We start from the raw sequence: 144,179 nt of genomic DNA, 5'->3' as shown, positions 1-144,179 counted from the left end.
ATGCAGATGTACAAGGTAATGCCTTATGAAACATATTGTTTTGTTGGGATGACATCATGGACAAAATCATGTCCCTGCTTCAGTTAAAGTAACATTTCACATTAAAAAGGACAAGGTTTTTTGACATTTTTGATGGGTTTTAGTGCTTTTGGGTAATCCTAGTATTTTAATTAAAAAGAATGATGTATTGTACTGGCAGAAGTCCCAGTAAGACTTAAATGACTTATAGACCATTTAGTAGTATAAAAAAGTGAAAATCTCCCCAATATCTCATTTATTTTCAGCAAAAAGCTTACAATGGATTCTCAATATTTGACTTATCCCCAAAGTCCATCCTTAATTTTTCATGGAGAAACAACAAGGTACAGCAATTTGGTATAAATCTGTATTTGCCACTACATTCACAACCTGCCATGCAGGCATTCAGCCTTAGTGCATCATCAAGACTGTGTGTTCAGTTTTAAACTTCTTTCATCTCATGGATCTCACAGGTTTTCCAAAAGCAGTATGAATCCTCCTATCAGTAATTTTGCTAGTACAAGTCTTGAGGCTTTTATTTGCCTTTCTGAGATCGAGAGCTGAGAACCACCTATCTCTTCATTAGTCTGCAAAGAGGTATCTATAACCAGAGGATAATTCATCCAACTTGTTTTAGACACCTGTCTTAGGATAGAACAAGTCACTCTCCAGAGGCACCTATCCTTTTCCTTTCACTCTAGGTGAGGCCACTAACCAATATAAGTGGAGAAGAATCTCATCAGAGGCATCAAAATCATAAAAACCCTGGATAATTTTTAAGTACATGGTGTTCAAATTGTTAAACTTGGATTTCCTTTACACATGAAGTAATCTCCTCTGACATTGTTAATTGTTTATCCTAGTTTAAATTACTGTAAAATTTGATCAAAACCATAGAAGCAGGCCTGTTTATAGTAAGAGACTTGGGGCAAAAAAGACCTCTTTTAGATATAAGTACTTGAGTACTGTGTCCAGTTCTGGGCTCCTCAATTCAAGAGAGATGTTGAGATACTGGAATGTGTCCAGAGGAGGGCGACAAAGCTGGTGAGGGGCATGGAACACAGCCCTGTGAGGAGAGGCTGAGGGAGCTGGGGGTGTGCAGCCTGCAGAAGAGGAGGCTCAGGGCAGATCTCATTGCTGTCTACAACTACCTGAAGGGAAGTTGTAGCCAGGTGGGGTTGGTCTCTTCTGCCAGGCAAGCAGCAACAGAAGAAGGGGACACAGTCTCAAGTTGTGGCAGGGGAGGTCTAGGCTGGATGTTAGGAGGAAGTCCTTCACAGAGAGAGTGATTGGCACTGGAATGGGCTGCCCGGGGAGGTGGTGGAATCACCATCCCTGGAGGCGTTCAAGCAAAGCCTGGCTGAGGCACTTAGTGCCATGGTCTAGTTGACTGGATAGGGCTGGGTGCTAGGCTGGGCTGGATGATCTTGGAGATCTCTTCCAACCTGGTTGATTCTATGATTCTATGATGCAACATAACCTTCCTATTCAGTCTTACTGAAATCTACCACCAACTTAACTAGTAAATTTCTTATGTAGGTGTTGCCTTTAAAATTGTGATGGATATGATATAAACCTCAAGCCTACATACAAAAAGCTCTTTTCAGAGCACTTTTATTAGTCTCTTCCTTCACATAATTAACTTTTAAATGGTCCATCTGATTTTAAAACAATAAAATCCCATTTTTCTACTGAACTATGCAACACTATCTCTTACCACAGGAAGTCTAGATTCACAGATTATCCGGCTGGAAGGGACCTCAACCTGTCAGGGTAAGAATACAGTTTAAATGAGATGGCCCAGCACCCTGTTAAGGTGGGCCTTGAAACTGTCTAATGTAAGGGAATCCACTACCTCCTTTGGGAGTTTATTCCAATATCTAACAATTTGGTGGTTTTTTTTTTTCTTTCTGGCATCCAGTCTAAGTCTCCCCAGTAGCCACTTGTCCTCATTGACCCTTGACTTTACCATGTGACTCTTTCTAAAAAGGAGTAGAGTGATTGGCATTGGAATGGGCTGCCCAGGGAGGTGGTGGAGTCGCCATCCCTGGAGGTGTTCAAGAAAAGCCTGGCTGAGGCATTTAGTGCCATGGTCTGGTTGATTGGACATGGCTGGGTGCTAGGTTGGACTGGATGAGCTTGGAGGTCTCTTCCAACCTGCTTGATTCTATAATTCTATGACTTTCTCTCCTCATGATAGCTACCCTTTATGTGCTTGTACATGGCTATGGGGTCACCCCTAAGCCTTCTCTTCTCAGGGCTGCACAAACCCAGTTCTTTCAGCTTTCCTTCATATGACAAGACATCTGGAGCTCATACAATGCAAGAGAAATAAGTTGAATCTTAGTAGTGGAGAAGTGAGGTATGTAATGTTAGTATAGTATATAACTTCTAGCCACACCAAAAATTATTTTTAACCTTTAAATATTTAAGACTAAGTCCTATCCCCCACAAAAAACAAACAAACAAACCAACCAACAACCAAACAGCAATAAACAACCAACCAAAAAACCTAACCAAACAAAACCTCCCAAAACTCCAACAACCCCTGCAGGAAGAAATCAGTCTGAACAATTCTTGTTTCAATGAAACAAAATAGAATCCAGATCTCTGTGTTATTCTAAAGTGGCACTTAAGATTGTCTGGGGGAAAAAAAAGAAAGAAGTCTGATTTTTTTAATGTCAGAAAAAAAGCTATTTTGATTGCTTTTCTCTGTGAAAATGCTGCCACTCAGTAACCAGTTAGGTTGATTGCAGCTGGTTATTTCCTATGGCTATATCAGGAGATACTGTATCGATCCACTGACAACTTTTCTAATTTGAAGAAAATTGTTTGACTTCAGAGGAGCACTACACATTTCTTGAACTCCACACTTTTTGCTGTGTGTGGGTTCTTATTTATTTATGTTTAACACCAGCAACCTCCATTAATCAGCTGCAGAACACAAGCAGAATTCCAGCTGGCCTTGGCAAGAAACTCTGCTGGGAAGTAACCCCAGCCAGCTTCACTCTGGCAATTAAGCACTCATTCATTAGTACTGTGAAAATATAGGGGCTGTTGAAGGAAAACAGATATATATCACATCCAAACTTTTGAAGGAAACAATTTTGTGTTCATTTCACAGGTTCCCTTGCCTGAATTCAATTTATTCCAACTCTGCAAGAAGGTGATTTGAACTGCAAATTGTGGTTTCAGTTTCCCTAATGAAGAATTCTACTGAGTAACTCTCAGGACCATATTGGGCTCACAGTTCTGATATATATATACTCTTCCACTTCACAATTTACATGTACATTTTATGAAGGGAATTAGTCAAATACCATAGACATGCTGGACCAGCTGCTATTGCAAATTGTTCATGCTATGATTCAGGAGTAAGCTACAACGTAGAGAAATTTGCAATGTTTGGTGGCATTTGTGTCTATGGCTCAAATACTTAGGGTTGGCTCTTTAAGCCTAAGTAGGAAAGCACCATTTACATAGAGAGAAATCAAGGATATGGTATGACCAAGGTCTGGAGCAAATCAGTGTTGCTGAGAGCAATTTTGTTGTAAACCATCCTTCAAAAGGGAAGTGTCTGACCTTACTCTTTTGAGAAGTCCATCGATAACCAAATGAACTGCATATTTACTCACTTTTATGCTTTGACTCAGGAGACAATTACTCTTGTAGCCTTAATGAGAAGTTAAATGCAACCTCTGAAAGATGTTTAACTGCTGTTCATGAATTCAGGTATTTTCTGAGAGGGATCTTTTATCTTTTGGAAGGGAAGGAGAGGGGAGGGAAGAGAATCCTACCAAGACTGTAGTATTTTCTGTCAGATCCATTACAGACAGAGAATAGAGAAAGAGCAACAACTAAGACCTGGTTAAGAACCTTTTATTCTGAAAATCATCTTACAGTGATCTGGAATACTTTAAAGTAAGCTGAGGTTACACTAGTTGGCATATAGAGCCAAAAGCCCATTAGCCAGATGAAAATTGCTGCAATGTGACAGATGTTTGACTCCATTTCTGCCTAGAGGCTGGTACAAACCAGTAACATTAGTTCTTTGCCAGCTGGATAATATTCCTACACTAGATATTATCTCCTGTTCAGGTAATTCAGTGACTGCCCATTCTTTGTTAGCCACTGGAATGTAGGAAAGAGTCAGTCTAGGCTAAGGATAATTAATCTTATTAAAACATACCAAAACACAACAACTGGAACTCATTACACTAAAACAAGATTGAGTTTCTGGTCTCAGTTTAATTCCATGAAGATAAGTGTCCAGAAGTAATCACTTTTATCCCTGTGGCACATTTATTTAGAGTCTTAAAAGAGAATCAACAATTGAAAATCAGCAAGAATGTCCAAACTCATTTGAACCACACAGAATTATCCTAGGTCAACACTAATGAATGTGACAAGGTAGAGAAGAGAAAATTGTGCTAAAGTGTATTTGTTCTGTAGTAAATAGACAAACCATTCAGTAACAAGTATTTGGGAACATTTCCTAAATCAAGTACACTTTACTTCAGATAGTGAAATAAAACTACTAGCCTATAAGACCTTTGGTTTATACATGTGAATCTCCTGAGCAAACCTCTATATTTGTGTCTTGCACCTCGGTGTTTTGGTGATCAATTACATTTGGCAGTCACAACACAAGAGAGAATTCCTATTATTCACTGTATCCACCTGCTTTATTTTGTAAAATCAGTAATTATTATTTGCAATAGTTTTCAAACTCTTCTTCTAGCTAGTAAAGAAAACCTTATGTGTATACTAACATATTAGAGCAATTCAAATACAACGATAAAAACTTCTGGGTTTTTACTTAATCCCACCATAACCAATCAATGGAAAAACCTCTTCTCCCTTCCCCAGCAGCCATACAGACTAAATACTTTATTCTAGATAATATTGTTCTCAAGTTACCAAAATAATTAACTACCCATTTGCAGGCAAAAGTAGCTTGTGATCACTGGTACAGAACGACAGTCATTTTCAGACTGCCAGGCACATGTGCAACTACAAAAGCTATACAATTATAAAACCAGTCTTTGGAAAGTAGTATTTGAAGAGTAACAAAACTCATAGTTTATTTGACCTGCATATAAAATCATCGAAGTATAATACATTTATAATGCATCATTAAAATTTAAAAGCAGGTGCATTTACTCAATAAGCTAATGGTATAGTCTGAAGACTCCATTCAAGGCTGTATTGTTGAATTCCCATTGGGATAAAGCAGAAAGGGAAAAACAGGGAGGGAATTGGACTGACCTTGCACCAAGGTGCTGGTGCCTGATCCTACGTTTCTGTTAGGCTGTGGTTGAGCTCCACTCTGAGGATCTTTAAAGCACTACATATTCAGTGCTGTGACTGGATGCATTCTACAAGTGAGCAGGAAAAAAAGCAACAGCCACTAGAGAAAGATACATATGGGTGACTCAGCATATGTGTTAGGGCACAGCTCTTCATGACAGTAAGATTAAGGCACTCTGATAAAGGAAATAAATTAATACATATTAACAGGAAAATGTTAAGGAATGGAGAAAGTGAAAGTTTCCTCTACAATTTAGAAAGACCCGTGTGTACACATGAAATGAACTTGCATGACTCCTAAAGAAGGCAAGTGAAGGGGTTTCCAATTCACATAATGTAGAAATCAGGGGGGTTCTCAAAGCAGCATTTGTGCTTTTGAGAAGTTCTGCCATTTGAAAGAGCTTCGAACAAAATTTATTTCATAGAGCTAATTAGTTAACTTTAAAATTTACTCTAATTTCTTAAATTGCTTGTTTGGTTTCACAGATATAAGATCGTCATGAGATTAAACATGTCAAAACCCTCTTTGCCTGTGTCTGTGTTAGCCAGGAGTTTGGTAATGTGGGAATGAATAAGCAGATCAGAGCTGGATTTGCTGAGAACTTAACACCTCTGTCTGAAGTTCAGAATTTTCTCCTTTGGACTGGGCTCAATCTGGAAAGGAATCTGTCTTCATATCACACCATCATGCAAATGGATCCAACCACAGCAAGCATGGAAATTTGGAAGATCCATCTCCAAAGAGCAGCAGAAGAAAAATGCTAATGTAACCAAGGCTCTTGACCTCAGTGGGAAACAAAGTTGGGTGAGCTTCCATTGCAGAAAAACATATTGATTGATTTAGATAATTATATTTTGTGCCTGGAATCACAGGAATCATGGAATCATAGAATCAAGCACCTTGGAAGAGGCCTCCAAGATCATCCAGTCCAATCTAGCACCCAGCCCCGGCCAATCAACTAGATCATGGCACTAAGCACCTCAGCCAGGCTTTTCTTGCACACCTCCAGGGATGGCAACTCCACCACCTGCCTGGGCAGCCCACTCTAATGCCAGTCACTCTCTCTGCCAACAACTTCCTCCAAACATCCAGCCTAGACTTCCCCTGATTGCACAGTCTCAAGACTGTGTCCCCTTCTTCTGTTGCTGCTTCCTGGCTGAAGAGACCAACCACCACCTGGCTACAGCTCCCTTCTGGTAGTTGTAGACAACAAAGAGGTCTGCCCTGAGTCTCCTCTTCTCCAGGCTGCATACCCTCAGATCCCTCAGCCTCTCCTCACAGGGCTGTGCTCCAGGCCTCTCACCAGCTTTGTTGTCCTTCTCTGGACACGTTCCAATTTCTCAACATCTCTCTTGAATTGAGGAGCTCAGAAGTGGACACAGTACTCAAGGTGTGAGTCTTTCTGTTCATATATATTTGAAGTTAAGAAATATAAATCTGGGCTGAAGGGAGTGAAATGGCCTGAGACTGATAGTGGGAGGATGGCTACTAGGCAGCTGGATTCTTTTTAAGAGGAAAAAAACAAACAAACAAACAAACAAAAGGAGCTGAAAAACTGCATGGAATTGAAAGCTGAATTTAGGTTCAGCCTGCACTCAAAGTATGGATATTTAAATGCTCATGGGTCTTCAAGATCTACTTTATTTAAGAGAGAACTGCAAGGATGTAGGTCACTTTGTACCAGGTAGCATTAATGGTTTTATTCACAGATAAAGTTTATAAATAATGAAAGGGTCAGCTCTAAAAAGAAAGAAAGAAAAAAAAGTCTTTATCTTTGTTCAAAAATTTTAGCTGACATCTCATAAATTTTGTGAAAACTAAGTGCCGTTTTTTGACAAAAGAGGAAAATGTAAAGACTTGTAAAATATTGCTTTAATCCTTCTGCTAAAGATTATTGGACATTTTGTCAGTGATCAATATGGTTTTAGCTGACCACCTAATAATCATTCCAAATGCTTTGTAGTGTCTCTCAGGCATCATCAAATGTGAGAGGCTTATGAGAGAACAATCTCCCACAGCTTCCAGACATATTCAGATACTGGGTCATTGTAGTGAAAGAATACCGAGTGGGAAGTACAAAAGGAGTTTTGGACCAAAAAATGGCACTGATTGTCCACCAGGTGATGGAACAATTTGCATCCCTCTCTGTGGGAATGCAATGTGAGAAGGCATAATAACAAGCAGACTGAGCATTCTGACCTTGGTTCCCACAGCTGCAGTATACCTTATTTGGGGAAGGAGAGATAGTGGGCATCTGGTTAATGAGAAAAATAAGGTGTGATGCATATAAAAGACTGGGTTGTTCTCACCAAGATTATGCTAATGTGTAGGTGTGTGCTCTATGCTGAAGACCATATAAATGGAGTCAGAACAAACAATAAGGGTCTTCAGTGAGATTCACGCTGATCATATTGGTCTGTGTCGCATTGCCTGTTGACCTCCCACAACAGTAACACCTCTCCTTCCTTTTCTGTCTTCTGTGAGAGTTGAAAGGATTTTCGGGTCTGTTTTATTCAAACATGACTATATTGGAATGCCCAGAAGCACTAAATTAAGTTCAGAAATACATTATTCATGTATATGTATGTATGTATTAGAGAAATAGTCTCCTTCCTGAGCAAAGCTTTGTCTTGGAATGGATATGGACACACACTTTCTGAATGTAGGCTGCATGTCATCAGGTTCAAAAGCTTACAGCACCATCACGCTATGTAGAGCCACAACTGAGGTGGGCTTCAGCCATTAAAGTAATGTTGCTGAAAAGCAGTGTGTTGCCTGTTGTTTAGCTGAAACAATACCTGCAGGTCTACGAAGAAAAAAAATATTTCTGAGGTGCAAATTCCTTAAACATATTGGCACGTATTCACATATTCAACACTGGTCAGGATGCACCTTGAGTGCTGTGTCCAGTTCTGGGCTCCTCAATTCAAGAGAGATGTCAAGATATTGGAACATGTCCAGAGAAGGGCAACGAAGCTGGTGATGGGCCTGGAGCACAGCCCTGTGAGGAGAGGCTGAGGGAGCTAGGGGCATGCGGCCTGGAGAAGAGTAGGCTCAGGGCAGACCTCATTGCTGTCTACAACTACCTGAAGGGAGGCTGTAGCCAGGTGGGGATAGGTCTCTTCTCCCAGGCAACCAGTAGTAGAACAAAGGGACACAGTCTCAAGTTGTGCAACCAGGGGAGGTCTAGGCTGGATGTTAGGAGGAAGTTGTTGGCAGAGAGAGTGATTGGCATTGGAATGGGGTGCCCAAGGGGGTCACAGAGTCAGCGTGCTTGGAGGTGTTCAAGAAAAGACTGTCTGAGGCACTCAGTGCCATGGTTTGATTGATTGGCCAGGGTTGGGTACTAGGTTGGACTGGATGATCTTGGAGATCTCTTCCGACCAGGGTAATTCTATGATCCTGTGATGAAATCTACCACCAACTTAATTAGTAGATTTCTTATGCAGATATTGGCTTTAAAATTGTGATGGATATGATGATGGGGCTGGGTCATAGTTTGGACTGGATGATCTTGGAGGTCTCTTCCAACCTGGTTGATTCTATGATTCTATGAAGCATAGAAGCATAGGAAGAAGCATAGAAGAACTTGTGTCCTAAACATGAAAACATATGATGTGTAAACATCCCAAAGCACATACAGCATATAGACACATAGTGTATTTGCAGTGATAAAGTCTCTTAGTTTCCTTAACTCTTTCTTCATATAAAAGTATTATCCAAGAAAATAAACCATGTCATACATGCCTGAATTTGTCAATAGATTTACACTTTGAAAAATAGTAAGGTTAACATTTCCAGAAGTAGATAGACTCCCAGTCCAATTAGAAGTTCAGGAAAAATAAATCACTAGAATATTCAATAAAGTATAAGTTTCTTGAATTTTTCTGCAAGTACACTAAAAATTAACCCAGAACTCAAATTATTATAATTTTGGAGGCTGCAACTCTCATTCTTTCTCTGCTGTTCAAACAAGGAAACTTAGTTTGGTATGCTCTTAAGTTTTCTATCAATATAAAATGAAATGGTTAATTTTTCAACATTTGTTGTTCATTATTCACTAAAGAAAATGATCTGTTTTATAATTTATCATTGATGTTCTATTTATGTACTGTGAGTGGTTGTCATGGTTTGTTTTTCATCCTTCAAAAATTAAAGATGAACTATTTTTTTTTGTTGTTGTTATTCACAAATGAAAGAAATGAGAACTTGCTCTTCAGATTTTAAGTCCACATGCTTACAGTGACAATATATGTAACTTTCAAGAGAAGTCACCCTTATGGTGAACTTTGCCTGGTTCCTGGTTTATTTGGTAACACATCAGATTGCACATTTTGGGGGAACATTCCCTAACTTATTGCTTGATGCAGAAAATTTGCACTGCACACGATCACAGGTTCACAGGATGTTAGGGGTTGGAAGGCACCCAAGGAGATCATCGAGTCCAACCCCCCTGCCAGAGCAGGACAATACTATCTAACACAGATCACAGAGGAACACATCCAGACAGACCTTGAAAGGCTCCAGAGAAGGAGACCCTGCAATCTCTCTGGGAAGCCTATTCCAGTGCTCTGGGACCCTTACAGGAAAGAAGTTCCTCCGTGTGTTGAGGCAGAACCTCTTGTGCTGCAACTTGCACCCATTGCTCCTTGTCCTATGCCAGGGAGCAAGTGAGCAGAGCCTGTCCCCCCACTCCTAGCCAGCCCTCAGATACTTATAAACATTTATCAAATCCCCTCTCAGTCTTCTCTTATCCAGACTGAAAAGTCCCAAGTCTCTCAGCCTCTCCTCATAAGCCATGCCCTTCAGTCCCCTAATCATCCTTGTAGCCCTCCGCTGGACTTTCTCCAGCAGATCCCTGTCCCTCTTAAACTGAGGATTCCAAAATTGAACACAGTATTTAAGATGAGGTCTCAGCAGGGCAGAGTAGAAGGGGAGGAGAACCTGATTTGATCTGCTGGACACACTCTTCCTAATACACCCCAGGATCTCATTGGCCTTCCACCAAGACACTCTCAGGTTAGTTAAGCACAACTTCCCCTTGGTAAATCCACTCTGACTACTCCTGATAACCAACCTTCCTTCCTTCCTTCCTTCCTTCCTTCCTTCCTTCCTTCCTTCCTTCCTTCCTTCCTTCCTTCCTTCCTTCCTTCCTTCCTTCCTTCCTTCCTTCCTTCCTTCCTTCCTTCCTTCCTTCCTTCCTTCCTTCCTTCCTTCCTTCCTTCCTTCCTTCCTTTCCTTCTTTCTTTCTTTCTTTCTTTCTTTCTTTCTTTCTTTCTTTCTTTCTTTCTTTCTTTCTTTCTTTCTTTCTTTCTTTCTTTCTTTCTTTCTTTCTTTCTTTCTTTCTTTCTCCCTTTCTCCCTTTCTCCCTTTCTCCCTTTCTCCCTTTCTCCCTTTCTCCCTTTCTCCCTTTCTCCCTTTCTCCCTTTCTCCCTTTCTCCCTTTCTCCCTTTCTTTCTCCCTTTCTCCCTTTCTTTCTCCCTTTCTCCCTTTCTTTCTCTCTTTCTTTCTTTCTTTCTTTCTTTCTTTCTTTCTTTCTTTCTTTCTTTCTTTCTTTCTTTCTTTCTTTCTTTCTTTCTTTCTTTCTTTCTCTCTCTCTTTCTCTCTCTCTTTCTCTCTCTCTTTCTCTTTCTCTCTCTCTTTCTCTTTCTTTCTTTCTTTCTTTCTTTCTTTCTTTCTTTCTTTCTTTCTTTCTTTCTCTCTTTCTTTCTCTCTTTCTCTCTTTCTTTCTCTCTTTCTCTCTCTCTTTCTCTCTCCCTTTCTCTCTCCCTTTCTCTCTCCCTTTCGCCCTCCCTTTCTCCTTTTCTCCCTTTCTCCCTTTCTCCCTTTCTCCCTTTCTCCCTTTCTCCCTTTCTCCCTTTCTCCCTTTCTCCCTTTCTCACTTTCTCCCTTTCTCGCTTTCTGACTTTCTGTCTTTCTATCTATCTTTCTCTCTTTCTTTCTTTCTTTCTTTCTTTCTTTCTTTCTTTCTTTCTTTCTTTCTTTCTTTCTTTCTTTCTTTCTTTCTTTCTTTCTTTCTTTCTTTCCTTCCTTCCTTCCTTCCTTCCTTCCTTCCTTCCTTCCTTCCTTCCTTCCTTCCTTCCTTCCTTCCTTCCTTCCTTCCTTCCTTCCTTCCTTCCTTCCTTCCTTCCTTCCTCTTGTCCTTACAACAGTTTACTGGGGAAAGAAAAAAAAAATCCACCAGGTGTTCAAAATTGTAAACACAGATAAATTTTGCAGTGCATACACAAAAAATTGATGAGTGTTCTTATCACAAGTTGATGTCCATATGTTTAGACACTCTATCACTACACAGTACTTCAGGTATAGTGATCAACTCTGAATATGTCTTCCAGTGACCTTCTTTAAATGGGTGCAAGTTCTAAGCTACATCATGTTTGTCTTTGTCCTGGAAGTCCTGTGTACCCCTAAATTCCTATCTCTCCCTGGCTTGAATGGGAGGGGGAAAGCCGCCTGGTTCCCTCCCCCTCGCCTGCCCCGCAGGCATGAAAAGGGTGAGCAAAGGGGACCTGCCAGCACGAGGAGTGCCCTGTGCAGTGCCCGCGCTGGGATCGAGCCGGGATTGGCTGTGCGCTTTCGCACCTAAGGTGTGGTAACTCTGCCCTTTGTCTAGTGAGGGTATAAATATTGGGGGGCTTCCCACCTTTGGGGGTTCCCGCCTTGGATTTTGTCCATGCCTGGACGTTGGTGTCTGCCTGAGACTCCCCCCCCAAGGGGAATACAGAAAGCTTCAAAGGATTGCTTCCCCATTGACACCTTTGTAAGAGCTGAATACCTCTTAACGACTCTCAGACAGCTTCTGCAGGAGAACGAGACAAACCTCACCAGGAAGTCAGCCTGATCGTGAGTTATTTTGGCTCAACTTTATTAGTAAGAAAACCGCTATTAATTAATAGCTAAAGCCTTTTCCAGCTTCTGACTTCCAAAATAGTCAGATTATTAATGGTATCCCTATAGATGATTCTCACGCAACTCAATCTGCTAATTAAACTAAATTAATATTTGTATATATAGCAGGCTTTTGGGAAAATAAAATAACTATTTTTGTATAAAATTCCCGACTCGGCCACACATTAATTCCTGCCTCCACAGCAGTCTTATGTGGATGTTGCAAGGACTGAATTGCAAGGGTGATACCTACTACAATCATAGAATCATAGAATCATAGAATGGTGTAGGTTGGAAGAATGGTGTAGGATCCTCAAGGACCATCCAGCTCCATCCCCCTGTCATAGGCAGGGACACTCCCACTAGAGCAGGTTGCTCAAGGCCTCATCCAACCTGGCCTTAAATACCTCCAGGGATGAAGCACCCACAACCTTCCTGGGCAGCCCATTCCAGTGTCTCACCACCCTCACCGGAAAGAACTTCCTCCTAATACCAGTTTTAACACTGCCCATCTGTCTGATCAACAGGGATCCCTGGTGTAAGAGGAGGGCCTGCGCTGATCCATGTCTGAATTCCTGTCTGAAAAGTTACTGGGAGCTTTACCAAAATGAGCAGCCAAGTCATTAGATCATATGGCTCACCGGTGTCTGAAATCATGTCATTCATTGATGAAGTGTAGGACTGGGCAGTGACTGACAAGAAATTAAAGCAACAAATTGGTATTTTGAGAACAGCTTTTAGAGAATGGTTTAAAAGTGTTTGACTTTGTATTTGAGTGTGGTTGATAACAGGTGATAACAATTGGTGCTAACACTACCAACCTGCCTCTTATTTAAGCACTCAAGATGTACAGGAGTTAGGCTTCTATGTGACTTGTTTCAGGAAATACAAAGAAAAGTGGACGTCTCAAGCAGCAAGTGAGGCAACACTCTATGCTGGGTTAGGAACTGGCTGGAGGGCCGGACCCAGAGAGTGGTGGTGAATGGAGCCACATCCAGCTGGCGGCTGTCACTAGTGGTGTCCCTCAGGGATCAGTGCTGGGCCCCATCCTCTTTAACATCTTCATAGATGATCTGGATGAGGGCATGGAGTCAGTCATCAGCAAGTTTGCAGATGACACCAAGCTGGGAGCAGATGTGACTGAGTTGGAAGGCAGAAGGGCTCTGCAGCAGGACCTTGACCACCTGGACAGATGGGCAGAGTCCAATGGGATGGCATTCAATAGCTCGAAGTGCAGGGTGCTGCACTTTGGCCACAACAACCCCATGCAGAGATACAGGCTGGGGTCGGAGTGGCTGGAGAGCAGCCAGACAGAGAGGGATCTGGGGGTGCTGATTGATATCTGCCTGAACATGAGCCAGCAGTGTGCCCAGGTGGCCAAGAGAGCCAGTGGCATCCTGGCCTGCATCAGGAATGGTGTGGCCAGTAGGAGCAGGGAGGTCATGCTGCCCCTGTACTCTGCACTGGTTAGACCACACCTTGAGTACTGTGTTCAGTTCTGGGCCCCCCAGTTTAGGAGGGACATTGAGATGCTTGAGCGTGTCCAGAGAAGGGCGACGAGGCTGGGGAGAGGCCTTGAGCACAGCCCTATGAGGAGAGGCTGAGGGAGCTGGGATTGTTTAGCCTGGAGAAGAGGAGGCTCAGGGGAGACCTTATTGCTGTCTACAACTACCTGAGGGGTGGTTGTGGCCAGGAGGAGATTGCTCTCTTCTCTCAGGTGGCCAGCGCCAGAACAAGAGGACACAGCCTCAAGCTATGCCAGGGGAAATCTAGGCTTGAGGTGAGGAGAAAGTTCTTCACTGAGAGAGTCATTGGACACTGGAATGGGCTGCCTGGGGAGGTGGTGGAGTTGCCGTCCCTGGAGCTGTTCAAGGCAAGGTTGGACGTGGCACTTGGTGCCATGGTCTAGCCTTGAGCTCTGTGGTAAAGGGTTGGACTTGATGATCTGTGAGGTCTCTTCCAACCCTGATGATACTGTGATACTGTGAACACCACTGGGGACACCAATCTGTTAGGAACCCCAAACTCTTGGCAGGCAGCCCAGACCCCTATCTTTTCTTAGATGTAATTCTTCACAATGAGCAGTTGAAGGGAATGTTAATGGAAATGAAAAAATCTGGATTGCAATACTTAAGTTTTTTACTTGAGACTCGGGCTAATTGTTTACAGATATCTTAGTAACAAGCCAGAGCCTTTACCTGTGCCTCAGTAAACATAAACCAACTACAGAAATGGCATGTTCATTAGTCTTGGGGGTAGGAAAATGTTATTATCTTTAATTTCAGTGTGTATTTATAATGGTATCTGCCAAACAGTTGCGTAGCACATGCACAACACTCATTCTGGAATAGAGATCATAGATCATAGAATCAATCAGGTTGGAAGAGATCTCCAAGCGCATACAGTCCAACTTATCAACCAGCTCTGTCCAATCAACTGTATCATGATGCTAAGTGCCTCATCCACTCTCTTATCATAGAATCAAGCAGGTCGGAAGAGCCCTCCAAGATATCCAGTCCAACCTATCACCCAGTCCTAATCTAATCAACTGGACCATGGCACTAGGTGGCACAGGTTGGAAGAGACCTCCAAGATCATCCAGTCCAATCAGTCACCCAGCCCTGTCCAGTCAACTGGACCATGGCACTAAATGCCTCAGCCAGGCTTTTCTTGAACACCTCCAGGGATGGCAACTCCACCATCTCCCTGAGCAGCCCATTACAATGGCAAATCACTCCCTGTGAAGAACATAGAATTCCTTCTTGAAGATCATGATATTAACTACCCCATGATCAAGGAACTCATTTAACTGGCGGTGTAGCAAAGATTTCACAAGATGAGTGTTAGAAAAACTAAATTTAAAAACACAAGAACATAAAATTCCATACCATGTGTCAAATAAGCTTGAGAATGTCACAACACAAATTCCACAACGAGATCAGCAAAAAAATTGTGCAATACACCAATATCATGAAGATCTTTCCCATAAAAATAACTGGCAACAAATGCATCCTAGGAGGTTTCACAATCTCCACTCAACATAAGACATCATTTAGACTAGCAGCATTGTGTAGTAACTATGACATATCCTGTGTGCTTATCTGAGATTTCTACATCTAATCACACAATAGATTTTTCTTTTCACATTTATTCACAGAATCACAGAATCAGTCAGGGTTAGAAGGGACCACAAGGATCATCTAGTTCCAACTCCCCTGCCTTGGGCAGGGACACCCTACCCTAGAGCAGCCTGGCCAGAGCCTCATCCAGTCTGGCCTTAAACACCTCCAGGGATGGGGCCTCAACCACCTCCCTGGGCAACCCATTCCAGCCTTTCACCACTCTCATGCTCAACAACTTCCTCCTCATGCCCAGGCTGAGCCTATCCATGTCCAGCTTTGCTCCATTCCCCCTTGTCCTGTCACTCCCTGGCAGCCTAAAAAGTCCCTCCCACCTTTTGTAGGCCCCCCTCAGATCCTGGTAGGCCACAATGATGTTATTTACTTCAATGTTATTTACTTTACTTTTATTTTATTTTATTTATTTATTTCAATGTCATTTGCTTCATGAGTGGCATTTCCCTGCAATTCAGATAGTTTTGGTGGACACATATTAGTAGTATGTTTTTGAAGTGATGCAGTTACAGATTGTAGTCAACCCACAGTGGGCTGAATATGGATTCTCCTGTCCTGTTTTACAGTTAAATAATGACTCCTTGCTAGTCAGGTTTTGGAACTCCTATTTTGTTTTCAGTATAGTTTGCATTCGTTCTATAGGTTTGCAGTTTCTGTGATGTTTTAGGCTGTTTGTATTGAAAATTAAATTTCCACTGTTTAGTGGTTTGTTTGTTTTTGGCTTTTAAAAGTATCACAGTATCACAGTATCAACAAGGTTGGAAGAGACCTCATAGGTCATCAAGTCCAACCCTTTACCACAGAGCTCAAGGCTAGACCATGGCACCAAGTGCCACGTCCAATCCTGCCTTGAACAGCCCCAGGGACGGCGACTCCACCACCTCCCCGGGCAGCCCATTCCAGTGTCCAATGACTCTCTCAGGGAAGAACTTTCTCCTCACCTCAAGCCTAGATTTCCCCTGGCATAGCCTGAGGCTGTGTCCTCTCGTTCTGGTGCTGGCCACCTGAGAGAAGAGAGCAATCTCCTCCTGGCCACAACCACTCTTCAGGTAGTTGTAGACAGCAATAAGGTCACCCCTGAGCCTCCTCTTCTCCAGGCTAAACAATCCCAGCTCCCTCAGCCTCTCCTCATAGGGCTGTGCTCAAGGCCTCTCCCCAGCCTCGTTGCCCTTCTCTGGACACGCTCAAGCATCTCAATGTCCCTCCTAAACTGGGGGGCCCAGAACTGAACACAGTACTCAAGGTGTGGTCTAACCAGTGCAGAGTACAGGGGCAGAATGACCTCCCTGCTCCTGCTGGGAGTAATTTTGGTAAATTTATTTATCAATGGTAGCAAATTCTTCTGTGGCTCAATTTTTGTAAGTGCTGTTGTCCCAGTCTGGAGGAGTCCCGAGCATAGGAGGTTCAGAGTCTCAGGCACAGAAGGTACAAATGGTGTCAAACATATAGGCTAGCTTTATTGCACATACATGAGGATAGGGAGGAATGAAGAGAAGGAAAGAGAAAGAGACATGGGGGAAGAAAGAGAAAGAAAAGAAGTAAATACCCCTGTGCACAGAGAAGAAAGGTCACCCCACAGTCATTGGCATCCTGGAAGTCCATTTGAAGGGAGTGGGTGGGGAGTGCTCCGTTTGCAGGTTTCAGCTTCTCTCCTTTCCCCTGGCTGTCTCATTGAATATGTATGATTTTCTGAGAATCACTTAGCATTTTCCAGGAGTGATTTGCTTCGCCAGGCATCAGTCCAGTTGTATTGGGCATGCTGGGTGTGGTAGGGAGTTTCCAGAGTTGAGCCCCCTCTTGTCCAGCTGGTTTCTCTGGCTGCTGTTGATAAATCAGGAGCTGCCAGAGTGTGGTTGGGTCAAAATCATCACCTGTCACAACAGGAAGCCTTCACCTCCTATGTGTGTTAAGTGACAGGAGCTCTGTTCCAGGATGGTGGTCCAGAGTGGTTGTCTTTCAGTCCATGCCAGCTCAGCAGACAGGCAGGTGGTCCCATGGTAGCATGCACAGGCTCACTCTGCATTCCTTGGCTGGTTTCTTGTCTAGCTGTTGCATATTGGGGAGCTCCTGGGGGTCTGAGCTCATGCAAGAGGGGATCTTTGGGACAGTGAGTACAAACAGGATGCTCACTTAGCACTTCTCAGAAACTTAGCTCAAAGCACATGTTGGTTTTTTTTTTTTCTGAGATGTTGGGACATAGTGTTTATCTCAGACTCTGACAGATGTCAACAATGGTTGATAAACAACAAAAAAGGAGTACCTCCATTCATTTTTATGTTGAGTTAAACCATCCTCAAACATGGCCATTTCAAATAAAACCATTGATAAAATCCAATTCTACAACTAAGAGTAACTGCTGTACTTATCAATCCTTCTGTTTCTAGAACTTTGGAGACAAAAAGGGAGGGAGGAAGGACTGTGCTTGAAATCTAAGCTGCTATTTTGCAGATATTTTTTACTCAGATGCCCTATTTTGTTTCATTTTGAGCTTTCTAAGGGTTTTTTTTTCACTTATCCTTACAGCGACAAGTAAAGACAAATCATTGCCTGTGTTAGATAAATGAGGAATTTAGGCAAAGAGAGGGATAGAGGGATTTGTTCAAGGTCACCTGAGCACTCTAAAATAATGCTGGAAAATGATTTTTTCTAGTCCCAAGTTAACAAGTTATTAACTCACATTTCCTGTCATTGTGGTATTATGCTCCAAATTGAATTTGGGGGGCCGGTTGACTATTTTTGCTATTTGTATTAATAAGGCAGGCAGAAGGACAGAAAAGGATGAAAGACAAATGTTAACAATGAAAAAATAGTCTTCTTTTATTGATAAAGTGACAAACAGTGTCATTTAATGTCACAGAAAAGCAGGTGTTACTACTGGTGGCACAAAGTACCTCGTAGAATCATAGAATCAACCAGGTTGGAAGAGACCTCCAAGCTCATCCAGTCCAACATAGCACCCAGGTAGTTGTAGACAGCAATGAGGTCTGCCTTGAGCCTCCTCTTCTCCAGACTGCACACCCCCAGCTCCCTCAGCCTCTCCTCAAAGGGCTGTGCTCCAGGCCTCTCACCAGCTTCATTGCCCTTCTCTGGGCACATTCCAGTATCTCAACATCTCTCTTGAATTAACATCCAGCCTAGATGGCACAACTTCAGACTGTGTCCCCTTGTTCTGTTGCTGGTTGCCTGGCAGAAGAGACCAACCCCACCTGGCTATAACCTCCCTTCAGGTAGTTGTAGACTCTGTACAACAGGAAGAAGTTAATGGCAGTTGCTGCAAGAACGCTACCAATGTTTCTTTACTACCATGTACAAGGCACAACTGTCCTTTCAGTTTGACAATTGGTTTTCAGTGTTACTTTAAGCTTGTCAATGATTCATGTTCAAATCAAAGCTGTAAATTACAGCAAATCAGTAGTATTATTGCTATCTAATAATGAGGCCTTATGTAAACATAAGATGTTGAAAGTATATGGGTGTGAATTCCCTCGTGGAAGACAGGCTAGGATGAGTTCGCATGCCCCACCTCTTCCTTCCCATCACAGTAATAAGGTGTCACCAACAGGCTAACAGTGTATGGGTGCAGTGATCCTAAGACCTAAATCCTTTTCCTCTTCAGAGCATTGAAAGGCTAATCAAAGCATGCATGACCTTTTCCTGTGATACTTAATGGTGTATTCATAGCAAATGTCCAGAAAACTTTGGGTATGGGAAGAGAAGAAAAGATGTGCAGCCTTGTACATTAAAAACTAAATATTTGAATGGGTTTGCCTTTCCCTTGTCCTCTTGCCTTTCATATGTCATTTATTTTCTGACAATGAGAATTGTATCTGAGGTCTCATCAAGCCCTGCCTGTATTTTTATGGAACCACGTGGACACAATGGTGTATCAAAAATTAATAATCGTTATGAATGATGACTATTAATTCCTGTGTGAATATTATTTTTCATTATTAACATTAAAAAATGGGGAATATTCCCTGAGGTTCTTTGGACTTTTGGTTGACAGGAAGCAATTGCACAGAATTAAACAGTTTAAACCATCAGAACTTGGAAAATAGGAATGCGAAAACAGAAAGAATTCTAACTATGCCTATGGAGTCTCAGCATTCACTCCAGCAGAGGTACTCACGACTCTTTTGGTCCCTGAGTAAGTCTCCTGCATCAAAGATGCTTTCAAACTTGTGATAATGATCCCAGGGTAAAATACAAAATATTTCAGGCAGAGGGAAGAAGATGCTGCTAAGCCACTGGTGTGAGCTGCAATATGTGGCTGCCTTTAATGAACCCGAAATGTGGAGAGGCAGGAAGGCTCCATGCAGATAAAAGCTGAACACAGAAAGGCAAGGTGCAGAAAGGTGCAGTTCTCTAAATCATCCCCTCTTAAATACTTCAGTTTGAAAATCAAACTGGCCAATAGGCACTAGTACCATTGTTCTGGCCAATGGATTCAAAGCTTAATGCCTCGTATGACCATGCAGGTAGGGGGAGGGCAGCACCCCCTAGCCCTCAAGGCTTTGCTGGGGTCAAACCCTTATTGTTTGTTCATCTGACTCACTCCCAGACCCACAACAGGAGGAGGAGAGCACGAGTTAAACCATCCTGGCAGGATTTATGCCCTACCAGCACAAATGGGACTGATGGATGCTTTTCAAGGAGATGGAGGGAGTTTATTTCTCTTTTTTTTTTCTTAGAAGGAGAGCTATACCCATACTGCCTTACATACTTCAGGTTTGGTTTTGTGATTTAGAGCTAACTTCTATATTTTGGGGGGGGGGGGGAATAAAAGAAAGAAAGGAGGAAAAAAAAGGAAGAAAAGAAAAATAATTTAGTTCAGTTCTATGAATAACTGGGCACTTATAATTTAACAGCCCAGTTCTGTTCCCAGTAAAAGTATAATTCCCTTGAAGTCAGTGAAATGGTACTGGATTTACCTCAGGGCAGAATTTGGCCCCCCACTAGTGATCCAGCTATTAATAGATTTGCATTGAGAAAAACCATTGAATAAAATAATTACCTGGCTTGTCAGTGGAATCATTCCTCTTCTTTTTTTTAAATGTCCTACATAATATTCTTAGACAAAAATTCAAAGCTATGTAGAATAAATTAATTAATTGGGGAATTAATTGGGCCATGTTGCCTTTTTTAAAACTAAGCTGTGTTTTAGTTATATTTTGTTATGTGCCCAGAGGCTCCTGGGCATGGATGGCCTATAAATACAAATGGATAGCATATTATTATTATTAATAATAAAGGCACCATAAAATAGTTTTGCTGCTTTTGCCATAGAGTGAGGTCACTCTTAGAGCAATCACAGCGGAGCTGCAGTGAACAAACAGATGGGCTATGAGAAAATGCTATGGTGATTATTTTGCCAACAAAGAAGACTGCTTCAACTCATTGTTTTCACTTCCTATTTCTTATTTAGCCTCCTACCCAGTACTTGAGACTTTTCATCTTCGTTTGCTTTCAGCAGCATATGGTAGCTCCCATTTCCATCCCACCTGCATTCTTTCTAATGTGATTCCTGCAGGAGTTTGATCTCATGTAGCACCTCCTTCAAGGTTCTTCTCATCTCTCAGGCCTGAAAATTATCCTGGCTACTTTGATTCACCCCAGTGCCAGCGCACACACACATGCTCTGTGGAGCAACATCCATGGATCTGCAAGTCTCATCTTTACATAGAACCATAGAATAACAGGATCAACCAGGTTGGAAGAGACCTCCAAGATCATCCAGTCCAACCTAGCATCCAGCCCTGGCCAATCAACCAGACCATGGCACTAAGTGCCTCAGAGAGGCTTCACCTCTGAGGGGAACACCGCCGGGGAGGACAACTCCACCACCTCCCTGAGCAGCCCATTCCAATGCCAATCACTCTCTCTGGAAACAACTTCCTCCTAACATCCAGTCTAGACCTCTCTGGCACAACCTGAGGCTGTGTCCCCTTGTTCTGTTGCTGCTTGCCTGGCAGAAGAGAACAATCCCCAGCTGGCTACAGCCTACCTTCAGGTAGTTGTAGACAGCAATGAGGTCTGCACTGAGCCTCCTCTTCCCCAGAATGAACACCCCCAGCTCCCTCAGTCTCTCTTCACAGGGCTGTGCTTCAGGCCCCTCACCAGCTTTGTTGCCTTTCTCTGGACATGTTCCAGTATCTCAACATCTCTCTTGAATCGAGGAGCCCAGAACTGGACACAGCACTCAAGGTGTGGCCTGACCAGTGCTGAGTACAGGCAAAGAATAACCTCCCTTGTCCTACTGGCCACACTGTTCCTGATCCAGACCAGGATGCCATTGGTTCTCTTGGCCAACTGAGCACACTGCTGGCTCACATTCAGCTACCATCTACCAGCACTCCAGGTCCCTTTCTTCCTGGCTGCTCTCCATCCAGTCTGTCCCCAACCTGTAGTGCTGCTTGGGATTGGTGTGGCCAAAGTGTAGAACCCTGCACTTGGCATTGTTGAATCCCATCCCGTTGGCCTCTGCCCACCCATCCAGCCTGTCCAGGTCCCTCTGCAGGACTCTCCTACCCTCCAACAGCTCCACACCTGCTCCTAACTTGGTGTCATCTGCAAACTTCCTGATGCTGGACCCAATCCCTCATCCAGGTCATCAATAAAGATATTGAACAGGGCTGGGCCCAGCGCCGATCCTTGGGGCACACCACTAGTGACAGTTGCCAACTGGATTTGGTACCATTCACCATTTACCTTTCATTCTTTTGTCTTTTTTAAAAACCTATATGTTATATTGGGGTTTTTTTTCAGTCTGAAAAAAACATATCTTACAATAAAAAAAAAATACTTAAAAAGAATTATTTGCCTTTACCAATTCTTGATGTAAAAAACCTGCTTGGCATTTTGACAGCAAATGATTAAAAGGCTTTCACAGTTTTTTAAAAGGAAATATGAATTTTAACAAGATAAAATAAACTTACAGAAATGAAATATTCTATTGTTGTCTGGTGCTAAACTGGCTGTCAAGTTGGAGACACTTGCAGTTAGTGCAAAGAATTATTAGAATGAAGGTATGTTAAAAGAAATACAGGTTAGGTTTTACTTACGTGTTTCAGATATGAAATTCAGCTGTATAGATTCTTTGGATGACACCAGCAATAAAGCAGTGATTTTTTTTCAGGATTTTAGCCTCTGCTCCACAGATGAGTATGTATCAGGTACCTAGATTTATGTCTCAAACATACCAGGTCTCAAGGTACTTCGAAGTGAAGGTATAGGAAGAGCTTTGCTAAAAGCTGTGGCATCTTTCAGGGGTTTGTACCTGGACCAGTTGTTTAACAGTTTGTCAGTGATATGGACAGTGAAGCTGAGTGCACCCTCAGCAAATCTGCAGCTGACAACAAGCTGTGCAGTCTGTCTGATGCTGGAGGGAAGGAACTTGGACAGGCTTGAGAGGTAGGCCCTGACCAAGTTCAACAGGGCCACATGCAAGGTCCTACACCTGGCTGGGGAAGTTCCAAGCAAGAATAAGGACAGGGAGTTGCTTGACAGAGTCTCCTTGGGAGTGTGTGAAGTGGCTCAAGAGCACTCTCAAGGAGAAGGACTTGAGGGTGTCAGCTGATGATAAACTCAGCATGAGCTGGCAATGTGCACTTGCAGCACAGAAGGCCAACAGTATTCTGGGATGCATCAAAAGAAGTGTGAGAGTAATTTGGGGTACCCAGGACTCCAGGACGGTCCCATATGTGGAAGTGTTCAAGGTCAGGTTGGATGAGGCCTTGAGTGATGTGGTCTAGTGGAAGGTGGAAAGATGTCCCTGCTCACAGTGGAAAGCTGGAACTACATGATCTTCAAGATCCCTTCCAACTTAAACCATTCTACAAATCTATTAATCTCTACTAGGCTAAATAACTGAGAAAAAAATATATAATGCTTTTGAGAGAAAACACTGAGACAATCACAGTCACAGAATGTTAGGGCTGGAAGGGACCTTGAAAGATCATCCAGTCCAACCTCCCTGCCAGAACATGATCACCTATACCAGATCACACAGGAACACATTCAGAAGGGTTTTTAATATCTCCAGAGAGGGAGACTCCACAATCCCCCTGGGAAGCCTGTTCCAGTGTTTTGTCATCCCCACAAGGAACAAATTTTCCTTGTATTTACATGAAACTTCCTATGCCCCAGCTTCCACCCATTGCCTCTTGCCTTGACATCAGGCATCACTGAGAAGAGTCTGGCTCCATGCTCTTGGCACTCACTCTTTATATATTTATAAACATTAATGAGGTCACCTCTCAGTCTCCTCCTCTCCAAACTAAAGAGCCCCATCTCTCTCAGTCTCAGCTTGTAAGGAAGATGTTCCACTCCATTAATCATCCTTGTGGCTCTACTCTGGACTCTCTCAAGCAGCTCCCTGTCCTACTTGAACTAAGGGGTCAAGAACTGGATACAATATTCCAGGTATGGCCTCACCAGGGCACAGTAGAGTGGGAGGGGAACCTCTCTCAACCTACTAAACACAGCCCTTCTAATACAACCTGGAATGGCATTGGATTTCTTGGCCACAAGAGCACATGTGCAAATGGACTTGAAATACCAATAAAGAGAGAAGCAGAGAGGTCAGAAACCTAAACAACTTTCTGAAAGGCATGTGGGAAAGGAGTGAGATGGATGAGCTACTGCTTAAAAATGCAGATCATAGAATCATAGAATTATCTGGGCTGGAAGAGACTTCCAAAGGTAATTTAGTCGAATCCCCTGCCCCTGGCCCCCCAATGAGAGAATAAAACCAGTGATTAAATGGAAAGATCGGGATAAGCTGTCAGAAGTACACTGAAGGAGTAAGAGACAGTGAGACCTCTTCACCTAAGCATAAGGAACAATGACAGAACATGGTTGAAATAGCATTGATATTCTTCCCTCGCAATTCCTCCCTTTTTATCTGCTTCCTAATCACTGTGAAGAATACTAGCATCCTACCTGTCATTGAGGCCCATAATCCCAATGTCACTGATGACTAAGGTATCATTAACCTTCTAGCAATGTCTTCAACAACTCCAGCAGTTTCTTGTTGCATAATATCTCTAGCATTTTCCATTCAGTCACACAGCCAGGTATTTTTTTGTTGGTGGTCATTGTTTTAACATTCACAAAGTCAAAAACTCTTTAGTTTGATCCTGACAGATGCTTCCTTGGCCTCCAAAGTGCTGTGTTTACCCAGATCATCATTTTGTCCTACTCTTGGAATTCTCTTTCAATGAAAGTTTAAGTAGTTCTTTAAATCTCCAAAGCCCTGCACAGTATTGTCTATCATTTAACTCTCAGAGCTGACCAAAGTTGCCATTCTGCATTGCTGTGCTTTCAAGAAAATAGCTGATCATATTTACAAATATCACTTTACTGTTTCTTTGTATTTCCCCCTCTCCCTCTGTCTGTGATGCATCTATATCTTGTAAGCACTATTTATTATGTCGGGGAATTTTGTGCCATTTTTATATATAAGTGCTTAGTACATTGAATCATAGAATCACAGAATCAACCAGGTTGGAAGAGACCTCCAAGATCATCCAGTCCAACCTAGCACCCAGTCCATGCCAATCAACCAGACCATGGCACTAAGTGCCTTAGGCTTTTCTTGAACACCTCCAGGGACCGTGACCCCACCACCTCCCTGGGCAACCCATTCCAATGCCAATCACTCTCTCTGCCAACAACTTCCTCCTAACATCCAGCCTAGACCTCCCCTGACTGCACAACTTGAGACTGGGTCCCCTTGTTCTGTTGCTGGTTGCCTGGCAGAAGAGATCAACCCCCACCAGGCTACAGCCTCCCTTCAGGTAGTTGTAGACAGCAAAGAGGTCTGCCTTAAGCATCCTCTTCTCCAGGCTGCATATCCCCAGCTCCCTCAGCCTCTCCTCACAGGGCTGTGCTCCAGGCCTCTCACCAGCTTCATCATTAATATATATTCCATTCCCTGACCTTGTTCTTATCACAACTCTCCACACCTTTTTGAAAGCTGTTTGGGAAACAGAAAAAAACATATATTAAGAGGAAAGCATGGCATTGTCTTCAGACTAGGTTTAAGTTCATAGCTGGCCTCATTTTAGTTTATAAAATTCCTTGGAGGAACTAGAAATTAATACAGGAAGATGTGTACAATGTAAGTATTACAAAGAAATTCAACATTGCTTCAATATCCTGGAAGACAGGTTTTGAATTAAGCAGAATGCATGCAATAAAAATGTTACCAAAATGATTAGCATAAGTAACTGAAAAAAAATCTGATTATAATAAGGCAAAGTAGTTTAACACATGACCACATTCATAAGTATGAAATATTGTAATTCTATTGTCTATTCGTTCTGTGAAAAGTTAGCTCCTTCAGGAATGTCTTAATGAATAATAAAACTGACTTGATTTTCCCACTGCAGTCAACTTTGCTGTCAGGCTATTAATGATTCATAATGACTGTATGCTTAATAGTTTTACGCCAGATAAAAGCCATCCAACAGAAGCAAGTAGCCGGTGTCACTTCTACAACTGCTCTCCTGATATTTTCAGTACTACTGGTAAAAAACAATCTCTAAAAATGCAGGACAGCTGAGTTACAATGGGAAAATGGTTTTAAATCACTCAATAACACCCGTGCTCAGGTCATATAAAATTCTTTATGACGTTACTGCTGCTCTAGAAGAAAGCACAGAGGACTAGGCGGCATGCTGCTTGTAAAAAAAATAATGGTGTCTTTTCCTATTCACATCGTTTCATATTCCTGGGTATTTTGTTTTCATAATGGAGTGATTTGGATAACATAACTAGCCAATGCTTAAATGGGAATACAACGTGTAGTCAGAGAATAGATGAGCAGAATAACACTCAAATCAGTTCTGCACAAGATGATAAACACCCAGACTGCTCTGAAGCTGTAGGAGTTTATCTACTGCATATGTAAATGTTTTTCTTTGCTTTGAGGAAAGTCCTTGCAAGAACAATGTCCTTTAACAAAGGTCTAAAAATGCGTGTGAAAGCCAAACATAATAACATTGTTATTCTGCCACTTATTAAGAGAACAACGGGTCTTACAACAATTAGATATGAATATTGCAAACTGAATTTAATATTAAGCTGTCTTTGAAATGCCACTTTGCAGCAGGTTTTCAAATGCTTAAAGCACAGCGGGAGGCTAACTCCATCTTCAAATATTAAATCAAAACCTTTTTTTAACCTGATAAATCTTTCTGAAACCAAGTTCTCCTATTCAAGAGAGAAATATTAATCTGTCAGGCAAGAAAACTAAACCTCACAGTCTATTCCTGGCACATGGTATGTGCCCACAATGCTGAAAAACAATAATGAAAGGGATTAATAACATTTTAGAGTATTGTCTCAGAACATTCTTAACTAAACACAGGGTATAAACTGGAAACAGCACATATTCAGACATGGTCAGCTAGAAACCTCATATTAGAATCACAGAATCATAGAATCAGTCAGGGTTGGAGGGGACCACAAGGATCATTTAGTTCCAACCCCCCTGCCATACCCAGGGACACCTTACCCTAGATCAGGCTGGCCAGAGCCCCACTCAGCCTGGCCTTAAACACCAGAAATGTTGCATTCTGTGATCCGTACAGCCAGTTAGGGATTGAAAAAAATCAAAGATCCCTAGGAAAAGGAAAATGCAAGGGCACCTCACTGAAGAACATCACAGAAGAATCAGAGACACATTCTGTACTTGAATACCTGCTCCTAGCAGCAGCCGGAACTGTAAGCCGTCTTGATATATTTGGCCCATATTACTGACAGAAACCACTTACTAACCTGTATAAAACACTACATCTGACACAACTCTGTCCAATCCACTTTTTAATGTCTCAAGCTTCCCTTGGAAGATAGCCTAATAGGGACAATTGGCAGGAAATATACTTTGTTATTTTAACTGCATTTATCTATTATTTTGCAGCCTTAGCTCAGTTACAGCCAGATTAATACCAGCCAATTCTTTTCCATCCTTGGAAGTGCCAAGACATTTTTGATGTGTTATGTTCTTCCTTTAAATATTGCTACCTATGTCTCCACACTTAGTTCCCTCATTTCTACCCTCACCACCCAGGGTCAACAATTTCTTGGTTCCTAATCACTTTGTCTCTTTATGAACTGTAATTCTAACAATGAGATACCCTGAAAGGAATAGAGTAGGGGATGGGATCACACCAGCATTCAGTGAAAAGGAGTACTATCTTCATACTCTACAGTGAGATGCTTCATTCCAAAACCAATGGCATTTTTTTTGGCTATCACAGCACATCACAGTTCAATTTCACATTTAATGTGCTTCTTCACCCCACATAAAGTCCTTTCAGTTTCTGCCTTTCACACAGTATTGGCATTTCGGATTATTTTGCTTGTGTTAATTCACATCAGCTCAGCATGTAACTGACTTTGCTGTTTTCTATCCTAATCTCTCTGGGATGTCTTTTGTTCCTCTTCTGTCCTTGTCATTAATCCTCCCAGTAAATTTACTGTGTCTTTCAAATTATTAATGTAAAGGTTAGATAGAAGACTGAACCTAAACCCCACCGATATTCCATATTTCCCCACGTCAGAAATAAATGACATCAATTAATTGCCACATACATAATTTTCATGCAGCTCATAATTCACGTGATAATGATTCTGACTGAAAATATTTTCTGTGCTATTTTTTGCATTTGACCCCCAAATTTGCATGCATTTCATCTAGTCATCTCTTTTCTTTCCTTGAGACTATTACCATAGGACCACAATGTATCTCTGTGATTACAGTGCATGTGTTACCTCAAATAGTCAAGTGGGCAGAGGCCAAGTGGATGAGATTGAACAAGGCCAAGTGCAGAATTCTTCACTTTGGCCACAACAATTCCAAGCAGAACTACAGGCTGCTGGAGAGCAGCCAGGAAGGAAGGAAGGGACCTGGAGGTAACGGTAGATAGTAGCTGAAGATGAGCCAGCAGTGTGCCCAGGTGGCCAAGAGAGCCAATGGCATCCTGGCCTGCATCAGGAAGAGTGTGGCCAGTAGGAAAAGGCAGGTTATTCTTCCTTTGTACTCAACACTGGTCAGGCCACACCTTGAGTGCTGTGTCCAGTTCTGGGCTCCTCAATTCAAGAGAGATGTTGAGATACTGGAACATGTCCAGAGAAGGGCAGCAAAGCTGATGAGGGGCATGGAACACAGCTCTGTGGGGAGAGGCTGAGGGAGTTGGGGATGTGCAGCCTGGAGAAGAGGAGGCTCAGGGTAGATCTCATTGGTGTCTACAACTACCTGAAGGGAGGCTGTAGCCAGCTGGGGATTGTTCTCTTCTCCCAGGCAACCAGTAGTAGAACAAAGGGACACAGTCTCAAGTTGTGCAATCAGGAGAGGTCTAGGCTGGATGTTAGGAGGAAGTTGTTGGCAGAGAGAGTGATTGGCATTGGAATGGGCTGCCTAGGGAGCTGGTGAAGTTGGTGTGCCTGGAGGTGTTCAAGAAAAGCCTGGCTGAGGCACTTAGTGCCATGGTCTGGTTGATTGGCCAGGGCTGGGTGCTAGGTTGTCCTGGATGATTCTGGAGGTGTCTTCCAACCTTGTTGATTCTATGATTCTATGATGCCAGCTGAAAAGCTTTTGTTTTGTTCCAGATACCTTTTTTTTTTTGCAGGGAACACAGTCTTAATTGCACAACTGTGCTTTTGGTGGCCACATACTAGCCAAGCCTGCTGTGCAGTTGGGTGAGGGCTTCTCCAGGTTATCTCTTTCAGGATTTGTGTTTCAAATGTTATGGGGGCTTCTACTGTCTTACAAGATTGTCTTACAATCATAGAATAATTTTGGTTCAAGAAGACCTCTAAGGTTGTCTCCATGTGATTATATTTTCAGTTATAAAAAACCTATTGGAATTACCAAGTTCAAAATGTTCCATATATCTCTTCATTTCCCTTTTTTGTATGTATGCTGTCATAGTTCTTTTTCGTCATCCTTGTGCCAATTCAGTCTTGTAAGTCTCTGAGCCATTCTCTGTCAAAGGAAACCAATCAGGTACAAGTGCTGTTGTCATTCCTGTCAATTAACCTTTTCTCATCAAAAAGTTTGTTGTTTAGTCTTTACTTACTCTGTTGTTAATCCAGGGAGGATGACTCTTCCAGACTGCGATACAGAATCTTAAAATCATAAAATGTTTTGGGTTGGAAGGGACCTTTAAAGGTCATCTATTCCAACTCCCCTGCAGAAAGAACGCCCGTCTTTAACTAGATCAGGTAGGTCAGAGCCCCATCCAATCTGACCTTGAATGTTTCCAGGAGCAAGACATTCACTACCTCTTTGGGTAACCTGTTCCAGTGTTTCACAACCCTTATTGTAAATTCTCTTCCTTATACCTACTCTAAATCTGCTTTCCTTTATTGTAAAACCCTTATCATTTGTTTTGTCATAGCAGGTCCTGCTAAAAAGATTGTCCTCATCTTTCTTATATGATTCATTTTAGTACTGAAAGGCTGCAACAATACAATCTATACAAGTTTCTAAACCAGGTAGAATAAAGCAGCTTCTAAAGAGATTTGTTCTGGACATTTCCAGCTCTTTCTATTACTCCCGAGGGTGAATGCTGACTTTAAGTAGATGCCTATCATACAGATAGCTGAATTTAGAAGAGGCAACTTTGAAGCTTCCCTTTACTCTAAACTGACATTCAGCAAGACTTACACTATATAGCAAGGCACAAATACACTCCCTTATGTTTGAAATGTGCTGTTAGTAATTTGACAGGGGTTTTTAACACAGTAAGACAGTTGTGGTGGTGTCTGCCAGATGAACACCAGTATTCATTAGCTCACCTTTGGACTTTTATTCTTTGCCTCACTTTCAACCTCCTTTGCTTGTCTCATGGAAACAGGGCAACTGGCAACAAAATGGAAATATTAACTCCTGAAGAAGTCACAAAGCAACACACAGAGTGAACCAAAGTGTGAAATGGAAACACAGATAATAAACATTTTGCTTCCCTTCCTTAGGATTAAAGCACAATTAATGTGTCACTTCTGGTTATGGAATTATGTAGACTTGAGTAAGTCAATATCTTTATTGATGACCTTGACGAGGGGATTGAGTCCAGCATCAGTAAGTTTGCAGATGACACCAAGCTGGGAGCAGGTGTTGATCTATTGGAAGGTAGGAGAGCCCTGCAGAGGGACCTGGACAGGCTGGATGGGTGGGCAGAGGCCAATGGGATGACATTGAACAAGGCCAAGTGAAGGGTTCTGCACTTTGGCCACAACAACCCCAAGCAGTGCTATAGGCTGGGGACTGAGTGGCCGGAGAGCAGCCAGGAGGAAAGGGACCTGGAGGTACTGATAGATAGTAAGCTGAAGATGAGCCAGCAGTGTGCCCAGGTGGCCAAGAGAGCCAATGGCATCCTGGCCTGCATTAGGAAGAGTGTGGCCAGCAGGACAAGGGAGGTTATTCTTCCCCTGTACTCAACACTGGTCAGGCCACACCTTGAGTGCTGTGTCCAGTTCTGGGCTCTTCAATTCAAGAAAGATGTTGAGGTGCTGGAACGTGTCCAGAGAAGGGCAACAAAGCTGGTGAAGGGCCTGGAACACAAACCCTATGAGGAGAGGCTGAGGGAGCAGGGGGTGTTTAGCCTGGAGAAGAGGAGGCTCAGGGGTGATCTCATTGCTGTCTACAACTACCTGAAAGGACATTGTAGCCAGGTGGGGGGTGGCCTCTTCTCCCAGGCAACCATCAATAGAACAAGAGGACACAGCCTCAAGTTGTGCCAGGGTAGGTATAGGCTGGACGTTAGGAGGAAGTTCTTCACAGAGAGAGTGATTGGCACTGGAGGTGGTGGAGGCACCATCCCTGGAAGTGTTCAAGAAAAGACTGGATGGGGCACTTGGTGCCATGGTCTAGTTGACTGGATGGGGCTGGGTGGTGGGTTGGACTTGGTGATCTTGGAGGTCTCTTCCAACCTGGTTGATTCTATGATTCTATGATTCTTATACATCTCAGCAAGCCTATGAGTGCAACAGACATCACCATTGCTTCCTTTTCACAGTCTATCATCTAATTCCTCTTACCAAAATATTCTGTTGAGCTTCAAAATAGCACACAAACAAAACCCACAACAACAACAACAACAACTACAACAACAACAGAAACACTTAAATGCCTGAACAGGGAAGGTATTTTTCTTCCTAATACTTGTTTCTCACACATGCGTTTTTCAAGGCTGCAGAGAGACCCCTTAAAAAGAAGAAAGTTGAGAAAGTTAAGACTTCCCGTATGTTTCCCATGTTGCCTGTTGGATACCTGCTAATCTTCCTCCTCCACAAAGGTTTAATTACATGACTGTTCTAGTGTCATCTCCCTCAAGCCTCTGTTGCCTTCTAGGAGCAGACATCGAAGGTTTGGGCTTTGCAGAAATCAAGAGAAGAGACACATAGAATCATAGAATCAACCAGGATGGAAGAGACCTCCAAGATCATCCAATCCAACCTGTCACCCAGCCCTATCCAGTCAACTAGACCATGGTACTAATGTAGTTGCTACTCCAAGTGAGAAAATGAATAGGTTAAAATGTCATTAGATAGAGAGATAAGACTGATGGTCTCAAAGCTTGCAAATATTTCAACTACACTACCATACCTAAGTGGATCCTCAATGTCAGTCTGGGTCCAGTTGCCAGCAACCACTAATTACATGAAGGGAGAATGAGTGATTTGGTGTCACAGCCATTAGGAAAGGGCCCTCACTTGCCCTGATCACAGGTCTTACTGAGGACAGAAATGAATAGCAGCAGTGATCAGCACAAATTCTTCTCTCCTTCTTATATGTCTATTCTGGATTGACAGCTGCTCCAAACACTATGTTCCTGGTAGAGAAGTGCAGATGCTTGAGCAAAGAATGAGCAGTAGTACAGACATCTGTTTGATTTGGTCTCATGGAAGATCTGTGTAAGCTGCTTGGAATGCACATCCAAGCCTTGAGCAAACATTTCACTGATGCAGCCAAGTGACATGTAGAGATTCAGTACAGCGGACTGAGAAATATCCTTACCTCAGCAGCATTTGTTTATAACTTAAGCAGAATGTATGATGCAGCTTCTGAGCTGTGTGATTTATCCAAACATCTAAAAGAAAGACATAACATTGCCAGAAGCTTATTCTGGGGTGTCAAAGCAGATTCAGGTTTTTGCATCAATGGCTGACAATCCTGGCTCTTTTGCTGAAGAGGCTGTCAGTGCTTTTCAGAGCATGTTCTTTAAGAAAAAAAAAATCTCTGCACTGGGGGAAATGCCTTGAAAGCAGTTACAGAGAAATTTCAGGAAGCCTTGAAAATAACATATACTGCAAACCGCTGTTCACAAGAGCATTGAAAAGGAGCACTGCTCTGTATAGTGCTCCTTGCAGAAGAATCACACGATGTGATTACACACCTCTTGATAGGAGGTGTCAGCTCCTGTGTTATGGCCAAATTCTAACCTGGATAATTACCTTCTGCTTATCTAATTTCCCCTCACATTTTCAGCTGAATAAGATCTATTGTTTTGCTTCACACCTTAAAATGCTGAGAAGCACAGTGCTAATGTACTTCAGAACAGAAGTGGTTGCACTTACTTCTGTGAGAATTTTCACTTTCAGAGTATATTGCACAAGTTATTTCTGTATGTAAGCTTGGTGTAGAATATTTTTAACACCAGAAATGGGAGAATTTGTAGCTAAAGGAGATCACTATTAAGTAGAAAGCTCAAAAGGCATTATGTTACTTAAGGAAATTAGAATTAGATAGATGCACACACACACATAATTCATAATTTATACCTAATATATGATATAAAAACATATACTTGTGCTAGTTTGAGCCTACCTGGGATATTTTGGTGACAATAATTAGCTGATAGGCTGTGAAAAGGAAACAATGGTGATGTCTGCTGCACTCATAGGCTTGCTGAGATGTATAAGAACAAGAACATAAATATAGATAAGGAAGTCTCTTCTGGGCTTTTTGGGCTACACTTCTCTTTCTAACCTGCCTAACTAATCCATCTGCATCCTCACCCCCACAGGGCCAACACTCCAACCAGGTTGGAAGACACTTCCAACACCATCCAGGACAACCTAGCACCCAGTCCATGCCAATCAACTAGACTTTAGTACTAAGTGCCTCATCCAGGCTTTGCTTGAAGACCTCCAGGCACAGCAACTCCGCCACCTCCCTGGGCAGCCCATTCCAATGCCAATCATTCTCTCTGCCAACAACTTTCTCCATCCAGCCTAGACGTACCTCAGCACAACTTGAGACTGTGTCCCCTTGCTCTTTTGCTGGTTGCCTGGGAGAAGAGACCAACCCCACCTGGCTACAGCCACCCTTCAGGTAGTTGTAGGCAGCAATGAGGTCTGCCCTGAGCCTCCTCTTCTCCAGACTGCACAGCCCCAGCTCCCTCATCATCTCCTCACAGGGCTGTGCTCCAGGCCTCTCACCAGCTTTGTCACCCTTCTCTGGACGCCTTCCAGTATCTCAACATCTCTCTTGAATTGCGGAGCCCAGAACTGGACAGAGCACTGAATGTGTGGCCTGACCAATGTTGAGTACAGGGGAAGAACAACCTCCCTTGTCCTACTGGCCACACTGCTGCTGATGCGGGCCAGGATGCCATTGGCTCTCTTGGCCACCTGGGCACACTGCTGGCTCATCTTCAGCTACTATCTACCAGGACCCCCAGGTCCCTTCCTTCCTGGATGCTCTCCAGCCACGACGTCCCCAGCCCGTAGTGCTGCCTGGGTTTATTGCACCACTTCAGGACATGGTTTAGTGGTCATCCTAGTGCTGGGTTAATTGTTGAACTTGAAGGTCTTAGAGGTCTTTTCCCACCTTAACGATTCTACAATTCTATGAGTTATGAGGTTGTCCTGTAAATGGACTGCTTCAAAGTTGAAGATACACGAATTTTCTTTCTCAAGTAAGCCATGGATACCACTGTTCTGAGACAAAATTTGTGTTATGTGAACTCCATTTAGCCTAACTACATTACCCAAATCAAATTAAGTCAACTCTCCAAAGACAAACTTCAAACTTTACACATATTCTTCACTCGACTTTATTGCACAGTTGAGTTTGTCGGTAATTAAATGCTGATGGGAACACCAGTTTAAATGTAAGGGACCACAGCATAAGTAGATGCTGAATATACAAAAAGAGGCAAACAAAGGGGAAAAAAATAGGTGCATTTAAAGACATAAAATTAGTAACAAATGAGGTAATTTATCAAGGTCAGTGCTCTTTGACTCTTGAATGAATTAATAATAATCTTCTGTCACAGCATAATCCCAACAATTTCTTCCCAAAAATGTCAACTGTGACTGGTGGGTTTGGTTTCCTGGATGCACCTTCTCCTTAGCATGGGCATTAATGAGCACTGCAGCTGTGGCTTGACTACTGGGACTTACTTGATTTTTTTTTTGGAATTGCTACAGATATTTTCTGCTACAGACAGGGAATAGTTATCTCAAAGACAAAAAAGCAGTTCTCAGGTTATCCAGAAAACAATGCTTTTGGATTACAGGTGCTTTGATGTGCAAGGGAATGTCATGGCATCAGAATGCAGTCTTCCCAACTCACCTCATTTCCTCAGAGTTATAATGAACATGATCAGGCCAGGCTGGATGAGGCTGTGGCCAGGCTGGTATAGGGTAGGGTGTCCCTGCTCATGGCAGGGGAGTTGGAACTAGATGATCCTTGTGGTCCTTTCCAAGCCTGACTGATTCTCTGATTTTATGATGATTCAAACATGGTAGTGTAGCCACGGAAGGGAAGGAAGTTCTTATCCATTTGTAAGTTATTCTTAAAAGCTACATAGAAGATTAAAATTCAACAACTTTCTAAAATGTACAGTTGCTGATATTGTTTACAATCTGAATCTGGACCCATTCATACTTTTTAGTATAGAAGCTCTTCCGGGCATTCCCTGTCCAGCATTCTAAACTTTGACAATGGAGTAGATTCAATCAAATCTCCTAAAAAAGCAAAAGTGGATTAGATGTTGGGCTGAGGGATTTGGTTTAGTCAAGGACTTGTCAGTGTGAAACTAATGATTGGATTCTATGATCTTGAAGGTCTTTTCCAATCTAAGAAATTCTCTGTGTGTAACTCTGCCTACTAGTTCCCAATGTTCCTAACTCATCGTGTAGGCTCCAGACCCTTATTTTTCCTTCACACACCTGACTATATGTAAAGAGACAGAGTTAATGACATTGCTACTAGGCTAAGTCAGGCAAATAATTCTATCTACATTCAGTTCCCCAGCTGTAACATATTTCTTTACCTTACTGGGAATATTATAGAGATAAATTAATTTAGAATCTGTGAGATGCTGAGGATACAAGGCAATGAGTTTAAAAGAAAAAGCTAATTAAAGAAGCCGAGTGTAAGAACCACTGCTGATCCATGTTTCTTACAGCATATAGCTACCACTTTGGATTGAAAAGTAAAGCTGGACAACAGTCCATCTCGAGGGAGGTGATTCTCCCCCTCAACTCTGCTCTGATCAGACCCCACCTGCAGTACTGCATCCAGTTCTGGAGCCCCCCATTACAAGAGGGATGTGGATGTGCTGGAGCGTGTCCAGAGAAGGGTTATGAGGATGCTCAGAGGACTGCAGCAGCTCTGCTATGAAGACAGACTGAAAGCATTGGGGCTGTTCAGTCTGGAGAAGAGGAGGCTCCCAGGTAACCTTCTTGTGGCCTTCCAGGATCTGAAGAGGGACTAAAAAAAAGCTGGGTAAGGACTTCTTAGGCTCTCAGGGAGTGAGAGGACTAGGGGGAATGGAGCAAAGCCGGAGGTGGGGAGATTCAGAGTGGATGTGAGGAGGAAGTTGTTCAGCATGAGAGTGGTGAGAGGCTGGACTGGTTGAGGCCCCATGCCTGGAGGTGTTTAAGGCCAGGCTGGATGAGGCTGTGTGCAGGCTGCTCTAGGGTAGGGTGTCCCTGGCCATGGCAGGGGATTTGGAACTAGATGATCCTTGTGGTCCCTTCCAACCCTGACTGTTTCTATGACTCTATGACTCTATGATTCTGGGTAAAGCATTATATGTGCTATACACCTTTTCCTGAGACTTATAGCGAAGTTCTTAAGCTTCATTGAGTGTCCTCATTCCCATAGTCACCATAAAGTCTAAATGGGTTTGCACAATTCTTAATGAGAGTTTCCTAAGCAAAGCAACCTACTTACATATTTCAGAATGATGAGAAGGTTGTGATTTCGTAGTTATGGGTTTCAGCAGCACCTAAGTGAAACACTGTTTGTTGTTTATAGTTATTTTTAAAGAAAATTATACTCTCCCCAAAAGACTAAGTTATTGGCATTATTCCAACACAGTGCTGACTGACATATGCCAATTTACTTGTCATCATATTCAACACGCCAGTATTAACATTTTCCTCACCGAGTGTAACTATTTCTCACAAAGCAAGTTTTAATACCACCTCCTTAGGGTTATGAACATGTATTTACTACATGATAACATGAAAAAATAAAGGGAAATCTGCATTTATTCATCATCATCATATATATAATTTACACTGGGTAAACTGGAAAATGCTTTCAAGAATCAACTAACATGAAAAGCATATTTGATAAACACAAATCCTTTTTATAATTTATAGTCTGTTTTCTCCAGGTTTCTGAAATATGCTCTGATTTATATCAGGCTGCATTATGATTCAATGAAAAGATTTTTTTAAAAGCTAATCACAGGCTCACAGGATGTTAGGGGTTGGAGGGGACCCAAGGAGATCATCAAGTCCAACCCCCCCCTGCCAGAGCAGGACAATACTATCTAACACAGATCACAGAGGAACACATCCAGACAGGCCTTGACTGGCTAGGGCTGGGTGATAGGTTGGACTCGATGATCTTGGAGGTCTCTTCCAACCTGGTTGATTCTATAGAGAAGGAGACCCCACAACCTCTCTGGGGAGCCTGTTCCAGTGCTCTATGACCCTTACAGTAAAGAAGTTCCCCCGTGTTGAGGTGAAACTTCTTTTACTGCAGCTTACACCTTTTGCTCCTAGTCCTATTCCAGAGAGTAAGTGAGCAGAGCCTGTCTGGCCTCCACCTCCTTGCCAGCCTTCAGATATTTATAAACATTTATCAAATCCCCTCTAAGTCTTCTCCTCTCCAGACTAAAATGTCCCAAGTCTCTCAGCCTCTCCTCATAAGCCATGTCCTCCAGTCCCCTCATCATCCTTGTAGCCATCCGCTGGACTCTCTCCACCAGATCTCTGTCCCCCTTAAACAGGGGATGATTAGGGGACTGGAGGGCATGGCTTATGAGGAGAGGCTGAGAGACTTGGGAGTTTTTAGTCTAGAAAAAAGAAGACTTAGTGGGGATTTGATAATAAATGTTTATAAATATCTGAGGGCTGGCCAGGATAGGGAGGACAGTCTCTGCTCACTTGCTCCCTGGGATAAGACAAGGAGCAATGGGTGTAAGTTGCAGCACAAGAGGTTCCACCTCAACACAAGGGGGAACCTCTTTCCAGTAAGGGTCCCAGAGCACTGCAACAGGCTCCCCAGAGAGGTTGTGGAGTCTCCTTCTCTGGAGACTTTCAAGGCCTGTTTGGATGTGTTCCTCTGTGATCTGTGTTAGATAGTATTGTCCTGCTCTGGCAGAGGGGTTGGACTCAATGATCTCCTTGGGTGCCTTCCAACCTCTAACATCCTGTGAGCCTGTTATATTGTCATTCTTCTAAGTGCTTCATAATTTGTGGAAACTAAAATACTGATATTTGATTCATACCTGGGATAGGAATGAACACTTCCTTGTGTCTCTGAGAGCAGCAGTAACACATTTGGGTCCCTGGACATTCCTCCAGGTTTTTGTAACTCAGAATCAGCCACTCTCAGAACCACTTGATTGGCTGCTCATTGTAACTTCACATATAGAAGTGTGCAGCCAGCCAATCACCATGCAAAATATTAGCAAGGTCATAGTGGTGTAAGACACTTCTATAACTCAGAGATTACAAAAGACATTAAAATTCTGATGTCCCATTCATAAGGAAAAGATTGTAATGAGAACAGAGAATGGCACAACATTAATTCATTGTGTGACAAAGAATATAATGAGAATGGGAAATAGTACAAACATAACTCATTCTTGTTACAGCTTTAAGATTGTAATGTCATGGTTCATATCACATACTTAGGAAGAAAGGTATAGTAGACAGAGTTGCAATATTAAACATAGTTAAGCTGAATGCAGTACACGTTATTATACAAGCAATGCGATAAAAAACTGCAGCGCTACTTAGAAATGGTTGGTTAAAAGTGTTATAATTTCTCCATACATTTTGGTTAGCATTTTATTAATACTGTTGATAAGAAGAATTGCCATATGGGTTTATAGTTATTAATAGAGATGTCCTCCAAATTTTTCTCCTCGTGTGTATCTGTAGAAATCATAGAATCATAGATTCAACCAGGTTGGAAGAGACCTCCAAGATCATCCAGGCCAATCTAGCACCCAGCCCTATCCAGTCAAATAGACCATGGCACTGAGTGCCTTAACCAGGCTTTGCTTGAACACCTTCAGGGATGGCAACTCCACCAACTCCCTGGGCAGCCCATTCCAATGCCAATCACTCTCTGCCAACAACTTCCTCCTAACATTCAGCCTAGACCTCCCTTGGCACAACTTGACACTGTGTCCCCTTCTTCTGTTGCTAGTTGCCTGGCAGAAGAGACCAACCCCACCTGGCTACAACCTCCTTTCAGGTAGCTATAGCCAGCAATGAGGTCTGCCCTGAGCCTCCTCATCTCCAGGCTGCACACCCCCAGCTCCCTCAGCCTTTCCTTATCAGGTTTGTGTTCCAGGCCCTTCACCAGCTTTGTTGCCCTTCTCTGGACACCTTCCAGTATCTCTACATCTTTCATGAATTGAGGGGCCCAGAACTGGACACAGCACTCAGTTGCAATTAAGAATGAAAACACTGAGGACAGGGTCCGAGTGTTTCATAGCACACATTATGAATCTGCTAAGACAGAAGCAGTCATGTTTAGTCATTTTGTCTGATATGGTGAAATGAAATAAAGATGTAAAGCAAATGATGTATTTACCTCCTGAAACCATTGAATAATTTCAGTTACTGCTCATCTACCACTTGCTCATTGATGTTCAATATATCTTACCTAATGTAGTAGACTTTATTGAAGCATTCAACTGATAGAACACTAGAAATCTTTGGCCATCCGCCTGAAAGTTTGCCAAAGACCAAAGCAGCTTGTTTCATTCATTGGGCTCTATGCAAGATCATCACATCAATACATTTTATTTTAGTTTTAAAAGTAAATCATTAACTTGGTGGTAATTCCTGTGAAATAAAAAGAGAAATGTCCTGAAAGATGCTCCCAATATATTAAAGTTCAGTGTCAAGAGGCAATTTAAATACAAGCAGTGATAGTACCAGATGTTAGCTGATTACTTGCTTTGAGACTTCTAGGTACTTTGAATAGGCATATCCAACACCAGCAGGTAGGACTTCAGCACTACTTTTGTTAAGTTTGTTTGTTCCAAGTTCAGCTCCAAATATTTCTACAGTGAACACTTATTATACTTTCCCCAATCAGCGCAAAGAATGAACAGCATTGTATCAGCACTGTAGCCATTGCAATGCTCTGCTCATACTGAACACATTCAGAAGTAGAAAAATAAATATCTTAGCCTTATATAAAAGTTTCTCAGACAAGAATCAGTCTATGGATTGTGGAGTAGATACTTGAAGCATATACTCTACAAGTATGACCAAATTATCACCACCCTCTGAAAGGGGTTGTGGAGTCTCCTTTTCTGGTGATACTCTAAACCCGCCTAGATGTGGTTCTGTGTGATGTGGTTTAGGTGATCCGCCTCTGCCAGGTGGGTGAGACTAGATGATCTTTCAAGATCCCTTCCAGCCCCTGACATTCTGTGATTCTGTGATCCTGTGATCCTGGGACCAGATCCTAAGAGATAGCCTTAAAATCAGAACCTTTATCTCAAAGCATGTTTCACTGTGACGAATCTTTAATAATCTAAGATCTCTTAAGCTTTCCATCTCTAAGCCTGCCACAGGTTGAGTTCTATCTGCTACTGATATTCAACACCATTCTGCTGTCATGCTAGCTCCAAAATGAAAGAACAGGCTGGAGGGCTGGGCCTAGGGTGGTGGTGAATGGTGCCACATCCAGTTGGCAGCTGTCACCAGTGGTGGTCCCCAAGGATTAGTGCTGGGCCCAGTCCTGTTCAATATCTTTATTGATGGTCTGGACTAGGGGATTGAGTCCAGCATCAGGAAGTTTGCAGATGACACCAAGTTAGGAGCAGGTGTGGAGCTGTTGGAGGGTAGGAGAGCCCTGCAGAGGGACCTGGACAGAGTGGACAGGTGGGCAGAGGCCAAGTGGATGAGATTAAACAAGGCCAAGTGAAGGGTTCTATGCTTTGGCCACAACAACCCCAAGCAGCACTACAGGCTGGGGACTGAGTGGCTGAGAGCAGCCAGGCAGAAAGGGACCTGGGGGTACTGGTAGAAAGTAGTAGTAGCCAGCAGTGTGCCCAGGTGGCCAAGAGAGCAAATGGCATCCTGACCTGGATCAGAAACAGTGTGGCCAGTAGGACAAGGGAGGTTATTGCTCCCCTCTACTCAGCACTGGTCAGGCCACACCTTCTGTGTTGAGTTCTGTGTCCATTCCTGGGCTCCTCAATTCAAAAGAGATGTTGAGATGCTGGAAGGTGTAGTTCCCAGGAACCCCAGACCTGTCAGCCTGACATCAGTGCCAGGGAAACTGATGGAGCAGGTTATTTTGGGGGCAATAACTGCGCACCTGAGAGATGGCCAAGGGCTCAGGTCCAGCCAGCATGGGTTTAGGAAGGGCAGATCCTGCCTCTCCAATCTGATCTCCTTCTATGATCAGGTGACCTGCTTGGTGGATGTGGGGAGGTCTGTGGATGTGGTCTATCTGGACTTCAGCAAGGCCTTTGACACTGTCCCCCACAGCAAACTGCTGGCTAAGCTGTCAGCCCGCGGCTTGGATGGCAACACTCTGTGCTGGGTTAGTAACTGGCTGGAGGGCCAGACCCAGAGAGTGGTGGTGAATGGTGCCACATCCAGCTGGCGGCTGTCACTAGTGGTGTCCCTCAGGGATCTGTGCTGGGCCCCATCCTCTTTAACATCTTCATAGATGATCTGGATGAGGGCATCGAGTCAGTCATCAGCAAGTTTGCAGATGACACCAAGCTGGGGGCAGATGTGGCTGGGTTGGAAGGCAGAAGGGCTCTGCAGTGGGACCTTGACCGCCTGGACAGATGGGCAGAGTCCAATGGGATGGGGTTCAATAGCTCCAAGTGCAGGGTGCTGCACTTTGGCCACAACAACCCCATGCAGAGATACAGGCAGGGGTCGGAGTGGCTGGAGAGCAGCCAGACAGAGAGGGATCTGGGGGTGCTGATTGATACCCGCCTGAACATGAGCCAGCAGTGTGCCCAGGTGGCCAAGAGAGCCAGTGGCATCCTGGCCTGCATCAGGAATGGTGTGGTCAGCAGGAGCAGGGAGGTCATTCTGCCCCTGTACTCTGCACTGGTTAGACCTCACCTTGAGAACTGTGTTCAGTTCTGGGCCCCCCAGTTTAGGAGGGACATTGAGATGCTTGAGCGTGTCCAGAGAAGGGCGACGAGGCTGGTGAGAGGCCTTGAGCACAGCCCTACGAGGAGAGGCTGAGGGAGCTGGGATTGTTTAGCCTGGAGAAGAGGAGGCTCAGGGGTGACCTTATTACTGTCTACAACTACCTGAGGGGTGGTTGTGGCCAGGAGGAGGTTGCTCTCTTCTCTCAGGTGGCCAGCACCAGAACAAGAGGACACAGCCTCAGGCTGCGCCAGGGGAAATTTAGGCTGGAGGTGAGGAGAAAGTTCTTCACTGAGAGAGTCATTGGACACTGGAATGGGCTGCCCGGGGAGGTGGTGGAGTCGCTGTCCCTGGGGCTGTTCAAGGCAGGATTGGACGTGGCACTTGGTGCCATGGTCTAGCCTTGAGCTCTGTGGTAAAGGGTTGGACCTATGAGGTCTCTTCCAACCCTGATGATACTGTGATACTGTGTCCAGAGAAAAGTAACGAAGCTGGTGAGGGGCCTGGAGCACAGCCACATGAGGAGAGGCTGAGGGAGCTGGGGCTGTGCAGCCTGGAGAAGAGGAGGCTCAGGGTTGACCTCATTGCTGTCTACAATACCTGAAGGGAGACTTTAGCTAGGTGGGAGTTGGTCTCTTCTGCCAGGCAACCAGCAAGAGAACAAGGGGACACAGTCTCAAGTTGTGGCAGGGGAGGTCTAGGCTGGATGTTAGGAGGAAGTTGTTTCCAGAGGGAGTGATTGGCATTGGAATGGGCTGCCCAGGGAGGTGGTGAAGTTGCTGTGCCTGGAGGTGTTCAAGCAAAGCCTGGCTGGGGCACTTAGTGCCTTGGTCTAGTTGATTGGGCAGGGCTGGGTAAATCAACCAGGTTGGAAGAGACCTCCAAGATCAACCAGTTCAATCTGTTATCTAGATCTGTCAAGAGCTTCCTCCTAACATCCAGCCTAGACCCCCTGGCACAGCTTGAGATTGTGTCCCCTTGTTCTCTTGCTGCTTGCCTGGCATAAGAGACCAATCCTCACCTGATTACAACCTCCTTTCAGATAGCTGTAGACAGTAATCAGGTCATTCCTGAGCCTCCTCTTCTACAGTCTGCACACCCTCAGCTCCCTCAGCCTCTCCTCGTAGGGTTTGTGTTCCAGACCTCTCACTAGCTCCGTCACCCTTCTCTGGACATTGCTTTAGTATCTCAACATCTCTCTTGAATTGAGTAGCCCAGAAATGGACACAGGACTCAAGGTGTGGCCTGACCCATGCTGAGTAGAGGGGAAGAATAACCTCTCTTGTCCTACTGGCCTCACTGTTCCTGATCCAGGCCAGGATGCCATTGCCTCTCTTGGCCACCTGTGCACACTGCTGCCTCTTGTTCAGCTACTATCTACCAGTACCCCAAGTAGCTCCGTTTTCAATAAGTAGGTTAAAAAGTAAAGGAAATACTTTCATATGGTAACTGTTTTTTCTACTGTAGGTGGATTTATTTGATTCTAAATTTGTATAAATAAGTATGTTCCAAATATGTTTTTACACTGTTACATTTTAGTATCCATATTACATCCAGGTGCATTGTCAAACTGCGATAGGTGTAAAGATCATGAGCAGTGGAAAGAAATGTGATTGTGTGAGGGATGTTATGACAGTTCTGTATGCATAATACATGCACCTCAGGAGGCAATTCTGCATCTGTTACATATATTTATGTATTTTCACTTGTACTTTTGGAGGCATTTGAGATTTATGGTGATAGATTCCTTCCCCTTAAAGACAATAAAAGGAAAACACATAACAAGGGTATGATTTTGTTAGTGAGTGAAGTGTGAAAGCTGTGCACATGGTAGGTTCTGTGAAGGTTAAGAATTTTCTGTTCTCAGTGCTTAGTAGCCTTTCTGCAGTGGCTTTCAAAATACTATCAAAACAAACCTCTAATAGATTTGAAATATGTGCAGCTAAAGTATTTTTGTGTTCATTATAATGACTGAAAGAGGGTAAGAAAACAATTGCTAGGTGTTAAACACTAACACAGAAATGATGAAGACATTTTCTGAGTGAAAAGAAAAATCCTGAAGTCTCAGAGAATGAAGAAAGTGATGATAAATGAAGACAACAACACAAGGGTGAAGAGACAGAAAAGATAGAATGGCTAAAGAGGCAGGCAGTTTTATACAACTAACTGAAGAAACAACACACTGTGTTGTACTCTAATGACATCTCCTGACCATTGAATTTTCTATGAAGAGACAGATGAGCCTCCTACTAGCTGCCATTACACAGCAGGTATTTTTTAGGCTCTGTTATACAGGAGATTTGGAAAACAGCACTTTCTTCAGAAAATTCTTAGATACACTTGGAGGGTAAAGGGTATTTTTGCTGCTTAATTCTGAGTCTTTGAAATAGTGACTGTGGTAAAAACTTCCTAGAGCATTAGAAGACCAGCTACAGAAAGAAACAAGCAGAAAGGTGTGCCTCAAGGTACAAAGCAGGAAGAATGGACCTGGGGGTGTTGGTGGACAGTCAGCTGAATGTGAGCCAGCAGTGTACCCAGGAGGCCAGGAAGGCCAACAGCATCCTGGCCCGGGTCAGAAATGCTGTGACCAGCAGGAGCAGGGAGGTGCTCATGCCCCTGTACTCAGCACTCGTGAGACCACACCTCAAGTACTGTGTCCAGTTTTGGTCACCACATACAGGAGGGACGTTGAGGAACTGGAGTGGGTGCAGAGAAGTGTGATGAGGCTGGGGAGAGGTCTGGCAAACATGACCTATGAAGAGTGGCTGAGGGAGCTGGGCTTGTTTAATCTGGAGAAGAGGAGGCTGAGAGGGGACCTTATTGCCCTCTACAGCTACCTAAAAGGAGGTTGTAGTGAGGCTGGAGTTGATCTCTTCTCCCAAATTACTAAAGATAGGACAAGAGGAAATGGCCTCAAGTTGCATCAGGGGAGGTTTAGGTTGGCTGTTGGGAGGAAGTTCTTTCCTGAGCGGGAGGTCAGGCACTGGAACAGGCTGCCCAGGGAGGTGATGGAGTCACCATCCCTGGAGGTGTTTAAAAGGAGAGTGGATGTGGTGCTTGAGTCTATGGTCTAGTGATGAAGGCTGCTGGGATGAAGGTCAGACTGGATGCTCCTAGTGGTCCTTTCCAAGCATAGTGATTCACAGTGATTGGATGTTGTGCTGAGGGGTTTGGTTTAGTCAAGGACTTGTCAGTATGAGACTAATGATTGGACTTGATGGTCTTGAAGTTCTTTTCCAATCTAAGAAATTCTGTGATTCTGTGAAGAAGCTTCTAGTTTGAGATGTATGCAATTCTACAACTGTCTCACATGTGTTTTTGAAGTTTCTTTGAAGACATATCAGTCACTGTCAGAGACAGACTATTACACCTGTATTATCTGATATGTCAGTTATTATATCTAAAGTTAAGAAAATTCTGAAACTTTAAAGATACAGAGGAGAGCAAGCCCTGAAAGTAAAAATATGTTTGATGGAAAATCTGTTCTACCTCTATCATACTTATTTCAAAGCATTTTTCACTTATCTGAAAAGTAGAGGAACAGGAAATTCTTTAAGGAATTTAAAAATGCTCTTGTTACTAACCAGGCGATAAAAGTATATTTTTATATACTGTCAACAGACAACCTCTGTAATGTCATATTTACCTGAGCTGGAAGGAAGAAGTCAAGCAGTTACCAGACTGTACTCTGATAACTGTCGGGGAACGCAGTTTCGCGGCAGAATTTATGGGGGAAATACGCGAGGCGTTGACTATTTTATCAGTGATTTATTGCAAAGAATGCGGATTCCCTCTTCCCGAAACTACACCACCACTGTGAATTCTTTTTGATTGAGATCAAAGTAACATTTCCGAAAATGGCAAATTAAAGAGTCTACGATGTTTAAAGAGAGTTCTTTGAGTCTCTGGTTCGAGTTAATAGTTCGTCAGCTACTCACAGTCTGTAGCTTGGTAGGGAGTCCCTTTCTCCCGATGAGGGTCCAGGTATGCAGGTTTTAGCCTCTGCGACTCGGGGTCCGCCCGAGGCGAGACTAGATCGGCGAGCAGTTTGTTGTTGTTAAGTCCGGGGAAGGACAGGAGCGAGGGTGAGATCCAGGGCAAAAGAGCAAAAGGCAAAAGGCAAGAGCCCCGATCCTGGCCTGTCCACCATTTTTATAATGTTCCAAAACAGGACTAGCCCACAATTCGGACCACTTTTACGTTGTTCACATACATTGGTAAAAAACAGTAAGCAATTTATATAATTGGATAACATTACCTAAAACAATATAAAGACCACTCCTCAGGCCAGCCCACCTGCAGGTGTTGGGCAGGCCTAAGAAAGTCGTTTCTGCTTAACCAAAACAACACCCTGTTGTCTGGAAAGCAAGGCCAAGTGAAAAGGAAACATGGCCAGTGTTTACCTCTCACTTACCCTAGGGAGAAATCTTCCCATGGGACTGAAAGATTGTTTTGGTTTTTCGATGCTTCTGGCTTGAATGTGAGGCACTAGAAACTACACAATATAGCAAAAGCTTAGAGAGCCTTTGCTACTCTCCATGACAATAACTAAGCATTTTTCTTGAGATCAATATTAAAATACAGCATAACTCTTATCCATAATGTTACATTGCACTGAAAAAGTACATTTACAAATCATATGTGACTATAATGTTCTTTTTTATTGGGCCCATGTGAAACTCATGAAGTTCAAGGCCAAGTGCAACATCCTGCACCTGGGATAGTGCAACATCCTGCACCTGGGATAGGGCAACCCCAGGTACTAATATGTTGCAACTACCTGTTAGCTGCTGTGGGAGATGTGGTTAAGGCTCTCCTAGATCAGTGTGATCAAAAACAATGACACATTGGACTCCAGACCAATTCAATGTGAATTTTGCCAGAGGCTCTTTATTGATTGTTCTGACTCTCATTATATAGTCTTCGAGCATAGACCTACACATTATCATAATTAGGCAAGGACAGCCCAGTCCTCTGCATAAACTCCACCTTGCTTTTCTCATTAACAAGATATCCACTATCTCTATCCTTTCTAAGATAAGGTGGCCAGCAGCTGGTGGGAACCAAGGTCAGCATCCGTCTGTTATTATCCTTCTTCACTTTGCATTCCCACACTAATACAAGCTGAGGGCTGAAGGGGTTGGAGGCAATCCAGCAGAGAAGGGTACCGACGGATTAAAAGTTAGACATGAACCGGCAATATGTACTCACAGCCCAGAAAGCCAATCATAGTCTGTGATGCATCAAAATCCTGGTGGCCCTTTCCAACCATAGTGATTCATAGTGATTAGGTGTTGTGCTGAGGGATTTGGTTTAGTCAGGGACTTGTCAGTATGATGCTAATGATTGGACTTGATGATCTTGAAGATCTTTTCCAATCTAAGAAATTCTGTGATTCTATGAAAAGAAGTATGGGCAGAAGGTCAAGTGTGGTTCTGTCTCTGTACCCCTTTCTGAGAAGATTTCCCCTGGAGTATTATGTCCATCTCTGGAGTCCTCAGCAGAGGAAAGACATTGACCTGTTGGAGTAAGTCCAGAGAAGGGCCACAAAAAATGATCATAGGGATGGTACACCTTCTTTACAAGGAGAGTTTGAGAGAGTTGGAGTTATTCAGTCTGGAGAAGTGAAGGCCCTGGAGAAAACGTGTTGTGGCTTTTCAGTGCTTTAAGTAGCCTGTAAGAAAGATGTGGATAAACTTTTTACCAAGGTCTGTTGCACATGGATGAGGGGTAATGGTTTTAAAGTAAAAGACTAGATTAGACTAGATGTAGGGAAGAGATTTTTTACAGTGAGCGTGGTGAAACACTGGAAAAGGTTGCTCAGGGAGGTGGAAGATTCCCCTTCCCCAGAAACATTTAAGATTAGATTGCATGGGGCTCTAAGCAACATAGAATCATAGAATCAACCAGGTTGGAACCGACCCCCAAGATCACCCAGTCCAACCTAGCACCCAGCCCTATCCAATCAACCATGGACCATGATCTGGTTGAAGATGTCCCTTGTTCCAGAGACCTTGAACTCAATGACATTTAAAGGTCCCTTCTGACTCAAACTATTCTATAATTCTATGACTATCAGTTTAAATTTTCAGTGCTGATCTACCCTTGATTTCTTAGCTATTTCCATAAATTATATTATAAAATAATTTACATAATGAACAATGACTTTTTTTTTATAATGATGAAAAAACAATGTAAATAGTGTGGCATTACACTTTGTCTTGAAATCTGTCAATTTCTACTAAGTGGTAATCTGTCACAATCATCCATAATCCTTAAAATGCTTGGAAAGGCAATAATCAAGATATCAACATTAGTGGGCTAGTTGGAAGGTAGCTAGAATGTTTTGGTGAGAAGGATTAGATCATAGGCTGTGAAAGAGAAACAAATGGTGATGTCTACTTCACACATAGGCTTGCTGAGATGTATGTAAACAAGAGTACAAACACAGATAAGGCGTTCAGGCACAGCCTGGGCTTTGAGCTGCATTTCTCTTTAACCTCACCCTCCGTCTCTATGATTAATCCACTTGCACCCTAACTCCCCTGGCCAGCCCCCCATTCTTCCCTGGGGCACAAGGCAACATCTGGGGTAAGGTAGAGGGGTGGGAGAAGGTGGAAGGGTGGTTGGGAGCCCCTCCTGGGGACTCAGGTTTCTGGAAGGGCTGTTGTGTTTCTGTGTTCCCTTTTACCTAGCGTATTTCTGTATATAAATGTATATACTGTGAACATCTGCTTGTATATTGTGCTAATCTGTAAATACAAAGCTTCATTCTATTTCCAGATCTGGCTGAGACTAGTCTGGGTGATTTCCAACGTGTGGGGGGGTGGGGAACACCCAAACCACCATAATTAGACAGACAAAAGACATTAAATGAATGTGTCTCACAGGCAACTATTTTGTTTTGAGCTCAGACTTGTGTATTTACTTGCACTTTTTGTAAACTGTAGGTATGAAATCCAAATTCATGTTATGGTGTGGCCATTATTGGGCCCAGATTCCCTTCTCAGGAGGACCAGAGAGGTCCAGGAGGTAGACCCTGGAAATTGTAATTTTGTTATTCAATCCCATAATTCTGCTATTGCTTTATAGATGGGCAACAAAGCCAAATCTCTCTCTTTCCTCCCTTCCTTCAGCTCCATGGAGGGCTGGAGCACCTCTGCTATGAGGACAGACTGAAAGAGTTGGGGCTGTTCAGACTGCAAAAGAGGAGGCTCCCAGGTGACCTTCTTGTGGCCTTCCAGGATCTGAAGGGGGCCTACAAAAAAGCTGTGGAGGGACTTTTTAGGCTCTCAGGGAGTGAGAGGACTAGGGGGAATGGAGCAAAGCTGTGAGGTGAGGATATTCAGAGTGGAGGTGAGGAGGAAGTTGTTGAGCATGAGAGTGGTGAGAGGCTGGCATGGGTTGCCCAAGGAGGTGGTTGAGGCCCCATTGCTGGAGGTGTTTAAGGCCAGGCTGGATGAGGCTGTGTGCAGGCTGCTCTAGGGTAGGGTGTCCCTGTCCATGGCAGGGGGGTTAGAACTAGATGATCCTTGTGGTCCCTTCTAACCCTGACTGGTTCTATGATTCTATGAGTTCTTATCTGATATACAATGGGGGAGTAAACCTGCCTGTGGGTTGAATGTCACACTGAATTTCTTGCTGCACAATGAAGGCCTGTTTGGGCCTAATGAGAAACAATGGAGGGGGGGAAAATGGGCACTGGGGTTTTGTGGTTTGATTTGGTTGGGGGGAAGGTTTGGGGGAATTTCCCATATATCCTGTATCTGTATTGGGTGTTAAGGACTTAGGTATTCTCTTATTTCCGGTACAGTTTTCTGTACCCCACTCCAATTCAGCTAGACTGTCTCTATTTTAGTTCCTTTAGGAGTAACATTTATTTCTGTCCACTCTTTAAAAAAACTAAGACCTCTGGTTGACAAAGAATTTGTATCAATTCTTATTTCATATGAACGTGTAAATGCACATACATTTGGGGAGATAACTTGAGAGAAGGGGAAAGGGGAGCTCCAGAGAAGGGCAACAAAGCTGGTGAAGGGCCTGGAACACAAACCCTATGAGGAGAGGCTGAGGGATCTGGGGAAGTGCAGCCTGGAGAAGAGGACACTCAGGGCAGACCTCATTGGTGTTAACAAATACCTGAAGGGAGGATGTAGCCAGGTGAGGGTTGGTCTCTTCTGCCAGGCAAGCAGCAACAGAAGAAGGGGACACAGTCTCAAGTTGTGTCGGGGGAGTTCTAGGCTGGATGTTAGGAGGAAGTTCTTGACAGAGAACTTGATTGGCTTTGGAATGGGCTGCCCAGGGAGGTGGTGGAGTCACCATCCCTGGAGGTGTTCAAAAAAGGACTGGCTGAGGTTCTTAGTGCCATGGTCTAGTTGACTGGATAGGGCTGGGTGCTAGGTTGGACTGGATGATCTTGGAGGTCTCTTCCAACCTGGTTGATTCTATGATTTTATGATTCATACCTACTAACTGAATTTCTGCCTCCCTAGTAAAATCAGTTCTACCAGGATTCTGAGGCATGTTTTGACACAAACTGTAGAAGGCTAGATATTATTACACAAAGTATTTTGAGCTTGGTTCCTTTGTTATGGCAATAACAATTAAGGTCACCTTAAGAAAATTGAACAATAAAAAAAGTAGCATCTTGTAACTTGTAGTTACTCTATGCTGGTAAGCATTTTTTGTGTTGAGTATACTACAAAAGAAGTATTCTCTAAAGGTCTAATGTCTTTCATTGTAACTAGGGGGAAAGGCTAAGTTTACCCATGAAAGTAAAAATTAATTTTGTTAATTCTGAAACTTTGATTTTTCTGGCATTTTTGCTAAACAGTTCCATTCATCAGTAGAATATAAATCAACGAGTTGCAGTGGAAGACAGCTACTTAAGATGTTTAAACCATGCACTTAATTGACATATTAATAGTTAAAGAGTCAAAGTCAACTCCAGTACATAAAAATGTATAAGCACATAAACTATAGCACTCTATTCCAAGGCTCAAGAGGCATCATGCCATCCACTTCATTAATCAAGGATATGCCCCAAGTTTCAACACTTGATGATTTGCAGTCATGCTTTCTATATGCTCAGTTATAAGAAAACATGAAAATCCTGGAGTGGCCACAGAGGAGGGCCACAAAGTTGATCAGAGGGCTAGAGCACTCCTCCTGTGATGGGCTGGAAGAGCCAGGGTTGTTCAACCTGGAGAAGAGAAACTACAATGTGATTGTTTGGGTGTTCCCCACCCCTTCACACTTTGGAAAATCACCCAGATTAGACTCAGCCAATATGGAAATTGAATGAAGCTTTATATTTACAGCTCAGCACAATATACAAGAAGGTATTTACAATAGATACAGCTATAGACAGAAATAGACAAGTTAAAAAGTAATATAGAAACACAACAGCCCTACCAGAAATCAGAGTTCCCAGGAGAGGCTCACCACCACCCTTCCACCTTCTCCCACCCCTCTCTACCTTACCCCAGACATTGTCTTGTGCCCAAGGAAGATTGGAGGTTTGGCCAGGGGTGTTAGGAAGCAGGTGGATTAGTCACAAAGATGTCAGGTTAGGTTAGAGAGAGAAGTGCAGCCCACAAAGCCCAGACAATGTCTTTCCTATCTATATTTATATTCTTGTTTTTATACATCTCAGCAAGCCTATGAGTGCAGCAGACATCACCATTGTTTCCTTTTCACAGCTTATCATTTAATTCCTCTCACCCAAATATTCCAGCTAGCTTTAAACTACCACAGAGGCGTAAGACAACTAGAACATTGTGTTTTGCCATGGATGGTCAACAGATGATCCATAGGACTTTAGCTTTGGTTTCCTTGTCAAAACATCCTCTTGTGGACTAGCTCACTCATGAAGATCTCTGTATTGGGAATTAATAATTGTTATGAATTATGAATACTAATTCCTGTGTGAATATAATTTTTTATTATTAATATTCAAAAGTTGGGGAAATTCCATAATAATCTTTGGATTTGCAGTGTACGGGAAGCAACTGCACAGAATTAAACAGTTTAAACCGTCAGAACGTGGAAAATAGGAAGGCAGGAACAGGAAGAATTCTAACTATGCCTATGGAGTCTTGGCATTCACTCCAGCAGATGTACTCACACTCTTTTGGTCCTTGAGTAAGTCTTCTGCATCAAAGACACTTTCAAAGTCACGATAATGAGCCCAAGGTAAAATGCAAAATATTTCAGGGAGAGGGGAAGGAGTTGCTGCTAAGCCACTGGTGTCAGCTGCAGCACGTGGCCATCTTCAACAAGCCACAAACGAGGAGAGGCAAGAAGGCTCCATGCTGAATGCAGGAAGGCTAACATAGAAAAGGCTGAGTATAGAAAGGCTGGTGTAGAAAGGCACAGTCTCTAAATCATCCCTCTTTATACACTCGGTTTTGAAAATCCAGCTGGCCAGTAGGCACTAGCACCATTGTTCTGGCCCATGAATTCAAAGCTTTGTGCCTCATTTGACCATGTAGACATGGTGAGGGTGGCACAAGACACCTGACACGTGATGCTAAGCCCCTTAGCCCTCAAGGCTTTGCTGGGGCCAAACCCTTATTGTTTCCTCATCTGACTCACCTCCAGACCCACAACAAGAGGATGACAGCAAGGGTTAAACTGGCCTGGCAGAATTTATACCCTACCAGGACAGTCTTATATGAGCTAAGAATATGCTTTAATTACCAGACTATACACTATCCTCTTGAAGAAATTGTAGGCTTTGCACTTGGGATTTTTTGCATTCCACCATTGAACAAAAGAATTGACCCAGAGGGTTAGAAATCTCTCCTTTATCTCTAGGAGAATAATACTCATATCATCCATCTGGTCAGGAAGTGCCATATCTGTTTTATCAACCTGTCCAAACAGAATCATGATGTTCTTTACTTCAATGATTACCATCAGTAATAGATGTTCAAGATATCCAAAAGAGGTAACATCAATCTAATCTAATAATTAGGCACTCAAGCCCTTGTTAGAGAGTTGGAATTTTTTATCATATGGCTATTTCATACAGAAATAGTCCTTAGAGCTTTAACTGATTATTTTGATTCTCTGCTCTAATCCAACGACACCAATTTTCTTACCAGCTTGATGGTACCATACTTGTGAGTTTTGATTTAAGCCACCTCATATCTTACCTGTGTTTTGTGGGGAAGGCTAAATGCTGAATGACTGATCCAAGGGATCTGGAGCAAGCAATTTCCATACTAAGTAATTCACTTCTTGTATCTGAGCCCCAAGTAAAATGGACAGTTTTTCAGAGGTGAATTCACAACAGCAAAGAAGTTGTTCATCATTGCTGTTTTTTTATGACAGAGTTGCAGCATCAATGGACAAGGGAAGAGCAACTAATGTCATCCACCTGGACTTGTGTAAATTGGCATTCTGGTCACCAGACTGGAAAAGTATGAACTTGAGAAGTGGGCCAGTCACTGGATACGGAATTGTCTAGACGGCCACATTCAGAGAGTTGCAGTTAATGGTTCAGTGGCCAAATAGAGACCAGTAGCAAGTACCATACCTCAGGGGTCAGTACTGGAACCAGTGCTGTTTAACTTTGTCAGTGATGAGGACAGTAGGATTGAGTGCACCCTCAGCAAGTTTGCAAAGGACAACAAAATGTGTGGGCGGGTTGACAAGCTGCAGGGAAGAGATGCTGTCCATGGGAGCTTGGACAGATTTCAGGTGGAGGCTCAGCAGGGTGAGGGGGGTGATTCTCCCCTTCTAATCTGCTCTTAGACTCCACCTGGAGTACTGTTTCCAGGTCTGATGCTCCCAGTACAAGAAGGATATCAAGCTGCTGGAGCAGGTCCAGAGAAGGGCCACAAAGATGCTCAGAGGGCTGGAGCACCTTCTCTGTGGGGACAGACTGTGAGAGTTGGGGCTGCTCAGTCTGGAGAAAGCAAGGCTCAAGGGACGTCTGATAGCAGCCTTGCAGTATCTGAAGGAGGCATACAAGAAAGCTAGAAAGGGACATTTTACAAAGGCTTGCTGTAATAGGATGAGAGGGAATGGACTGAAGCTTGAGGAGGCCAGAGTTAGACTAGATATAAGAAAGAAGTTCTTTACAGTAAGGGTAGTGAGACACTGGAACAGGCTGTTCAGGAAAGTTGTGGATGTCCTCTCCCTGGAGGTGTTCAAGGCTAGGTTAGATGAGGGCTTGAGCAACCTGGTCTAGTGGGAGGTGTCCCTGCCCATGGCAGGGGGTTGAAACTTGGTGATTTTTAAGACTCTTGCAAACCCAAACCATTCTATGATTCCATGAAACTGTACCTCATATGGCCTAAAGCTTTACATCTGATTGGCAGTGGTCAGAGCTTGTAAACTACAAAGACTGCACTGAAAATGGCTGACAAGACTGTAGTTAAGAAAGCGCAAAGCACTGCAGTAACCTCTGAGTGGGTACTGAGTGCACAGTCGGCCTGGCTAATTTAATCCCCAGAATCAGATGTCTTCTTAAAATCCATTACCGCAGTATTCCCCTTAGAACAGTAGTTAGTTTCATCAATTCACAGCTTTGTGACCCAGCCAATTAATATGAGTGATATCCTGACTTCCGCTCATAAAAACAATCTCTCTGTAATGTACAAGTTGGAGGTGCAATACTCTGAAGAAGTAACTTTCTGAACAATGAGGAGCAGGAGTCACCATCCCTGGTGGTGTTCAATCAAAGACTGGGTGAGACACTCAGTGCCATGGTCTAGTTGGTCGGATAGGTCTGTGTGCTAGGTTGGACTGGATGATCTTGGAGGTCTCTTTCAACCTGGTTGATTCTATGATTCTATGAACTCATTGTGGTGGTTTGGGTGTTCCACACTCCCCCACACTTTGGAAATCGCCCAGACTAGACTCAGCCAGATCTGGAAATAGAATGAAGCTTTGCATTTACAGCTTAGCACAATATACAAGCAGATGTTTACAGTATATACATTTATATACAGAAATATGCAAGGTAAAAGGTAATACAGAAACACAGGAGCCCTCCTAGAAACCTGAGTCCCCAGGAGGGGCTCCCAACTGCCCTTCCACCTTCTCCCACCCCTCTACCTTACCCCAGACGTTGCCTTGTGCCCCAAGGAAGATTGGAGGGTTGGCCAGGGGAGTTAGGAGCAGGTGGATTAATCATAGAGATGGAGGATGAGATTAGAGAGAAATGTCACCCAGAGTTCAGGCTGTGCCCAAATGCCTTATCTATGTTTATACTCTTGTTTATATACATCTCAGCAAGCCTATGATCACAGACTGTGATCTAATCCTTCTCACCAAAAACATTCTAGCTAGCTTCAAACTAGCACACTCATATAGCATAACACAAAATGTATATCACCAAGGTGATGAACCTCTTTTTGTGGACATACAATGAACAGTGCACACTGAAAATACATAACAGTTAAAGTATGTACAAGAGTCAGCATCTGACAAAATATAACTGTACTGTGTGAAGTTCTGGAGCCCCCAACACAAGAGGAACATGGAACTGTTGGAGTGAGTCCAGAGGAGGGACACGAAGATGATCAGAGGGGTCTTGTAATGCCAGGACAAGGAATGGGTTTAAACTGGAAGAGGGGAGACTTAGACTGGTTGTTAGGAGGAAGCTCTTTACAGTGAGGGTGGTGAGACACTGGAACGGGTTGCCCAGGGAAGTTGTGGGTCCCTCCTCCCTGGAGGAGTGTAAGGCCAGGCCTTGAGCAACCTGCGGTAGTGGCAGGTGTCGCTGCCTACAGTGGGGGGTTGGAGCTGGATGATCCTTGAGGTCCCTTCCAACCTAGACCATTCTATGATTTGAGGTATGCTTTTCCTCAGGCTCACTAAATAATACTAAGACCTTCACTATCTCTAAACGTTGCTGTAATTTTTTATCTATAGTCTGTTACAGAGGACCAAATTTGCTCAAGAGGAAGATGTGCTCACTTCACTGAGAGTGACATCTACTTAATCCAGAACTGAATACAGCACTGAATGAATCAAACTGGCAAAGCTGTGAAATGACAGCTATTTATAGTGAGGCTAGAGATGCAATAGTCACATATCTTTTAGAATATATATATATTAATTATATCATCACTGTTTTTCATAGCGTCCACTTTTACTGAAAGCTATCTCATGGCAGGGCAAAGATCCAAGCTGCAAGAAATCAACACTAATCAGCATCACCAATACTTTCTGTTCACTTGACCTTAAAGTAAGTAAGATTTCCTGTGAAAAAGCTGAAATACATCATTAAGTAGATTCAGTTGTTTTAGTTATGTTGACTTTCCTCAAACAATTTAACATAATTGGAGTTTATTTAATAAGGACAAAATTTTCATTTAGTTTTCGGATATGTTTTATTTTGAAGTTTAAGGATGGCCAGGCCCAAAGAGTGGTAAGGAATGCAGTCAAAACCAAGTGGCTGGTCACAAGTGGCGTTTCCCGGAATTCTGGGACCAGTTGTCTTAAATGTCTTTACTGGTGATCCTAGTGAGGGGATTAAGTGCACTCTCAGAAGTAAGTTTGCAAATGGCACTAAGCTGGGAGGGAGTGTTGAGCTGCTTAAGGGTAGGAAGCCTTTACAGAGCGAGTGGGACAGACTGGATTGATGACCCAAGTCCAGTTGTATGAGGTTCAATAAGGCTAAGTGTCCGGTCCTGCAGTTGTTTCCCAACAACCCCATGTAATGCTACAGCGCTGTAACAGAATGGCTACAAGGCTGCCAGACAGCGAAAGACCTGTAGGTGCTGGTTGACAACCAGCAGTGTACTCAGGTGGCCAAGAAGGCCAACAGCATCCTGGCCTGTATCAGGAACAGTATGACAAGCAGGACTGGGGAAGTGATTTTTCTTCTGTCCTTGACACTGGTGAGGCCACACCTTGAGAACTGTGTGCCTCTCACTACAAGGATGACAATGAGTTGCTGAAGCATGTCCAGAGAAGGGTAATGAAGCTGGTGAAGGGTCTAGAGAGCATGTTTTGAGGAACACACGTGTTAAAGGAACTGAGTTGTTTAGTCTGAAGAAAAGGAGGCGACTGCAAGACCTAATAGCTTTCTACAGCTATGTGAAAAGAGGGTTGGAATGAGGAGAGTGTTGACCTCTTCTGCCAGTAAGGGTTAGGACAAAAAGAAATGGCCTCGAGTTGAGAGAAGGTTTGGATTGGGTATTATAAGAAACTTTATTACAGTAAAGATTATCAAATGCTGGAATAGGCTCTCTAGGGAGGTGATTGAATCAATGTCCTTGAAGGTATTTAAAAGATGCATAGATGTGATACAAAGAGACACAGTTTAGCATCAGGACTATTAGAGTTAGGTAATGGTTAGACTCAACATTCTTAAAGATCTTTGCTAACTGAAACAATCCTATGATTTGGCTATTCTGTAATTTGAATCACTTGATATTCTTTTAACAAGATTTACAGTGAATTCTGTCACTCTGAACTTTGCACTAGGCTTTATTATTCTATCTTATTTTATATACTAATCTGAGGTACAGCAATAGCTCATTCTCAGTTCTGTGCAATTATTAGGATTATGTGGGATTTAGGGTCAGGGGTGACCTCATTGCTGTCTATAACTACCTGAAGGGAGGTTGTATCCAGGTGGGTGTTGGTCTCTTCTGCCAGGCAACCAGCAACAGAAGAAGGGGACACAAGTTGTGCCAGGGGAGGTCTAGGTTGGATGTTAGGAGGAAGTTGTTGCCAAAGAGAGTGATTGGCATTGGAATAGTCTGCCCAGGGAGGTGGTGGAATCGTCGTCCATGGAGGTGTTCAAACAAAGCCTGGCTGAGACAGTGCCATGGTCTAGTTGATTGGACAGGGCTGGATGAGAGGTTGGACTGGTTGATCTTGGAGGTCTCTTCCAACCTGGTTGATTCTATGATTCTATTTACACTGCAGAATTAAACAAACACAATACTAGAAACAAGTCTTCAGCAAGATTCAGTTCTCGCAACTGTATATGGAGTACATTGACCTAAGTCTTACGTAGCATAAATGGGTAATTGAAATGAGCTATGAGCTATCAGTAAATGAGCTCATGTACACTTAATTTTCTATCTGTACCTTTTTTGTATTGAGTTCCATCCTCTGCCCATTTCAGGGAACAGCAGACTCAAAGGAGAAATCTGTAATACTGCCAGGACAGAGAGAGGATTCCGATTCATAATTTCTGGAACAGAGATATCAGAAGACAGAATATGATCTCCAGCAACAGTTTATTGTGTTTGTTTCTTGTGTTTGTTTTGAAAAATTGAGAACTGCGAGCGAGTGAGGTTATCAATGGCTGAGTAGTTGCTGTACTCAATCACACCACTCTGCATTTTCTCACACCGCTATTATTTACATGCTTGCACAAATATTCTCTCTTACTCTTTTGTTTTTGCAACAAATACCTCTTGTGCACACAAAGCACATGAATTCACAGACTCATTTCCTTTCCTTCTCAGTAAGATTTTTTACACAGCAATGAGTGGGGTGTTTAGAGGGTGTACGTAAGCACATCCATCCAGATATGGAAACTGGCATCTTAAAAACTTGGCACTTTGGGCTTATTTATTTTTTCTTATTTTCTCAGAAAGCTAAATCTTCCCACTCACAAATGTTCTGCTGATTAATTTAGTTTTCAGACCTATCTGATCTGGTCTATGTGGGAATCACCAGAGACATCACAACAGCTTCCCAACCCCTCAGGAATCTGATTGCTTCTTTTTCTTATGCTAGTTCACTTTGTCCTCCAAGTAAGAATTCAAACGTCAATCATTTTTTGTTCAATTTCATGGGGTAGAATCACAAAAATGGCAACCAATCCAATTGCAAATTACTTGATGAATCTTCTTTGAAGACTTGCCAATAATGCTAATCATCAAATGGTTGAATTCAGCTCTGTAGAAATGCATTTGTGAAGAACAGCAATCTCTGTGACTTTGACAAAGGAACTGCTGACTTGCCTCACTGTTTGTCTTTTGATGTGAAAGAGCAAATCGATTTATAGAGCTTTTGCTTGCAGATGTAGGATATGATTAGTATGCAGAAAGACCTTTCTACAGTGTCATTTGTTTATTTAGCTGTCTCTGCACTCAGCCCTGATTGTGTATACTTAATTAATGTATACAAAGCTAAAAGAAATAAAATCCTGGAACCGTGATCATAGAATACTGTACTACATGTCATTCGTCACTGTGAAAATGCTATTTATATTTTATTTGCTACAAGGAAGAGAAATGCATGCACTTAAAAAAACTGTTTCAAAAAAGTCCTCATGCTTGCCAAAAGCAGTCACTTATAGTTACACCCCCAAAAAAAGTGTCAATGAAAGCTGTTCGATTTAAGTACGAGAGTATTTTTTCCCCAGTGTTTAAATTTTGATTCCAAACAGTTGTTGAGTCTTTATAAAAAGTACCTCTGATGACTTTCTGAGGTCAAAGTACTCTGTAAAACTTCCTAAGAGACCTGAATCACGCTGTTCTTAAAGGCGTTCTGATTCTGTTGCTTGGAAATTTTAGCTGAGAAAGAGTTTAAAGAGGAAAGCAGAGACGCTGGAGACCTCATGTCAATAATGAATGATCAATAGAAGTCACACGCTAGAAAATTGACATTCAGTCAGCAATTCTGTGTTATTCATGCACATTTTACATTGTCTATTCACGTTTGTTGTGGGGAAAGTAGACATGGAAAAGCAGAAAGAAGTAGAAATCATCGGAATATCAAATAATGGAATCCAGAGTGACATCTAGTGACATGCTGTATTAGAGGCATGAACATTTAATTACTGAAATATACTGATTTTCCTAGTCATATTAATTACAGCTTTCCAGAAAGGTTACATAGAAAAAATGTTCCAGAAGTTTCTTGTGAAATGCATTCTGTAAGCACATTAGAACACTCACCATTCAGCTTACTAAAATATTTGCTTCTGTTATAAACTGCCATTTAAGTGAAACAAATTTTCTACAGAACCCCTTAACAAGTTTAATAATGCTGATGCTATAATTGGGTTGTCAGTAAAGATTCACCTTAAAAATAACTTACTAAACTCATCTGCAAGACCTTAAACTCCTCTATTCTTCAGCTATGATCACTGACTCAAAATCTTGAGTTAACTATTCATGCCCTTTCATATCTTTCAAGATGGCAGATCATTGTCTTCATGAGCAAATTGCATTTGACCTTCTGTTCTGGCTCAGTTCTAGTTTAAATTTCCAGGAGACTCAAATATAGTCAATAGAACCAATAACAATGTATAGGATGCCTTTCCCTCTTCCTCCTTCTTTCCCAAAGAAAAGGAATTAGATGTAGAGAGAGAAAAGGTAAGCACACCCAAAAAAATAGTCTCACTTCGATTTGGAAGTTAAAAGAAGAAAAGTTTAACAATAAATAAAAGGTATTTGGGGTAGGGAAGTCACAAAAGGTATAGGCAAGGGAACACACAACCAGATTTGATGGCAATGGTTTTGTCTGCTTCGTGGGTGATGGCCACGTGGTAAAACAAAAAGTACCAAGAAAACAGGATGGTGATTGTGGTGGTTTGGCTGTTACCCGCCCCCCCCACACTTTAGAAGGTACCTCAGCTAACTCAGACTGACTCTGGGAATATAAATGAAGCTATTTATTTACAGCTAGCACAATATACAAGCAGATATTTACAGTATATACAGTTATATACAGAAATATACAAAGTAAAAGTAATACAGAAGCACAACCCCTTTCCCAGAAACATGAGTCCCCAGGAGGGGCTCTCAACCACCCCTACACCTTCCCCCTGCCCCTCCCAACCTTACTCCAAATCCTAGGAAGAAAAAGAGGTTCAGCCAAGAGGTTAAGGAGCAAGGTTAGTAGCAGTGAGGTTAGGGAGATGTAGCTCAGTCTGAAGCCAAAAGCAGAGTGAGAAGACGGCGAAAAGTGTTATCTAATGTTTACTTTCTCGTTCCCATACCTCTCAGCGAGACTGTGAGGGAAGGAGACACAACCATTGTTTTCCTTTCACAGCCAATTATCTACTTTTTCTCACCAAAACATTCTAGCCTGCTTCAAACTAGCACAGTGATGCTGGTAAGCAAGGAAGCAGGGAGAGAGAGCAAGAAACAGGAAGTTCTCTTGCTTTTACATGGATCTTAGGAGTGGGACAACCACCATATCTGGTAGTGTTCTCATCCACTCCCATGTGGAGGGGTCAGGACCACCTGGGGTCAGAGTCAAGACCCTCCCACAGGAGGGTTATCACTTTACATGTTCTAAACAGTTCCATTGAGTTAACTGCAGGATTATGGCTATTGCAAGCCCTGTAAGAAAGAAAAGCATTATTACCAAGTTTAAATCCAGAATGCCTGTTCCCAACTGAGTCTCCATCAAATACTGACACAGACAATAATGCACTTGTGGTATAAACAAGTTAGAGCAATTCGTGTTATGAAAAGAAGAATGAGAATGATCTGCAAAGACTGTGGAATAACAAAATGCTCTAAAGAATTGAGCAGTATTCTCTAAATATACCTTATAAATACAATGAAATACCTTGAAAAGTCACTTGCAAATCATGTTACTGGTACTATGCTATGGAAATAGGAAAAGTGCAGAAATCACTGCACATGACTGAAATAATGTTGTGGGCTGTAAGACTAATGGGTGAGTATAGAAGTTACTGTAATCAAATGTACAACTTTATATCATATATTAATATATTTCAACTTTAATGTGTAAGAAATGGTTATCACTTTCATATTTTCACTAAAATCATTTTAACACAGAGAAGAGGCGAGAGACATCACATATTACGCTGCTTAAGCTTCCACGAGTAGCTTTAAATCAACAAATAAAATAATGGAAGAGAAAAACAGAACATTTGAAATATTTAGACAAAATAAGTCTATATTTGGAGTGGGGGTAATATTTCTACATAAAGAACTAGGGTGAATCACTTTTAGGGTTCTGCATTTTGGCCACAACAACCCCAAGCAGCACTACAGGCTGGGGACACAGCGGCTGGAGAGCAGACAGACAGAAAGGAACCTGGAGGCACTGGTAAATAGTAGGCCGAACATGAGCCAGCAGTGTGCCCAGGTGGCCAAGAGAGCCAATGGCATCCTGGCCTGGATCAGGAACAGTGTGGCCAGTGGGACAAGGGAAGTTATTCTTCCCCTGTACTCAACACTGGTCAGGCCACTCATTCAGTGCTGTGTCCAATTCTGGACACCTCAATTCAAGAGAGATGTTGAGATGCTGGAAGGTGTCCATAGAAGAGCAACAAACATGGTGAGGGGCTTGGAACACAGCCCTGTGAGGAGAGGCTGAGGGAGCTGGGGGTGTGCAGCCTGGAGAAGAGAAGGCTCAGGGGTGACCTCATTGCTGTCTATAACTACCTGAAGGGAGGCTGCAGCCATGTAGGGTTGGTCTCTTCTGCCAGGCAAGCAGCAACAGAACAAGGGGACACAGTCTCAAGTTGTGCTGGGGGAGGTCTAGGCTGGATGTTAGGAGAAAGTTGTTGGCAGAGAGAGTGTTTGGCATTGGAATGAACTGCCCAGGGAGGTGGTGGAGTTGCCATCCCCTAGATGTTCAAGAAAAGCCTGGCTGAGGCACTTAGTGCCACGGTCTAGTTGATTGGACAGGGCTGGGTGATAGACTGGAGTGGATGATCTTGGAGGTCTCTTCCAACCTGGTTAATTCTATGATTCTATGGTTCTGAGTCACAGACTTTTTGATTGGATGGTAGATCTGGTGGTTATCTAATGCATAGATTATTCTATGCTATTCTACTCTATGTCATTAATGTCATATAATGAAGAAATCTTAGATTTTAAAACTGGTTTATTGTATAAAGACCATCATCACTATAGCTATTATTCACCTTTTTATATTTTATTATTGAATTTCTCCTTCTTCTTGTCCTATATACTTCATTTTTAAAAAGTTTTGGAGACAATTACAACTTTTCTTAGAAGTGCATCACAAATGTACTTATTTACTTGCTAGTCCTGATGTTGCAGATACACTTCTGGATAACATTTTTTATAAATACCTATTTTACAAATACTAATCCTCAGCCACTAATTTCAAAACTGGTTCTGGTTTCATTGTCTGGAGTAACAGTTTCCCCTTTCTTAAGTTTTGGTTTCGAAAAACTAAGGTTAACTTAGAATCATAGAATGAACTAGGTTGGAAGAGACCTCCAAGATCATCCAGGACAACCTAGCACACAGCCCTGTGTGGTGGAGGGTTGCCAAGCCCTCATTAGACAGAATTGTGGCCCAAGGACCATCAATCACGGGGTCAGAAGCCCACGGCGCCAGTCACCGTCCCAGCCGCCATTCTCAGCTGTGGGAGAATTTCTCCTGCAGCGGGGTATGAGCTGTAAACATGAGACCTTGTTATGGGAAAAGGTCCTTGAGCTGGAAGGCACTGTGAGCCACCTACGCACATCTGCTGAGGGCTGACCCTGCCAGCCCCTGGGGTGGAACCACAGGCTGTTTTGGTAAGAAATAACCTATCTGCCAGCCCCTGGGGTGGAACCACAGGCTGTTTTGGTAAGAAATAACCTATCTGTACCTTACACATAACTTTGAGCCAATCTGTATTGCTCTCTTGTGCCAGCCCAGTCTGGCTGGGTACACCTCCTCTGAGTACTATATAAGACACTGCATTACCCTAATAAAGGGGCATCGCATCGCATCGCACTGCACTGCGCTGATCGCACTGATCGCACTGATGCACAGAAGCTATAGAGTCAACTCGTCAGTGCCCCGATCCATGAGCCTCCGGACCTCAGCACCCAGTTTGGCTTGTACCCGCAGAAGCTCAGACAGTGTGCCCCAATAACCCCTGAATTGTTCCAATCCACGATATTTGGGACCTTTCAAACTGACTCCGGCCAGTGAGTAACTGAGAAACGCGATCTAAGTCAGAATAATCTCTCAATAGCCTACCAGTGGCACTTTCATGCCACAGACTCTCTTCCTAAATCCTTTCAAACTTTTGCTAAATTCCCAATTTGTTGTGCATAGACATTCTGTAATATAATCTCGCAACCGCATACAAAGGACTTGTGTGGGGTAGTTGTAAATAAGTTTGGGGAGGGGGATTCCTTGTGTATATAATATTAAATTGTTTAAACCCTTTTAAAATTCGGCCTCATATTTCATTCCCCCAAAACCCAGACAAACTCCTCCACAACACCCTGGCCAATCAACCAGACCATGGCACTAAGTGCCTCAGCCAGGCTTTAACTGAATGTTTCCAGGCACGGCAACTTTATGCCCTCCCTGGGCAGCCCATTCCAATGCCAATCACTCTCTCTGCCAACAACTTCCTCCTAACACCCAGTCTAGACCTACCCTGCCATAACTTGAGACTGTGTCCCCTTGTTCTGTTGCTGGTTGCCTGGTGAAAGAGACCAACCCCACCTATCTACAGCCTCCCTTCAGGTAGTTATAGACAGCAATGAGGTCACCCCTGAGCCTCCTCTTCTGCAGGCTGCACACCCCCAGCTCCCTCAGCCTCTCCTCACAGGGCTGTGTTCCAAACCCCAGCTTCATGACCCTTTGCTGGACACATTCCATCACCTCAACATCTCTCTTGAATTGAGGAGCCCAGAACTGGACACAGGACTCAAGAAGATCAAAGCCTTTGGTATTCTTTCACTTCTTTATGCTCTTATAGGGCAGCACAGAATATAGTCTTATGGTAAGATAAGGTGAAGTCAGATATTATATTCCATTAAGATAGGAGAAAGCAGATTATGTGCACAGTGTTTTTTTCACTTTTTATCTTCGTTTTCACAGATCCATCTGATCTGTGAATGTATCCAACATTTCTATTTCTGCTGCCCCTTGAAGATCATTGTCCCCATGTTCTAAACATCAATTTCTCTTCATTTTTTCTCCCTAACTTTTCTTGTTTCTCCCCTTCTTGAACTCCAAATTCCTCTTTCATATCCTCACTACTGACTCTAGTACATCTCTACCATTAAGAGTAAACAAACTTGTCAACCAACCACAAAACCAGAGATGCACATGAGAGTAACTCAAAAAGTGGCCCTTGAATGATGACAATTCTTTCAATAATCTATAGTTGCTTTTGGTGAGATGAAATCCAATTTTATTATTGCCTTTTTTCAAAACTATTAAATCTTTCAACATTTTTTCCCAACAAACTCAGGAAAAGTTCTCTACCTTCACAGTGAAGAAAGAAACTAAAGTCCCCAGGAAAGGCTCTCAACCACCCTTCCACCTTCTCCCCATCCCTCTACCTTACCCCAGACTTTGCCCTGCATTTAAGGTAGTTTGGAGGGTCTGCCAGGGGGATTAGGTAGCAAATTGATTAGTCACACAGACAGCAGGTTAGGTTAGAGGAGTTCAGCCCAAAGCCCAGAGAAAGACTCCCTGATCTATATTTATGTTTATGTTCTTATACATCTCAGCAAACCTATGAGTGTAGTAGACATCACCATTGTTTGCTTTTCACAGCCTGTCATCTAATTATTCTCACCAAAATATCCCAGTGTGCTAGTTTGAAGCTGCCTATAATGTTTTGGTGAGAAGAACCAGATTACAGGCTGTGAGAAGAAAACAATGGTGATGTCTATTTCACTCATAGGCTTGCTGAGATGTATAAGAATAAGAATGTAAATACAGATAAGGCAGGTGCTCTCTGGGTTTTGGGCTTCATCTCTCTCCCTCTGACTTAACCTGCTGTCTGTGTGATTAAATCCACCTGCTTCCTAACCTCCCTGGCTAGCCCTCCAATCTTCCTTGGGCATAAGGCAAGATCTGGGGTAAAGGAGAGGGGTGGAAGAAGGTGGAAGGGTGGTTGAGAGCATCTCCTGGGGACTCAGTTTTCTGGGAGGGCTGTTGTGTTTCTATATTGCTTTTTAACTAATTCTGTCTATAGCTGTATCTATTGTAAATACCTGCTTGGATATTGTGCTAAGCTGTAAATATAAAACTTCATTCAATTTCCAGAGCCACTGAGTCTAGTTTGGGTGATTTTCTTAAGTGTGCTTGTGGGGGGGGTGGTGGGGTGGTGCAGGGAACACCCAAACCATCAGACCCAGCTAAGGCCAAACTAGCACAGTGTTCACTTACTGGTTTTTATTTTCCCTTTTTCTTCTTAGTTTTTTTCCCTCCCTGCTCAGAGTTCTCTTCCATTCTGCTTGTTCTTTTTTTTCCATTTCCATCCTCTCCACCACATTTCATTACCTATCAGCAATTCTGCCAGTTTTCTACCACCTAGCAAGTCTCTTATTCTTGCTCTGATCAGTTCCCATATGAAACAAGGTAGTTCCCATAAGAAACAAGGTATTTCCAACAAAAAGCAAAACTGACAACTGCATCAGGAAACCTGAGTTCTAGGATGCATGGAGTAGAAGCCACAGTGGCATCTGGAATGTCCTGTGGTATCTGAGATCCTCAGAGTGTAGTCATTTAATTAAATAGAGTTAATTCAAATATGTCATTCCTTGCACTTTCTCTGAAGCTGCTGCTGCATTATTTTCCTAAGAATGATGACCTAATTAAATAGATTTTGGCATAGGCTCACAAAATCTGCACTTATTTCACTCACTCAGGAGAGACCTTTATAATTCTTTCATAACTGCAGGAGAAAAACTATTTCTCAATACCTCTTCAATGCATAATGAACATTAAACAGGAAATACCAGCTCAGTATACCTTTATTATTTTTCAGATGTTGAAAAGGTGTAGATCAAGACAAGGATTTATTAACAGGATTTGGATGTCTAATGGCCCTAGGCTTCTTTGAAAAAACCAAGCCAGAAGAGCGATGTTCTCAGCATGTTTGCACAACAAGCTGATTTAATCACTTCTTGTATTTTAATCATAGTCTGGCATAAGAGTCTCTAGATTTTCTTGTACCATTACTATTAATGATCTCTTCATTTTCCTCTTTGTCATTGACTTTGATAATCTTTGATTTTGAGAGTTTTGATATCTTGATTAATTCTTCATCCACAATGTTGTAAGGCTTTCAGAAAAAGCTTGGTTGGGTAACTGTACAACAGGAAGGGGAATCACAAAGTCTTCTTCTGGCCACTGTTTTAACTAAAAGAGTTGCTGCTGCGTTCCATGGGAGGCATCTTCTTTCAATAGTATATGGGTGTGTGCATGAAGGTCAACTTTGTTCAGAGGATACCCACAAAATTGTCCCCCAAGGTACTGATGTGGGAAAATATCATGCCTGAGACTGCTGAAAATCACTGGGAAACAAAAAAAAATGTGGGAAACAAACAAACAAAACCCAACCCCAAACCTTGCTGATTTGCAATAGCATGAGACTACTCTAAGCACTGAACTACAGAAACAGACTTACTCTACATTGCCCCTTTGATATCACTCTCTTGATTCCTCCTCACTACGTTTAACAAATGGGCAGAGGGAGCCTTAAGATAAACTATTCAAAAGATAAGGAAAAGGCAGAGGTGCTTAACACCTTCTTTGCCTTAATCTTCAATAGTGAGACAGGTTGTGTCCAGGGCAACTGGCCTCCTGAGCTGGCAAATGGAGTCAAGGACCAGTATAGTCTCCCTGTAATCCAGGAGGAAGAAGTAAGGGACCTGCTGAGCAACTTGGATCCTCACAAGTCCATGGGACCAGATGGGATCCATCCTGGGATGCTGAGAGAGCTGGCAGATGAGCTGGCCAAGCCATTCTCCATCATTTATCAACAGTCCTGGCTCACTGGAGAGGTCTCCAGAGACCAATGTGCCAATGTGATGCCCTTCCACAAGAAGGGCCAGAAGGAGGAACTGGGAAATTCCAGACCTGTCAGCCTGACCTCAGTGCCAGGCAAGGTCATGGAACAGGCCATCTTGAGTGTCATCACAAAGCATCTACAGGATGGCCAAGGGATCAGGTCCAGCCAGCATGGGTTTAGGAAGAGCAGGTCCTTTTATGATCAGGTTACCTGCCTGGTGAAGAACTTCCTCCTAACATCCAGCCTAGACCTCCCCTGGCACAACTTGAGACTGTGTTCCCTTTTTCTGTTGCTGGTTGCCTGGCAGAGGAGACCAATCCCACCTAGCTACAGCCTCCCTTCAGGTAGCTGTAGACAGCAATGAGAAGTGTGGCCATCAGGTCAAGGGAGGTCATTCTCCTCCTATACTCCACTCTGGTGTGACCCCACTTGGAGTACTACATACAGTTCTGGAACCCCTATTACAAGAAAGATATGGACATGCTCTAACGTGTCCAGAGAAGGGACAGAGAGGGATGACTGGAGGGCAGGAACACCTCTTCTATGAAGTGAGACTGAGTGAATTTTTGTTATTTAGTCTGGAGAAGAGAATGCTCTAAGGAGACCTTATTATGGATTTCCAGTATCTGAAGGGGGCCTATCTGAAGCTGGTGAGGGACATTTTAGGATGTTAGGTAGTGATAGCACTGGGGGGAATGGAGCAAAACTAGAAGTGAGTACATTCAGTTTGGATGTTAGGAGGAAGCTCTTCACTATGAGGGCAGTGAGACCCTGGAACAGGTTGCCCAGGGAGGTAGCGGAATCCCCATCCCCAAAAGTCTTTAAGGCCAGGCTGGATGTGGCTCTGAGCAACCTGATCTAGTATGAAGTGTCCTTGCCCATGGCAGAGGGGTTGAAACTAGATGATCTTTGAGGTCCCTTCCACCCCTGACAATCCTACAATTCTCTTAAAATTTTGTGATACCAGACTTTAGCTTCAAGCAAGACAGATACAATAATTTAATACACTGAGAAGACATGCAACTCATTACAACTCATAAGTACAGCTATGTTGTAAACCACACCAAAATAAAGAGAAGGCTGCACTTTATGTACCTGCTGCACAGGCATGGTAAGGCTGGACTCACCTCCTGTTGTTTCTAGTTCCCTGTGAGCACCCTCAGTGTGGTGTCTTCTGTAGTACCTTGGAGAGCCATAATAATAACTATACTGTGGGGAGCACATGTGGCAGCGTTTACAACCCCTTGAAGAGATGCTTTTGTACTCTCCCCGGTACAAATACAAAAACACAGTTCCCCTGACAGAGCATCATTTGGAGATCTGTTCAGATGGTATTTCACATAATAAAAGGGAGACTTCTGAGGTTTGGATAGAAGAGGAAAGACATTAGAAAGGAAGAAAGACTACACTGCTTCCAATTTTACTTCTTATATCAAGGTCATACTTGAGCAACCTGACCAAAAGAGTTTAGGTGGTTCATTTTCTCCCCAGAAGTAGTTGTATCTTGCCACTAACCTCCAATCCAGCCCAGGTTAGGCTCAGTCTTCTCACACTTGACTAAAAAGGAATTGATACCTCCTCTGCATAACCAGTACACATTCATGACGGTTTGGGTGTTACCTGCCCCTCCTCCCCCCCACTTAAGAAAAATTATTATCACATTTCATTCATGGTCTTTTTATTGTTCTGATTTGTTGTAAATCTAAATTAATTTTTATATATTATATATATATATATAAAATTAAGAAACACACGGATAAATTCTAAGTCTTTGCTGAAGATAGAGAATTTAGGATTTGGCTCGTTAGGAATTTCAAAGAGTCACCAATAAGAAATTAAATTTGCAGTAAAAGTTGAGAGAAAAAGTTTTGCTGAGTTACCCTCACTTAGGCCATGCGGGAGCGGGAAAGACACAATCTCATACCAATACGGTACATAGGAGGTGAATCTGTTTATTGAAGCTAAGAGTGATTGATCCTTATATAGCAGATTGGATACAGGCATACGTAATTCTGATAAGTTTCACTAGCCAAAACATTTGCTTGTTCCCAGGGCTGACCAGCCTGCCCCCTCTTTGAGTTCCCCTTGCCCGGCTCAGTTTACAGACTGCGGCTAAACTTTCCCAGCTTCTACCCAAGGCTGCTTTCCTGCAGCTGAGCCTCTTATCAGTTCTCATCCTGTTCAGTTAGCCCTGTTCAAACCCCTGGCATCATTTAATTTTGTAAAGGAATTGAAATTTGTAAGTCTATTCTTGTAAGTTCTTATTCAAGTAAACTTCTCTTGCCTAAGAACATACTTGCAAAGGAATTTATGACAGTTTTCAGTTATTTCCACAGCCAGACCTTTAAACGCTTTTAAACCATTCTTGGATCCAGCTAGACAAGGTGTGATGTTTTGTGTTTGGCAGTCCTCTCACAGGGTGTTCTATTTGGAGTATGGAAATCTCAAGTTCTACAAATCAAATAGCTGCAAACATATCACATAACATTTCAGTCAAATAATTAAAACAACTAAAAGAGAAAAGAGACAAAATCAAAACCATCAGACCTGTTGGACTACTGTGACAGTTTGGGTGTAATCTGCCCCAACTCCCCCTTATGAAATCACCCAGACTAGGCTCAGCAGCTGGAAATTAAATAATGGAGCTTTATATTTACAGTTTAGCACAATATAAAAGCGGGTATTTACAATAGATGCAGCTACAGACAGACATATACAAGTTAAAATGTAATACAGAAACACAACAGCACTCCCAGAAACCAGAGTCCTCAGGAGGAGCTCCCAACCACCCTTCCATCTCCTTTCCACCCCTCTGCCTTATCCCAGACTTTGCCTTGTGTTCAAGGTGAGTTTGGAGAATTGGCCAGAGGGATTAGAAAGCAGAGGGATTAGTCATACAGACAGCAGGATAGAGAGCAAGGGAGCCAAAGCCAGAGAGCAACTCTTATCTCTGCTTGTGTTATTGTTTTTATGCATCTCAGCAAGCCTATGAGTGCAGCAGACATCACCACTGTTTCCTTTTCACAGCCTATCATCTAATTGTCTCACTAAAATATTTCAGCTAGGCTCAAACAAGCACAACATTTTTGTTTTTAAAGCAAGACCAGGGGAAGTTCAGGAACTGTGTTTAGCATTAGAATAAATGACCAAAATATATTCCTAGAAAGGAAAACTTTCAACTTTTCACAACAGATAGTGCATTTCTGCCAACTAGAGAAGTGCCTCCTTGAATTACCTGACTTCTGACTCCTGCATGGAGAGGATGAATGGAAAGAGGAGTTATTTACCTTCTTGCATGTTGGTGAGAAGAAGTTTTCAATGCAATATCTTTTGCCTCTGAATCATAGAATCATAGAAACAGAATCAACCAGGTTGGAAGAGACCTCCAAGACCATCCATTTTTTGTATTGAGGAGTCCAGAACTGAACACAGCACTCAAGGTGTGGCCTGACCAGTGCTGAGTACAGGAGATGAATAACCTCCCTTGTCCTTCTGGCCACACTGTTCTTGATCCAGGCCAGGATTCCACTGGATCTCCTGCCCACCTGGGCACACTGCTGGATCATCTTCAGCTACTATCTACCATCACTTCCAGGTCCCTTTCTTCCTGGCTCCTCTCCAGCCACTCTGTCCCCAGCCTGTAGTGCTGCTTGGGGCTGTTGTGGCCAAAGTGCAGAACCCTGCACTTGGCCCTGTTAAATCTCATCCCATTGGCCTCTGCCTACTCATCCATCCTGTCAAGGTCCCTCTGCAGGGCTCTCCTACCCTCCAACAGATCAACTCCTGCTAACAGTCAATTTTCATGTGACTGTTTTATTACACAAATGACAACAGAAACCAACAAAGTATTGTCTATAAGAACAAGACACTCCATGTGGTTTCTCAAACCTAAACTTTTTTTATGTGGAAAAATTGACTGAATAGATTAATCTTAAGGGACAAATTTCAAAGGAACTGAATTCCCAGTAAAGAATTTTGTTTTCCTTTTAAAGGCATTAAATTAAATACAAACTAATTTAGGCCAGAGGAAACACTTTAAAAGTCAGTTCAAAGCATACTGCCACATGAATAAAAATTAAAAATTCGTCTGGCCTATAAATCACTCCAGGCTTGGGATTTTAAGATAAGGTCTTATTAAAATGTATCTCAAATTATCTCAGGTACAGGGTTCTGCACTTTGGCCACAACAACCCCAAGCAGCACCACAGGCTGGGGACTGAGTGGCTGGAGAGCAGCCAGGAGGAAAGGGACCTGGGGGTGCTGGTAGATAGTAGCTGAACATGAGGCAGCAGTGTGCCCAGGTGGCCAAGAGAGCCAATGGCATCCTGGCCTGGATGAGGAAGAGTGTGGCCAGTAGGACAAGGGAGGTTATTCTTCCCCTGTACTCAGCACTGGTCAGACCACACCTTGAGTGCTGTGTCCAGTTCTGGGCTCCTCAGTTCAAGAGAGATGTTGAGATACTGGAAGGTGTCCAGCAAAGGGCAACAAAGCTGGTGAGGAGCCTGTGAGGAGAGGCTGAGGGAGCTGGGGGTGTGCAGCCTGCAGAAGAGGAGGCTCAGGGCAGACCTCATTGGTGTCTACAACTGCCTGAAGGGAGGCTGTAGCCAGGTGGGGTTGGTCTCTTCTGCCAGGCAAGCAGCAACAGAACAAGGGGACACAGTCTCAAGTTGTGCTGGGGGAGGTCTAGGCTGGATGTTGTCGGCAGGGAGAGTGATTGGCATTAGAATGGGCTGCCCAGGGAGGTGGTGGAGTTTCTGTCCCTGGAGGTGTTCAAGCAAAGCCTGGCTGAGGCACTTAATGTCATGGTCTGGTTGATTGGCTAGGGCTGAGTGATAGGTTGGACTGGATGATCTTGGAGGTTTCTTCCAACCTGTTTGATTCTATGATTCTATGATACACCCATGGACTCCACAAGACAGCCTAGGCCCCAAATTAATGACAACAATGATGACTTCAGAAAAAGCATTGTGTAGTGTAATGGTGCCCTCGCTGCTTAGCCTATATTATCATTCATTTCTTCTTCTAAATGTATATAATTACATGACAATATGTTCCTTAGAAGAAGCTTATGCTAACTGCTGTGATGCTGCTAAATAAAGCCTTGAGAAACGAAACAGCAGTTCGAAACAAAATGTCCCACCTTTAAGTATAAGTCAAAGGCTATTCACATGGAAGGTTGAAAAATAATCAGATTTTGCATTCCATCCTTTCAACAATGCAACCACACTTTCAAATATGCTTTGTTGTTTTCTTTTAATTCACGAAAATTAATCTTATAGATGTAGATGCCAGATTTGCATTAATTAAAACTCCACTGTAGAAGCCAGGCTTAATTGCAATCAAATTTGCTTAATTATGCATGGCGAGAGATTCCCAATTGAGAAGGGTTTTAGTAAGGATTTTTGTTTTTTATACTGACAAAATAAATTGAAATTGTCATTTTTTGTGTTTTATGTAACACTTGTAAATAATTTGTGGAGCACCTTAAGTCTTCTATGTAAAGCAATGTTATTGCTTAAGTAATTATAACAATCTGCATTTTTCATTGTTAATTGTGGGTGTCAGCCTCATTAATTTTAATTTACAGCCTGTAATGAAATTAAGAAAATTTTGTGCTGATCTGCTGAAACTTGTCTTACAGAAAGTTACTTAATAAAATTGAACTTCAGAGAAGTAAGGCATTTATTTGTCCGTTGTCAAAAGAAGTAACAAATGTTCATTTTTCTCACAAGTTTTGCTTCTAATTTTAAATCAATATCTGGAGTAAAGCAATTTGTGTCAGAAGAGTTTGAGAAAGTTCAATCTGCAAATTTTTCACTTCAAAGAGTAATTACACAGAATGTAGACATAATATGCAGTTTTATTGCCAGCAGATAATATGTCACTGCACTCCCAAAAATTTGTTTTAACTCCATTCTATTGTTCATGCGCTTTTATTCTGTCTGTGAGTTGCTTGATTAGCCAGACGGCTTCACTCACTGTTCTGAACATTTAAAAAGGCAAATATTAATAACTTTGGAAATCACAAAATAGCACTTCGGCAGTTCATCTGAAATGTGCCAGTGGAAGCAAGTGGCTGAATATCTTCCCATAACGACACAAGAGAAACAGACAAAACAAAACTCAGACAAACAAACAAACTGTGCTAGTTTGAAGCGGGCTAGAATGTTTTGGTGAGAAGAACTAGATTGCAGGCTGTGAAAAGAAAACAGTGGTGATGTCTGCTTCACTCACAGGCTTGCTGAGATGTATAGGAACAAGAAATAAAAACATAGATAATCACTCTTGCTGGGGCTGCTGGCTGAGCTGCATCTCTCTAATCTCATCGTCCATTTTGGACTAACCCACTTTGCTTCCTAACCCTTTGGCCAAACCTCTATTCCTCCTTGGGACTGGGGTAAGGTTGAGAGGGGTAGGGGGAAGGTGAAGGCACGATTGAGAGCCCCTCCTGGGGACTCAGGTTTCTGGGAGGGGAGTTGTGTTTCTGTATTACCTTTTACCTTGTATATTTCTGTATATAACTGTATATACTGTAAATATCTGCTTGTATATTGTGCCAGCTGTAAATAAATAGCTTCATTCATATTTCCAGAGCTGACTGAGTCAAGTCTCGGTGATTTCTAAAGTGGGGGGGGGCATGGAACACCCAAACCATCACACAAACAAACAAAACCAAAGAGGGACTTGTACGAGCTGAAAGTGTAATGCCCTATAAGCTGCTGCTGTCAGATCCAGAGAAGGATGTGCTATGCTGCAGCTTTGGTCTCTCCAATGCATGTGGACATGAGCATGACTACTGTTGTGGACATACTTTAGCAAGGTGTGATGGTTTGGATGTTACCCACCCCCCCACACTTCAGAAATACCCAATTAGACTCAGACGGCTCTGGGAATATGAATGAAGCTTATATTTACAGCTGGCACAATATACAAGCAGATATTTACAGTACACACAGTTATAGACATAAATATACAAGGTGAAAGATAATACAGAAGTACAACTCCCCTCCCAGAAACCTGAGTCCCCAGGAGGAGCTCTCAACCACCTCTTGCAGCTTCCCCCTGCCCCTCTCAACCTTACCCCAGTCCTAAAGAAGAATAGAGGTTCAGCCAAGAGGTTAAGAAGCAAAGGTGAGTGGAAGGTGAGGGTGGGGAGCTGCAGCTCAGTCAGAAGCCCAAGGCAGACTGCCACAAAAATGGTGAGAGTGTTATCTAATGTTTTCCTTTCTTCTTCAGCAAGACTCTGAGGGGAGTAGACATCACCATTGTTTTCCTTTCACAGCCTATCATCTAGTTCTTTTCACCAAAACATTCTACCCTGCTTCAAACTAGCACACAAGGCTCTTCCCATGACTGATACAGTGGCCATACTTTAGCAGGACCCTTACCATGCTTGCTGCTGTAGCCATGCTTTAGCAGGACCCTTACCATGCCTGCTGCTGCGGCCATACTTTAGCAGGACCCTTACCATGACTGCTGCTGTGGCCATACTTTATCAAGACCATTACATACAAAATCTGCTCTAAGGATGAGATGACCCAGTAAATGGGACTGAAAATCATGTTCAAGCCTGAAGTTTTTCTCTTCCATTAATATGTGTCATATTAAAAAAACAACCAACTAAACAAAAAATCCAAACAAACAAACATCAATTTTGAACAGAATCATGTCATAGAATCATAGAATCAACCAGGTTGAAAGAGAGCTCCAAGATCATCCAATCCATCCTAGCACCCAGCCCTGGCCAATCAACCAGACCATGGCACTAAGTGCCTCAGACAGTCTTTTCTTGAACACCTCCAGGAACAGATACTCTGTGACCTCCTTGGGCAGCCCATTCTGATGTCAGTCATTCTCTCTGGCAAGAACTTCCTCCCAGCATCCAGCCTAGACCTCCCCCAGCACAACTTGAGACTGTGTCCCCTTGTTCAGTCACCTGTCACAGTCTAGCCACTGAATACCAGTAGGGCTTTTTTTCCTGAAAATCTAATACATTTTCCACCTCACTCAAGTGGTTTTAAATATTGGAATTGCTGAAACATTTTAAAAGTAGCACTTTGCAAAGGTGAAAATGCATGCTATTAAAAAAGGGTCACAAAATACAATGTGCTTATGCGCTATGAAATTCAGTTTAAAAAGGAATCTGTAAAAAAGTTCAGAAAGAAAATTTCAGTGTAATGAAAGTTTCCAGTTGTTTGCTAGAAAGCTTCCTCTAAAACAAAAAATTTAACAAAACCCTGACCTCAAGTCTGTAGTCCTGCACTCTACAAATCTGTCTGCTTTCTTTCTGTGTTAATTTACAGTAATTTGTAATAATTACAATTAATTTTACAATTAATTCACAATAATTTCAATTTGTTCAAATGATAAATAATAAAATGATCATAAACTAATAAATTCTAAGCATATTGCAGGTTTGTTTTTTTAGGAAGTTCAAGTACACTAGGAAAAACTGTTTCATTCTCTATCATTCTGTACCTAAAATCATATGGCCCCAGTGACTTTCTTACCAAGTGCACTCAGCTGCCTATGGCCTCTTTACAAACTGTTCCTTTTTAATATATTCAGACTTCTGCTTTCCAAATCTCATCCCTTCAAACTCCATCCTTGCCTTCCTCTGTTCTGCTGAGTTTGCATCATTGCCCCAGCCATGCAAGAAAACAGAAAGATATGGATTAATTAGGCTGTAACTTTATTAATTTATCTGGGGACTATCCAACAGCAGTTTCTACAATATAGGTCATAAAATTTTCATTAATTATTTTCACTTGTAGGAGGCCTGCCATTACTTTTTTTTTTTTCTCTAGTAGCAGGTCCTCAACCCTTGCTGGGTGACCCACCACCATCTTTAAATGATGCTTATGAAGGACAGGTTCTATTATTGACACACTGTACTGTGAGAGTCCCACTTCCATTATCCACCTCTTTTTGAGAAGGCATTTGGTTTTGTCATTTCCTAACACTGATTTACTGAGGAAGTAGATTCTCTATGTTAGCTGAAGTATCTGAGATGGATTGAACTTTTTTGGACAGGCAGATGACAAGCAGACTAGATTATAAATTGCATATAATAGCACAGATTATATTTCCTCCATGGATTGACAAGTCTGGTTAGTTGACCTGAGATCTACTCACCTTCCAAGCTATCCACAGAGTTTTCAAAGAATCATAGAATCAACCAGGTTGGAAGAGACCTCCAAGATCATCCAGTCCAACCAAGATCATCCACCCAGATGACTGACTACCACAGTCTAGGAAGCACAGCAATGATTAAATGAGTTAAAAGTCTTTTTCCTAGGCAGTGTACTAAAACAAACACCTAAATTTTGCATTGTAGATCTCACCTCACAACCTCTGCTTTCCTCGTGTGAATATGCCCAGAGATTTCACCTTTTGTCACTCTTACTGGAAGCTGCACATGTTGGATTTGCTTGTCTTGCTGTTTAGTTGGTGTTGATAGGAATGTTTTTGTATGACTCTAGAAAATCTTGCACAATGATTTTAATGAAAAAAGAAACATTATATGATGTAATAAAATCTAATGCAAAAAAATGGGAAGGAATTGAAATGGCAATGGAAAAGGTGTAGGCAGAGCCTGTTATTTTTCTAATATACAAAGACATTTCTCAAATATCACAGAATCAACCAGTTTGGAAGAGACCTCCAAGATCATCCAGTCCAGCCCAGCACCCAGCCCTGGCCAATCAACCAGACCATGGCACTGCCTCAGCCAGGCTTTGCTTGAACACCTCCAGAGACAACGACTCCACCACCTCCCTGGGCAGCCCATTCCAATGCCAATCACTCTCTCTGGCAACAGCTTCTTCCTAACATCCAGCCTAGACCTCTCCCAGCATAACTTGAAACTGTGTCCCCTTGTTCTGTTGCTGGTTGCCTGGCAGAAGAGCCCAACACCACCTGGCTAAAGCCTCCCTTCAGGTAGTTGTAGACAGCAGTGAGCTCTGTCCTGAGCCTCCTCCAGGCTGCACACCTCCAGCTCCCCCAGCCTCTCCTCACAGGGCTGTGCTCCAAGCCCCTCACCAGCTTTGTTGCCCTACACTGGACACATTCCAGTATCTCAACATCTCTCTTGAATTGAGAAGCCCAGAAATGGACACAGCACTCAAGGTGTGGCCTGACCAGTGTTGAGTACAGGAGAAGAATAACCTCCTCATCCTGCTGGCTACACTCTTCCTGATGCAGGCCAGGATGCCATTGGCTCTTTTGGCCGCCTGGGCACACTGCTGGCTCTTGTTCAGCTATTATCTACCAGCACCCCCAGGTCCCTTTCTTCCTGGTTGCTCTCCAGTCACTCTGTCCTCAGCTTCCAGTGCTGCTTGGGGACAGCATATATACATAAATACATACCATGTATAATAAATATACAAAAGTTTCATCCAAATAATATTATTATCCCTATAACATCATGTATAATATGAAGCATGTGAAATAAAATCATGTTTTTTTATATGCCTGCCTTTAATAATTTGTAGTCTGAAAATGTGGAACCTAGCAGGAGAGAGAAGAAAGAATAGACTCATGACTTGGAAAATGTGAGAACTCCTGAGTTTGTGTTCTGCTCTCTGCCTTCACTTTTCCTGTGTAGGTCGCTACTCTAACTGAACATGAAAATGGAAAGCATGACCTTGTAAAATAGATGAGCCTCAGAATTTACTGCACGATCTAGCGTATGCTTGATCCACAACAACTGTACAGGTGTGAGATAAAAATACTGAATTATCAGGCAATTTTAATATACCAGAGAGAAAACATTTCACAATTCAGAACCTGTGTTTACTTTGATTAGGTCTGAGGTGTTGTGTGGATTTTATTTTTAGTTTTTCATATTGTCTTTAGTGAAACCTTTCAAAGTGCTTTTAAATAAGAGCTAAAAACATGTAGCAGAGGTTTCCTAGGATTTGTCAGAGATCATAGATGATGTCCAAAGCAGATTCCTAGTCTTGTGTTTGATCTAAATGTTGGTGGTTAAAATGGATGATGGTCTCTTTAGTGTGCAATAAAATTAAGAATGTAATTAATTTAATGTGTTATAAAAATGTACAGAATTAAAACCTTGCAGTAATAATGTAGGCTTCTAGTATCCAACACCTAAGCAGATTTTCCTTCTTAAATGGATAGCAACTGGTACTTATGCACCTCAGTGGTCTACTGAATTTTGACATTGCTTCTGAGGGATGTATACAGAAAAGCACCAATAGAAAGAAAAACACCCTTAGGAAGTCAGTTCCAATCTACATGCAGCATGCAAGGTATTTTTGCAGTGCTACTTATGGCTTTTTATGTTGTCTTCTGGTAAAAAAATATTACTTTGGAAAGCAAGAAAAGAGGGATGTACAAAATAAGCTGAGTTCTTTAAAAGGCTGAAAACTATTACGTATTTCTAAGGGTTTCTACAGATGTAAATCTTCTGATCACAAATGTGTCCTGCTACTCCCCAGTGTTGTAGTGAGCTGCCAAAATGTAAAGAGGATGAGGTTTTTTCCTACAGGAAGGATACAATAATAGCAATAAAGACAAAGAACATTTTGTCATTTTTAAGTGGTGGGACATTCAAAATGTCATTGAATATGATTTTAAATTTTAAAAAGTTAGAGTGGCTACAGGGTGGGGAGGAATCAAGATGGCCACTAGCAGCTACCAGGTTCATAGGGCTGGATCCTGCCACAGGTATGATTTTAGTTTTCCACTTCTGCCTTCTTCCTGGTGGCAGCAGTTTTCCTTCAGGGATCAGTCTCTCATGATTCTTCTCCTTTGTAGCTTTCAACCCTATCATTGTCCTTTCTTCATTCTCCTCTGTGGGAGAAGAAAGGCGTGAAAGGCTGTTTCCTCCTCCCCACTGCCCTGCAGGCTTGAAAGGGGGCAGCAAAACACATGGACTGACCCATGTAGGTGCCTGCACTGAAATCAGGCTGACGATTGGTTGGGTTTTCATGCTCAGTAAAAATGGTACATGGACACTTTGTCTAGAAAAGGATAAATAGAGTAAGGGTTCCCACCTTGAAGGTTCCTGTCTTGAAAGTGCTTCTGCCTTAACAGAGTGCCTGGCTGGATAGGCTCCTGTCATGACTGTATTGTCCCCACTTTTAGACAGCTCCCACCTTTTATACAGCTCTTGGTTTTATCCCATCTCTGATTTTGAACAGTTCTCCCCACTTTTGCACCCTTTTGTGCGAACTGGCAGGTTTGGTCAAGCCCTGGGGTCCTATGAGAGAGAGCTGGTGGCATCTGAACCACTCTCTCTCAGACCATATCAGTAGCCAACTTCCTGGCTGCCTCACGGACTGGAGTCCCTAGCAGTTTTGGCTTTCCCCTGCCAATCTGAAGGCAGCATCATTCTGTGACTATCCCACACAGGAAGAAGTGCTCAAGATATTTCTGAGTTTGGTAGCTCTGTCACTCACCTAAGGGCTTCTGTGGCATGGATCTCTATTATTGGATATTACCTGCAACATCAGAAGGCTACTCCTGTAGAGGAATCCAATAAGGAACCATTGCCCAATGCCTATCTCACCTCTGTGAGTAATGCCTGCTATTCCCTTAATCTTCTGCTCAGCCTGATTGACGGTGGGCTAAAGCTGTGTTTATAGCTTAGCTTTTTCCATTTCCTGACTTCCTAAATATCTAAATTTATCTGTAATATCTTTTTTCTGGAAGAAATTCCCAATCAACTGAATCTGTTAATAAACTAAACTAAATTTGCATATAGTTTTAGGGGCAGGGTTCCAGGGAAACAACATAATTCTATTTTTTATAATTCCTGATTCAGCCATGTTAATTCCCTGTCTCCACAACACCATCCTTTTACTTCCTTGAGCAAGACCATGACAGATTCAGCCCCTCACTCCTGAAGTAGTCAAACTCCATTTTGGCTGCCTGGCTAAGAAAAATCACATCACTTTTGCATAGAGGGGCTGCACTTAATCTCTTAGATAAAGAAAATCTTTTCAAGTACACCTGCACGCTTACCTAATAATTTTAGTATTCCTCTGAGGCACACGTGCCAGTAATATATAGAACAAATTGGAAAGGAGTATTTTTGAAACCCTGATGATGAGGTTCTCTTTACATTTTCATAGGTATGTAACAGAGTGTAAATCTGTCCTGAACATATAAACAAAGGTGTCAAAAGATGCCTTAACTGTTCGGCCAGCATTGAAGCATATTTCACTCTTTTTTCTCTTCTTGTTCGTAGAATCAACTGGGTTGGAAGACACCTCCAAGATCATCCAGGCCAACCTAGCACCCAGCCCTGGCCAATCAACCAGACCATGGCACTAAGTGCCTCAGCCAGGCTTTTCCTGAACACCTCCAGGGACAACGACTCCACCACCTCCTTGGGCAGCCCATTCCAATGCCAATCACTCTCTCTGGCAACAACTTCCTCCTAACATCCAGCCTAGACCTCCCCTGCCCTGGGTTTAGGAAGGGCAGGTCCTTTTATGATCAGGTTACCTGCCTGGTGAATAACTTCCTTCTAACATCCACACTAGGCCTCCCGGCACAACTTGAGACTGTGTCCCCTTCTTCTGTTGCTGCTTGCCTGGCAGAAGAGACCAATCCTCACCTGGCTACAGCCTCCCTTCAGGTAGTTGTAGACAGCAATGAGGTCAGCCCTGAGCCTCCTCTTCTCCATGTTTTTTTATAGATGAAGCATATGAATGACTGTGAAAGGTGAATAAATAACAGGGGAAAGATAAAATAATTTAAAAAAAGAAGACATAAATAAAATGAGAAAGAACAAAAGAGGAAAGAAAAAAGAAAAGAGAAAGAACAAAAAATTTAAAAGTAGATCTAAAGAGAAATAAAAAAATCTTGTTGGAAAGGAAGGACTTTGACATTCGTACTTAATTATCAGTGGATATACAGGATGGAGTAAAGAGATCCATCTCAAAACTGTGACTTAATGACAAGTTGATGTGTAATACTTTGCCTGAAGACCCAGACACCATCGTTAAGAGAGAGACAAGTAAATTGTAGGTAAGAAATAAAAATAAATGTTTCCACACCTCTGACACAACTGTAAAAGTTAAAAGGCTACTGATAAATTAGAGACAAGTGACTGTTGTGCTGGCAAAACAAAGAATCCTAATTCATTTTTGGATAACAATATTGCCAGCTCTTGTAATTTTATTGTTAGTCTCATGATAGCTGATTTTTTTTTTTCTTAAAGAGCTAGCTCCTAGGTTTATACTAATTATGAGCCTATTTCGTTAAAAAGAACAAGTTTCCAGTCTTGATACCCAGGCAGAAAAGAAAGCAACACATATCCAAAAAATGTGAAAGAAGTCAAACAAGGAGAACCCTAAACAGGATATTAAAAAGTTGAAGCCCAAACCTATGAATCCCCTACTCACAAAATCTAACGATTTAGCAAAACTCTATTAACTATAATCAAGTTAGAGATTTATTAGGTAACAAAACCAGCAGAGCTGATAAAAAGCTTCTGCAGTGAAAAAAGTAGAATGTGCTGAAAATCAGCCAAAAGATGGTGAAACTGAAAAAGGATTTTAGTTTGCAATGGAGTCTCCTGGTTTTTTTTCTGCTGCTTTTGACAAAAAATTCTGGATAATTTTTCACCCAATCAGGAAATCTGCTCCTAGAAACTAGTTTTTAGTATCAACTTGTGCCTCTAGCAAACAAACTTCACCCAGTAATATAGTTTTTACATGGTAAGGATCAAGGAATATTGCTGAGTTCCTGTCCATCATAATTTCATCTTCTCAGACTCCTTGGCTTTGATATTATTTGGATTTCATAAGAGCATTCTGTTAGAAGAATGACTTAGTAAGCAGCTTCACTTAATTTTTTTTCTGTTAGTTCCACAGTTTTCCTAAAACTGCAGATTAGGATCACACTCTGTGATGGTTTGGGTGTTACCTGCCCCCCCACACTTCAGAAATCACCCAGTCTAGACTCAGCCAGCTCTGGAAATTTTGAATGAAGTTTATATTTACAACTAGCACAATATACAAGCAGATATTTACAGTATATACAGTTACAGACAGAAATATACAAGGTAAAAGGTAATACAGAAACACAACTCCCCTCCCAGAAACCTGAGTCCCAGGGAGGGGCTCCCAACCATCCTTTCACCTTCTCCCACCCCTCTCAACCTTACCCCAGTCCCAAGGAAGAATGGAGGTCCAGCCAGGGTGTTAGGAAGCAAAGTGGATTAATCAGAAAGACAGCAGAGAGACTAGAGAGAAGTGCAGCTCAGTCAGTTCTCCCAGAAGAAGGAGCAGTGCCTAATCTATGTTTGGATTCTTGTTCTTATACCTCTCAGCCAGCCTACAAGTGAAGTAGACTCGTTCTGTTTTCCTTTAACAGCCTGTAATCTAGTTCTTCTCACCAAAACATTGTAGCTAGCTTCAAACTAGCACACACTCAGTAGCCAGAACACAATAATCCACCTTGATTCCAAACACTTTCTGGTATAAGACAATCATTGAAATGTATTCTATGAACCAATTCTGCTTCCTACAGCAGTCCATCTCAGCTAGGGGATGAACATACAGTGTGCCCAGGTGGCCAAGAAAGCCAATGACATCCTGACCTGGATCAGGAAAAGTGTGGCCAGGGAGGTTATTCTTTCCCTATACTCATCACTGGTCAGGCCACACCTTGAGTGCTGTGTCCAGTTCTGGCTCCTCAATTCAAGAGAGATGTTGAGACACTGGAACATGTCCAGAGAAGGGCGGCGAAGCTGGTGAGGGGTCTAAAACACAGCCCTGTGAGGAGGAGCTGAGGGAGCTGGGGGGGTGCAGCCTGCAGAAGAGGAGGCTCAGGGGTGACCTCATTGCTGTCTACAACTACCTGAAGGGAGGCTTTAGCCAGGTGGAGTTGGGCTCTTCTGCCAGGCAACCAGCAACTGAACAAGGGGACACAGTCTCAAGTTGTGGCAGGGGAGGTCTAGGCTGGATGTTAGGAGGAAGTTGTTGCCAGAGAGAGTGATTGACATTGGAATGGGCTGCCCAGGGAGGTGGTGGAGTCGCTGTGCCTGGTGGTGTTCAAGCAAAGCCTGGCTGAGGCACTTACTGCCACAGTCTAGTTGATTGGCCAGGGCTGGGTGCTAGGTTGGACTGGATGATTCTGGAGGTCTCTTCCAACCTGTTTGATTCTATGATTCTATGAAAGAGATTGTATTAAGTCCAATGGAAAATCAAATACAGAGTGTGAAGATCTGCCATTTTCATGATATAACAACAATGACCAGGTGCCTTTTTATCTAGAAATTAAGCCTAAAGAGATTGGGCTTAATTGTTAAATTGGGCATATATTCTGTTGCTACTCTTCCTGTAATTCTGTTGAGTAAACAAATTTCTATCTATATTGAAATTTATACTGATCATATATTTCTGCACTAACACCTGGCTGTCCAAATCTTATTCACCAGAGCAGTACTCCACAGCCTGGGTTCACTGAGCACATCCACTTTAGCTGTAGTGACACCATAGGCATTCCTTAACTTTTGATCTGTTGCGTGTGATAGGCACAGTGTAAGTATTATGGGTCTCCTTGTCTCCTCTTGAGATATGAAAATGGAAAAGAAAATAATCCCAGGACCATCAATTCCAGCCTGACCAGAAATGTTATCGTCACCAAATTTGAGCAGCCTAGTCAGGACTCCAGTCCCATAGTCTATTGCAGTAATGCTGCCAACAGTGTACTGCTGAGGGAAAGTCCCAAATCCCAAATGGCAGTCATATAGTCTGTAGAAAGCAAGCTGTATTTTCTAGCTGGGTTTGTACTACTCAGATCCAATATAATAATGGCTGGTGAAACTGATGGACTAACTTTGGCTCCTTACCCCAGGTAGCTCCTGCATCTGCCTCTGGCCTCACACTGTGGATATGCTTTTAGAACTTTTCACCAGTTATCAATTCTCTGCAGAGACTTGTCTACACATCCTTGATTCTATGGTAGAACAGGAATATCTGCAGCTTCCTGGAAGGACAATGAGGTCCTTTTCATCCTCCAAGGAGAGTGGGGTTTTGTGCTTTACTGGCCATGCACTGTCTTTGCTTGTGCACCACTGAACTCACTTCCTGATCCCTACATTCAGGAACATGAAGAGAGAAAGAACTCTGCATTTCCCATGTTCCCCACCCTGGAGAGATATAACACCTTTTGGAACCATTGTGTCTTTACCTATCAGTTTTGTATTTGACCCACCTGTAAATACACTGCTGGGTCTTAATTCCTGCTGTGGACCTTGAGTCAAAGCCTTCACTAAAGTGAACAAATCATCATAAACTCTCCTGTTTCTTTCTCCCTTTGATCAATGCTCTCTTTCCTAAGCCCCCACAAGAGGAAAGGCAGAGGTGATCTCTCTAGACTGAAGTCCTGAGTCCTATGGCCTAATTTTTAGAAAGCAAGACTTTCAGAATCATCCTTTAGAATCCACATGGAATCCACATAGAATCAACCGGGTTGGAAGAGACCTCCAAGATCATCCAGTCCAACCTAGCACCCAGCCCTAACCAATCAACTAGACCATGGCACTAAGTGCCTCAGCCAGGCTTTTCTTGAAGACCCCCAGGGACAGTGCCTCCACCACCTCCCTGGGCAGCCCATTCCAATGGGAAATCACTCTCTCTGTGAAGAACTTCTTCCTAACATCCAGCCTATACCTACCCTGCCACAACTTGAGACTGTGTCCCCTTGTTCTATTGCTGGTTGCCTGGGAGAAGAGGCCACCCCCCACCTGGCTACAATGCCCCTTCAGGTAGTTGTAGACAGTAATAAGATCACCCCTGAGCCTCCTCTTCTCCAGGCTAAACAGGCCCAGCTCCCTCAACCTCTCCTCATAGGATTTGTGCTCCAGGCCCCTCAGCAGCTTTGTTGCCCTTCTCTGGACATGTTCCAGCACCTCAACATCTTTCTTGAATTGAGGAGCCCAGAACTGGACACAGTACTCAAGATGTGGCCTGAGCAGTGCTGAGTACAGGGGCAGAATAACCTCCCTTGTCCTACTGGCCACACTCTTCCTGATCCAGGCCAGGATGCCATTGGCTCTCTTGGCCACCTGGGCACACTGCTGGCTCATCTTCAGCTTACTATCTATCAGTACCCCCAGGTCCCTTTCCTCCTGGCTGCTCTCCAGCACTAGAGATAGGAAATGTGTAGAGAAACTGAATTTCTTGGTATTTATTACTAATGGTGTGAGGAATAATAAATGCATAAGTGCATAAATAGGCTAAACAATCTAAGAAGTTATATACATTTCAGCACTTCTGAAGAAGTTAGACAATAAACCCTCTTGTGATGGTTTGAGTGTTGCCTGCCCCCCTACACTTAAGAAATCACCCGGACTAGACTCAACCAAGCTGGAAATTGAATGAATGAAACTTTATATTTACAACTTAGCACAATATATAAGCAGGTATTTACAATAGATACAGCTATAGACAGAAATAGACAAGTTAAAAAGTAATACAGAAACACAACAGCCCTCCCAGAAAACAGAATCCCCAGGAGGGGCTTCCAACCACCCTTCCACCTCCTTTTCACCCCTCTACCTTATCCTAGACTTTGCCTTATGTTCCATGTGAGTTTGGAGAATTGGCCAGGGAGGTTAGGAAGCAGAAGGATTGACACAGAGAGAAAGTTATAGAGAGGAGGAGTCAGAGCCAGAGAGCAACTCTGTTATCTATGTTTATGTTCTTGTTTTTTATCCATCTCAGCAAGCCTATGAGTGCAGCAGACATCACCATTCTTTCCTTTTCACAGCCTATCATCTAATTCCTCCCACTGAAATATCCCAGCTAGGCTCAAAGTAGCATACCTCTCTTCCACACTCCTTCATGAAAAAAAAAAAACAAAACATTGGATGTTTAGGATGAGAATCTTCTTCACTGAAAAAATTTGAAGCCATCCTTTCAATAATTTGACTGAGAGAGTATCTTAATAACAAACAGCACTGTACCCCTACCAATCACTGCATTTCCTGAGAACTGGGAATTCTTTAGCATAATTTTATTATTTTTATTTAAGAGATTTAGGGGATGTATTGAGAATTGTGGCTTGTTACAATAACTGAAAATCAAACAGACCAAAAAGAAAGGTGTAACATTTGGAGAACAATAATATATTTGGGAAAACCAACAAGCTCTCTGCAGCAGAACATTTTGCCTCTCTAATGTGTTAGAAGATTCTGAAAATATTAATAAGACAGTAGATGAACGTGACCCAGTGGACATAATTTACTTGGATTTCAAAAAAGCTTTAGAAAAGGTCCCTCATAAAAGAATATTAAAGATAATAAATAACAATGAAGTAAGGGGCAAAGGCTTGTCATGGATTAAAAAGTGATTAAATGATAGGAAATAAATAGTTATAACCTCAAAGAAGAGATATATGGAGTGTCTCAGGGGTCAGTACTATGATCGAGTTGTTTAATGTATTTTTTTAATAAAATGGAGTAAGTGGATTGCAAAGTGCCAGAGAGTGCTGATGATGACACTGTACTACTGAATGAGTTACCCCTTGCACAGCCTCCTGCTCTAACAGCCCCCACAGGCTGGGGACAGAGTGGCTGAAAGGCAGCCAGGAAGAAAGGGATCCGGGGGTACTGGTAGATAGTAGCTGAACATGAGCCAGCAGTGTGCCCAGGTGGGCAGGAGAGCCAATGGCATCCTGGCCTGGATGAGGAATAGTGTGGCCAGCAGGACAAGGGAGGTTATTCTTCTGTACTCATCACTGGCCAGGCCATACCTTGAGTGCTGTGTCCAGATCTGGGCTTCTCAATTCAAGAGAGATGTTGAGATACACACCTAATAAAATGTATAGTTTTGAATGCATTAAGTTTAATCAAGCACTTACTTTCTGAATTTGAATAAATAAATAAATAAATAAGGGCTTGTACAGGAAATTAATAATCTTTATGAATGATTATTATTAATTTCCATATGAATATTGATTTTATTATTAATATTTAAAAAATCAGGAAAATTCCATGAGGTTCTTTGGATTTTTGATCGACAGGAAGCAATTGCACAGAATTAAATAGTTTAAACCATCAGAAATTGGAAAATAGGAAGTTGAGAACAGGAAGAATTCTAACTATGTCTATGGAGTCTTGGCATTCACTCCAGCAGATGTACTCACACTGTTTTGGTCCCTGAGTAAGTCTCCTGTACCAAAGATCACAGTATCACAGTATCATCAGGGTTGGAAGAGACCTCATAGATCATCAAGTCCAACCCTTTACCACAGAGCTCAAGGCTAGACCATGGCACCAAGTGCCACGTCCAATCCTGCCTTGAACAGCTCCAGGGACGGCGACTCCACCACCTCCCCGGGCAGCCCATTCCAGTGCCCAATGACTCTCTCAGTGAAGAACTTTCTCCTCACCTCCAGCCTAAATCTCCCCTGGCGCAGCCTGAGGCTGTGTCCTCTCGTTCTGGTGCTGGCCACCTGAGAGAAGAGAGCAACCTCCTCCTGGCCACAACCTCCCCTCAGGTAGTTGTAGACAGCAATAAGGTCACCCCTGAGCCTCCTCTTCTCCAGGCTAAACAATCCCAGCTCCCTCAGCCTCTCCTCGTAGGGCTGTGCTCGAGGCCTCTCACCAGCCTCGTCGCCCTTCTCTGGACACGCTCAAGCATCTCAATGTCCCTCCTAAACTGAGGGGCCCAGAACTGAACACAGGACTCAAGGTGTGGTCTAACCAGTGCAGAGTACAGGGGCAGAATGACCTCCCTGCTCCTGCTGACCACACCATTCCTGATGCAGGCCAGGATGCCACTGGCTCTCTTGGCCACCTGGGCACACTGCTGGCTCATGTTCAGGTGGGTATCAATCAGCACCCCCAGATGCCTCTCTGTCTGGCTGCTCTCCAGCCACTCCAACCCTAGCCTGTATCTCTGCATGGGGTTGTTGTGGCCAAAGTGCAGCACCCTGCACTTGGAGCTGTTGAATGCCATCCCATTGGACTCTGCCCATCTGTCCAGGTGGTCAAGGTCCCGCTGCAGAGACCTTCTGCCTTCCAACTCAGTCACATCTGCTCCCAGCTTGGTGTTATCTGCAAAATGCTTTCAAACTCACTATAATGACCCCAGGGTAAAATAGAAATAATTCAGGCAGAGGGAAGAAGATGCTGCTAAGCCACTGGTGTGAGCTGCAACATGTGGCTGCCTTTAATAAGCCACAAATGAGGAGAGGCAGGAAGGCTCCATGCTGAATGCAGAAAGGCATGGTGCAGAAAGACTGATACAGAAAGGTGTGGTTTCTAAATCATCCCCTTTTGTACACTCGATTTTGAAAATCCAGCTGGCCAACAGGCACTAGCACCATTGTTCTGGCCAATGAATTGAAAGCTTTGTGCCTCATTTGACCACGCAGGCAGGGTGAGGGCAGCACAAGACACCTGACACTTGGTGCTAAGCCCCCTAGCCCTCAAGGCTTTGCTGGGGCCAAACCCTTATTGTTTGTTCATCTGATTCACTCCTGGACCCACAACAGCAGGAGGAGAGCAAGGGTTAAACCTGCCTGGCAGGATTTGTGCCCTACTAGGACAGGGCTCTTAATGTCAGTCTTTATTTTTAATAAGGCATTCTCTATAAATTCTAGTACATTGTCAGCGTGGTTAAGAACGACAGTATGTTGCAGCAGCATCACAAAGAAATACTGTAATTATAAGTACCAAGGGAAATTTAGGCTATAGGGTAAAATTAAAAAAAAAAAATGGACTGTGGAAAATTAAATTAATAAAACATTAAAGCAGTAAAGCATAAACCTGCTGCCTAGTAGGGACAGGGGTCTGCTGGAGAGGTTCCAGTGGAGGGCTACGAGGATGATTGGGGGACTGGAGAGCATGGCTTATGAGGAGAGGCTGAGGGACCTGGGGCTTTTTAGTTTGGAAAAGAGAAGACTGAGAGGGGATTTGATAAATGTTTATTTATAAGTATCTGAAGGCTGGCCAGGACAGGGAGAGGACAGGCTCTGCTCACTCGTTCCCTGTGATAGGACAAGGAGCAAAAGGTGTAAGTTGCAGCAAAAGAGATTCCACCTCAACATAAAGGGGAACTTCTTTAGTTTAAGGGTTCCAGAGCACTGAAATAGGCTCCCCAGAGACATTGTGGAGAGAGGTTGTGGAGTCTCCTTCTCTGGAGCCTTTCAAGGCCTGTCTGGATGTGTTCCTCTGTGATCTGTGTTAGATAGTGTTGTCCTGCTCTGGCAGGGGGGTTGGACTCGATGATCTCCTTGGGTCCCTTCCAACTCATAACATCCTGTGAGCCTGTGATAACTAAACTGTTAGCATAGCTAAAACAAAATAACAATCTCAGTGTTTGCATTTATGAACGTTACATGGTGATCAAAGCTGGTGAAGGAGAGAAACTGTGCGGGTACAGTTCCAGTTTCGTATCTGTTTCTCCTACGTATTTGCACAATGAAATTACTTTAATCCCTAATATTTTTATTTAAAGGAGTGAAATTTGGAATTTATCTACCTTACCTGGAGTTCCTAGGAGACAACACAGTGATAGGTTTCCAATATAGCCATGATATTCCATGTCATGGCATATGCTGGCAACTTTTTTTACGCAGAAGTCAATTGGATCAGAATTAGGCCAATGCTAAAAGCCTGTGAAAAATCTTCCCTGGGATGACTTTCTCAATATCAAAATAGTAAGTCTGTAGCAGAATCAGGACTGGAATTGCACTCAGAGCATCTATATCTAAGTTAAGTGCCTTAATCACATGACTTACCGGAGCTCTCCTAAATTAATTCATACAGGTTCACATCAGTTCTTCACCTGCAGTCCTAGGAATTCTGGTCAAAAGCAATCTGGGGTAGTTCAGTTATGAGTTATCTCCCAGTTCGATTTCTTTTATCAACATATGCATTAAGTTACTGGCCTGGATCAGGAACAGTGTGGCCAGCTGGACAAGGGAGGTTATTCTGTCTCTGTACTCAACACTGGGCAGGCCACATCTTGAGTTCTGGGCTCCTCAGTTCAAGAGAGATGTTGAGATACTGGAAGGTGTCCAGAAAAGGGCGACAAAGCTGGTGAGGAGCCTGGAACACAGCCCTGTGAGGAGAGGCTGAGGCTGTGCAGCCTGCAGAAGAGGAGGCTCAGGCAGACCTCATTGCTGTCTACAACTACCTGAAGGGAGGCTGTAGCCAGGTGGGGATTGTCTCTTCTGCCAGGAAACCAGCAACAGAACACAGTCTCAAGTTGTGCTGGGGGAGGTCCAGGCTGGATGTTGTTAGGAAGTTGTTGGCAGAGAGAGTGATTGGCATTGGAATGGGCTGCCCAGGGAGGTGGTGGAGTCGCTGTCCCTGGAGGTGATTCAGGAAAAGCCTGGTTAAGGCACTTAGTGCCATGGTCTGGTTGACTGGACAGGGCTGGGTGCTAGGTTGGCCTGGATGATCTTGGCAGTGTCTTCCCACCTGGTTGATTCTATGATTCTATGATTCTAAGTGATCCCCATTATTCCTAAAGGAGGGAAACAAATTCAAGTGGTATCCAAAATCAAAACCAAACACTGGCTCATTGAGCGTTAATTATTTGTGTCTTTTCCTGCTAACATCTTACCAGTCAGATGCACAATCCATTTACGTGACTATTTTCTTCCTTTAGAAAATGGAGTACAGAAATACAGAAGATCTAGCTTCAATGCAAAAGTATCTTTCCTAGAAGAAAAAGACTCACAAAAAGACAAAGCTTCAAGGACATTTTTTGTGGAATTTTGAGAGCCACCTAGACCAGCTGTGACATCTGTACTAATTGAAAAAGCAAACGAAGCCACAAAGGACTGTTCTTTGACCATTTAATCAATTTTCCACTCAATTCATTGTTCATTCTTAGAGACTTTAATGCTAGAATTGATTTTAACAGCCATTACTGAAATGCAGAGGTCAAAGGTCTCTTGACCTTTTTTAGGTCTGACCAATGGGAAAAAAAGATTATGGATATGTAAATAAATCAGTGACTGTGATTCAATTGCCTTGGTAGAAACACTGTGTGAATCACAGTCTACCAGTGTGCTATTGCTCACATGGGCTAACTAGAACACAATGTGGGAAAGAGCAAGATAGTGATCTGTGATAAGGTCTGGTCTGGACTCTAAAATTGTCCCTTAAACTTTCATTAACACTTAGCTCTTAAAGCTCATTTCAGTACAGCAAATGGTCACTTGTCAAACACATTTTGTATTTGTATATGCACAATTTCTATGCATACAAATACAAATAAATTCATTTGGAAATTGCATATTTGGCCCAAGCAAGCAGAAGAGTTTAGAAGGATGATTATTAAGATGTTATGTATGCATGGTATACACTCTGTAAAATAAAGAAAAAGGAATTACAAATGTCTGTGTTTTATCTTGCAGTTCTGCATTCATCTGCAGAGAAGGAAAAGTCAGAAAAATTAAAGCCTAAGAGATTTTTGTAGAATTTTTAACAAGTTCTGGGCTCCTCAATTCAAGAGAGATGTTGAGATACTGAAACGTGTCCAGAGAAGGGCAACAAAGATGGTGAGAGGCTTGGAACACAGCCCTGTGAGGAGAGGCTGAGGGAGCTGGGGGTGTGCAGCCTGCAGAAGAGGATGCTCAGGGCAGACCTCATTGCTGTCTACAACTACCTGAAGGGAGGTTGTAGCCAGGTGGGGGTTGGTCTCTTCTGTCAGGCAACCAGCAACAGAACAAGGGAACACAGTCTCAAGTTGTGCTGGGGGAGGTCTAGGCTGGATGTTGTTAGGAAGTTGTTGGCAGAGAGAGTGATTGGCATTGGAATGGGCTGCCCAGAGAGGTGGTGGAGTTGTCATCCCTGGAGATGTTCAAACAAAGGCTGGCTGAGGCACTTAGTGCCATGGTCTAATTGATTGGCCAGGACTGGGTGCTAGGTTGTCCTGGATGATCTTGGAGGTCTCTTCCAACCTGGTTGGTTCTATGATTCTACGGTATTTAATGTACCACTTTCATCCTACTGTCCACAGCTAATATAGAGGTAAGAAAAGGAGATTAAGCTTCAGTGAAATCAGAACACATTAAAACGAATAAAAGTGAAGAAAACAAACCTGATCTTACTGTCTTACCTCTGAATTTTAGAAAATTTTTGTCTTCCACGATGAACATTTGTAATCTGTAAAACTCCCAGTTCACATATTAAAAGCTCCTGTGAAGATGAAAGAGATCATAGGAAAGTTATTTTCGTGGTATACATACACACACACACACATACATATATAGTGAAAGGCAGCAACAGCTACATGTTGGCAGTGACTTCTTTAACATTCCTGTAACATCAGCAATTCCCTTACATACTGCCTTCTTATTCTGTTCTGGGACAATAATAGTTTGGCCCTAATGAAACAAATTTACAGTCTGACCTTTGCATAGGTACATGATATATTGTGACCACAGCCATTCTGCTGTGCAATACGTTGCTATGATCTTTCAGTTGTTTCTCTTTGGACGATCACCTTACATAATTAGATTGATAAGCACCAGTGTATCAGAAATTGTGCCAAAACAGCAGTTACTGGCATGTTGTGTTGTAGGAACTTTAAGGATATTGACATAATTGTAGAAAAAAACAAGCTTAAGGACAAGCTGAGCCACAAAAAAATCAAATAATATAATTGACAGATTATTTGATCCAGTTCTTGATTAAAATTTTCCTCTTTTATTGAGATGCTCTGACTTACAAAAGACCCTCAACACTCCACTGTAAAGTGTACAAATGCTTTGGGACTTTTTCATTGTTATCATGCATACCTGAAATTAGTTTAGGCTGTCAGGCCTTTGTTATGGCGTCCTCAGCAGCATTATGGTATAAAAGAGCACCCATCAGACATGTTAAACACCCTGTCTGTGCCTGAAGGAGATTATCTATGATCTGTGGCAGTGTTGACACACAGGACATCCAGTTTAGCAGTCTGCATTTATCTGGAGATTTGCATGCATCATGAAGCAGAGCTTAAATTTTGTTTTTCTTTTCAATTGGCAAACAGGGAAGGTGGAAGAAGGGTGCTACATTTTGTCGTCCATATTCTATGACACTTTTGAGTGTTATTAACTTATCATAGTAACATAGAATCATCGAATCCACCAGGTTGGAAGAGACCTCCAAGATTATCCAGTCCAACCTAGCACCCAGCACTGTCCAAACAGCTAGACCATGGCACTAAGTGCCTGTGGTGGTTTGGGTGTTCCCTGCCCTCCCTCACTTTGGAAATCACCCAGACTAGACTCAGCCAGCTCTGGAAATTTTGAATGAAGCTTATTATTTACAGCTTGCAGGATATGCAAGCAGGTATTTACAGTATATACAGTTATATACAGAAATATACAAGGTAAAAGGTAATACAGAAACACAACTCCCCTCCCAGAAACCTGAGTCCCCAGGAGGGGCTCCCAACTGCACTTCCACCTTCTTCTACCCCTCTACCTTACCCCAGATGTTGCATTGTGCATCAAGGAAGAATGGAGGGTCGGACAGGGGGGTTGGGTTGCAAGTGATTTCATCAGAGAGATGAATGACGTTAGAGAGAAATTCATCTCAAAGCCCAGGTAGTGCTTTCACTGCCTTATCCATGTTTATACTCTTGTTTTTACACAGCTCAGCAAGCCTATGAGTGAAGTTGACATCACCATTGTTTCCCTTTCTCAGCCTGTGATCTAATCCTTCTCACCAAAACATTCTAGCTAGCTGCAAATCAGCACAATGCCTCATCCAGTCTTTCTTTGAACATGTCCAGGGACAGTGACTCCACCACCTCCCTGGGCAGCCCATTCCAATGCCAATCACTCTCTCTGGCAACGACTTCCTCCTAACATCCAGCCTAGACCTCCCCCGGCACAACTTGAGACTGTGTCCCCTTGTTCTGTTGCTGGTTTCCTGGGAGAAGAATGATTTTAATCTTCTTATATTCATTTATAAAGGTCAAAGCCTGGTTCGGGCCTTTTTAGTTTAGTTCCTCTGTAAAAGTAGCTAAAATATTAGCCATTCCTTCAAAAACCTTTATGTTGACAAAATAGAACTAGTGGGTGAGACAAGCAGGTTAAGGTAAGTTGAGAAAGAGCTCAGAGATAGAATATGAACATATACAGGATCATTACTTCTTCTCTGTACCTTAATGCTTACAAAATTTACCCTTCAACTGCATCCCAATAACAGCCTAAGACAAAGTTTCTGTATTACTTATGAACTTTGGTTTTATGCCAGGTCTTTATGTGGCCTTAGAGTAGTAGATAATCACAGAATCACAGTACTTCTTAGATTGGAAAAGACCTTCAAGATCATAGAGTGTAATCATCAGTTTCACATTAACAAGTCCTTGACTAAACCAAATCCATCAGCACAACATCTAATCACTATGAATCACTATGGTTGGAAAGGACCACCAGGATCATCCAGTCCTACCTTCTTCCCAGCACAACACTAATCACTGTGACCGGTTGTCAACTCGATTTAACCCCATTGAGCACAAGTCTCTGAGCTTGGCTATCCAGCCAGTTTTTAACCCAGGTAAGAGGCCATCTGTCTAAGCCATGAGCCATCAGCTTCTCCAGCAGAATGCTGTGGGAAATAGTGTCAAATGCCTTACTGAAGTCCAGCTAGACAACATCCACTGCTTTTCTCTCAAGCATTATGATTCTGTGATTGTGTAATTTTAACTGCTCAAAACATGTATTTCTAGTCTAGCCTGGACAACTAATATTCCTAACATTCAGTCAGGTATTTTTCATTTGTTTATTCACTATTTTCTGAATCATCTGTTCTATAAAATTTTCTTTGAGATAGGATCAATGTTACTGCACAGCATTATAGCTGTGTTTATATTAAGAACAAAACTTGCATGGCAGAACTGATATCTATAGAGCAAAGCTCTACTACATTTTGGAACAGACTGATCAACTCCAAAGAACCTGCTGAAATACTTCATGGCTCTTGGTAATCTCAAAGCTATGCAGAGGCACACGGTGAAAAACTGCTGTTTGCCTCAGTTTGCAACCCTGATGTACACTTAGCTAACAAGTCAACATTATACATCATCTTGTGTCTGTGCTCTCGTCTGCACCCTGACTTTTTTCAGTTTACTGCAATGCATGCCACCAAGAAGTTCAAGCACAAAAACAGCACTGTACTTTATTTTAGGTTACATTACATGAGATGTCACAAGAATACATCAGAATACATTATATGCAGAATAAGGCAGACTTCATTTGTATTATACTTCATTCAAATTTAGTATTCAGTATTCAAAATCAGTATAGATGTTTACATTTTTGTGAGAGGTCTGGCAAACACAGCCTATCGAGGAGGGGCTGAGGGAGATGGGCTTATTTTAGTCTGGAGAAGAGGAGGCTGAGAGGGGACCTTACTGCCCTCTACAACTACCTAAAAGGAGGTTGTAGTGAGGCTGGAGCTGGTCTCTTCTCCCAAATTACTAATGATAGGACAAGAAAAAATGGCCTCAAGTTGTGTCAGGAGAGGTTTAGGTTGGCTGTTGGGAGGAAGTTCTTTCCTGAGCGGGTGGTCAGGCACTGGAACAGGCTGCCCAGGGAGGTGGTGGAGTCACCATCCCTGAAAATGTTTAAAAGGAGAGTGGATGTGGTGCTTGAGGCTATGGTCCAGTGATGAAGGCTGCTGGGCTGAAGGTTGGACTGGATGCTCCTGGTGGTCCTTTCCAAGCATAGTGATTCACAGTGATTAGATGTTGTGCTGAGGGGTTTGGTTTAGTCAAGGACTTGTCAGTATGAAACTAATGATTGGACTCAATGAGCTTGAAGATCTTTTCCAATCCGAGAAATTCTGTGATTCTGTGAAAATGGAAGCCTTACTCCTTTCTCAAAGCAGCTTCCAAATATCAACAGGAAAATCACCTAAATATATGGACACAGAGACCTTCTGTTTTCCCAGATGTAGTGTACATTTTGAGGTCTTCTCTTATGTCTAAAGTAAGCAATTGCATAGAATCGTAGAATATTTTGGATTGGAACAGACCTTTAAAGGTCATTTAGTCCAGCCTTAAAATTTAAATATTTGGAAGACAATACAGCAGACATAGTTCTTAAATCCCCTATCTAAAGCTAAGTACAATTTTAGAATGAACTTCATCTGAACTTGAAAGATTTCACCATGCAGTGAATTGTACAAAGCCTACAAGATGATTGTGCAAACAAACCTATGGGCACAAACCAATAATGCTCACTTCCATGCATGCTTTGAAGTCTTAATTCCTTCCAATGTTCAGTTAATGGTATTAAATCCAAGATATATGCATGTTTTGCATATATAAATAAATATATATTTATACATGTACACAAGTGTAAATATATAAAGAAATAAAATAGAAGTACTATTATTAGTCACAGGATTTTTTTTGTTGTTGTTTAGAATATATTAGGAAAGAATTTGACCTTTCAGGCTGAATTCTTGGAATTATTCTGACAGCCTCTGAAGCAGTGTTTCATTTTCCCAAGTATCTTGTTAACCTGTGAAATATTCAACTACTCTAGATAAGTAAAGGTACAGTAAATTACAGGGCTTTGATATGTTTCTGGGAGCCAGGTTATCATTAAATAGAGCTGTCTAATTTTCTTTTTGGTGTAATTTAAATTATTTCAAATACCAATTATCCAATTGGATTTGGTTAATTTGGTATGCATCTGCTGCATTTTAGACATTGTAATGCTTTCTTTACTTGTTTTTCCATGAACAGTAGCATTTTATTGGGATAAAAAGGATTTAAGCATTTTCTTCTGTGCTGTTGTTACCACTATGATCTTGTTAAAGAATAGGCAAATTAATTAGATCTGAAAAGCTGCCTTCCATCTGAAAAGTGAGAATTATCTGTAAATAAAGCTGCAGATAAGTCTGCTGAAAAGAATGTTTCACTCTTGATGGTTGCTGAAATACCTCGGCAGAAAACTTCTCACACCTGCTAGCACTGATGCAGATCAATGTCAGTATTCCAAACTAAACCAAAACCAACCCACCATTCAACTGTTCACTTCAAAGTTTAAAAGGAAGATTTACTAGGAAGAGGCAGATCTATAAGTAGTACACTGTTATGTTGGTCTGGTGAAAAAGGAAAAGAAATAGAAAAAGAAAAAGAAAAAAGAAAAGGGATAAGAAAAGGAAAAAGGAAAAGGGAAAAAGGAAAAGGAAAAGGAAAAAAAAAGAAGAAGACAAAGAAGAAAGAAAACTATAAAAAGAAAAAGGAGAAGGAGAAGACAAGTGAGAAGTATAGAAGAAGAAAATTAAGAAGAAGAAAAAAGGGAAAAAAGAAAAAGAAGAAGAAAAGAAAAAGAGAAAAAGGAGTAGAAGAAAAAGGAGAAGGATAGAAGAAGAAAATGAACAAAAAAAAAAAAGAAAAACAAACAGAAGGAGAAGAAAAAGGAGAAGGAGAAGAATAGAAAAAGAAAAAGGAGAAGAAACTGAAAATTAAGAGAAGACAAAGAAAAAAAATGAAAAAAAGAGAAAGAAAAGGAAAGAGGAAAGGAAAGATAAAAAGAAAAAGGAGAAGAAAAAGAAGAAGAAAAAGAAAAAGAAGAAGAAAAAGGAGAAGAAAAGGACCCCCCTCAAAAAAAGACCACCAACCTAACAAAAACAAGCAAAAAACCAACAAACTCCAAACAACAACCACAATGAAAAAAAATCAAACCAACAAAAAAAAGCACAAACCAAACTAAACACCCCCCCAGCATTAACTACATTTAAAAGAAGAAACCATAGTTGTTAGTTAAAACCGGCCACTTCTATCCACCCAAATATAGTCCTTTAGATTCAGTGAAGCTCTCAATCTAGTTCTGCTATTCAGATACCACTGGAGAGGACATAGAAAACTTCAATGTTCTTGGGTTTACTTCTTACCTGCTCCATCATTTTTACACTACTTCTAATTTTGTAACTGTATCTAATCCTGAAAGAACTTCAGGATGCAGTTGTTAACTAAAACACTGCATCAAACTGTTCAGTAGAATCATAGAATCATACAATCAACCAGGTTGGAAGAGACCTCCAAGATCATCCAGTCCAATCTATCACCCAGCCCTATCCAGTCAACTAGACCATGGCACTAAGTGCCTCATCCAGTTTTTTCTTGAAGACCCCCAGGGACGGTGCCTCAAGCACCTCCCTGGGCAGCCATTCCAATGGGAAATCACTCTCTCTGTGAAGAGCTTCTTCCTAATATCCACCCTATACCTACCCCGGCACAACTTGAGACTGTGTCCCCTTGTTCTGTTGCTGGTTGCCTGGGAGAAGAGGCCACCCCCCACCTGGCTACAATGCCCTTTCAGGTAGTTGTAGACAGTAATAAGATCACCCCTGAGCCTCCTCTTCTCCAGGCTAAAGAGCCCCAGCTCCCTCAGCCTCTCCTCATAGGATTTGTGCTCCAGGCCCCTCACCAGCTTTGTTGCCCTTCTCTGGACATGTTCCAGCACCTCAACATCTTTCTTGAATTGAGGAGCCCAGAACTGGACACAATACTCAAGGTGTGGCCTGACCAGTGCTGAGTACAGGGGAAGAATAACCTCCCTTATCCTACTGGCCACACTGTTCCTGATGCAGGCCAGGATGCCACTGGCTCTCTTGGCCACCTGGGCACACTGCTGGCTCATCTTCAGCTACTGTCTATCAGTAGCCCCAGGTCCCTTTCCTCCTGGCTGCTCTCCAACCACTCAGTCCCCAGCCTGTAGTGCTGCTTGGGGTTGTTGCAGCCAAAGTGCAGAACCCTGTAGTACTGTGCCGTTCAAGTTTAGAATCGATTAGATGTTAAAACTCCATTTCAGTTGGAGGGATTGCCTATGGCATTTTTACAGAAGCCTGGCTCCTCTTCTGCACAACTTTCATGTGCTTAAGTATCTTGACTGGGGACTGTTTAGTGCTTAGAAAAGGAAATTTGTAGAGCAAATGGTGTATAGACATGCCAGCTGACAAGAACTTAGTGAAAATGCTAGGCAGCTTATATTTTTTTCCCTTTTCTTTTTAATTTCTGAAATCTTTCTTTTAAAAATTGAAAATAACTAAATGAGAGGAAGTTTGAGATAGAAAGGCTTCCATCTTTTTTAGCAATGGCATTGAAGGGGAGCACTGAGGCTAGGATAATGGAAAGATAAAGGAGAAATAAAAGACAAACAAAAAACTGGACAGGAGAACTTGGTTTAACCAAGTCAGAAGAAACAGAGAGGAAATGGCCATGATAAGGCACAGATATGCAGAGCTTCAAAAGGACAAGTCAAATACCGTGCAACAAATCGAAGACTTCCACATTAGAGCCAGCAATCAGAACAGAGTTGGTAAAGTGCATTTTATCTTAATGTCAGAGATAATTTTTATTCCATCCTTAGAGCTTGTCTCAATCTTTTTTTAATGAGCCTTGTTAATTTATCAAAAAAAACCAAAACAAAACAACCCACCAAAACCCAGGCTATTTGGATGACAAACATGAATATTAAAACAAAAGAAAAAAGAACAAGTGTGGTTTATGGAAGTTCATTGCTCAGTTGTCTAAGCCTTCTATTGTGAGGCAAAAGTATTCATCTGCTCTTTCAATTGTTTGGCTCAAATGCTAAATTATTCCTGGTGCTTTGTAGCAGATCAGTTAACATTACTTTTAGTTTTATTCAGACAGCTTGTTCTAGTTCTTCTTTGAATATGAGACACTGGCAGCTTGACCTTCCTGTGTTTATTCCTTTATAAGACCATTATCATCAAAGTTCAGTGGCAGACAATTCACAAGTTTCAAATGTTAATGTTAAAAGACCTAGATTTCTGACTGATGTCGAGCTTTATTTACATGTTTGGAAGAGCAAAAAAAAGGTTCTTATCATGCTTTGAATGAATAAGCTCTAGATAAATTGTGGAATACATTTGAAATGTTTCTTATCATATTTTTTTGAGGAAAACAAGATCACAACAGATGCTCTGGGAAGTAGACTCTAGATAAAATATAAATTGAGAATCTATTCTCCAAAAGCCAAATGTCAGTACATTTTTGTGTTGTTCTTAAAGGTATTTGAAGGCAGGATTTAAAAAGAGGAGTTCCATTGAAAAGCTCCTCAAAAGCGGTTTTGCTTTGTTAGAGTTCAGATCCTAGCTCCAGATGCAGCATGCAGCACTGTGCTAACGAGACTGAGCAAATAACTAGTGAAAAAGAATTCAGTTGATTAATTCAGGCTTTTATGCCTCTATAATATACACGAGTAGGCAATGATCATTTCAAACAAACACCAAATTATTGAACAGCTTCCACCTGTAGTTTTTTAATCACAAATGGGTCCCTCTGAATTTTCATTGCTCATATCTCTATAGTTGTGATGGGTCAAACCACATATCAGTGCTTCTGCCTCTTCGTTAATCACTTTGTGAGGTAGCTAAATATCTGTCCAGAGTAGGGAAAGTGAATTTTCCATGAGTCTTCTGTACACGTGGGTTTGGCATTAATCTGTGAGGACAAGGAGTTATACCCTCGTGTCAGCACCCAGCCATGACTGGTGACAGTTTGACCACCTTCAGATGTGAACAGGCAGGAGGAACTAAGGGCAACTTCTTATAAACAATGTCAAGTTTACCTTTCTTGGCACTCCATCCAAGAAACAGTGATATCAATTTGTACTCTATTAAAATCTATGCAGTTTAGGTATGTTACTCTGTTTCCACATTTAATGCAAGTAATTTGACAGTGAGATGCCCTGCAAGACTAAGAATCTTGTTGGCGTACCTGGCTATCTAACCAATATTGATTTATTTGTGGTTCAAATGAAAAGCTAAAGAGGTAGATGCTGACTTATAAAAATTACATTCTGTGCAGATCTGATAACATGACCCTTATTTACCACACCATATATTCAGCTTTATTTTTTTTTGGGCTGTTGTTTATCCTTTTTTTTTTCCTCTGCAAGCTGCAGCACTCGCTGAGTGTAACAGTGAAATAGTGGGTAGGCAGGCAATGTTATTCAGTTTTGCTGGCTGTTCTAAGTGATGAAACTATCATTCACCGGGTGATAGATAACAGAAGGTAATTTTATGGTTACTAAGAATGAGTTTGCATTTGTTGGGATAGTTACTATATAAATTTATTGATCTATTTGGTATGTACCATGTTTTAAATTTTAGTGGCGGCACAAGGAACAGGATGAGAGTAACACAAGTAGTACTGTCATGAACTCCCAGTTTAGCAGCCACTTGTAAAGGTATACTGTAATTCAACATGAAATAGCTGCAGAATGTTCTCACCATCTAGTTATAAATCATGGCCTTTGGAAGGGAAGGTGTTATTAAGTTTGGTTTTTTGATTTTCTCTTGCCCTTCCTCCGTCATCTTATCTAGGGAAAGTGTTGAAAGGTAGGAAAGGCAATTCTGTACAGGAGGTCCTTTTAAGTGCTGGGTTTAAGCACTCTTTCAGGATTTAGCACTTTTCTAAGCTTAACTGGCAGGTCACTTCGCCCCTTGTTGTCTGGGCAGATAGACCCTGGGACCCTACAAAGACAATGAGATTAATTGTGGGGCAGGCAGTAGGACACTACAGCTTCAGACCACAAAATTCAGACAAGCCTCAACACCTGTCAAGCTATTATGACATTTACATTCAATAAATATAATGTCTCCAGAGAACCAGAACTGTTTTTGTTTAAAGATGGAGATTGGGCCCCAGGGAAGCCATTTTGTTGAGCTTGCCATTCTGTGGTAAAGAAATACCAGCTTTTGTTAGAGATTTAATTGTTGGAAGAGCCATTAAGATTTCACTTCAGGTTACAAATCTGAAGGAAGCCTAGACTGACAGAGGGGTGCTTGATTGGATGATCATGGGAGCAGAAGAGAAATGGAGGTGGTAGATGTGCTAAATTTGCATTTAAAAGCTCACCTAGGAACTTAGCAATTAGACTTTTAAATATAAAAATGTAACTTCAGAGCATCCCAGAAGTATTCAGAAGTACTGAATTATGTAATGGCTGAACCAAGGACATTCCTTGAAAGTTAAGTTGCCTGCGAAGTACTTTAACAGAAAGCAGCAGAATTCTAAGGAAATGCAGCTGTGATCTTCAAGGAGTTCAAACAATGTTTTTTAGTCCTCTTACAAAATTAAAATTGACCTAATTTAGAATTATTTTTTTTCCTAAATTGTCATTAAGATTGTTCCTTCTACCATGTGCTACATGAAAATGCCTCTAATTTTTAACAATGTACCCACAAACAGCAAGAACACATCTGGAAAAAGACATAAAAGTTGGCAAGAAAGACATGGAGTGTAGAAAAATAGCAAAGTTATTCCAAATTCTCCTGTACCAAAACAAATTGAAATGAAGGTTTTGTCTTGCTTAACTTACTTCATGGGCACATCATTTAGGGTTTCTGGGTGAGACACTTAGTGACATGGTCTAGTTGAGTGGATAGTGCTGGATATTAGGTTGAACTGGATGATCTTGGAGGTCTTTCAATCTGCTTGATTCGATGATTCTAAGAAAAATAAGATTAATAAAGATAGATTTACGCTGCTATTGATAACAATGGTCATCAAAATTCTTGATAAACATATATAGACCAGAGAATAATGCAGAAAATGTACATAGAGAAAAGCTTTTATGCCTCGAAAACAGCATGAATAAAGAATCATAGAATCATAGAATCAGTCAGAGTTGGAAGGGACCACAAGGATCATCCAATTCCAACCCCCCTGCCATGAGCAGGAACACCCTATCCTACATCAGCCTGGCCACTGCCTCATACAGTCTGGCCTTAAACATCTCCAAGGATGGGGCCTCAACCACCTCCCTGGGCAACCCATGCCAGCCTCTCACCCCTCTCATGATGAACAACTTCCTCCTCATCTCCACTCTGAATCCCCCCAGCTCCAGTTTGCTTCATTCCCCCTAAGCCTGTTACTCCCTGAGAGCCTAAAATGTCCCTTGTCAGCTTTTTTGTAGGCCCCCTTCAGATCCTGGAAGGCCACAAGAAGGTCACCTGGGAGCCTCCTCTGCTCCAGACTGAGCAGCCCCAACTCTTTCACTCTGTCCTTACAGCAGAGCTGCTCCAGCCCTCTGAGCATCCTCGTGGCACTTCTCTGGACACAGTCCATCATCTCCACATCCCTCTTGTCATAGGGGCTCCAGAACTGGATGCAATACTCCAGGTGGAGTCTGACCAGAGTGGAGTGGATGAGGAGAATCACCTCCCTCACCCTGCTGGCCACACTTCTCCTGATGCAGCCCAGCATCTGGTTGGCTTTCTGGGCTGTAAGCACACACTGCTGGCTCGTGTTGAGCTTCTCATCCAGCAGCACCCCCAGGTCTCTCTCCTCAGGGCTGCTCTTCAGCCACTCACTGCACAGCCTGGATTTGTATTTGGGATTGCCTCAACTGAGAGGCATGACCTTGCCCTTCGTCTTCTTGAACCTCCTGAGATTTGCTTGTGCCCTCCTCTCCAGCCTGTACAGGTCCTTCTGATGCACCACACCGCTTGGTGTGGTCAGCAAACTTGCCGAGGGAGCATTCAGTGCCACTGTCCATGGCACTGACAAAGAGATGGATGTAACATTGCTAATGATATCTTAAAAAACAAAACCCAATGGCAACAACAACGAAACTGCAATGGGTTTCAGCCCTCAACCAGCTCCTACTGTGGGTACAAAGGACAGAGTGTGCCCACAAGCTGTGAGTTATAGTACACTTTCCTGCAGCACAAACCAGAGTAAGCAGCTAGCTGCTAGATCAGGACTACTCCACAATCTCCATGTCTGGGAGTTCCTCCAACCACTAAAAAGAAGCACCATGTGTTTTATGATGGCATGTATCAGCAGTTGAAGTGGCATGCTCAAGTCTCAAGTTGTGTCAGGGGAGGTCTAGGTTGGATGTTAGGAGGAAGTTCTTCACAGAGAGAGTGATTGGCATTGGAATGGGCTGCCCAGGGAGGTGGTGGAGTTGCCATCCCTGGAGGTGTTCAGGAAAAGCCTGCCTGAGGCACTTAGTGCCATGGTCTAGTTGACTGGCCAGGGCTGGATGCTAGGTTGGACTGGATGATCTTGGAGGTCTCTTCCAACCTGATTGATTCCATGATTCTATGATTCTATGCCTGCATATCTTGGGAGGGCACTATGGGAGCTGTGGGGGCAACTGGTGCAAGGTTGGGAATGCTCATAGCACATAGTTGAAACCTATGCTTTCCAGCACTAGCATTGCATAGATTTTTTTTTTTTCTCATTTTCTCTTTTTTCTCAACGTTTTTCTCATTCTGAGAGCAACAGGAAGATATTCTGCATTTGCATTGTAATTGTAATGTGAAGGGAGCCAAGTTACCAAATTATTTGCCCAGACTAATTGGAATTTATTAGGCAGAACCTGTCTATTGTTTTTTGTGCCTGTATCTCCCAGGCCATGTTACAATGGCTTTGCCAAGTTGTATTTGAAAAGAGAAAGTACCAGGGGTGAAAATCTTGTTGGGAACTCCTTGCAAGAGCACACAGTGGAGCAAAAAAATGAACAGATTCAAAGTTAGTGTTGATCTCCTGGATCCTCTGGAGGCTGCACTCTCAACACACACAGCTGAGAATCACAGGAGACTTGTTCATGAGGTCTGCTGTCTTCCTGAAGTGGGGAGATCTACAAGCAACAGGAAGATCCAGAGGCAGCTCGTTCCTCTGAGAAAGATTTCATGCACTGCTTCACTTCAGCATTTAATCAACCACAAAAGCAGTTTATTGCTGTGTATACTCCAGTGCCAGAAACATTATCGTCTAATTAAATTGTTTCATTGTTTTGCTATATCAAGCAACATGTCTCTTTAACTCCCTGTTTTATTTAGCCATGAGTTTGCTTTAACATCATCAGAATGGGATATTAAATTGAAGGGGCGGCTGTTTACACTCAAGTTCAAATCAATAATGCTGGTAGCCCTTTGCTGCCAAATGCTAACTTAGTGCTTTTCACTTGGTTGCAGTCCTGTGTTTAAGCACTGCTGACATCCTCTTCTGGGTTTGCACATGATTTATGGCCAGTCCTGTCGGTGGGACATATATTTCAAGGCCTTTTCACTGTTTAGCTTACTAAAATCAGTGGAATTTCCCCCTTCCTTGCCCATAGCAGAGGGGGTATAACTAGATAATCTTTAAGATGCCTTCCAACCCAAACCATCCTGTGATTCAGATTCTGTGATTCTTCTGCAGTTCTTCTGGCCAACTGCCATGCTCCACTTTCATTATGTCATCAAGACCAAAAGTGGTATTTTTTTAATGAGTTATTTAACTTCAGGTGTCAAAGCAGACAGATATGGAGACAAACCTGGCCTTCACAAAAACTTAATTTCTAAATAGAGAATTACAGAATGATAAAGGTTGGAAAGGACATCTAGAAATCACCTAGTTCAACCCTCCCACCACAACAGGTTTACCTAGAGCAGGTTGTACATGACGGCATCCAGGAAGGTTTTGAGTTACTCCAGAAATGGAGACTCCACCAACTGCAACCTGTTTCAGTGATCTACCACCTTCAAAATAGAGAAGATCCAGATCATGTTTGGATGGAGCTTCCTATGCTGTGGTTTGTGTCTGTTACCTCTTCTCCTGTCACTGGGCACTGAAAAAAAACCTGTCCCCATGCTCCTAATATCCACCCTCAGTCTTCCAGGCTAAAATACTCTAAGTCCCTCAGCCTTTCATTGTAAGAGAGTTGTTCTACACCCTTAGTCATCTTCAAGCTAGGAGAAGATGTGGATCTCTTGGAAGGTAAGAAAGCCCTGCAGAGGGCCCTTGACAGGCTGGAAGGGTGGGCAGAAGCCAATGGGATGAGATTTAACAAGCCCAAGTGCAGAGTTCTACCCTTTGGCCACAACAACCCCAAGCAGTGCGACAGGCTGAGGATAGAGTGGCTGGAGAGCAGCCAGGAAGAAAGAGAGATGGGGGTGCTGGTAGATAGTAGCTGAACATGAGCCAGCAGTGTGTCCAGGTGGCCAAGAGAGCCAATGGCATCATGGCCTGGATCAGGAACTCTGTGGCCATCAGGACAAGGGAGGTTATTCTTCCCCTGTAATCAGCCCTGGTCCAGCCACAACTTGAGTGCTGTGTCCAGTTCTGGGCTCCTCAATTCAAGAGAGATATTGAAATACTGGAAGGTGTCCAGAGAAGGGCAACAAAGCTGGTGAGAGGCTTGGAGCACAGCCCTGTGAGGAGAGGATGAGAGACCTCATTGCTGTCTACAACTACCTGAAGGGAGGATGTAGCCAGGTGGGGATTGTTCTCTTCTGCCAGGCAAACAGCAACAGAACAAGGGGACACAGTCTCAAGTTGTGCTGGGGGAGGTCCAGGCTGGATGTTAGGAGGAAGTTGTTGGCAGAGAGAGTGACTGGCATTGGAATGGGCTGCCCAGGGAGCTGGTGTAGTTGTCATACCTGGAGGTGTTCAAGCAAAGCCTGTCTGAGGCACTTAGTGCCATGGTCTAGTTGATTGGCCAGCGCTGGGTGCTCAGGACTGAGGATCCCAGAACCAGACACAGTACTGCAAATGAAAAGTATACCCTAAAGCTCCCTTTTGTAGTAATTTGTTACTGGTTTTAAGAGCTTTAAATAGATGATACTTAAATGTTAAAACGCCCTCGAGGTTATTCTAAATATTCTGAGATGGTTCAATCCATGAGGTTCTCAACTCTAAATCATTAGCTGTATAGCATTGATGGTATTTTATTATTTAATTTGAATAATAAAATTAATATATAAACAACACTACCAAAAACTTCATATCAGAGTAAAATTGCTACCTATTTAAACAACAGATGAATGGAACTTTGTCACTCAGTGGTTCCCCCAAATTATAATAATTCCCTTAATCATAGTTGAAAAGTTTTTTATGTCTGGTAACATTGGAATGATATAGATAAAGGAAAAAAAGGAAAAAGATGGAAGTTGTTTATCTAGGATTTTTATGTTTTGAGGAAGATTATATTAAAGAAGCAATGTATGTAAAGAGTAGACTGATCCAAACTCTGACTTTGAGCTGAAGTGTGCTGTGTTACTAGAAAAGACAACTTTTTTTAACTTCAGTAAATCCAGAACTGGAGAATCCAGGATTCTTGTTCCCCTGAGCACCAGAAATGCAGAGGAATAGCTCTGAGCTCAGCATCCCCCAGGTTAGTGGATATGCCATGTGTCACTTCGGTCACCCCTACCACACAGACATCTACAGCAACCATGCTTGGTCAGCACTATCAGGCACAAAATGTTTATCTTGCATAGTGGAAGGTACATTCAGCAAGCACAAACAGAAAACCCTTCTGAGTGTGTAGAGATCTCTATTATATCCACATTTAAATTTACTTATCGTATCATTGTACCAAATGATGAAAGTTAACTGATAAAATTTTGCATTCTCCCCATAACCCTTGTAAAAATAATTTCCTTCCTTGACCTCAATACTGACTGCCCACTTCTCTCCATTAAAGAAATAAAAGATATGCTTTACTGTAATTCCTTTAAAACACTCTGTTTAATTTGTTCTCCATTTATCCCATAATGAATGGCCACTTACATTATCTTCTAGAATATAAGACCCACAGAAAAGGAAGCACCATCGAGCACAGGTAATACTGTTTCATTTGTGTGTGTGTGTCACTATTGATGCCAGTGATTACATGATAGCTTTTATAGCTGTTGGTCAGTCTAAATCATCTGTTGACTTAGGTTTTTAAACCATTTTATTAACATACAACAATTGTCACCTTTTTATGAAAAAAAATCACAGAATCGTAGAATGAACCAGGTTGGAAGAGACCTCCAAGCTCATCCAGTCCAACCTAGCACCCAGCCCTGTCCAATCAACCAGACCATGGCACTAAGTGCTCCATCCAGTCATGTTCAAATGGATGCTGACAAAACAGAGAGAAGAACAAAAATAATCAAAGGGATAGCAAGTAGTGAAAAGTTCCATCTCTTTCTGTTTATCAAACACAAAGTTCAGAGGATCCCAATCAAAAATAAATTACTTACAAAACAAAAATTGCGTAGCAGTGACTCTTCAGACTATTTGTCAAATATTCAAAGACTAGAAGTTAAAATCAGAAATGCTGACATGAAATTTTTACCTCCAGGTAAGAATTTCTGAAGGAGAGGAGAAGAGAGGAGAGAGATGAGGAGAGGAGAGGGATAGGGAAAGGAGAAAGAGGGGAGGGGGATGAGGGGAGGAGTGGGATGAGGAGAAGGATGAGGAGAGGGATAGTAAAAGGAGAGGAGAGGGGTGGAGTGGGGTGAGGAGAAGAATGAGAAGATGAGAAGAGTGGGATGAGGAGAAGGATGAGGAGAGGAGTGGGATAGGGAAAGGAGAAGAGAGGGGAGGAGGGGGATGAGGAGGGGGACGAGGAGAGGAGAAGAATGGGGAGAGAGATGAGGAGAGGAGAGGAGTGGGATAGGAGAAGGAGACTAGAGGGAGGGAGGGGGATGAGGAGAGGGATGAGGAGAGGAGAGGACTGGGATAGGGAAAGGAGAGGAGAGGGGAGGAGTGGGATAGAGAAAGGAGAGGGCTGAAAAAATTCCAGTGGTCTTTATCAGATATCAGAGAAGGTTATCAGAATGGTCTCACCAGAGCTGGCAGGAAGCAATAGTTTGATATGTTGTGATAAAGTAACAAAAAATGTGAAAAATGTATCATTAATTGCTGAGAGTTTAAAAACATTTTTGGCAGAAAAGTTAATCTTTCCAGAAAATACCAGCTCATCTAAAAATGAGGCATAACCACAGAGATAAGTTGTGTGCTGGATGGGCTAAAGCACTCGAGTTGACAAATAAAAAGAAAACATGTTTAAAAAGCACACTTAGTGGAAAACAAAGAATCATTGCCTTGCGTCTGACAAAGGCTCACAAGTCTCTATTTCTTGTACTTCAGAACTTCTATTTGTAAGGAAGGGAAATAACCTTTGCTGTATTGTTGGAATAAAAGGAACCAGATGATTCATCTCTGTGAATCTGCTTGTTGAATTTGATGGATCATTCTTAAAAGCGACGTTGCTAATCTTCAGGTTTTCTTTTTTAGGTTATTCACAGATCAGTGGGTTTTCCGGCTAATACAGGTCCTGATGCTCTTCTGTCTTCACACATGGTATTCATCATATCTTGACAAGAAAAGACCTTCAGTCTACAAATAACCTTCACTGAAGTAAGACGTGTAAGTGGGTTTCTATATGAAAGATAGATTTTATGGTTGAATAAAACCCAACTGTAGTTAAAAAGTGTCATTGCATGGCCTTATTTGAAGATGTGGGGTTTTTTTTTTCCCTCAAAAGAACTTTTAGTGTTTGTTGTTAAAATCACTAACAGGCAAAAAAAAAAAAAACAACAAAGAAAATAATGTTACATTATTTTATCCTTACCCACAAATTCAACAGGAGAGGAAGATCAGCTGAGCATTTTATCATTCTGAAATGTGCAGCCTTTAAAATATTTAAGCATTCACATTAGTTCTTGTCAAACTAGCACAAAGCAGTGCATAATATGACCTATGTGTAAGAGCAGAACAAGATAAGAGGCTTTGGTAAGGGTGAAATATTCACAGTATGGTTGCTAGGTGCAACAGTTAATAATTTCATTTCCTAATACTATACAGTTGTGTTATACAATATATTTAAAATGGATATATTTTTTTCATTATATATATATATGTAATATATGTATTTATACATATTGTGATGGTTTGGGCTCTTACCCGCCCCCCCCACTTTTGTAATTGCCCCAGCTAACTCAGAAGGCCTCCGGGAATATAAATGAAGCTATTTATTTACAGCTAGCAGAATATACAAGCAGCTATTTACAATATATACAGTTATATACAGAAATATACAAAGGATAAACAATACAGAAGCACAACTCCCCTCCCAGAAACCTGAGTCCCCAGGAGGGGTTCCCAACCACCCCAACACCTCCCCCTGCCCCTCTCAACCTTACCCCAGTTCTCAGAAAGAAGAGAGGTGCAGCCAAGAGGTTAGGGAGCAAGGTTAGTGGCAGTGAGGTTAAGGAGATGTGGCTTGGTCTGAAGCTTAAAGCAGAGTGAGAGACAAAATGGAGAATGCTTTCTAATTGTTTACTTTCTTGTTCCCAGACTTCTCAGTGGGACTATGAGAGAAGTTGACATCACAATTGTTTTCCTTTTCACAGCCCATTATCTAATTCTTTTCACCAAAACATTCTAGCTTGCTTCAAACTAGCACACATATATTTGTAATATAAAACATATATATTAGTTCCAAACAAGGTGATCAAAACAAACAAAATCTTCACTAAGAAATTCAGCACGAATACAACTGAAAAAGTAATTTGTAAAGCTGATTAAATTTGGTTGCCCCACACTACAGGACTGAATATGCTTTGAATCAGCAGGATTGGTCAAATTCTACTATTTCTCACAGCGCCTAGTAAAATCAGCAGATCTCTCTGGCCACAAGCTAGAACTAACTCTTCCTGTTGTGACTTACTGATTTCACTGCACACAGGAAGAGAGACTTTGTCCCTCTTCATAGAGAACATCGAAAACCACTTTTAAAACGCAGCTGTTACAAATAGAAACAATGACATTTAATTTTTAACATCTCTTATGTACCTGTCTTACGAGGTGTATTAAAGGATGGTTTGTTATTTTTTACCTCATTAAGAAAGTTTTCCTCATTTCCCAATGACTAAAGGTCACTAAAAAGGTCTCCTCTTTGAAAGCCACTCATTTCCCAGAAGTTTAATATCTTCATAGCAACAGTTCCTACCAAGCCAGCTGGAAAGTGGTCACTGATTTCCAAGAAGACTCTACCGCACATGTAGAAGCAGTTATAAATAAAATGCATCCCAATATTTCTATGTAGTTGTGCTGCTTTGAGGCTAGCTGGAATATTGTAGTGAGAGAAATTACATGATAGGCTGTGAAAAGGAAACAGTGGTGATGTCTGCTTCACTCATAGGCCTGCTGAGATGTATAAAACCAAGAAAAGCATAGATAACACAGGGGTCTCTGTCACAGCTGGTGCCTGCACTTTTCTCCCTGCCCTGCTTTCTGTATGACTAATCCATCTGCTTTCTAACCCCACCTGGCCAATCCTTCAAACTCACCTTGAATGTAAGGCAAAGTCTGGGATAAGGCAGAGGGGTGGAAAGAAGGTGGAAGGGTGGTTGGGAGCCCCTCCTGGGGACTCTGCTTTCTGGGAGGGCTGTTGTGTTTCTGTATTACTTTTTAACTTGTCTATTTCCATCTATAGCTGTATCTATTGTAAATACCTGCTTGGATATTGTGCTAAGCTGCAAATATAAAGCTTCATTCTTAATTCCCAGCTTGGCTGAGCCTAGTCTGGGTGATTTCTTAAGAGTGGGGGGAGCAGGTAACACCCAAACCATCACACTTGTATATTCCTATCTATAACTGTATACATTGCAAATATCTGCTTTCATATTGTGCTAAGCTGTAAACATAAAGGTCCATTCCTTAATTTCCAGACAGCTGAGTCTAGTCTGAGTGATTTCAAAAGACTGGGCAGCAGACAACACCCAAACTGTCACAGTAGTCCAACGGGTCTGATGGTTTTGATTTTGTTTGTTTTCTCTTTTAGTTGTTGTAGTTATTTGACTTAAATGTTATGTGATATGTTTGCAGCTATTTGATTTGTAAAACTCGAGATTTCCATGCCCCAGATAGAACACCCTGTGACAGGACTGCCAAACACAAAACATCACACCTTGTCACAGGATCACAGAACTTCTCAGATTGGAAAAGACCTTCAAGCAGATCTAGTCCAATCATTAGTTTCACACTGACAAGTCAATGACTAAACCAAATCCCTCAGCACAACATCTAATCACTAGGAATCGCTATGCTTGGAAAGGAACACCAGGAGCACCCAGTCCAGCCTTCATCCCAGCATCCTTCATCACCAGACCATAGCCTCTAGCACCACATCCACTCTCCTTTTAAACACCTCTAGGGATGGCGACTCCACCACCTCCCTGGGCAGCCTGTTCCAGTGCCTGACCACCTGTTCAGTAAAGAACTTCCTCCCAACAGCCAACCTAAACCTCTCCTGATGCAACTTGAGGCCATTTCCTCTTGTCATATCATTAGTAATTGGAGACCAGCTCCAGCCTCATTGCAACCTCCTTTTAGGTAGTTGTAGAGGGCAATAAGGTCCCCTCTCAGCCTCCTCTTCTCCAGACTAAATGACCCCCAGCTGTCTATCTGCATCCAAGAATGGTTTAAAAGTGTTTAAAGGTCTTGCTGTAGAAATAACTGAACACCATCATAAATTCCTTTGCAAGTATGTTCTTAGGCAAGAGAACTTTACTTGAATGAGAACTTACAAGAATGGACTTGCAAATTTAAGTTACCTTAAAAAATGAAACCTTTCTCAGGAAACCTTTATCTTAATTTTTAGTGCAAATTTAATTTCTTACTGGTGACTTTTTTTTTAAATTCCTAAAGAGCCAAATCCTAAATTCTCTATACTCAGCAAAGACTTAGAATTTATCAATGTGTTTCTTAATTATATAAATACATTTTTTAATTTAAGGTGAATTTGTGACAAATCAGAGTCACAGAATCATAGAATCAAGCAGGTTGGAAGAGACCTCCAAGAGCATCCAGGCCAACCTAGCACCCAGCCCTGGCCAATCAACTAGACCATGACACTAAGTGCCTCAGCCAGGCTTTGCTTGAACACCTCTAGGGATAGTGACTCCACCACCTCCCTGGGCAGCCCATTCCAATGGCAAATCACTCTCTCAATAATAAGAACAATAATAAGACCATGAATTAAATGTGATAATAATCTGCTTCAAATTCACTACTAAGTTATTTTCTCATCACAAAAGCAGCAAAAACATAGTCATTTATTACACTGGAGCACAAACCCACCTCATGCTATTACAGTAAAAGCTAGGCATTATTTCCATCTGGCTTTGCACACACAGGATGTTGTATAAACTACCAGAAGAGCTCTATTTCATTATAATTAAAATTTAGTGTTACACTTAAGCAATAAGACAACTCCAGGAGATGTGATTATCATGAGATAACGACCTTGGGGTGTTACAAGACAAGGAAGCAACCAAATGCCTCCAATCCTCCAGGGGGTATGATTATTTTGGAATAACCACACCTCCTGAGGTTGTGTGATTAGTATCAGAGACAAAATCTGTACCAGGAATATAAATAAGATTTTGTAGGGAAATGTTAGGGGAGCTGGTCTACGTAAAGTTAGTAATGAGAAGTGCTGAAACAGCAGTTTTGGATGAGTTGTGCTGTTCATGTGCTAATTCTGAAATAGCTTTAAGAATTCTCTGGACACATATAGAGCTGACAGTGATGTCATACTTGCATAAGTAATCCTCCATAAATGCACAGATCTAATCTTTTCCTTCTATTTTCCTTTCATCATTTCCATTTCATAATAGCAATAAACCAGGGAAAGCAGTGCATTTCTGGGGGATTATTCCACTTCTCAGGTGGCTGAAGTCACTCAACCTTTAGCCTCATATCTTTCAAGGCATCTGAGAAGTGCAATAACTCCCCAGAAATGCACTGCCTGTCATGTCTTACTGCTTAATTACTTTGTACTTATCAAGTAGTTGCTCTTTAAATGAATGCAGAAGCAGAGTATGTTTTACAATTATGGTGTGTATAGGAGCAGTGTAATGCTGCTATGGCAAAACATAAAATAAGTCATCGTTACAGCAGAAGTACAAACTGAAGCTGCTGTACAAATCATGGAATCACAGAATCACAGAATCATAGAATCAGACAAGGTTGGAAGGGACCACAAGGATCATCTAGTTCCATCCCCCCGTGGGCAGGGACGCCCTATCCCAGATTAGGCTGGCCACAGCCTCATCCAGCCTGGCCTTAAACACCTCCAGGGATGGGGCCTCAGCCACTTCCCTGGGCAACCCATTCCAGCCTCTCACCACTCTTATGCTAAACAACTTCCTCACACAGCTTTTTTTGAAGCCCTCTTTCAGATCCTGGAAGGTCACAATAAGCTCACCTGGGAGCCTCTTCTTCTGCAGACTGAACAGCCCCAATGCTTTCAATCTGTCCTCATAGCAGAGCTGCTCCAGCCCTCTGATAATCCTTGTGGACCTTTGCTAGACATGCTCCAGCATCTCCACATCCTTCTTGTAATAGGGGCTCTAGAACTGGATGCAGTACTCCAGGTGGGGTCTGACCAGAGCAGAATAGAGTCAGAGAATCATCTCCCTTGACTGCTGGCAGTACTCCAGGTGAGGTCTCACCAGATGGTACAAACTAAGTTGGAGTCAGAAGACTTTCTTATTCAGATAAGTATCTTGTATATGGTTTAGCAATGGGAGTTGTCCAGGCTTTGTAAGGATGCAATCCAAGGATCAGAAGGAAAAGATACAACAGGTAACATAAAACTAAGCTCTAATTATTTCCTATTGCTACTGATAGCTTTGAGAACACATTAACATTTCTGAAACCAGTGAAATCATGTTGATTCTAGCAATGCAAAAATTAGTCAAATGGTGAGGAGCATTAGCAGCAATTGGAAGGAGGCCACATATTGCAGTTGATCTTCCAGAAGAGAATTTGTCGGGGAGGATAAAAGGCAGCTTTTACTTGTAGAAAAAGGAAATCCTGTTGACTTTTTAAATTAAATCTTTAAAACTAAATTGTTAGTCACAGTTCTGAGCAACAGGAAAGGATGTGGAATTGAAAAACTCTGCACATTTCCTCTGAGAGATATTGTTGAAACTTTCACAGCTAATCACTGTAAGATCTCACTTCAGTTTTGTACTGGAGTGGTTTCCATCCTTCCTCTCCTAATGTTAAAACAGAGTCCTCTGGAAGTAAGCCTTTATCTTAACTGGTGAAAAAAAGGAGCCAAGAGAGCTGCTCAGGCTTCAAAGGCCAGATTTTATGTGTCTGACTGTCTATGTTACAGTTATCCACTGAGCTACATAAGCTCAGAAATGAAATATTAAATAAATAATCAATTCATAGGTATGGATATCACAAGTTCAATGTTGAAACTCGTAGAATCATAGAATCAACCAGATTGGAAGAAACCTGCAAGATCATCCAGGCCAACCTAGCACCCAGCCCTGGCCAATCAGACCATGGCATTATGTGCCTCAGCCAGGCTTTGCTTGAACACATCCAGGGACAGCAACTTCACCACCTCCCTGGGCAGTCCATTCCAACGCCAATCACTCTCTCCGCCAAGAATTTCCTCCTAACATTCAGCCTAGACTTCCCCTGATTGCACAACTTGAGACTGTGTCCCCTTCTTCTGTTGCTGCTTGCCTGGCAGAAGAGACCAACCCCACCTAGCTACAGCCTCCCTTCAGGTGGGTATAAACAGCAATCATCTGTTTATGGCAGAAAGCACCTTCCTTTCCTGGTGCTGCTGAAAATCATGTCCATCATTTTAAATCAAGAAACTCATGAACCCACATGAAATCTTTAGAAGTTTGGAGCCCTACCTGTCTAGGAGGACTCACATGCAAAGACTGACAGTCCAGGACCTCTGTTGCTGTATATAATAGTATAATCCAAAACCAAGGAAATCACTTGTCTGACAGTAAAAACAACTTGCCAAGGTTTCATTCAAGGATATTAAGATCGAAGAGCAGCTTAATGCTCTGGAAATACAAAAGAATAAATTTAGCAATTTTACAAAATAGTATTTACTCACAACTAGTTTTGTCTGCCTTATCTAAAGCATGCAAATAGACTATTATGGAGAGAAGATATGATTGCTAATACTAATTGTCTCATTTCAAAGTGTTTCTTTATGCTAATGTAATATATTTCAATAACATAACTATAATGCTTCAGTAAAGGAAGAATGTCTGAAATTGAATTTTACTTAACACTTACCAAATATATATCTTACATTCCCTTGTTTTGACTTACTTGGAAAACTGGTGTTCAGGTCTGCTGCTAGTGAAATTCTTCCCATTTCAGAGGAGTCTCACTATGAGGGATTATTATGCAAAATTAATAATCTGTATTAATTTTGATATCCAGGCAATGATTGTTAATAACTATGAAAACTGTTTATTAAGAAAGGGACCTGGGGGTGCTGGTAGATAATAGCTGAACAAGAGCCAGCAGTGTGCCCAGGTGGCCAAGCAAGCCAATGGCATCCTGGCCTGGCCTGGATCAGGAACAGTGTGGCCAGTAGGATAAGGGAGGTTATTCTGCCCCTGTACTCAACACTGATCATGCCACACCTTGAGTGCTGTGTCCAGTTCTGGGCTCCTCAATTCAAGAGAGATGTTGAGGTACTGGAATGTGTCCAGAGAAGCTGGTGAGGGGCCTGGAGCACAGCCCTGTGAGGAGAGGCTGTGGGAGCTGGGGGTGTGCAGCCTGGAGAAGTGGAGGCTCAGGGCAGACCTCATTGCTGTCTACAACTACCTGAAGGGAGGATGTAGCCAGGTGGGGGTGGTCTCTTCTGCCAGGCAACCAGCAACAGAACAAGGGGACACAGTCTCAGGTTGTGCCGGGGGAGATCTAGGCTGGATGTTAGGAGGAAGTTGTTGTCAGAGAGAGTGATTGGCATTGGAATGAGCTGCCCAGGGAGGTGGTGAAGTTGCCTTCCCTGGAGGTGTTCAAGCAAAGCCTGGCTGAGGCACTTAGTGCCATGGTGTAATTGATTGTCTAGGGCTGGGTGCTAGGTTGGACTGGATGATCTTGGAGGTCTCTTCCAACTTGTTTGATTCTATGATTCTTTTCTATGATTAAAACTCGCCAGAAAACTTATTCACAGGTTCAAAAATGCACAGGTTGGAAATTTATACAGGCAGAACACAGGCAAAACTAGATCACTTATTTCTTAAAGTGGCAAATGCAAATATTATACTGGCAGAGGCTTTTAAGTATTTACTCACAAAGTATAAACCAGACAGTACCCAAAGCACATGGGACTCTGTCTTGTTGGCCACTGAGACTTGATTCTTCCGAGGGTTCTGGGGAAAGGAGGCAAACAATCTCTGACCTTGTCTTCTGGCTCCTTTGGATGATCTGAGTACCCCCAGAACCTCCAGCCTTAGCAGGAGACTTTCGGGTGGAGGCAGGATGTCTTGCCATGTGAAGTCTCAGCATAATGTCATGCTGGCTATGCAGGCCAATCGTGTGCAAGCATTTAGAGCCTGTTCCTGGTAAGCTCTCCAGGCAAATTCAGGATGCACAATGAGGCAGCAGCAGCCCCCGTGCTACCTGTTTATCTCTTTTATCAATATCCATCCTAAGCCTAATGGGGCATTGGACATAGATTAGCCAATCAGAGTGGCACTTTGCCAGGCCTCACCATATTAGGTGAAGCCAGGGCTTTCTCCGTCCCCTCCCACGATTGCCTCTCCCCAGCACAGAAGTAGGGGGAGCAGGGGAACATGTCTGGGCAAGCCAACATGGATAAGCCCATGTTTGCCCTATCAAGCCTGCCACCACACTCACCCAAGACAGCATTGCAAAAGCAGCCCACTGACAGATATATGGCAGACATACAGATGTAAGTACAACATGAGAATGTCTAAGAGCAATTCTCCCTTCATATGATATGGAAAAAAGGAAATAATTTTTCTGAGAGACAAGGCTGAATTTGTCTGAAACGAAATTGAAAGCCCTTTCATTACCTTGATAATATCTGACTCAAGTAAGCTGTAATAGAGAACACATATCATGGTGCGAATCTGTAATATTTAATTATGAATGAAAGAATCAACTTGAAAATTTTTATTCAAACTCCTAATATATCACTATCTCTTTCCATTGCAGCACAAAGATTAATTCATGTTCTAACAAATTCCTTCACTTTCTGCATCCACTCTGCTGCTAGGGACTTAGCTAGTAATGCTAAATACTCGTAGTGAGGAATTTTAATACTCTACTGAAGGAGGGGGAAAAAAAAGACTTCCCATGCTAGCATCCTAATTTTCTCAATAGTTACTGTCACTGCAACCCTTAATTTAGAGCATGGAATTGGCACAATGGTAAATTACAGTGCTTCTCAAAATATTCACCTTCCAACCCTGGCACAGCAATTGTGTCAGAATTTGAAAGAAGGAGTTCATTTTGTGTAGTGATTGTGATGTCACGTTGAGGAAGAAGGAAGACATGAAGTGAAGAGATTTGCAGTGCCAGTGTGCTAGTTCGGAGCTCGTCACTCACATCTGAATTTCTGCAGCAGCGTTCTCGGCAATTCTTTTAACTTGTCACTTCAGAACTCCTTGAAAAGAGCTAATGGGAGTGGTGCACTGAGTTGGCATAATGTTGAATGTCGTTTTGGTGTGGATTATATTTGCTTCATTTCTTTAGGCATCATCTGGTTTCAAAAAACAGTGGGGGAAAAAAAATAGAAGAGACTGCCAAGAAAAAAGCCCTGCATACAGGAGTGCTGTTGTGAAGGGGGAAATCAATTAATGTGAGATGATATTTTCCAAAATTAATATTGTTTATTAATTTTGCTATTCAGAACTCTTACCACCCCCGACCACTAATTTAATAGTATTTTGGTTCTCACATGGTTATGGAAGCATTCTAGGGATAATATCTACATCTAATATAACCAGCAAAATATGGGTGATGGTTTGGGCATTAACCTGCCCCCCCACACTTTGAATTTGCCCCAGCTAACTCAGTAGGGACTCCAGGAATATAAATGAAGCTATTTATTTCACAGCAGCAAATATACAGGCAGCTATTTACAATATATACAGTTATATACAGAAATATACAAAAGATAAACAATACAAAAGCACAACTCCCCTCCCAGAAACCTGAGTCCCCAGGAGGGGCTCTCAAACCACCCCAACACCTCCCCTTGCCCTCTTAACCTTACCCCAGGTCTCAGGAAGAAGAAAGGTGCAGCCAAGAGGTTAGAGAGCAAGGTTAGTGGGAGCAGGGTTAATGAGATGTGACCAGATCTGAAGGCAAAGGCAGAATGAAAGACAAAATGAAGAATGTTTTACTTCTTCTTCCCAGAGTTCTCAGCGTGACTGTGAGAGAAGGAGACACAATTGTTTTCATTTCACTGCCCATTATCTAGTTCTTTTACCAAAACATTCTAGCTTGCTTCAAACTATGACAATATATAAACAAGAATTGAACAGGAAGAGACTATTCCAGTGGTCAGCTACCCTTGTGGTCAATATGCTGTTTTTCTGGTAGCTGGGCTCAAGCTCTTTCTGCTCTATGGCAGAAGGCAGCAGAGAATTACAAAGAGGCACTTAAGCATTTGCTCACAGATTATTATTATTACCCTCACGGGGGCTAGCCACAGTCCAGACAGTGCCCAAGTGCTTTCAGGGAACTCTGTCTTGTTGGATGTTGAGGCTTGAATCTTCCTGGCTTTTGGGGAAAGGACACAGACAATCTCTGACCTTGTTCTCCTGGCTCCTAGACGATCTGTATATATGTCCAGGAATTCTAAGCAGGACCTTCAGGTGAGGAAGGAGGATGTTGTGCAGTTTCAGCACAATGTCACACTGGCCACACAGGCTGATCATGTGCAGGCATCCAGGGTCTGCTCCTGGTAACTCACAGCAGTGGAGTTTACCAGGCAAGCACTAAGGCAGTGTGCAATAGCAGCATGGCTGGACATAGCAGAAAGAACACAACAAAGAGCAGGAGAACAAAGCAGGGGAGCAAAGCAGGTTGTTCACCTGCGTATCTCATTTTATCAATGTGGGCTGAGATTAATTGCCCTTTGGACACAAGAATAGCCAATCAGGATGGCAGTTGGCCAAACCATACAACATTAGGCAAATTCACAGGCTCGCTTTTCCCTAATTTGGGCAAAGCACAGGCCTTGCACTGGGCAGGCACAAGCTAAGTGTGTGTAACTTACACGACAGGACCCTGGGCAGGCCAGACTCAGTGGCTTCAGGTCCTTTTGTGTCCGTTTCCCACGCTTGCCTCTCTGGTGGAGCAGAAAAACATGCCTAAGCAAGGCAAGATATATATAAGCCTATTTTGGGCCTATGGGACCTACCATAACAAGTGCTAAGAAGGAGAGTTACTCTAAACTGATCTTACTTGGGTGTGGATACGTTTTCATGCTTCCAGTGTGAAAGTGGAAGGTAGGTCAGAGGTGGACCTATGTAAAAAGCTACAAATTGTTTACCAAAGGTGGAGATTAACATTTTCAAAGTACCTCATGGACTTTGTTTGGTCCCCAAGGACCTTTCAGAAACAGTAAAAAAACAGACTAAGACCATAATAAAGATACTCGCAGAGACAAAGTAGTATGATGCATTATTTCAAAAGATGGTTTCATTTGTGTGTTCTCTGCTGGCTTGAAAGGTCTTGTAACCCCCAGTATGAGAATGTTTAATTAATTAACCTATGTGAATTCCTCTCAGCTGGAGCCACGACTGTGAGTGACATAGACTTATATTGACATAAGGAAATTCAGAAACACTCTAGACTATATTCTGACCAAAATATGCCAGCATTGTTCTGCTGCGTGGTCCACAGGAACAGAGAAAGAGGATTTATTGCTCTCTCAGATAGAAAAACTCCACAAGATGGGTGAGGGATCAAGACTGGTATGAACAGCAACGTGTTGCTGCCAAGAGACTGAGGCATATAACACCAACATTTTTTTTTCTGGCCCATCAAGGGGCAAAGCAGGCTGCATTTTTTTTGGCAGCCAGGAGCAAAGAGAAAGGCAGAAGAACAGACTAGATGTGCCTTCCTATCAATCACCGTTTATTATGTCTTCTGGTAAAGGAGCACATATCCTACCTGCTGTGATGGTTTGAGTGTTAGTCGCCCCCCCCCACTCTTAGGAAATCACCTAGACTAGACTCAGACAAGCTGGGAATTAAGAATGAAGCTTTTTATTTACAGCTTAGTGCAATATACAAGCAGGTATTTACAATTTAGCTACAGCAGTAGACAGAAATAGACAAGTTAAAAGGTAATACAGAAACAGAACAGCCCTCCCAGAAACCAGAGTCCTCAGGAGGAGCTCCCAACCACCCTTCCACCTCCTACCCACCCCTCTACCTTATCCCAGACTTTGCCTTATGTTCCAGGTGAGTTTGGAGAATGGGCCAGGGGGATTAGGAAGCAGAAGGATTAGTTACACAGACAGCAGGTTAGAGAGAGAAGGGAGGCAGACAAAGCCAGTGAGCAAATCTGTTATCTATGTTTGTGTTCTTGCTTTTATACATCTCAGCAAGCCCATGAGTGCAGCAGACATCATCGTTGTTTCCTTTTCACACCCTATCACCTAATTCCTCTCACTAAAATATCCCAGCTAGGCTCAAACTAGCACACCTGCCCAGTTAGCAGACTGAAGAGAAAAGTGGAGCCAGCAGGAGAAGGTAACAAACATTGCAGCGGAAGAAGGCAGGGATATTTGGGAGATATCTTGTTGACATGGAGATATTCAGGGAGCTAAGATGACAGAAAGTTAAAAGATGAGAGGAGGCTGGTGAATGTAAGGGGCAAAGGACATGCTGCATTGGGCAGCAGGTGTAAAGTAAGTCAATACTGAACCCTTTAATGGCTCAGCTTAAAGGATGTGCTGCTGCTAGGATTAAAATAATTTTGGCACTTTTGTTGTGAATTTTGCAACGAACAATAGACATTGTCTGTAGACAAAAGTATTCTTTCCAGGAAAGTTGCTGTACTGTCTTACCAAGCAGAGAAAGTAATTTAGAATCATAGAATCAGTCAGGGTTGGAAGGGTCCACAAGGATCAGCCAGTTCCAAATCCCCTGCCATGGGCAGGGACACCCTACCCTAGAGCAGCCTGGACACAGCCTCATCCAGCCTGGCCTTAAACACCTCGAGGGACAGGGCCTCAACCACCTCCCTGGGCAACTCATGCCAGCCTCTCACCACTCTCATGCTCAACAACTTCCTCCTCACCTTCACTCTGAATCTCCCCACCTCCAGCTTTGCTCCATTCCTCCCATTCCTGTCACTGCCTGAGAGCCTAAAAAGTCCCTCCCCAGCTTTTTTGTAGGCCTCCTTCAGATGCTGGAAGGCCACAAAAAGGTCACCTGGAAGCCTCCTCTTCTCCAGACTCAACAGCCCCAACTCTTTCAGTCTGTCCTCATAGCAGAGCTGCTCCAGCCCTCTGAGCATCCTCGTGGAACTTCTCTGGACATGCTCCAGCACCTCCACATCCATCTTGTAATGGGGGCTCCAGAACTGGATGCAGTACTCCAGGTGGAGTCTCAGCAGAGCAGAGCAGAGGGGGAGAATCACCTCCCTCACCCTGCTGGCCACACTTCTCCTGATGCAGCCCAGGCTCTGGTTGGCCCTCCAGGCTGCAAGTGCACACTGCTGGCTCATGTTGAGCTTCTCATTCAATAGCACCCCCCAAGCCCCTCTCCTCAGGGCTGCTCTCCAGCCACTCACTGCGCAGCCTCTATTTGTGCTTGGCATTGCCTCCACCCAGATGCAGGACCTTGCACTTGGTCTTGTTGAACCTCAGGAGGTTGGCTTGTGCTCACTTCTTCAGCCTGTCCAGATCCCTCTGGATGGATCCCTGACCTCCAGCCTGTCTGCTGCACCACACAGCTTGGTGTCATCAGCAAACTTGCCTCTGTCCATGGCACCCACAAAGATGTTGAACAAAACTGGTCCCAGGACTGATCACTGAGGGACTCTGCTTGTCACTGACTTCCACTTGGACATGCAGCCACTGACAGCCACTCTTTGGGTGTGGCCATCAAGCCAGTTCTTTATCCATCCAGTGCTCCACCCATCAAACCCATGTGTCACCAGCTTGGAGAACTGGATGTGGTACGGGACAGAGTCAGAGGCCTTGCTCAGCTCCAGGTAAATGACACCAGTTGCTTGCCCCTCATCTATCCATGTTGTGACCTGTTCCTAGAAGGCCACCAGGTTTGTCAGGCAGGATTTGCCCTTGGTGAAGCCATGCTGATTGTACTGTGTAGTGCTGTCTGTAGTACTTGTACTATAGAACCCATTTCCATATGAATGCTGAATGGGTCTGTCTCTGATCAAACCCATGATTTGGATGAGGAATGGTGCAGTCAAATTTTAAATAAAATAATGAAAATAAATAATAAAAATGGAGGCAAGTAAGGCAACAGAAAAGTACAAGGGAAAAGCCCAGTCAAATCAAATGCTGGAGTATTCAAGGAAGATAAATAATTGAAGAATAAAAATTGTACCCTGAGAAATTTATTACCTTGGAGTAATTTGCACATCCAAAACTCTCCTCCTGAAAACTGGAATATCCTTCATCTCTCTTGTAAGGCTGCTTCCTACTGTAATTTTGTTCAACTCCTCCCCCATAAATTAAGTTCAGCAAGCAATACAGTGCAGAAAACTGTCTTGTTGTGTTGTGAAATAAGTATACCAGTGTAAAAATCACAGAGGATAATGTTTGGGTTTTTTTGTTTTCTTTATCATAGATAGCCAAAAGAATTTTGCTAAAGTATTCTGCATATAGCAGTAAAACACATTATCATTCCTGATGCTTCTAGCCCAGTGGAATTCATGTTTTATAAATGAAATGCTAGATCTTATTTCTTTATTGACTGCAAAAGCCAGGTAAAATCCCAGAAGAATACCTACAGTACATCTTCTCTGACATGGGGCAATTGGCTGTTTCATTAGAGGGAAATCAAACCAGATGTAACTTGATTCTTTATTACCTCTTGTAGGGCAGAAATGGATCAATCTTTGGAAACCTGCATGGACAATAATTTGGACGATAAGTTGAGGCAAGCATATTTTTACTTTGTGTAGCCAGAAAAAAAACAATGATTTTTTCTTTAAAGCATTTAAAACTTAGTGAAAGGTGCTGCTGCATGATTCCAAGAGTTTAAAAGGCAGGCACACTTTGTCAATACCTGTAAAATTAATTTTGACAACATTTTATTTCATTATGACTCTTAAACCATTTTAAGGTGTGAGGACTGGGAAACACTTGGTGTTGTATACAGGCCCATTATCTAATGGGAATAAATCACAGGGTTTGCATCAGTATTAGATAAGGGTGATGGTTGCCAGGTCGCCCTGTTTAGAGTGACTGCTTCTCACCTCTCTCTAGCTGACAAATTTAAACTGCTTACATAGAATCATAGAATCATAAAATCATAGAATCATAGAATCAACCAGGTTGGAAGAGACCTCCAAGATCATCCAGTCCAACCTAGCACCCAGCCCTATCCAATCAACTAGACCATGGCACTAAGTGCCTCATCCAGTCTTTTCTTGAACACCCCCAGGGACGGTGCCTCCACCACCTCCCTGGGCAGCCCATTCCAATGGGAAATCACTCTCTCTGTGAAGAACTTCTTCCTAACATCCAGCCTAGACCTATCCCGGCACAACTTGAGACTGTGTCCCCTTGTTCTATTGCTGGGAGAAGAGGCCACTCCCCACCTGGCTACAATGTCCTTTCAGGTAGTTGTAGACAGTAATAAGATCACCCCTGAGCCTCCTCTTCTCCAGGCTAAACAGGCCCAGCTCCCTCAGCCTCTCCTCATAGGATTTGTGCTCCAGGCTCCTCACCAGCTTTTTGCCCTTCTCTGGACATGTTCCAGCACCTCAACATCTTTCTTGAATTGAGGAGCCCAGAACTGGACACAGGACTCAAGGTGTGGCCTGACCAGTGCTGAGTACAGGGGAAGAATAACCTCCCTTGTCCTACTGGCCACACTGTTCCTGATGCAGGCCAGGATGCCATTGGCTCTCTTGGCCACCTGTGCACACTGCTGGCTCATCTTCAGCTTACTGTCTATCAGTAGCCCCAGGTCCCTTTCCTCCTGACTGCTCTCCAGCCACTCAGTCCCCAGGCTGTAGCGCTGCTTGGGTTTGTTGTGGCCAAAGTGCAGAACCCTTCACTTGGCCTTGTTAAATCTCATCCACTTGGCCTCTGCCCACCCATCCAGCCTGTCCAGGTCCCTCTGCAGGGCTCTCCTACTCTCCAACAGATCAACACCTGCTCCTAGCTTGGTGTCATCTGCAAACTTACTGATGCTGGACTCAATCCCCTGGTCCAGGTCATCAATAAAGATATTGAACAGGACTGGGCCCAGCACTGATCCCTGGGGAACACGACTAGTGACAGCTGCCAACTGGATGTGGCACCATTCACCACCACTCTCTGAGCTCTGCCACCCAGCCAGTTCTTGATCCAGCACAGGGTGAATCTGTCCAAACCATGAGCTGCCAGCTTGGCTAAGAGCTTCTTGTGGCAGACAGTGTCAAAGGCTTTGCTGAAGTCAAAGTAGACTACATCCACAGCCTACCCCACATTCACCAGGCAGGTAACCTGATCATAAAAGGAGGTTTTACACTGGGTAACCTGATCTAATGGCAAATGTCCCTGCACTCCGCAGGGATCACAGAATCACAGAATTTCTTAAATTGGAAAAGACCTTCAAGATCATCAAATCAAATCATTAGTTTCACACTGACCAGTCCTTGACTAAACCAAACCCTTCAGCACAACATCTAATCACTAGGAATCACTATGCTTGGAAAGGACCACCAGGATCATCCAGTCCAACCTTCAGCCCAGCAGCCTTCATCACTAGACCATAGCCTCAAGCACCACATCCACTCTCCTTTTAAACACCTCCAGGCATGGCAACTCCACCACCTCCCTGGGCAGCCTGTTCCAGTGCCTGACCTCCCACTCAGGAAAGAACTTCCTCCCAGCATCCAACCTAAACCTCCCCTGATGCAACTTGAGGCCATTTCCTCTTATCCTATCATTAGTAATTTGGGAGAAGAGACCAGCTCCAGCCTCACTACAACCTTCTTTTAGGTAGTTGTAGAGGGCAGTATGGTCCCCTCTCAGCCTCCTCTTCTCCAGACTAAACAAGCTCAGTTCCCTCAGCCACTCCTCAAAGGTCATGTTTGCCAGACCTCTCCCCAGCCTTGTCGCCCTTCTCTGCACCTGCTCCAGCACCTCAATGTCCCTCCTGTACTGTGGTGACCAAAACTGGACACAGTAGTCAAGGTGTGGTCTCACAAGTGCTGAGTACAGGGGCATGAGCACCTCCCTACTCCTGCTGGTCACACAATTTCTGATACAGGCCAGGATGCTGTTTGCCTTCTTGGTCTCCTGGGCACACTGCTGGCTCATATTCAGCTGGCTGTCCACTAACACACCCAGGTCCCTTTCCACCAGGCACTCCTTCCCCAGCCGGTGGGGCTGCTGGGGATTGTTGTGGCCAAAGTGCATGAGTCAGCATGTGGCATTGTTAATCCTCATCCAATTGGCCTCAGCCCATGGCTCCAGCCTGTCCAAATCCCTCTGCAGGGCCTTCCTACCCTCCAGCACTTTGACACTTATGCTTCATTTGCTGTCATCTACAAACTTGCTGTGGGTGCATTCGATCCCTTCATCCAGGTCACTGATGAAGAGATTAAATAAGACTGGCCCCTAAACTGAGCTCTGAGGGACTCCACTTGTGACCAGTCACCAACTGGATTTAACCCCACTGACCACAACATTCTAGGCTCGGCGAACCAGACAGTTTTTAACCCAGTGAAGAATCCACCTGTCTAAGCCGTGAGCCGCCAGCTTCTCCAGCAGATTGTTGAACTATAACAACTTTGGAAGTCCCTTCCAACCCAAACCATTCAATGATTCTCTGATTCTAGACAGTGATTTGACACCTGTGTTTCTGATATATTTCTACGGGTGGAATGAAACCAGCTTTGGAAACTTTCCTTTTCCCTAGTCCTTCCTGAGATGGACTTACCTAATTTTACAATTAAACTTGAAAAATTAGGCTATGTATTTTACTCAAAATTATTAAATTAAATGAAAAGTATCCCAGATTTATTGATTGATTTTTAATTGCCTAACTTTGTGTCCAGTTCTGGGCCCCTTAATTCAAGAGAGATGTTGAGGTACTGGAACGTGTCCAGAGAAGGGCAATAAAGGATGGTGAGAGGCCTGGAACACAAACCCTATGAGGAGAGGCTGAGGGAGCTGGAGTTGTGCAGCCTGGAGAAGAGCAGTCTCAGGGGTGACCTCATTGCTGTCTACAACTACCTGAAGGGAGGCTGTAGCCAGGTGGGGTTGGTCTCTTCTGTCAGGCAAGCAGCAATAGATCAAGGGTCACAGTCTCAAGTTGTGCTGGGGGAGGTCTAGGCTGGATGTTAAGAGGAAGTTGTTACCAGAGAGAGTGATTGGCATTGGAATGGGCTGCCCAGGGAGGTGGTAGAGTCACCATTCCTGGAGGTGTTCAAGCAAAGCCTGTCTGAGGCACTTAGTGCCATGGTCTGATTGATTGGATAAGGCTGGGTGCTAGGTTGGACTGGTCTCTTCCAACCTGGTTGATTCTGTGATTCTGTGATGTAAGGAAAACACATGGCAAAATTCAACTGACAGTTGATACAATACTAAGCAGTATAGAAATAAAAGGTGACATATCAACAGTTGGATTAAATACATAAGCTTAATAATTATTAAAATATAATAAGCATAGTAATAAGAATCTCATAAACATCAACAGAATTAAATGCCAAGTCTCACAGTGGGCAGGAATAACAACATGCACAAGGAATAACACTGGCTACAAACTTGAAAGCAGCATGATAAAGAAGCATCTGGAAGTCCACAAGCTGACTATTAGCCAGCACTGCAATGGTTGAGAACATTCTGGGGCTGTGTTAGGCAGTTTGGCACCAGTATGATAAAGCAGGTGATTATTTCCTTCTGTTCAGCCACAGTCAGAAACACCTGGATTCATAGGTTATGTTTTGGGCTCTACAGTTGTCTGGGTTCTGATTTAAATTCCCAGAGACTCAAATATATTTGATAGAACCAATAACAATTTATAGAGTGCCCTTCCCTCTTCCCCCTTCTTTCCCAAAAGAAAGGAATTAGATGTAGAGAGAGGAAAGGTAAGCACACCCAAATAAATAATCTCACTCTGATTTGGAAGTTAAAAAAAAAAAGAAGAGTTTAACAATACATTTAAAAAAGTTATCTGAGGTAGGGAAGTTGCAGAGGTATAGGGAAGGGGAAAAACAACTACAAAATGTGTAAATACAACCAGATTTTTGATGGTGATGGCTTTGTCCACCTCGTGGGTGATGGACACATGCTAAAACAAAGAGAACCAAGAACAGGATGGTGATGTTGGTAAGCAGGGAGGTAGGGAGCGCAGAGAGAGAGAGAACCAGGAAGTCCCCCTGCTTTTATGGATCTTCAGACAGGAAGGGGGAGTGGGTTAACCTGGTGGTGTTCAGACCCACCCCTGGGGAGGGGTCAAGACCACCTAGGGTCAGGTTCAAGGTCACTCCCCCTTGAGGGTTAACCTTGTACAATTGTATAAGACAAGCATGAATTTACTAGAGTCCATCAAAGTGCCACAAAGATGATTAAGGGATTGTAGAATCTAACAAGAGAGAGGCTGAGAGAGCTGAGACCATTCAGCTTGGAGAACAGAAAGCTCAGGGGCAATCTTATCAGGATGTATAATACTTAATGGAGATGAGTAAAGAATATGGGGGCAGTCTTTTCCAGTGGTATCCAGTGAAAGGATGGGAGGCAATGGGTGCAGACTGAATCATGTAAAATCCTACTTGGATGTAAGAAGAAAAAAAAACCCAAACCCATTTGTTACTGTAAGAATAGTCAGAGAATCATAGAATCATAGAATGGTCTAGGTTGGAAGAGACCTCAATGATCATCCAGTTCCAACTCCCTGCCATAGACTGGGACACCTCCCACTAGAACAGATTGCTCAAGGCCTCATCCAACCTGGCCTTGAACACCTCCAGGGAGGGAGCAGCCACAATCTCCCTGAGCAACCTGTTCCAGTGGTTCACCACCCTCACTGTAAAGAATTTCTTCCTAATATCCAGTTTAAATCTTCCCTCATCCTATCACTACAAGAACTTGTAAATAGTCCCTCCTCAGCCCTCCCGTAGGCTCCCTTCTGATACTGGAAGGCTACTACAAGGTCACCTCAAAGTCTTCTCTTCTCCAGGCTGAAGAGCCCCAACTCTCATAGCCTGTCCTCATAGCAGAGGTGCTCCATCCCTCTGAGTATCTTGGTGGCCTCCTCTGGATGAGCTCCAACAGTGTGATGTCCTACTTGTGTTAAGGGCTCCAGAATTGTACACAGTACTCCAGGTAGGGTCTGAGAGAGCCGAGTAAAGGGGAGAATCCCCTCCCTTGCCTTGCTGGCCACGCTTCTTTTTCTGCAGCTCAGCACATGGTTGCTGTCTGGGCTCCACATGCACACTGCAGACTCATGTTGAGCTTTCTCATCACCCCAGACCCCCAAGTCCTTTTCCTCAGGGCTGCTCTCAGCCATTCCCCATCCAGCCTGGACTTGTGCTTGGGATTGCACTGACCAAGGTGCAGGATCTTACACTTGGCCTTGTTGAATGAAATGAGATTCATTTGTCCAGGTCCCTCTGGATGGATCCCTACCCTCTAGCAAGTTGACTGTGCCACACAGAATGGTGTCATCTGCAAACTTGCTGAGGGTGCACTGATTTCTCTATCCATGTCACTGACAAAGATGTTAAACAGCACTGGTGCCAGCACTGACCCCTGACAGATGCCGCTTGGCACTGTGGACATTGGGTGAGGGTGGTGAGGTGGACATTGTGCCCTCACCACTCTGCCTGCATCTATCCAGCCAACTCCATACCTAGCAAGTGCTACACCCATCAAGTCTGTGTTTTTCCAGTTTGGTGACCAGGATGTCATGTGGGACAGAGTGAAACACATTACTCAGGACCAGTCTATCACTGGAACAGGTTTCCCCAACAGGCTATTGATTCTCCATCCTTAGAGATCTTGAAAATCGTGGATGCTCTGCTCTAGCAGGAAGGTTGGAATAGATGGTCTCCAAAGTCTTTGAATCTTAGCCATTCTGTCATTCTGTGTTATGAAACCTGAGTGTGCTCATTCTCTTCACTGGCCTCCAAAAATGTAAACAAGCACTAAGTCATAGAAAAACTCAGAAAGAGACATTGCATTATCACTGAGTGAACTGATCTCTTTATATAATAATACAGGTCAAATTACACAGCCTGTGAAATTAAATAGAGTAATTATTAAATATTTATCTTACATATTATTGTCAGAGCTCTTACAATGCCCAAATCAGAAAAGGAATAAAGATGGGATCCATTAGACGAGCCTCTTCCGCAAGGGATTTGGCAATAGCTCACTAAATAATGCTATTAGCAAATATCAAATGCTGCAAAGCACAGGCTTTGTAACCCTGTCATGTTAATAAAAGAAGCTTAGCCTGCCCTGGAAAATACAGGACAGGAAGGAGTTAGGAATTCATCTATTTCTTTTTTTTTTTTTTCTCTGAGAAAAGACAAAGAACATTTTAGCAGAAATCTGTTTAGTTTATTATTGAAAATATCCAAATAAGGGGAATCCAGAGCTTCCTTACAAAATCTGTTCTGCACAGTTTCACTAACGTTGTAGCTGGAAAGCTTTCTCCTGATACCCATTGTTATCTGTTTAATGAGCCAGGAGAAATCCTTATAGTAATCTTATACACATAAGATATCTTAGATATATATAATTGACAAAGAGTTATGGGAGGAATAACCACTCAGTAGTCTTCCTTTCTTTGTCTTAAAACAAACAAAAATATAAACCACTCAACCATAGAATCATAGAATCAAGCAAGTTGGAAGAGACCTCCAAGATCATCCAGCCCTGGGCAATCAATTAAACCATGGCACTAAGTGCCCCAGCCAGGCTTTGCTTGAGCACATCCAGGGACACCAACTCCACCACCTCCCTGGGCAGCCCATTCCAATGCCAATCACTCTCTCTCCCAACAACTTCTTCCTAACATCCAGCCTAGACATCCCCCAGCACAACTTGAGACTGTGTCCCCTTGTTATGTTGCTGGTTGCCTGGCAGAGGAAACCAACCCCACCTGGCTACAGCCTCCCTTCAGGTAGTTGCAGGCAGCAATGAGATCACCCCTGAGCCTCCTCTTCTCCAGGCTGCATACCCCCAGCTCCCTCAGCTTCTTCTCACAGGTCTGTGCTCCAGGCCTCTCACCAGCTTTTTGCCCTTCTCTGGACACATTCCAGTATCTCAACATCTCTCTTGAATTGAGGAGCCCAGAATTGGACACAGGACTCAAGGTGTGGCCTGACCAGTGCTGAGTACAGGGGAAGAATAACCTCCCTTGTCCTGATGGCCACACTCTTCCTGATCCAGGCCAGGATGCTATTGGCTCTTTTGGCCACCTGGGCACACTGCTGGCTCACATTCAGCCTACTATCTACCAGTACCCACAGGTCCCTTTCTTCCTGGCTCTTCTCAGACACTCTGCCCCCAGCCTGTAGCACTGCTTGGGGTTGTTGTGGCCAGAGTACAGAACCCTGCACTTGGCCTTGTTCAGTCTCATCCCATTGACCTCTGCCCACCCATCCAGCCTGTCTAGGTCCCTCTGTGTTGGGGTTTGAGCAGAACTGAGCAAAAATTAATAGTCTGAGAAAATAAGGAAAGTAAGCAGGATTGGGTAACTGAACTGATAAGGAGGCTGGTAGAGAAGCTGAGGGAGTTCTGAGCTGTGCGAGAAGGTAGGCTGCTCGGCCCTGGGAACAAGCAATGTTATGGCTAAGTTCTTGCAAAGGGGGGTAGTTGGTCAGGTCTGCCTCTGTGTGTGTGGACAGCCCATCTCTGCTTTGTAAGTCTATCAAAAGTCCATGCCCCTCTACCAAACTCCAATATATAGGTATCGCACCTAGTTTCAATAAAGGGATTGACTATTATGCATCACATTGGTGTAAGCTTGGTGTTTCTCCCTCTCCCACACAGCCTAGAAGAGAGGTCAACTCAACACCTCTGCAGGGCTCTCCTGCCCTCCAACAGCTCCACACTTGCTCCTAGCTTGGTGTCTCAGTGCTGGGCCCCATCCTCTTTAACATCTTTGATGATCTGGATGAGGGCATGGAGTCAGTCATCAGCAAGTTTGCAGATGACATTAAGCTGGGAGCAGATGTGACTGAGTTGGAAGGCAGAAGGGCTCTGCAGAGGGACCTTGATCACCTGGACAGATGGGCAGAGTCCAATGAGATGGCATTCAATAGCTCCAAGTGCAGGGTGCTATGATACTATGATACTAAGATACTTTGGCTACAACAACCCCATGGAGAGATACAGGCTGGGGTCGGAGTGGCTGGAGAGCAGCCAGACAGAGAGGGATCTGGGGGTGCTGATCAATACCCGCCTGAACATGAGCCAGCAGTGTGCTCAGGTGGCCAAGAGAGCCAGTGGCATCCTGGCCTGCATCAGGAATGGTGTGGTCAGCAGGAGCAGGGAGGTCATTCTGCCCCTGTACTCTGCACTGGTTAGACCACACCTTTAGTACTGTATTCAGTTCTGGGCCCCCCCGTTCAGGAGGGACATGGAGATGCTTGAGCGTGTCCAGAGAAGGGCGACGAGGCTGGTGAGAGACCTTGAGCACAACTCTACGAGGAGAGGCTGAGGGAGCTGGGATTGTTTAGCCTGGAGAAGAGGAGGCTCAGGGGTGACCTTATTGCTGTCTACAACTACCTGAGGGGTGGTTGTGGCCAAGAGGAGGTTGCTCTCTTCTCTCAGGTGGCCAGCACCAGAACGAGAGGACACAGCCTCAGGCTGCGCCAGGGGAAATTTAGGCTGGAGGTGAGGAGAAAGTTCTTCACTGAGAGAGTCATTGGACACTGGAATGGGCTGCCCGGGGAGGTGGTGGAGTCGCCGTCCCTGGGGCTGTTCAAGGCAAGATTGGACGTGGCACTTGGTGCCATGGTCTAGCCTTGAGCTCTGTGGTAAAGGGTTGGACTTGATGATCTGTGAGGTCACTTCCAATCCTAATAATACTGTGATACTGTGATACTGTGTCATCTGTAAACTTACTGATGCTGGACTCAATCCCCTCGTCCGGATCATCAGCAAAAACAGTGAACAGGACTGGGCCCAGCATTTCTGCCTGAAGAGGATGGAGAAGTTGATTCATACTTTTGTTGTGTCTAGCTTGGACTATAACAATTTATTATTTTAGCTAAGTCAGGCTAAATGCCTGCTTCAACATGGCCAATTTTGTCAAAACATCCATTGCTATGACTCTATCTCAACTCACTACTGTTTATCAACCCACTTCTTTCAACGTTTCCATTTACTTCTAGTAAAACATCACATTTATTTTAAAGGGAAGCTTTCAGTTGGAGTCCCATACTAGTCTTGCTAATCTGCACGTTTATTTAATAGACTAGATTTTGAAAGCAGCTTTCAAGTCTGTAGGTATAGGCATTCACACATGTAAGTAATAGAGTTTATGCTTGCAAAGCCCATTTTGACAAAAGGGATTTGCTTCAGAAAATTCTATCCTCTGTGTAGGTAAGTGCTAGATCCATCACAAGCATGCAGAGATGACTTTTTTTTTTAACTATATGAATAACATTTTCCATGAGGAAGAAGTTTTGAGTACACCTGTAGAGCCTAGTCTTCCAGAATTTAGCTTAGATTTAAAGTGGATTTTCTGTGGGAGATAGCGCTGTTAAAGCAACAGTTTCAGGACAATACTGTCACAGCTCACTTCTTGATTTTATGTTTTTTTAGGGAAACAATCTAATAGTTTGTACCACTGGTGTTGAGTTGGCCTCTCTTCTAGGCTGTGTGGGAGAGGGAGAGACTCTGGGCTTACACCAATGTGATGCACAATGGCCAATCCCTTTATTGAAGCTAAGCGTGACACCTATATAATGGAGTTCAGTAGAGGGAAGTGTACTTTTGATAGGCTTACATAGCAGAGATGGGCTGTCCACACACACAGAGGCAGACCTGACCAACTACCCCCCTTAATCACCCTTTTTGGGCAGCTTAGCCACAACATTGCTTGTTCCCAGGGCTGACCAGCCTGCTTTCTTGCACAGCTCAGCTATGGATAGCAGCTGTCTGCCAGCCTCCCAAGGCCACTTTTCTGGAGCTGTGCCTCCTTATCAGAATGACCTAAGTCTGTTCAGTTACTCAGCCTATTCTTTTCACTTCAGTTCTGCTCAAACCCCAGCACACTGGCTCAGTTGGGATTTTTTCCTAACCTTACTTAGCAAGAATATATAAAAACAGAAGCAGAAACTGTGCTAATCCAAACCAATTTGCTGCATGGAAAAGGTAGATTTCTTCTCCTCATTTGTGCATATAATCTACTAAAATGTTATTGAAATAGATTGTTTCTTTTAGAAAGACATCAGACATTGATAAAAGGACTCCAAGTGGTAGGGAATTTACCTTATTCTACACTAATCCATTGCAAAGCTGATTGCCTTTGCTGTTACAAATGTGGATCTTGCCCCTACTTTTTCAGCTGAAACCTGCTGCCACTGCACGTTGGTTCAAGTAAGATGCCACGACTTGTGTAAGAGCTTAATACATCAATGACTGCTCCAAGTGCTGACAATACAAAATGAGTGAGCTTTCTCCAACCATCAGATCAGATACAATAATCTTGTTACAGAACATTTATGCTTAAATTTAAATTTATAAAGCATTGCACAGGGTTTTAACCATGCTATTTCACTGACCATAATGGAAATTGTCTGACTGCATGCCCTACAAGCTGCTGATAAAATGTATGTGTTAGACACTAAGGGCAAGATACATGAAATGAATCGGGTGCTGCTGTGCTGGGATTTGTAATGCCTAAACTTTTAAGCTGCTTGACTTCCCTTCTGCTATCAAGGTCCTGAATTAGAAGGCTGAGACTTGCTGGCAATAACAGTATAAATCAGTAGGAGCACATAGCTGCCTCACAGCAGCCAGCAAGTTCTGTAGGAAGCCTCTTTATCCTAGCCATGATAGAGCTTTATCAATTGTTAGATGAAATATATTATGGTTTTCACCATAGTTTAGCAACTTAGTTTGCAATTAGATGGTTATGAAGGCGTCTTCAAAATCATGTGTCCAAGAGACAGAGACACTTATCTCAAACTCCTGGAGTCATGGAAGATAATGGCAGGGACTGGAAGGAAGAACTGCACATCATAAGTGAAGATCAAGTTTGTGATCACCTGAAAGTGTTCAAGTCCACGAGACCTGATGGGATACACCCACGAGTACTGAGAGAATTGGTGGATGAGGTTGCTAAAACCCTCTCTATTCTAATCCAAATGTCATGGCAGTCTGGTGCAGTCCTCACTGACCAGAAAAGGGGAAACATAACTTCTGTTGTCAAACTCCAGGCCAATCAGTCTCACCTCTGTGCCTGGTAAGATCATGGAGCAGATCTCTCTGGAGGCACTACTGAGACAGGTGAATAGCGAAGAGGTGATTGTGTACGATCAGCATGGCTTCACCAAGGGCAAGTCCTGCCTGACAAACCTGGTGGCCTTCTAGGAACAGGTCACAACATGAATAGATGAGGGGCAAGCAACTGATGTAATTTACCTGGAGCTGAGCAAGGCCTTTGGTACTGTCCTGCAGCATATCCTGGTCTCCAAGCTGGTGACACATGGGTTTGATGGGTGGAGCACAAGAGCGATAAAGAACTGGCTTGATGGCCACACCAAAAGAGTGGCTGTCAATGGCTGCATGTCCAAGTGGAAGTCAGTGACAAGCAGAGTCCCTCAGTGATCAGTCCTGGGACCAGTTTTGTTCAACATCTTTGTGGGTGCCATGGACAGAAGCAAGTTTGCTGATGACACCAAGCTGTGTGGTGCAGCAGACAGGCTGGAAGGCAGGGATCCATCCAGAGGGATCTGGACAGGCTGGAGAGGTGGGCACAAGCCAACCTCATGTGGTTCAACAAGAGCAAGTGCAAGGTCCTGCATCTGGGTGGAGGCAATGCCAAGCACAAACAGAGGCTGGGCAGTGAGTGGCTGGAGAGCAGCCCTGAGGAGAGGGACTTGGGGGTGCTGTGGAATGAGAAACTCAACATGAGCCAGCAGTGTGCACTTGCAGCCCGGAGAGCCAACCAGAGCCTGGGCTGCATCAGGAGAAGTGTGGCCAGCAGGGTGAGGGAGGTGATTTCCCTCCTCTACTGCACTCTGCTGAAACTCCACCTGGAGTACTGCATCCCGGATTGGGTTGCCCAGGGAGGTGGTTGAGGCCCCATCCCTGGAGGTGTTTAAGGCCAGGCTGGATGTGGCTCTGGCCAGCCTGATCTAATGAAGTGTGTCTCTGCCTACAGCAGGGAGATTGGAACTTGGCCACAACAACCCCATGCAGAGATACAGGCTGGGGTCGGAGTGGCTGGAGAGCAGCCAAACAGAAAGGCATCTGGGGGTGCTGATTGATACCCGCCTGAACATGAGCCAGCAGTGTGCCCAGGTGGCCAAGAGAGCCAGTGGCATCCTGGCCTGCATCAGGAATGGTGTGGTCAGCAGGAGCAGGGAGGTCATTCTGCCCCTGTACTCTGCACTGGTTAGACCACACCTTGAGTACTGTATTCAGTTCTGGGCCCCCCAGTTTAGAAGGGACACTGAGATGCTTGAGCGTGTCCAGAGAAGGGTGACGAGGCTGGTGAGAGGCCTTGAGCACAACTCTACGAGGAGAGGCTGAGGGAGCTGGGATTGTTTAGCCTGGAGAAGAGGAGGCTCAGGGGTGACCTTATTGCTGTCTACAACTACCTGAGGGGTGGTTGTGGCCAGGAGGGGGTTGCTCTCTTCTCTCAGGTGGCCAGCACCAGAACGAGAGGACACAGCCTCAGGCTGCACCAGGGGAAATTTAGGCTGGAGGTGAGGAGAAAGTTCTTCACTGAGAGAGTCATTGGACACTGGAATGGGCTGCCTGGGGAGGTGGTGGAGTCGCCATCCCTGGGGCTGTTCAAGGCAAGATTGGACGTGGCACTTGGTGCCATGGTCTAGCCTTGAGCTCTGTGGTAAAGGGTTGGAATTGGTGATCTGTGAGGTCTCTTCCAACCCTGATGATACTGTGATACTGTTATACTGTGATAGATGATCCTTGTGGCCCCTTCCAACCCTGACTGATCCTATGATTCTATGATCCCCTTCTGTGTTAAGGCATGAGGCAGAAGAACTACTTCAGGATGTGATGGCTCTTTTACATCAGGGGTCCTAAGTTCATAGAATCATAGAATGCACAGTAAAACTTCCTTTCCATCATGTGTGAAACCAATGAAACAGTTATATTCTCTGCCACCCAAAAGATCAATCAAAGCACCACAGACATAAAATCAGAATCACAGAATCAGTCAGGGACCACAAGGATCATCCAGTTCCAACCCCCTTGACATGGGCAGGGACACCCTACCCTAGATCAGCCAGGTCACAGTCTCATCCAGCCTGGCCTTAAACATCTCCAGGGATAGGGCCTCAACCACCTCCCTGGGAAACCCATTCCAGTTTCTCACCACTCTCATGCTGAACAACTTCCTCTTCATGTCCAGCCTGAATGTCCTCACTTCCGGCTTTCCTCTATTCCCCCTAGTCCTGTCCCTCCCTGAGAGCCTAAAAAGTACCTCCCCAGCTTTTTTCTAGCCCCCGTCAGATCCTGGAAGGCCACAAGAAGGTCACCTGGGAGCTTCCTCTTCTCCAGACTGAGCAGTCCCAACTCTTTCAGTCTGTCCTCGCAGGAGAGGTGCTGCAGCCCTCTGATCATCACCAAGCTCTTTTCTGAACTCCACTGCAGTTGTGTATGGCCACCATCCTCCTAACTAGTTCCCTAAGTCAGTTTCCCAGCATGATACCCCTTGTATTGACATTGTCTAACCCTCCATCCTCAAATAAAAGTGTCAACCCCAGGTGCCATATGCCACTCAGCCTCTGACAGAATCACAAAACGTTTGAGTTTGGGACAGACCTCTGGAATCTACTTGGTCCAACCCTCCTGCTCAAGCACAGCTACCTAGAGCCAGATGCCCAAGACTATATCCAGACTATGTCCTTCAAGGAAGGAGAATCCACAGCTTCTCTGCACAACCAGTGCCAGTGCTCAGCCACTCTCGCAGTAAAAACAGTGCTTCCTGGTGTCCAACCAGAACCTCCTGTGTTTCAGTGTGTGCCCACTGTCGAGGCTTCTATCACTGGGCACCATTGAAAAAAGCATGGTTCTGTTCTCTTTGCACCCTCTCTTCAAGTATCTATACATCTGTCTAAGATGCTCCTGAGCCTTCTCTTCACGAGGCTAAACAGTACCAGCTCTCTCAGCCTTTTCTCGCCAGAGGGATGCTCCAGTTCATCATCTTCATGCAGAACTCTTTCCAGTATGTCTTTCACTGAGGAGCTCAGAACTGGACACAACACCTAAAAAGTGACCTTACCACTGCTGACTAGAGAGGAGAAGGAACACATTTTTTACCTGCTGACAACCTCCTAATGCAGCCCAGGACATTTGCCTTCTTTGTGGCAAGGACATATTGATGCTTCCTGTTCTGATTGGTGTCTACTGGGAGCCCCAGGTCCTTTTCTGTAAAGCTGTTCTCCAGGTGAGTGATGCCCAGCATACAGGGGTGCATTTCCACTCCAGTGTTTCTGTACTTCTATTTTTGAACACCTGCATCATGGACCATCAAGATGTATTGAGTTCATTGATCCTGGGTGAGTCTTCTGAGCTGTACATGTTATTTTTTCAAGAAAGCCAATGTATAGAATCATAGAATCAAGCAGTTTGGAAGATATGTCCAGGATCATCCAGTCCAACCTAGCACCCAGCCTTGTCCAATCAACTAGACCATGGCACTAAGTGCCTCAGCCAGTCCTTTCTTGAACACCTCCAGGGACAGCAACTCCACCACTTCCACAAGCAGCCCATTCCAATGCCAATCACTCTCTCTGCCAACAACTTCCTCTTAACATCCAGCCTGAACCTCCTCCAGCACAACTTGAGACTGTGTCCCCTTCTTCTGTTGCTGGTTGCCTGGCAGAAGAGACCAACCCCACCTGGCTGCAGCCTCCTTTCAGGTAGCTGTAGACAGCAATGAGGTCAGCCCTGAGCCTTCTCTTCTGCAGGCTGCACACCCCCAGCTCCCTCAGCCTCTCCTCACAGGGCTGTGCTCCATGCCTCTCACCAGCTTTGTTGCCCTTCTCTGGGACTGTTCCAGTACCTCAATGCATAGAGTTAACACTCCAGGGGGAGTAACCCTGAATCTGACCCTAGGTGGTCATGACCACTCCCCAGGGGTGGGTCTGAACACCACCAGGTGATGGTTAGCCCACTCCCCTTTCCTGTCCCGTAAAAGCTGGGTGACTTCCTTTTTTCACTCTCTCTCTTTGCACCACTCTCTGCAGCATTCCCTGCTCCCTGAATACCACCATTACCATCTGTTCCTGGTTTCTCTTTGTTGCACCACGTGGCCATCACCCATGAAGCAGACCAAGCCATCACAATCGGGTTGTATTTATACCATTTTGTATTTGCTATTTTCCCTTCCTTAACCTTTGTAACTTCTCTACCTCAGATACCTTTTTAAGTTATTGATAAACTTTCTCTTTTTAATTTCCAAACTGAGTGAGAGTGATTTATTTGGGTGTGCTTACCCTCCTCTATCTCTCTCTCTACTTCCAATCCCTTTCTTTTGGGAAAGGAGAGGGATGAGGGAAGGGCACTCTACAAATTGTTATTGCTTCTATCAAATTTATCTGAGTCTCTGGAAATTGCTGAGCAGACACTCTGCTTCCTCATCAACATCATTGATGAAGTTGTTGAACAGGACTGGCCCCAGCACTGATCTCTGGGGGACACCACTAGTCACAGCTCTCCAGCTGCACCTGGCAGCATTGATCACCACCCTCTGAACTCTATCTTGCAACCAGTTCCTAACCCACCTCACTGCCCACTCTTTCATCCCACATTTCCTCAACTTGCTCACTAAAATGTCATGGGAGATGGTGTCAAAGGCCTTGCTAAGGTCAAGGTAGACTACATCCACTGGTTTCCCTGAATCTACCTATTCAGTTATGGCATCATGAAATGCTATCAGGTTAGTTAAGCATGACTTCTCCTTGATAAATCCATGCTGACTACTCATGATAACCTTCTTCTCTTCCAAATACCTTGAGATGCCCTCCAACAGGAGCTGCTCCATCACTTTTCCAGGGATGGAAGTGAGGCTGACTGGTCTAGAGTTCCCTGGAATCTCTTTCTTGCCCATTTTGAAGAATGGAGTGACATTTTCTCTCCTCCAGTCCTCAGACACCTCTCCTGTCTGCCACTATCTGGCAAAAAAGATGGAAAGTGGCAGAGTGACAACCTCTGGCAGTTCTCTCAGCACCCTTGGGTGCATTCCACCAGGGCCCATGAACTTGTGAATGTTCAATTTGCATAACTGATCCCTAACCCAGTCTGCACTGACCAGTGAGTGCAGACAGGCTTCCCTTCCTTCATCCAGGGTCTGGAGTACATAGGGGAGTTCAGCCTTAGGTGTAAAGACTGAAGCAAAGAAGGCATTCAGCAACTCTGCCTTCTCTGCATCCTCAGTTCTCAAGCTACCTCCTAGCTCAGCAGTGCCCCACACCTTCCCTGGGCTTCCTTTTCCTACTGATGGATTTGAAGAAGCCCTTTTTGTTCTGCTTTACTTCCTTTGCCAGCTTCAGTTCCAAGAGGGCTTTGGCCTTCCTTGTTGCCTTCATACATGCCCTGACAACTTCTGTATTGTCCTCCCAAGTGATCAACCCCTTCTTCCGTGAATTGTAAGATTCCTTCTTCCCTGAGATTTCCTTTAGGAGCTCCTTATTCAACCATGCAGGTCTCCTAGCACATCTACCTGATTTTTCACTCAGGGGAACACACCTGGCTTGGGCTTGAAGAAATTAGTTGTTAAAAATTAGCCAACTTTCTTGGGCTCCTTTACCCTCCAGAGCCTTAGCCCATGGCATTTCTGCAAGCATGTCCCTGAAGAGCACAAAATTAGCTTGGCACAAGTTCAAAGAAGTTCTACTTGTTGGTCTGATTCTACCCTTTAGAATACTGAACTCCACCATGTCATGATCACTGTCCCCAAGGCTGTTCTCAACCTTAATGTCCTCAACCAGTCCCTCTTTATAAGTTAATACAAGGTCCAGCAGTGCACCTCTCCTTGTTGGTTCCTCCACTATCTGCATTAAGAAGTTATCACTGATAAACTGCAAGGGCCTCCTGGACTGATTGTGCCTGGCTGTGTGATCTTCCCAGGAAACATTAGGGTGATTGAAGTTACTCATGAGTACCAAGGAGTTAGCTCTAGAGGCTACCTCCAGCTGTCCGCAGAAGGCCTCATCAACATCTTCCTCTTGGTCTGGTGGTCTATAGTAGACCCCTAACACCAATTTTATCTTCTTTCCCACATCCCTTAATTCTTACCCACAGGCTTTCAACCTGTTCTGCCTCCCCCCTTGGATAGAACTCATCATTTTTCAGTTGTTCTTGCACACAGAGAAGACCTCCTCCACCTCATCTTGCTGGTCTATCCTTCCTGAACAGTACATAACCATCCATGGCAACATTCCAGTTATGGGAGCTGTGCCATCATGTCTCAGTCATGGCAATTACATCATAGTTATTCAGCCTAGTGCAGATCTGCAGCTCCTCCTGCTTATTCCCCATGCTCCATGAATGGGTGTATAAGCATTTCAGGGAGGGAGTTAACCTATTGGCTTTCACTCTTGCAGTCTGACCATTCTCAGCCTCTTCCATGGCCACCAATATAGCAGTAAGCTCTGCGCGTGCTGATTTCTCATTACTTGATTCCTGTGGTCCATCTCTGTAAGACTTAAAGAGTCCTTGTGTGTCCCCAGCATGCTTCAAGGTAACAGGCTTAAGGCTCTTGTTAGTCTCCACCCTGATGTGCCATCTCTTGCATCCTCTCCACCACACAACTCATTGTTATCTACGTCCCCTGAGCAGTGGAGTTGACACGTTGCCCCACAGTTGTCTCAGGCTTGTTTATAGTAAGCCTGGGTTTCATCCCTCAACCCTCCAAACTAGTTTAAAGCATGATTAATGATCCCAGACAACCTCTGAGATATAAACCTTCTTCCACTTGGAGAGAGGTGCACCCCATCTGCTGCCAGCAGACCTGACCTCACATGGGGGGACCCATGGTCAAAAAAGCCAAAATCCTGCTGGAGGCACCAGTCTTGAAGCCAGTATTGAAGCCATGAGGCATGTTCAGCATTTTAAAGTCCATATTTTTTTTTCAAAGCAAGCAGATCCCAAACCATATTTGTCTCAGAATTAGATACATAGATATACATATATATAAAATAAAAGAATTGTTGCATGGCCAATGATTTACTAATGATAAAGATCATTGGTATTAGCAGGAAAGCAAGACATATTCTGACTGCACTGTTTGCCTTGTGGAGTAATCCTTTGAATGCCTTCACTGTATCCACAGGCTGGATGGGTGGGCAGAGGCCAATGGGATGAGATTTAACAAGGCCAAGTGCAGGGTTCTGCACTTTGGCCACAACAACCTCAAGCAGCACTACAGGCTGGGGACTGAGTGGCTGGAGAGCAGCCAGGAGGAAAGGGACCTGGGGGTACTGATAGATAGTAAGCTGAAGATGAGCCAGCAGTGTGCCCAGGTGGCCAAGAGAGCCAATGGCATCCTGGCCTGCATCAGGAACAGTGTGGCCAGTAGGACAAGGGAGGTTATTCTGCCCCTGTACTCAGCACTGGTCAGGCCACACCTTGAGTCCTGTGTCCAGTTCTGGGCCCCTCAATTCAAGAAAGATATTGAGGTGCTGGAAGGTGTCCAGAGAAGGGCAACAAAGCTGGTGAAGGGCCTGGAGCACAAACCCTATGAGGAGAGGCTGAGGGAGCTGGGCCTGTTTACCCTGGAGAAAAGGAGGCTCAGGGGTGATCTTATTATTGTCTACAACTACCTGAAGGGACATTGTAGCCAGGTGGGGGGTGGCCTCTTCTCCCAGGCAACCAGCAATAGAACAAGGGGACACAGTCTCAAGTTGTGGCAGGGGAGGTATAGGCTGGATATTAGGAAGAAGTTCTTCACAGAGAGAGTGATTTCCCATTGGAATGGGCTGCCCAGGGAGGTGGTGGAGCCACCGTCCCTGGGGGTCTTCAAGAAAAGATTGGATGAGGCACTTAGTGCCATGGTCTAGTTGATTGGCCAGGGCTGTGTGCTAGGTTGGACTGGATGATCTTGGAGGTCTCTTCCAACCTGCTTGATTCTATGATTCTATGATTCTATGATTCTAAGTGTTTAACAACAAAGCGTTCATCGTGCACTACAACGCACATGGCTATAGGTTATGACCTGCTGGCGTGAGCTGAATAATACATACCTTATACAACACTGATCTAAAATATATTGGATGGGGTCTAAAATATATTAAATGTGCTCTTGAAAGTGGAGTTAGCAGGCTGTTCTGTTAGGAATTATTGGAATGTATACACCAATTTCATTATTACCTTGCCCCTCTTTGCTGCTATATGTAGAAACTTGTCCTTTCTGTTTTACACCTAAGGAAAAAGGCTGAAACATATTAACTTTTCTTGCTCTTATTATGTCTGGAATGTGACATTCACCCTTGCAAGCAGTCAAAGGGGATTCAGTTAATGTTTAGCTGTAGGTAAAATTGCCAATTCTCTCAACATACTTAAAATGGAAAAGCTGTTGTTCACTCGAGACACTGATAGGTGCTGATGACAGAGAGTTATTTTCTGAGGTGTGTCAATCT

This window comes from Pogoniulus pusillus, chromosome 3 (assembly GCF_015220805.1).
Source record: "Pogoniulus pusillus isolate bPogPus1 chromosome 3, bPogPus1.pri, whole genome shotgun sequence".
NCBI classification, from domain to species: Eukaryota; Metazoa; Chordata; class Aves; order Piciformes; family Lybiidae; genus Pogoniulus; species Pogoniulus pusillus.
The sequence above is the reverse complement of the archived record's forward strand: the minus strand, read 5'-3'. Positions refer to the sequence as shown.